This window comes from Monodelphis domestica, chromosome 2 (genome assembly GCF_027887165.1).
Source record: "Monodelphis domestica isolate mMonDom1 chromosome 2, mMonDom1.pri, whole genome shotgun sequence".
Lineage (NCBI taxonomy): Eukaryota > Metazoa > Chordata > Mammalia > Didelphimorphia > Didelphidae > Monodelphis > Monodelphis domestica.
Genome location: NC_077228.1, coordinates 183,111,518 through 183,255,696, shown reverse-complemented (window position 1 = coordinate 183,255,696; position 144,179 = coordinate 183,111,518). Strand labels below are relative to the sequence as shown.

General features: G+C 38.7%; 2 protein-coding genes across 9 annotated transcripts; one reads left to right on the top strand and one right to left on the bottom strand.

Annotated features, from left to right (window-relative positions):
• Positions 1-23,989: 23,989 nt before the first annotated feature.
• On the bottom strand, positions 23,990-44,846 carry COIL (coilin). Of its 4 annotated transcripts, none has more exons than XM_001368168.4 (7): positions 44,602-44,846; positions 30,919-31,984; positions 29,135-29,221; positions 28,359-28,406; positions 26,154-26,223; positions 25,833-25,921; positions 23,990-24,239 (listed from the first exon to the last, which is right to left on the bottom strand). In XM_001368168.4, the coding sequence occupies exons 1-7, from the start codon at positions 44,844-44,846 to the stop codon at positions 24,168-24,170; spliced, it is 1,677 nt and encodes a 558-aa protein (XP_001368205.2). In that variant the 3' UTR covers positions 23,990-24,167. The 4 variants fall into 4 exon arrangements, with proteins under 4 accessions (XP_001368205.2, XP_007481896.2, XP_007481897.2 ...); XM_007481834.3 differs by lacking the exon at positions 44,602-44,846 and adding an exon at positions 44,380-44,533; XM_007481835.2 differs by lacking the exon at positions 44,602-44,846 and adding an exon at positions 44,358-44,530.
• Positions 44,847-44,929: 83 nt separating this feature from the next.
• SCPEP1 (serine carboxypeptidase 1) lies at positions 44,930-94,197 on the top strand. 5 transcript variants are annotated; one of them, XM_056816546.1, is made up of 15 exons: positions 44,930-45,063; positions 47,660-47,783; positions 53,117-53,280; positions 58,821-58,969; positions 64,555-64,644; positions 65,824-65,979; positions 66,367-66,441; positions 76,889-76,961; positions 79,296-79,333; positions 81,387-81,515; positions 81,633-81,726; positions 84,505-84,618; positions 88,176-88,313; positions 89,887-90,050; positions 93,256-94,197. In XM_056816546.1, exons 3-15 carry the CDS (start codon positions 53,211-53,213, stop codon positions 93,322-93,324), a joined length of 1,359 nt encoding a protein of 452 aa, XP_056672524.1. In that variant the 5' UTR covers positions 44,930-45,063; positions 47,660-47,783; positions 53,117-53,210; the 3' UTR covers positions 93,325-94,197. The 5 variants fall into 5 exon arrangements, with proteins under 5 accessions (XP_056672524.1, XP_056672522.1, XP_056672523.1 ...); XM_056816544.1 differs by having other exon boundaries at positions 44,964-45,102; XM_056816545.1 differs by lacking the exon at positions 44,930-45,063 and having other exon boundaries at positions 47,470-47,783.
• Positions 94,198-144,179: the final 49,982 nt, after the last annotated feature.

Here is a 144,179-nt window from a genome sequence, read left to right as displayed (position 1 = left end):
GCACTAGCATTAAGGGTTCCCTGGAAAGACTTCTTGCAGAAGGTAGGAACTTAGCTGAAACCTGAAGTAAAGGTAAATACATTATCTGGATGAGAATTTATGAGCTATAGTATTGGGAGTGTGGTACTACAAAGCCCTTGAAGGTACCACCTGCTAGTTTTTTGGTTTTGGTTGTATTTTTTTTTAACCTTTTCTTCTACCTTAGAATCAACACTAGGTATTATTTCCAAGGCAGAAGAGTGGTAAGGGCTAGTCAAGGGGGGTTAAGTGACTTGCCCAGGGTCACACAGCTAGGAAATGTCTGAGGTTACATTTGAACCTAGGACTTCCCATCTCTAGGCCTGACTCTCAATCCACTGAGCTACTCAGCTGCCCCTCTACCTGCTAGTTTAAATGTGTATGACAGGGTGCTTTAGAGGAGATACTACAACTATATTACTTTAAACTACACAGGTTTTCTCATGCCAAAATACTTAGAAGAGTGTTTAAACTGAAAGAATTGCTTTTTTTCTTGGTGATAACAATAAAGATGAAGCAAATTGATTATCAAATGAAAATTTTCTCCCTGAAACTTAAATGTTTAGTGGATATTTGTTTAAAATGGAGTATTCTAAATAAACCAATGTAAAATGCTCAAATTCAAACAGAATTGTGAACCTGAGGTGGCTGTCCCCTGAAACACCCAACCTCCAAGTTGGCAAGTGTCCCCAGGAGCTATTTGAATGTTATTTTACTTTTATTGTATGTTGAGGTTGTTTATATGTTATAAAAACGGTAATAAAATCTTGATTTGATTTGAATAAAGTATGAGCCAAAAAGGGGTAAGGCAAAAGGAGAAGGTATCATTACATAAAGTTTGGAAACCTTTGCCTTTAAATCTATTTTCTAACTCCACTAATATACTGAAAGTGCCATTTTTGGGGGTGGTTAGGTGGCTCAGTAGATAGAGAGCCATACCTAGAGATGGATGGTGCGGGGTTCAAATTTGGCCTCAGACACTTCCTAGTTGTGTGACCCTGGGCAAGTCACTTAACCCCCATTGCTTGGCCCTTAAATGCTATTCTGCTTTGGAACCAATACGTGGTATTGATTCCAAGACAGAAAGAAGGTAAGGTTTTAAAAAAAGAAAGAAAAGAAAGTGCCATCTCCAAGGTTACTAATATTTTTTAACTGAAGCCTAGGGAATTTGAGTGTTTTCCTTGAGGTCACACACAGTAGTTAGTGACAGGAATAGGAATCCAATATAAGTCTCCTAGCAATAAATACCAATTTGTCATGAGATTGTATGTATTTGATACTGATATTAGTCCATGAGCATATGTTTTTTTGTTTATTTTAAACTTTCACCATCTGTCTTAGAGGCAGTTCTGAGGCAGAGGAGTGGTGAGGAATAGGCGATTAGGGTTAAATGACTTGCTCTGAGTCACACAGCTAAAGTGTTTGAGTTCAGATCTAAACCTATGTTGAGCATATGGTTTTAATAGTACATATTCTTTGCTTGGAAGGCATTTATAGAATTATATGTTATTTTTCTCTTTATTTTTGCCTTTATTACATTGCAGATTAATCACTTCCAATTGTAGATTAAATGGAGGTTCCTTGGCTGCACAGTTAAATGAATTTTGAAATATGGAAATTTCTTTTATACTTATATTGAGGTTCAAAGAAAATATTGGAACTGTAGTTTGAGCTCAGAAAATATAGCTAACACACATTTGTGTGGGAATGAAGATCTTACTTTTTGCTTTAACTTTTGAGAACATCTGAGAAGTATATAAAGCAGCTTGACATTGCTTGTGAACTCAAACATTAATTGTCCTAGAATTGACTTGTAATTTTAGGTTGAATTATTAAGAAGCATCACATCTGTAATCAAAGCTAATTTTCAAAGTTATTCAGCGTTCAATAATAGTGTTTGAGGTCAGTCCTTTCAGAAAACTTTCTATCTCAGTCTTCAGCTCAAAAAATCAGAATAAAACTTTTTTCTCTTCTTTTCTTGTTTTAACCTGATAGATATACACTAATAACAAAAAATAAAATAAGATGTCACAGCACAGTGATTTCCATAGCACTCAAAATATTGCCAAGTTACAACTGCATCTAGTACACTAAGCAGTGGTACAAATGAGTTTCACATACTCAACTCTTTTATTGTAGCTCAAAAGCAGTCATAGAAAGTATTTAAACAAATAACGGCAACTTTGTTCCAACAAAACTTTACTTGTGGACACTAAAATTTGAATTTCATGTAAGTTTTCACATGTTAACAAAATATCATTCTTTTGATTTTGCTTCAACTGTTTAAAAACTCTAAAGGCATTCTTGTCTTGGAGGTCATACAAAGGGATAGATTTAATCCTCTGGCCATAGTTTGTTGAACTCTGGGAGTAAGCAACTTGCCCAGAGTCCCACACAGTCAGAGTATATCAATAGCAGTAGTTGAATTGGACTATGAAGCTCTCTCTATCCATTAAACCAAAAGGCTTCTAGAAAAAGTATAGCTAAGGGCAGAGAGTACTGGTACTCAACAATAGAACATATTGTCATGAGCAGGAAAAAACATTCTGGATTCTGCTTTTCTCCTCTCCTACTCTCCTTTTTGCCTCTTTTCACTTTTTCAGCTCTTTTATACTATCTTCCCTTTTCTTCTGAAAGCATGGCTATGACCACATCACCTCTCTTAATAAAACCTCTGAGGTGGCAGCTGAGTAGCTCAATGGATTGTGAACCAGATGGGAGATCCTAGATTCAAATTGGACCTTAGACACTGGCAAGTCACAGCCCCCATTGCCTATTTCTTACCACTCTTCTGCCTTGGAACCAACAAATTCTAAGGTGGAAAGTAAGGGTTTAAAAAAACAACAACAACCAACTCTGAGCATAAAATAAACTCATTTGGCTCCAGCCTACCTCACGAGTCTTATTTCTCATTATTCCCCTTTGCATATTATTTCCCAGCCAAATTGGACTACTAAATGATTCTGAAACTTGGCATTTCATCCATACTGTCACATAAGTCATCCCCCAGGCTTAAAACACACTCTTTCTTCATTTCTTCTAGAATACTTATCTTCCTTCAAGGTGCCACCCCTACTATGAAACCTCCCTGATAGCCTATACTTCCCCCAGATATGATCAGTCCCTCCTCCAACTGGCATTATATTTACTTATAAGCACAGGATTAACCATTCCCATGAACTGATATCAGTATTTGAGAGTGCTATCTGTGAAAAGTCATTTTTAAAGATCAAATATATAAAATCTCATTCCAAATTAGTACTAACATGAACATTTGCAATCAACTTTGATGATAGGGAACACTAATTTTGAACCCCAATTAAGTGAAATTTTATCCCCTTTGGTGTCCATCAATTGGGGAATAACTGAACAAATTGTGGTATCTGTTGGTGATGGAATACTATTGTGCTAAAAGGAATAATAAAGTGGAGGAATTCCATGGGGACTGGAACAACCTTCAGGAAGTGATGCAGAACAAAAGGAGCAGAACCAGGAGAACATTGTACACAGAGACTGATACACTGTGGTACAATCAAATGTAATGGACTTCTCTACTAGCAGCAGTGCAACAAACAAGGACAATTTAGAGGAATTTATGAGAAAGAATGCTACCCACATCCAAAGGAAGAACTGTGGGAACAGAAATGTATTAGAAAAATATGTGATCGATCCCATAGTGTGATAAGAATATGATTGGGGTTTTGGTGTTAAAGGATTGCTCTAGTGCACATCTGAATAACATGGAAATAGGTTTTCAACAATGATACATGCATACCCCAGTGGAACTGCTTGTTGGCTTCGGAAGGGGGAAGGAAAGAATGGGGGGGGGGTGAATAATGAACTATGTAACCATGGAAAAATATTCTAAAGAAAAAAGAAAAAAAATGTATCCCCTTCAAAAAAGAATACTATTTTCATTAGAAGACATATTACCTCCAGGAACAAGTATAGAATGAGCCTTTGGCTTTTAAAATCCTTTTCAACCTGGGCACTTTCTACTTTGCAGTCTTCTTAAATTTGCTCCCTTCCATGTACTTTATGATCCAGTGACACTGGCTTTATTGCACAAAACACACCACCACCCAATCTCCCAACTGCCTTTTTTGCCATGGTTATCCCCTCTGCCCATAATACTCTTCTTCCGTACTTAAACCTTGCAGCTTCCTTGGATTTCTTCAAGTCTCTGTTTCTCCCCACCCTGCCCCTAGAGGCTTCTGAGGTTACTTTCCATTTACACAGTATAAACATGTACATATGGTCTTCTGATTGGGAAGGATAGAACTGCATATGTTCATATGGACAGAGAGGATTACTGACTATTTATCCAGCATATACATATATGTAAAAATATATAGACATATATTTACAAAATGTATACATACATGAAATCCTTTAGATATATCTTTTGGGTGTATATACCTACACATTGTGTGTGTGTGTGTGCACGCGCACGCGCTTCTTCTAGCCTTCCCAGATGATCATTCTTTTTGGCAGACAGAAGGGAAGAGAAAAAAGTACTGTCCAGTTCTGCCTTCTCTCTGTAATTCATCATAGGTCTCCTCTACCCCAGCAGTACTATCTCATGTTTGATTTTTCCATTAACTTCAACATAGTTCTCCAATCACCTTTGGCTAACCTTAACGTGCCTATTCTACCTTGAGCCCTTGACCATGTTCTGTCCAGCATTTCTATCAGTGAGTTGGATTTTGGGCATGCTCATCAACCACCATATGTGATACGGACCTAAGATAGACATGATACGTTTGCATGACAGAGTTGTTTCAACAAGGTCTCAGAAAGCAGGAATTGAGGCCAAATCAAGAAGATGAAAATCAAAAAGGGTGAATCTGAAGTTCTACACTTCCTTTTTAAAGTTCAAGTTCAAAATGGGGGAGACAGGCTCATGTGGGTGAAAAAATAAAGTAACTAGAACAAAAGATAATATAATTGTGCTTTTATTAGACCACACATAGCGCGCTGTGATCATTTTTCTTAGATCTCTATCTACTTCAATATACATATGAAATTTAAAAAGTATTCATTGCACAGACTGATTTCATAGTCTTGCTTTTTTTTCATTGCTACATTTTTCTGCATTTCTTTATATTCTCACATTCATCCTTTTAAAAATATATTGTTAATTTTTCATAACATTCATATAATATAATCTGTTTGGACAACTTTTAGATACACTGTTTTTTAAAGTGTGCTTTATTTTAACTCATTTAAAATTTTTCAGTTTCAAATTCTTTCCCTCCCTCCAGGCCTTCCTCCACTAATCAAGAAGGCAAACAATGTGATATCAGTTGTAACTGTAAAGTCATACAAAACACATTTCCATATTAGCTATATTGTAAAAATAATAATGTGAAAAGAAGGTATTTCAATTTGCCCTCAGAGTTTATTAGTTTCTTTTCATTATTTAGCAGTTTTTATCACGAGTCCTTCAGAACTATTTTAGATCATTGTATTGATTGGAGTAGCTAAGTCTTTCACAGTTGATCATCATTACAATATTGCTTTATTGTATACAGCATTCTCTTGGTTTTGCTCATTTTGCTTTGTATCAGTTTACATCTTTTTGTTCTTCTGAAACTATCCCTCTAGTATTTTTTAATTAAAAAATAAATTCCCAATAATGAATTTATTATTGTTAGACCTTTTCTTAAGATCATGTGTCTAATAGCTGAGTAAAGCTGTCAGGGATGGGGATCTTTTCCTTCTGTTGTGGCTCCTCCATGGTGCCTTGGCTCCTCAGGGGTGCATAGTTCAGAAACTTTTCAATCAGGTCAATATGGACCAGTAGCATCCTATGGTAGCAATGCTTCCAGGGTATTCCCTTTGGTAAACTTCACCTACATAAGCCCCAGGTAGATCTCCCTCTTGATGCCCATGATCTTGCACTATGTGAAGCAAGAAGAGTGCTGGGGATGATCATGGTGAAGGTGGCACTTGCAGGCATGCACATCCCCTCATTACTTTTTTAGCACAGTAGTGAATATATAAAGTAGGGCCTCCTTATCCAACGTGTTGTATCCCACATTTTCAGGTTTCAGTTTTCCTAGTTAACCACAAAGGACCTGAGGTCTACCTATGGCTGCTTTGGGCTCTTCCACTTTCCCTTTTTTTGGGGAGGTGGGAGATTGGGAGGCCATAGAGCACCAAGTCAAGTCAAGGGCAAGAGTGGAGAGAACACATATAGTGTCAGTAGGCATTTGCTTATATCCATCTTTCAGCCATCCAAGGTAGTTCTTAGAACATATCCCTGTGGATATGGTGCCCTGCTGTAGTTCATCGGGGGGTTTCAGCTGTTACAAATAACATAGATATGAATATTTCTGCTGACCTATTTTTTTTCATTTTTACTTATATCTTTCAGGCATGTACTCTGTTGTTGGGGTCCAAGAGGAGACCACTCAAGGAGCACACGGAGACAATGCAATTCAGGCAAGGGGAAGTCTTTATTACTAGCGCACTAGGGGAAACTCAGCAAAGAGAGTTCCCCCGAAGCACAGTCGAGTGGGGTTTATATAGGTTATTGCAGTCATAGTCGAGTTACTTGAAAGGGGGAACAGTATTTTTAGAACATTCTGTTAATGATGTTGGCTGGATTAGCATAACAGGTGGGTGATGCTGGGCAGACATGAAAGGCGGGCATATCAGGTGGGCATTTGGACAGACATGAAAGGTAGGTGACTGTTGGCATACTCAGGGGTCCTGCAATTCCTGGGACTTTGCCCGGAACATTCTGTTGCCCCGCTTGGAGTAGGGGTCGGTTGATTATTTACTACATAACACTGTCAATACAAGTCATAGATCTAAGTATGTGAAAGGAAATTCTTGGTCCTCTTTGCCTATTCTGAATTTACACTTGTAAAAAGGGAATCCTTTATTCTCTTTGCCTAGTTGGAATTAACAGGTTGGTTGGCAATTACTTAAAGTACCCCTGCTTGGGCTCGGTGGAGGAGCTCGCAAATCTCTTGGAGAGTTCACACCTCAGTCAGCCAGGGATCTGTGGACTCTTTTGATGGGTGTTCACCTCTCCAGAGGGTGAGGTTTGGAGGGTTCACACACTTAGCTGTAAATCTTTTGATGAAAAATTGACCTTCAGAGGCCTTTGATAAGAGTTGACACCTTCAGAGGATGAGAGGTGTGAATCCCACAAACACTGACCCCTGGCAGTGCTAGACAATTTGGAAGCTGGGATTGGCCCCTGTGAAGAGGGGAGGAGACAAGAAGCCACTATAAAAGGCCCTGAATTTTTGAGGCTGGGGAAGTTGGACTTCAAGAAGGAAGTCAGCTTCAAGAAGGTTGACTCAAGGAAGAAAGCCAGCTTCAGGAGTCACCTTCAGCTCAAGTCATTGTTTTGACCTGCCTCTTGGAGGGAACTTGGGTGAGTGAATGGCTGGCTGTCCTTTACTGACCTCTAGAGAGAGTTTAATTCTGGTTGGAGGTCAACAAATCCTTTCTGAGTAAAGCACTGGAGCAATATTTAGTTAGAAAGTTTAAATAACTTCTCTACCTTTGTATTTCTCTACTTTCACTCTTTTCACCTTCAGAAAAGTCCAACCACCCAAAGTACCAACCTTCAGATGATGCTCTGGTCCTTTCTACTGCTCCCTGACAGCTATCTGGGACAGTCAATAATCATACCTGACACATGGACTTCAGTATCTTTCACAAGCATTGAAGTAATGGGGCCAGCAGCCCTACCATTTGAAAATATTTATTCATAATTTTTAAAACCTCTTTTTGAGGAGTGCAATTTGAAGGACCACCTCATACCCATCAATGTGTTTTAAATCGTTTCTCCTTGATAATTAGTGGGTTAGGAGAGCTCAGTTGATTATTTATTATTTACCTTTTACCTTTTTGTCTATCCATTAGGGGTGTGATGGTCAACGTTTTGAGCTTGTTGTGTCAAAATTTGCCAAAATATCAAGCATAACTCGGGTGGTGTGTCACTTCAAGAAAAAAGCCATAATTTTGTGATATAGTTTAGATTACAAAAATGTATAATTATAATATGTAATTGTATTTAATAAACCAAAAACTAATTATTTACCTGCTCAGTGACTTCTTTGTTCATCTGTCAGTTTCTTTTGTTGGTCTTGATATTATTTAATTTGTGTGGGGTGCCGTGACCTAAGATAAGTGAGGGGGAGGGGAGATTCTTTAAGTAACCTGCCTATCAGTGACTTTTTTTGTTGAATTATAATATAATATATTATGTTATATATTATATATATGTGTATATATATATATATCATATATTATTTAACTGCCCGCTCCTCCTCCCCACACGCCCCAGCTGCCTGGAGTGTGCCAGGCTGGGGCATGGCCACAGCCACAGTGCACGGCAGCTCCTGGACCCTGAGGCATGTTGAGCCCACGTGCAGCTGTGTGTCATGGAAAATGGCTACATGTGTCAGCACTCCCATTTTAAGAAAGGCCTTGATAGTGTGAAGAGTGAATCAAACTCCCTTTGTCTATCAATCAGCAGCTTTTAAATTAATCAATCAAAAACTTAAATATGCCTACTTAGTACCTTACCAGTCACTAAGTATGAGTTCACAAGTCACCTGTTAGAGTGGGTGACAACTCTGGAGGTCACTGCCCCAACTTGGACAGTGCTAGGCAAATTGAAAGACTGTGATTGGTTCCTGTAAAGTGGGGAAGGGACAGGAAGTGATGTGGAAAAAGGACCATAAAAAATCCTGAACTTCCTCTCCAAAGGGCTTCTCCTTTGGAATTCTTCTTTAGAGTCTCTGCTCCTAGGATCTTCTCCTTTGAACTTCTTTAGAGGATGGCTCCTTGGGGCTTTTGGATTTTGACTTCAACTTGGAGTTTTGGGTCTTTAGACTGGAATTTTTGGCTTTGGGGCTTCAACTTTCAGCTTTGGAGCTTCTTGGAGTTGGGGACTTTCTTGTTGGCTTCACTGCTGCCTCAGTGAGCTTAGCTCGTGAGTTTTTTTGCATTGGACCTTGCCTGTATCCTGCCCAGGTTCCTGGTGAGTGACTAGGATTCCCATGTGGAGATTGGAACTCTGTTGGGGAGTGAGCTTCATTTAACCAGATCAGCATTTAGGATAGGCTAGGCAGTCTCCTTATCTCTTTTCCTTCCACATTTCCCTCTTTTTACTAATATTCCAATTAAACAAAATTGTTAAAAGCTACTAATAGTTTGCCTGACTTAAAAGCATAATAAATCAGCAACCACTTTTTATAACTCTCTTATTTAGTCAAAATCCCAATTTAACCATTATAATAGTCAATTAACTTTTATTAAGCATCTTCTATGTGCCAAACACTATGCTAAGTGCTACAGGTATGAATACAAAAAGAGAGACTGCTTTCAAGGTCACTGAATTGTCCTTTTTGAAGAGGCCCAATGACATCATGGGTGATGACTTGACTTGCCAGTGAATTGGATTTAGTTTTTCTTTTCAATTGAAAATTTTTATTTATTAATGTTGAATATTTTCCCATGGTTACATGATTCATGTTCTTTCCCTCTCTTCCTCCCCCCGCCCTCAGAGCCGACACACAATTCCACTGGGGTTTACATGTGTCATTGATCAAGACCTATGTCCATATTATTGATAATTGCACTAGGGCAATTGTTTAGAGTCTACATCCCCAATCAGATCCCCATCAACCCATGTATTCAAGCAGTTGTTTTTCTTCTGTGTTTCTACTCCCACAGTTCTTCCTCTGGATGTGGATAGCATTCTTTCTCGGAAGTCCCTCAGAATTGTCTTGGATCATTGCATTGATGCTAGTAGAGCAGTCCATTACATTCAATTGTACCACAGTGTATCAGTCTCTGTGTACAATGTTCTCCTAGTTCTGCTCCTTTCACTATGCATCACTTCCTGGAGGTTGTTCCAGTCCCCATGTCATTCCTCCACTTTATTATTTCTTTGAGCACAATAGTATTCCATCACCAATATATACCACAATTTGTTCAGCCATTCCCCAATCAAAGGGCATCCCCTCATTTTCCAGTTTTTTGCCACCACAAAGAGGGCAGCTATGAATATTTTTGTGCAAGTCTTTTTCCTCATGATCTCTTTGGAGTACAAACCCAGCAGATCAAGGGCAGGCAATCTTTTATCGCCCTTTGGGCATAGTTCCAAATTGCCCTCCAGAATGGTTGGATCAATTCACAACTCCACCAGCAGTGCATTAATGTACCAATTTTGCCATATCCCCTTCAACATTTATTACTTCAGTGAATTGGATTTAAACAAAGCAAAGTTGCACAGTCATCAAGGCTGATGACTTTTTACCCCAGAGTAATTAAAATCCAGTGACAAAAGTCAAGATGACTGGTGATGGCTGGGGTTATGGTGGAGGACCTTAGCTACTACATCTGACCAAGCTCTAAGTACTCCATGTTCCCCACTTCTGCCAACTTCATGGACCTTGGAACAAATTGTTCTTGTCCATCCATTCTACTGGGGAACTGACCATTGTATCAAGGAAGTTCATTCCCTCCCCCTCCTGAGTAGCCTGACCTGTCCATCAACATTTCTCACAAAACACAGTTACGCCAGTTTTTGTGTTCCTTGTATGTTGTACATCAATAAAAGTGAGGGGGAAGTGTCTGACCAGGGCTTTTGGCTTTTGAACGAACGTGGGAACAGAGCAGGCAGGTAAGGGGGAAAGAGGAAGGGACTGGCAGGCTAGGCAACTTGTGGTTAGATTCTTAGAGGAATGATGAGATTTAAAACTATGATTGTCTACCCTTTCTAATAAACTTTATAAAATATATATTTGGGTAGAAAGTAATTTAATTCTTATACCATGGAAGTTAATGAAAGTTAAAAGAAGGCAGGGATCACCTTAATACAAGGGAAATTTCTTAAACAATGTATTTAATTATGTATCTCCTATGTGCCAGGTACTATGTTAGGTGCTAGAGATATAAAAACTAAATGAAACAATTAGTTAAAAATAGGTCTGTGAAGTAGTCAACTCCCCAAGTGTGGAAGTGTTCAATAATAGGATAATATAGAAGGGTTTCATGCATCAAGTGGGCTAGATGACCTAAGTCGCTTCCGATTCAAATATGACATGATTTGGGAATGGCAAAGAGACATTCCATCCAATGTCCAGGCAGATGAAGTTCTGGGCTTTAGCTAACCAGAATATGAGAGGGTCAGGATTATAATGCATTATTAGTCTAAACCAAGTTGTAAAAATAATGAGTTCTGCATCGCTGTAGAAATCACCATTACCAAAAAACATTTTTCCATAGAGGAAGGGAAAAGTTGAAAGGAGGGAGTTGGCAACTGGAATTGGGATTGACTGAGTTATTCCTGTCCATTTAAAAGGTGATAAAGTAGGGGGGCAGGTAGGCGGTTCAATAAATAAAGAGCTAGGCCCAAAGACGGGAGATGCTGTGTTCAAATTTGTCTTCAGACACTTCCTAGCTGGGTGATCCTGAGCAAATAATTTAACCCCTATTGCCTAGCTCTTAGGACTCTTCTGCCTTGGAGCCAATACTTTAGTATTGATTTTAAGATGAAAGGTAAAGGTTATTTTTTACAAGTGACCAACCCAGAGTGGGACAAATAACTCAAAAAAAGATGATGGAACCAAAATGATGTATGTTTGGGCAGGTAACTTGAAAAGTTATCTTGATGCTAAAAACAGTATAATCAATTGCTGTATCCTGAACATGCAACAATTTGACAGTACTTCTACCTAGGCTGACTGGCAAATAACTACTGTCTTCTCCCTCCTTCCCTTTCTCCTCCCTTCCTTTCATCCCTCTTAGAATCAATACTAACTATTGGTTCTAAGGCAGAAGAGCATGAAGGGCCAGGCCATAGGGGTTCAGTAGTTAAACACATGGCCTGTGGTTGGGCCCTACTGAGTATAGTTGATCCAGATTAAAATTTAAAAAGGGAAATATTTAACAAAAAAAGTAAAAATACAATAAAAGATGGATTACATTAAAAAAACTATGGGGGCAGCTAGGTGGCTCAGTGGATAGAGAACCAGGCCTAAGTATGGGAGGTCCTAGGTTCAAATCTGGCCTCAGATACTTCCTTGCTGAGTGACCCTAGGGAAGTCATTTAATCCCAACTGCCTAGATCAGTGATGGCAAACCTATGGCACAGGTGCCAAAAATGGCACGCAACTGCCCCCCACCCCCACCCCCCAGTTAATTACTAGAAAGGCAGAATGACTTGGGTGGAGCTGCTTCCCTCTCCCCTACCCCCTCCACTGGGCCTGATGACATTTTTTTCAAATCCCTGCCCCTCTGCCCAGCAGCCTAATGGGAGTATATGGTGGGGGGGTGGGGGGGTGGGAGGGGTAGGTAAGGTTGGTGGCTCACAGGCATCAGACCTGGAGGGAAGCAGAGTGCTGGGCCACTCCCCTCCCCCACTCTACACTCTGAGAGAAAATCCCCTCCCCTCTTATATGGGGATTCAATTTTAATGTTAGCAGTAGTCTTTAGATAATTGTAATTCTAAGATAGTTAATGTTGGCATAAGTGATGCTCTTGGTAGGCCTTTTGTGATTATTTTAGTATAAGGTGTAAAGTAAGATAACTGTTTGAATATAGTTTAATTAGCCTAAGTCTCGGTTTTAGCCTTAGCTTTCAAAGTTGTTTTATCACACCCCCTCAGTCATCTTGGTCTTGAACTTGTGACTGGGTCTTCATTAGCATAGAGGCTTTTGCCTTGGTGAGAAGCCTGAAGACAACCATTCACCTTTGTATGCACCCCTTATGCATCATCAGGCTTTTGCCCCACTTTAGGGCTTGGCACCTCTTCCTTACCCTGGTCATCTTAGAATACATCACCCTTGACATCATTCACTGGGCTTAGAAAGTAGGGTTCAGGATCCCCCACTACCCCCTTGCCTATCAAGTGACTTCTACCAATCCTGATTTACTTCAACCAATCCACATCTCTCTAGTTTTATTACTGTCCTGAATTATTTTTGTACTGGTATAGAAGTTGTGATATTCTTTGGGGTATATAGGAAGGTCTCTCACAGTGTTGGGGGTCTTTTGGTCTTGACCACAAGTCCAGCTTTTTTGTAGGACTGGCCCTCTTACAATAAGCCTAATTCTTTATGGTGTGGTTAGAAATTATGTAACTACTCACTGAGGGCATTCTTCACTTCATCCGTCCCTCTGCCCAACAACCCAATGGGAGCACTTCCTCGGGGAGGAGGGGCACAGCACCTGGTCTGAGGGTGGGGTAGGGGTGGGGCCTAGCATTCCATCTCTAAAAGGTTTACCATCACTGGCCTAGCTCTTACCATTCTTCTGCCTTGGGACCAATACACAGTATTGATTCTTATACAGAAGATAAGAGGTTGTTTTGTTTTTTTTTAATGTCAAAATGTGGTCCACGGAGATCCTTAAGTAGGGGTCAGTGGCTACCATTTCTATTTGATTTTGACACCATTGCTATAAACCATACCAGTACATTTTGGGAACATTCACTAAGTCTTTGGGAAAAACAACTAATTGAAAAATTTGACAGGATTTAATTTAATCTCACTGTCTACCCTCTGAGATTATTGCCAATTTATCTTGTACAGAAATCTTGTACAGTTATTTTCATGCTGTCTTCCCTTTTAGACTATAAACTCCTTGAGAGCAGAGACCGTTTTTGTCTTTCTCTGTATCCCTAGTACTCAGCACAATGCCTGCCCCATAGTAGGTTCTTTATAAATGCTAGCTGACTAACTGGGAATATGAGAAGGTACCAAAAAGCAAAACATAGGGGGAACTGTTGTTGGGTGGGATATGAAGTACTGGGAAAAAAACGAGTGATCTACACAGTGTTTTTGCTGAAAAAAGAAAACCTGTGGTAGGGGTAGAAAAGATGGCAGTAAGGACTTAAGAAACTGTGGTTCTCAGGATTAATTGGCCAAAAGACTTTGTATATACACCATTGCTGGGTTTGTACCCCAAAGAGATCATAGGGAAAAAGACTTGTACAAGAATATTCATAGCTGCACTCTTTGTGGTGGCAAAAAATTAGAAAATGAGGGGATGCCCTTTGATTGGGGAATGGCTGAACAAATTGTCGTATCTGTTGGTGATGGAATACTATTGTGTTCAAAGGAATAATAAAGTGGAGGAATTCCATGTGAACTGGAATGACATCCAGGAAGTGATGCAGATTGAAAGGAGCAGAACCAGGAGAACATTGTACACAGAGACTGATACACTGTGGTACAATTGAATGTAATGGACTTCTCTACCAGCAGCAATTCAGTGATCCAGGACAATTCTGAGGGACTTCTGAGAAAGAACACTATCCACATCCAGAAGAAGAACTGTGGGAGTAGAAACACAGAAGAAAAACAACATGGGTTGATGAGGATATGATTGGGGATGTAGACTCTAAACGATCACCCTAGTACAAATATCAATAATATGGAAATAGGTTTGTTTTTTTTTTAGTTTTTAAAACATTATTTTATTTGGTCATTTTCATACTGTTCATTGGAAACAGATCATTTTCTTTTCCTCTCCCCAACCCCCCGCCACCCCTTCCCTAGCCAACACGCCATTCGTCTGGGTATCACATGTGTCCTTGCTCTGAACCCATTTCCTTGTTGTTGGTATTTGCATTAGGGTGCTCATTTAGCATCTCTCCTCAATCATGTCCCCTCAACCTCTGTAGTCAGGCAGTTTCTTTTCCTCGTTGTTTTTACTCCCTCAGTTTGTCCTCTGCTTGAGGATAGTTTTGTTTTTTTTATTCTCGTAGATCGCAGCAGGTTGTTCAGGGACATTGTAAAGCCATTACTGGAGAAGTCCATTACGTTCTCTTGTACCACAGTGTGTCAGTCTCTGTGTACAATGTTTTCCTGGTTCTGCTCCTCTCACTCTGAATCAATTCCTGGAGGTTGCTCCAGTCCCCATGGAATTCCTCCACTTTATTATTCCTTTTAGCACAATAGTATTCCATCACCAACATATACCACAATTTGTTCAGCCATTCTCCAATTGAAGGGCATCCCCTCGTTTTCCAATTTTTGGCCACCACAGAATGCAGCTATGAATATTCTTGTACAAGTCTTTTTCCTTATTATCTCTTTGGGGTACAAACCCAGCAGTGCTATCAAAGGCTGGATCAAAGGGCAGACAGTCTTTTATCGCCCTTTGGGCATAGTTCCATATTGCCCTCCAAAATGGTTGGATCAATTCACAACTCCACCAGCAATGCATTAATGTTCCTACTTTGCCACATCCCCTCCAGCATTCATTACTTTCCTTTGCTGTCATGTTGAACAATCTGCTAGGTGTGAGGCGATACCTCAAAGTTGTTTTGATTTGCATCTCTCTGATTATAAGAGATCTAGAACACTTTTTCATGTGCTTATTAATAGTCTTGATTTCTTTAACTGAAAATTGCCTATTCATGTCCCTTGCCCATTTTTCAATTGGAGAATGGCTTGATTTTTTGTACAACTGGTTTAGCACTTTATAGATTTGAGTAATTAGACCCTTGTCAGAGGTTTTTGTTATGAAGATTGTTTCCCAATTTGTTGCTTTCCTTCTAATTTTAGTTACATTGGTTTTGTTTGTACAAAACCTTTTTAATTTGATGTAGTCAAAATTATTTATTTTGCATTTTGTGACTCTTTCTAAGTCTTGCTTGGTTTTAAAATCTTTCCCTTCCCAAAGGTCTGACATGTATACTATTCTGTGTTCACCTAATTTACTTATAGTTTCCTTCTTTATATTCAAGTCATTCGCCCATTCTGAGTTTATCTTGGTGTAGGGGGAAATAGGTCTTGATCAATGATACATGTAAAACCCAGTGGAATTGCTCGTCCGCTACGGTAGGGGGAGGAAGAGAGGGAAAGAACATGAATCATGTAAGCATGGAAAAATATTCTAAATTCATTAAATAAAAAATTTCAATTAAAAAAAAGATTTTGTATATACATAATAGATTTAACCACAGGATGTTAAATGTGTTAGTAGGCACTTAATTAATAGGCTAAGAGAAGATTTAATGGGATACGATATCTAACTTCGAAAAACAGATTGGGAAAAATTAATATGGATAAAGGTCACAGGGTTATCCTTTGGTCAAATGGTCACAGAGAATGGCAGGATGTCTGAGAGACCCTTCCAGAAATAAACAGTCTTAATGAATGAGAAGGAAAAGTAGATATAAGACAAATATCTGAAGGTTATACCTGGAGAGAAACTTGGCTATTGTTACATATACTGGGGAAAGAGTATATTCTTCTCCAAGTGAAGGAACTATAGATAGTAAATCCTTTCCAATTCAAATGAAATAACTACTTAAGAAAATCACTTTCCTTTGTTTAATTTTTTATCAAAAACTTTTAACAAAGCAAATGCATGAATACAAGATTACTCCCACCCAAAAGTTAAGCATGAAAGCGACCAATAGTTCATACACCTCACTTTCGTAATTTGCTGTTTGTTGAAAGTGAGGTTATATCCTTTACCAAGGTAGTAAGATGCCCATTGTATCAAAGCTGAGTTTTATTGCCATGTAATGTTCTTTTCATTTACCTACATGTACAATCTATATTATTCTTTTTGATTTGCTTTTTTATATTCTGCATTCCTTGGTACAATTCTTCTTCCATTTCTTATAATTCTTGATAGTTGCCATTGCTTAAGGCATAAATTAATGTTCAATCATTGGCAGATTACACAATTTATTCTATTCTCTAATTATCTGGCACAGTTTGTCTCTGTTTAGAATTACAAATAGTAGTGGCTATGAATGTTTTTGTACAGAGAATCTTTCCTTGCTGGGTGGAGGGGAAGATGGTGGATGAGTCAAAAAGGTATGTAACTTTTATTGCTTTCTAAAATGGTTGGCCCAATTCAGTGAATCAATGCTTTTGTTTTCTCACAGTATTGCCAACTTTAATTTTCCCATTTTTTGCTACTTTGTTAATTTGATGGATTTAAAGTATCTCAGAGTTTTAAAAATTGTATGTATTCATCAAGCAATCTTCTCATCTTAATTCTTCAAATTTCTTACAACTGTTAGCTGTGTGTAATCCTAGGCAAGTCATATAACCTCCCTAGGTCTCAGTTTCTCTATTTAAAAAAAAAAAAGAAAAAATCTTTACCTTCTGTCTTAGAATTGATACCAAGTACTGGTTCTAAGGCACAAGAGCAGTAAAGGCTAGGCAATGGGGTTAGTGACTTGCCCAGGGTAACAGAGCAGATTTGAATCCAGGTTCACTCAATTCCAAACTTGACTATCCACTGAACCTCCTAGCTACCCCAGTTTCTCCATCTGTAAAGTGAGAGGGTTGAACTAGACAGTTTCTGAGGTCCCTTTCACTCTACATCGATAATTCTATAATTGTCTGATGCATCTGAATCAGGCAATGAAAAAGGTTTGGAATCAGGGGACCTGGGTTAAATCAAGCAAGAAAAAAGTTATTAAATGCCTACTGTTTCAGGAATTGTGCCAAGCCCTGAGAATAGAAAGATAAAAATGAAACAAATCATGTCTCTGATATTTGTTACCTATGAGATTATGGGAAAGTTAATCTTTCTGGGCCCCAGTTTCTTTATCTGTAAAATAAGGGAATTACACCTGGTGACTGGGGAGTATGGGGTGTTCAGGGAGGGGTAGTATCTCTGGTATGGAGGGCTTGTCGTGCCCTTCTAGGGCAGCTCTCCAGCCTCTGACCCTCACCTGACATCCAGCTCTCACTTGTGGCTGCTAGTAGCTGCTAGCATGTGGCAGCGGCCACACCCCGGGCAACGGCTTCGACAGGCCGGCTAAACCTTGTGAGGGTAGCCATTGGGTCGTCGTCGACCCCTGGTGAACTAGGGCTTTGCTCACCCAGCATGTGAAGACTGCTTCGGCGGAACAGGCAGAAGAAACCAATAAGAAGGTTCAACGGCTGAGAGGGCGACGCAGCAAGGCACTGTGGAGTGCTTAGGGCGTGTTGGAGCACAAAAGACAACATGGCCATCCAATGCAGCTGAGGAAGTCTCCAGGTGTAATGATTTTTCGTGCCAATGGACCCAGGCTTCCAACGCCGAGAGAGAGGGACTGTCTCTGTGCATCGACTTTTCCACTTAAATCTCCTTCACGCACAAGTATCTTTGTGCACACTCATCTATCACAGATGAAAGCACACAAAGACAATCACTACTACTACCTGGTGACTTCTAAATTCATTTCCAATTCTAAATCTGTGATCCTATTTCTCATTATCCCTAATGGCAAGAGACTGTGCAAGAAGTATCCTTATATCCAATATATCAAGGGATGTATGTTTGTGTGTGTGTTTTATAACTTTTAACCTAATGGTGTAAAACTCAAATAGAAATAAAGGTCTCTAAATAAACATAAGGGACCCTGTGGACACTGCTTTAGAAAACATGTTAATATTATTTTATTGTATTTCTGGTTGTTGATTATTTCCCATTTTAAGCTGGTATGGGACACACTTGGGAATGGTGTGGGTTATATGCAGGTTGCATACCTGATATTTTATCATAAATATCAGTTAAAGCATGAGTGTCAAATTCAAACAGAAATGGGACCACTAAATTGTATATAAGGATCCTTGTCAGCATATATTGACCTAGAAAACCACATATTAACATTATCTCTGTTCTATTATGTTTTTATTTTCTAATTACAGTTTATTCTGGTTCAGGTAATAGTCAGGAATACTGTGAACCACGTTTGTCTATTCTAAGCTAGAGTATTACATTTTGGAAGTGTTATTTCCTAATTGTCCTTGGTCAACCTGGCATTTTGGTATATATTAGTCTTAAGAAATTATGGGTCAGTTTTCCTAGCACTTTGTCACCAACTGGATGTGCTAGAACCTGCAAGGCCAACAAACAGCAGAAGGCTGATGTCTGGTCTAGAATTCATCTATAGATTTAGAGCTTGGGGGTCACTTAGTTTAGCCCTATCACACTACATATAAGAAGGACCCAGAGAGGTTACATGACTTGCCCTAAAACCACACAGATAGACTTGGGGTTATTCCAGGAGGCCCTCTGTTCTGGTCCAATCAGTCTATAGATAAGGAAACTGAGTTCCAAGGCATATAACAACTTGCCCCAAACCAGAGATAGGCTTAGGACTTAAACTCAAGAGGTCCTCCTTTTTCTCTAGATTCAGTCACCTTTCTACTGTACCACAATACCAGAACAGATCTCCCAATTAAAATAAATAAAAACTTCACTTTTTTTGAGCCAATTTTTGGCCATTTGTATGTCTAGAATTAGTAGGAGTCAAGTTTTGAAACCCTATACTTGATCAGACCTAGATTTCTAGTCAAATATAAGATCAAGGTTATTACTAAAGTTATTAAATACAGTTCTGGTCCCTTGATAAAGTTCTAATTACAGGGATAGCAGTACAGATACCTAGAATTTCCAGTCTTATATTTAATCATATTATAATCAATCCAGCTGCATTTGCTCTTAGGATAAGATGTCTTGAAATTAAACCCCAGTGTTTGTCTCTACCTTAAAAATTGTAAGAATGATTATTGTGGGGGCAGATAGGTAGCTCAGTGGATAGAGAGACAGGTCTGTAGATAGGAAGTCTTGGATTCAAATCTGTCCTCAGACACTTTCTAGCTGTGACACCAGGTAAATCATTAACCCTGATTGCCTAGTCCTTACTGCTCTTCTGTCTTAGCACCAATAACTTAGTATCAATTCCAAGGCAGAAGGCAAGAGTTAAAAAAAATTATTGTAGGGCACTTTCTAGCCCTGGCAAAAAAGGAAGAAATGAAGATAGATTAAAACTGGATTGGGGGAAAACTTCAAGAAAAAGTCCTACGGTTTTAACAGTGGAAGTGGGTGGCTAAGAATTTAGTTCTATCTTAAATGAACATATTGGATGAATCACACATCTTTTAAGTATTCCAAAGAAGGAAAAAAAAGTGATCCAATAAGCAGTTACTTTAAAATCTTGCCAACAGTAATAGACTTAATGATCACTGAAACTGATAAAGTATGGTGTGAAGGGAGTCTTGGCATATGTTAATAGGATTAAACAGGTAAACTAAAAAGATTTATTTAAAATTTCTAAGGTCAGTTGAGAAGATTATTAATTTTTTAAAGAAGAACTGTTTGGATTTCACAGTATATATTTTATTTCTTTAGTTTTATAAGCTTTACAGAGCTTAATAAATGTTTGCTGCCTTATTGAACTGATATTTTCTCAATACTAGGAAAACATTGCCACCAGGTTTTTTGTTTTGTTTTGTTTTAGGATATATTAAGAACCCAGGACCTCCCAGGCTTAGCTCTCTATACACTGAGCCTAGGCAGTCCTCAGTTCAAATCTGGCCTCACATATTTCCTAGCTGTGTGATCCTGGGAAAAGTCACTTAACCTCAAATGCTTAGTCCTAACTGCTCTTTTGGAAGTATATAGTCAGTTTTGCTGGATAGCTGATTCTTGGTTGAAGACCCAACTCTCTTGCCTTTCTGAAGATCATGTTCCATGCCTTACAATCATTCAGAGTAGAAATTGCAAGGTCTTGTGTGACCCTGATTGGCATTCCTTTATATCCAAATTGTCTTTTTCTGGCTTCTTGTAGGATTTTTTCTTTTGTTTGAGAGCTTTGGAATTTGGCAATTACATTCCTGGGAGTTGTCTTTTGGGGGTTTAGTGTAGAGGGTGTTCTGTGAGCTCTGTCAGTGGCTGTATTGCCCCCTTGTTCTAGAATCTCTAGGCAATTTTCTTTGATTATATCTTGTATTACGATGTCAAGTTTGCTGTTTATTTCTGGCTTTTCTGGAAGTCCAATTATTCTTAAATTATCTCTTCTCCCTCTATTTTCCAAATCTGTCACCTTGTCAGTGAGATATTTTATGTTCTCTTCTAATTTCTTGGTCTTTTGGCTTTGCTTTATTAGTTCTTGCTTTAAAGCCTGGTTTTCCTTTTCAGTTTGGTCAAACTGGTTTTGCAGATGCGTGAATTTCTTTTGCATTATTTCCCATTTTTCCTCCCAGAAAGCTTCCATCTTTTTGATCATTTCTGATTCATATTCTTCATGGGTTTGTGGAGAGTTTCCATTTCCTTTGGAAGATTTCGGAGCATTTGCTTGTGTTTCCTCTTCTATCTCCTCTGTGTTTTGTATTTTTGCTCCATAAAATGTGTCCAAAGTCGCCCCCTTCTTGTTTTTTTTGGAATTTTGGGTTTTTTGTGCTTCTGTGGAGTTTGCCATCTCTATCTGAGTGGGGAGGATTAGCTTTTCTTATCTCTGTCTGGTGTTCAGAGGTTTTAGCCCTAGGCAGATTGTCCGTTCTATGGCTTGGCCCTTGTTTCTGTGCCTCAGCCAGCACTCTGAGGGGGGAGGGGCCGCAGCTTCTGAGGGCTGGTGATAGGATTAACCTCGGACTGAGTATGCCCTCAGGCAAGGACCTTCAGTGAGACTCAGATGGAAGGATCTGGTCAGGGGGCTACAGGCTCCTCCTGGCTCTGTTTCCCTGCTGTCTGGGTGCCCTCGAGACTGGCTCAGGTTATTTTCAGGATTCCGCCTTCAGCTCCGAGGCCCTTTTGCCAGCCCCGAGGGTTACGGTAGTTTCAGACGACCCTGCACTCTGAGGGGGGAGGTGCTGTGGCTTTCTGGAGCTCTGAGGGCTGGTGATAGGATTAACCTCAGACTAAGTATGCCCTCAGGCAGCGACCTTCAGTGAGACCCAGATGGAAGGTTCTGGTCAGGGGGCTACAAGCTCCCCCGTCTCTCTCTGCCTCCCTGATGTCTGGGTGCCCCCACGACTGGCTCAGGTCATTTTTCAGGGGGCAGCCCTCAGAACAGCCGGCTCCCGAGGCCCCTCTGCCTGCCCTGAGGTTCCTGCTGCTGCCTCAGACTCAGCACTCTGGGTTGGGGGGGATGGGTCCTGGAACCTTCCCTTTGCCTTCCCCTTAGATCTGAGTGATCTCGGGCTCCGACTCTTGGAGGGCCGTACCTTTTGATCCAGGTCCAGGAGGAGTGTTTCCGGGGTCTATTCTGCTGTTTGTTTTGGATTTCGATGCCCTAGGAGCATTCCGTTTGAGATCGGTAAGGAAGGGTTTCTGGAGCTCCGAACTTTAGCTTTCTCTAAGCTGCCATCTTGACCGGAAGTCCCTAACTGCTCTTTTGCCTTGGAACTGTTAGTTATGTGAAGATGGGATTAATTCTCCCCTGCCCATTTTTAGATTTAATCACCAGAAGTGTATACATTCACCCCACTTACACTTGGTCTGTGACCCACGTGTGCAACAGTGGGTGACAAATCAGAATTGACTGAGCCCCCAGGGCAGTCCTAAGCAAAGCTTTAGCTGTAAGTGGTACACATAAAATGGAAGGAAGTCACAGGAAGTGATGAAAAGGAATAATGTTTAAAAATGCCAAGAACTTCTTGTGAAGAGATCTTTCACCTTGAACTTGATCTTGCAGTAGTTCCAGCCTGGGACCTCCGACTGCTCCTGGATTTTTCCCTTAGAACTACCATGTGCCTGAGCGAAAAAGGCTGACTTCCGGATTTTCTGAAGGGACTAGCTTTAGGAGAGGCCTCCCTTCTTGAGAGAGGCTTTGTGATTGAAACTCTTGCTTTATTCATCCCCCAAGGCTGAGACCCCTCCAGCTGTGGACTAATTAGCCCTGCCTGGGTTGAGCTAGGGGCCAGAGCAAAATACTTAAGATATCTTACCCTATCCTCGCTCTGATTTTCTTACTTTCACTCTTTCTATATTTTATAAATAAATTGCTAAAAAATAATTTGGCATTGATTTAATTCCTGGTGACCATATTCTTAAATAATCTAGTTCAGTCCCGTACATTTCTGCCCTTTACACTTAGCATTAATTCTAATACAGAAGAGTTAAAAAAGGATTTTTTTTTAAAAGAGAGATCTATATGTCCGAATCCACCTTTGACCATCCTGAGAAAGTAACTCCTTGGAGGGAATGGCAAGAGAGAGAAATGGTTTCAGAAGAAATATCTCCCTTCATAGAGCAAGATTTTTATTGTTCTGTTTAAGCAAAACAAAAACACTAGCCCTAAATTTTGTGCCTTGCTTTATCTTGCTGTGATACTTTTGTCTCTGATTAGAATGAAATATAAAAGGACAGTACTTTGTTTGGGGTTAATTTCGATTTATAGGAGAAACTGCTGAATCCCAAGGTGTTAAATGTTTTAAATGCTGCTGGAACAACACCTATAATTTGGCTCTCCATCCAAGCAGGAAAGCTTGGGTAACAATGCATGTTTCTTTTTTTTTAATTAATCAATTATTTATTTATTTAATAATACATGTTTCTGATAAGTTTATGGTAGACAAGACAGTTTTTCCTTCTAAAGAGAAGAATGAATGTGATCATCTCCATGATGGAGTCAAACATCTAGTTGAGAGTGTTCAATGAATTGATACAACTTGAAGTCATGAGATCTCCCATGCTAACCATCTCACACAAATTAGGCACTCGTTTTTTCCAAGTTCACATATACTAAATTTCTTATGTTATCTTCTTCAAAGTCTGAGATTCTGTACACTTTTTCTCATAGGAAATATGAAAGAACTCCACTTCCCAAATATCTGAAAACATCTATACAAATAAATACCTATTATATCTTGAGATAATTATCTATAAATGAAACTAAGGTTTGTAAAATTCTTTGATGGATGAAATTATTAAAATGTGGAAATTTGTTTTAGTGGTTTAAATGTTACTCAACTGACATAAAAAATATAGTCTCCTCTTATGTTACCACCCAGTGGCCAAATAGATCATTAACTTCTTAGCAGTTAATTGTTATATCAAATTCTGCTATGAAAATCCTATTGACCAGATTTGAAGGTGGGAATAAAAGGGGGTTGGAGAGAAGGAATTATGCATGTAATCCTAAAAAACTATAGTCATTTTAGGATTAGTAACAATTCTGCAAAATAATACATGTTTTAAATATAAAAGTTAGGTCATTTTTTAAAAGTACATAATGTTAAAAGATACCAAATTTTTTTTTACTTTATAATGCTGAAATACTTTATTTAGAAAAGGTCCAAATTATAGACACCTTCACAACATCCTAAAACAAACCAAAAAAAATTGTAAACTATTTGAACCCTTATATTTAGTCCTTATCTGGCAATATATACATTGGGAGGAATGATAATGGTTATCAGGCCTGATCTTTACTTGGGAGTGTTAGGGTGAGGCTCAATAATCAGTCTTGGTTCAATCAGTTCTTTCCAACGAATAGTTATCTGAGGAAAAAATTTAAAAAAAAACCAACACATTTAATATGATATTACCTTTCTGGTAGCATGTTCTAATGGGTGAAATTCATCATTAAATATAGACAACTTCCATTTAACCCAAGTGATGGAAAAATAAATTATATGTACACTGGAATAATATACATCTAATACTAAATGAACATATACAAAAAACTCAAACAAAACAACTGACACTGTTTTCCATTATCTTCCTTCTAGACTAAGCAAAAGGAACATTTCCTAGCTAAACTTTGTACCTTACCAGGCAGAGTGCTTTGCATATAGCAGGGACTTAGCAAGTACTTGTTGAACTGAATTAATCTTTGATTATTCTGAAGACTTGCTAAGATCTTGTTCCTCATATAGAGGACTTCTATTATTGTAATTATCAGATGGTAATTTCCTTCCTTTTGCCACTCTGCATTCCACAAAACTGTTCTTACACTGATTAAAAACAAGACCAGTATTTCATTTCTTGTCATTCATTTGTAAATTCTGTTAGCCTTCCTAAAAGTATAATTTTATTAATGATGCATCATTTAGTAACAGAAATTACAAACTCATCAATAAACCTAGCTGTGTAAGCAGCACACAGAGGAAAATAATGTTTTTTTCTATCTTCTTAGTAAAAAATCTCTAGAAATGCATTATGGCAAAAAGATCAGAAATATGATCCAGAGAGTAGGTCAGTATCTAGGTATTCTAATCATATGCCCTGAAAATTGATCTTTTAAAAAATAAGTCTGAAAGCTTACCACCGCTCATAAAATTAGAAAAACTTTTCATGAAATATAGAAAAAAGCTCTGTATTTGAGTTTCCCAACTATTTAAATTTGGGACAATGGGAGGTTGCTGTTTATAAAATTTACCTAAAATACAAAACCTTTAAATAAACATTGTCTTAAAACACATATTTTTCATTTCAATATAGGCAAAGTAAAAAAGCCAATTCGTGTCAAATTTTTAGATTTCAAATATAAGCACTGAAAAATTTCTGACTGCTTTACTAATCTACACCAAACACTTAAAAAAAAATAGTAATTCCTGGCCTGAGGCCCGTCCTAGCTGTGTGACCCTGGGCAAGGAACTTAATCTCCACTGCCTAGCTCTTATTGCTCTTCTGCCATCTAAGGCAGAAGGAAGGGTTTCAAAAAAAGCAAGCCCTAGCAATTTCCTAGTTTAAACAAATAACACAGAAAGAAGTCAAACCATGCTTAACAGAATTATAGAATACTTGAATAATAATAATAAAAAACCTACTACAACAAAAATCCTGGCAAGTAATTGTTTAAAGTAAAGCAGTAGGGGCAGCTAGGTGGCTCAGTGGGTAGAGAGCCAGGCCTGGAGATAGGAATTCCTGGGTTCAAATCTGGCCTCACACATTTTCTAGTTTTGTGACCATGGTTAAATCACTTAACCCCATCATTTATCCCTTACCACTCGTCTGTCTTGGAACCAATGTACAATATTGATTCTAAAAAGGAAGGTAAGGGTTTAAAAAAAGTTAAAAAAAAATAAAGCATTAATAAAACTTTTTTAAAAAAAGAATGACACCAAGAAATTCCCAGAATAGAAGCATACCAATCTTTCCTGTGACACTGCATACTCTACCACTTCTGCTCCATTTTCGTTCTGGTACACCAGGTCAAACTTCCCAGGTTCCTTCACCACTGAAACCATAGGTAAGAGAAGGTTGGAGAGAGGAAGTATAAGGGTGTGCATTTTCCAAGCAACTAAGATATTCTGCTAATCACTATCAATTGGATAGTTGGTATGAGAATGAGTACCTTGAAACAGTGTAGTTTTAATGATAAGGAAGCCATTCAAAACTCATCTACTTTTTTGAAAGCTATTTAAAAGCACTCTAGAAATCCACAGCCAAAGTTTCAAAATGGGACTTACCTGGTAAAGATGAAAGGATTTCTATTTCTACTTCCTGAGCATCAACATTGTAGTTTATTATTTTCCCCTCCTTCCAAAACAAAAAGATTCACATGAAAGTATAGTTTTAGTAAGTATTTCATTCCAACAACACAGGCAAACCTCAACACAAATAAAACAAAATTTAACTTAAGCCAATAACCATTCAAATCTGGAAGATCAGAAATAAACTCAATATCATAATAAAATACAAGTTATGGAACTGAGAATGAACTCTTACCAGAAAAAACATACCAGAATACATGCAGCCAAATGATGAGAAGCTATGTGCTCATTTTAATAAGGCTGTCATTACTGCTAACCTGTTTGGAAACTCTTGCTTCAGAACTGCCTTCTGAACAAGGGATGGAAATCCCCAGAAGGAAAGAGGGAAGAACCAAAATCGCACAGTTGGTCCCACTTCTTTTTTAACCTGTACATACTTTGTTCTCAAGGCTCTATCTTGCATTTTACACATGGTCTGGTTATAAAAGTTTCCCTGATATAACACTGACTGGCCAGTATGGTCATGCTAATCCTACTGTTCTGACAGGGAAAATTCTGCTACCTGACACAGTCAGGTAGTCACATTTGTAGGACAGAAAAACTTGTAAATCAAAATTTGAAAAACAAACAAAAACACTGAGGATTCCCCATTCTTGCTTGGGGAATCTCCATTGCTAATGCCTTTTGTGCACTCTTTTGAATATCTTCAATAATGGGAAATTTTTGTCCCCCAAAAGTGATTGTAATTTTAAAAAATAGCTTAAAAGGTATTTTGGAGAGGCAGAGACAAAAGTTCTCATCAAGATTTTATTACAAAATCAGAATTTTGAAGGCATGTTCTAGAATTTCAAAGTCAGCCATAAGTGTATAGCACAATCAATGGGAATTTTAATCAAAGTACTATATGTACTTTGCAAAAGAAGCATACTAATATACTTTAGAAAGACTTTTAGTTAGCTATTTTTTTTTAAGAAGCCGTTCTAGGTAACAAATTATAAATAACCAACATATTGTTTCTGGATCATTCTAGCTAAATCAAAGTTTTACTGAATTGTAATAAGCAGTTTGCCAGTAGAAAGTCTCAGAGATATTGAATAGCTCAATTTCAAAGGTAAAGTTATAAACTGACAACTCAAAAGAAACATGTTAATGTAATCATTATCAGTATAATTATGTGAAACTCTAATCTAATTAGAATTATCTAAGCCTTTAAAATTTTGCTTAGATTCACTCAGCTAAGAGTTCACAACAGGGAAAATGTGAGCTGAAAAATGTGATGTTATAGACTGAGAAAGCCAACTGCAAAAATTATTTCTTTAGTTGGAAATGCTCATCCTTCATGAAGCACATGGGAAAGTTCACCCATTACTAAGCTTAAAATAGAAATGGCTAGGGATAGTTGGATGGCTCAGTAGATTGAGAGCCTGGCTTAGAGATGGGAGGTCCTAGGTTCAAATCTGGCCTCAGACACTTCCCAGCTCTGTGACCCTGGGCAAGTCACTTAACCCCCATTGCCTGGCCTTTACTGCTCTTCTGCCTTGGAATCAATACACAGTATCGATTCTAAGATGGAAGGTAAAGGTTTAAAAAAATAGAAATGTATATTAATATTTTTTTTATTTTCCTATTAACTATACTACTCAGCTCAATGGAGAATAAGCATGACATAGTAAACACAGCACTGAATTTGTGAGTCCTTGAGCTTGAGACTTATCACAGACCACCATGAGCTCTACGCTCATTGGCAAATCACTTTAGCTCTCAGAGTCTCATCTATAAAATGTGGATATAAAAGTACCTATACCACAAACTTCACAGGGTTGTCAAAAGTAAAGTGCTTTGTAAACTTTTAAAAGTATCATATATAATACATGTATAACTCAGATCGAATTGCCTGCCAGCCGCAGGATGGTGAAGGGAAGGGAGATAAGTTTGATCATAGAATTTAGAAAAACTTGTGTGGAAATTTGTTATAACATGTAATTGATAATAAAGAAATCAGTAAAATAAAAAAAGAGAAAAAAGTATCATAAATATGAGCTGTTATAATAAAGTCTATAACTAAAAATACTAAGCATGTTAAAAGTGATATCAAATCTTACAAATATGACTAAGATTATTTTTAAACCATGTGCTCTAAATACCTTTCCTTTTGTCAAAAAGCAATTTTTAAAAAAGTACCTTGTAACTAGACACATCAGGAGAATAATCTGGTCTCAGTTCTAAAAGCTAAGAAAGATAAACAGAAAAAAACAATATAATTGTTCATTCTTAAACTTTTAAAAATGCTGACACAACAAGGACAGTTAGCCATTCATTGTTGATAACAATGGGGGGAAACTAAGAAGTTTTTCATATCAATAAATAATACCCATTTGTCATTTATGTAGTACATGAAGTTGAGACAAAAATGAAGGTGGGAGAGAAAAGGAAAAACAGTGAGGGAAACTAGATCTGGAAAGAAAGGACAAAAATGGGAACTGGATTAAGGCTTCCCTCTATGTCTTCTCATTCCTGAGAAGGGCATCTTATAGCTTCTTCTCACTTTACTCCCCTAAGATAGCACAGTCATGTAAAACTGCAGATCTCTCCTACTCCATTTGCTCAACCAACATTAAACACATGAAAGAGTGGCAGGGATGGAAATGGGAAATATCTAAACTATTGCTTAATTGTCTAATCCAACAGACCAAGGGTTTTTAACTTTTTATGACATGACTCCCTTGGGTAATCTGGTGAAGCCTGTGGACCCCTCAGAATATTGTTTTTTGAATAGGTAAAATGAAATACATAGGACTAAAGAAACTACTTATATTGAAATACCAGTATTAAAAACTATTTTTAAAGATCCCCAGAAATCTATCCATAGACTCCAAGTTAAGAACTCCTACAATCATTTTAGTTTCTCAGACCATTCAGATGTTGGGGGTGTTGGGGGTTCTTGGGGGAAGAAATACCTTAAATGCAATCTTATCCCCCACCAGAGGGGGTGCTGCTAGTTGAGGAAGTAGACTGTAGTCCTTCTGAGGAGTCTCCACTGGATTCTAAAAAAAACAATGATGGCTATGAAGATATGAATGGCTAACCCTCTGTATTTACTCCTGAAACCATCTCTTCCCATCTTTTCCAGAAGACTGCCAGGACTATTATCCCGTATCTCTTTCTTTAATCTTTAATCTCTTCTCATTTAACAATTCCTTCCTTGCTGCCTACAATCATATTTAAGTCTTTATATTTCCCTCATTAGATCCTTCCATCTCCTTAAGTTTTCTCTCCTCTCCTCAGCCAAATTCCTAGAAAAAGCTGTCCTACCCTCATTACCTCTCTTTCCTCAACCCTTTGTAATCTGTCTCCCAACATCATTGCTCAACTAAAATAGCTCCAAAATTACTAGTACTCTCTTAGTTGCTAAATCTGATAATCTTTTCTCAATCTTCATTCCTTCCCAAACTCTTTACAGCATCTCACACTACTCTCCAACCTCTTCTCCTAGATCCTTTGTTGCACAGAGTTTTCGTAGCAATGCTCTCCCTTGATTTTCCTACTACCTGTGTGACTATTCCCTCTCAGTTTCCTTTGCTGGATCATTATCCATATGATGGAGCCCAACAGAATATACCACAAGGCTTTCCAGGTTTCTTCACACTCTTTCAGAGGTTTAATTAAAACTTCTATCTAGGCAGCTCCCAGATTTATCCATCTAGTCTGTCCTCTGAACTCTGATAAATTATCTCCACCTGCCTATGGGACATTTCCAACAAAAAGTTTACTAAGCATCACTACTAACTGAACAAGTCCAAAACAGGACTCATTATCTTTCTCCTCAAGTGCCCTTTCTTGCTTTTGCCTAGGACACCACGATTATCCTAGTTTCCCAGGTTAATAACTTGAGTGTTATCTCTCCTCAATGTCTCGTCCTCCCTCATTTCATATGTTCAGTCAGTTGTCAAACCTTGTTTCTACCTCTTCAATCTTAGTGTAGGCTCTCATCACTGTGGCATGGACACTACAAAATTCTTCTAATTGGTCTCCTTCTATCAAGAGCCTCTCCACACCATTCTCCACATAGATGTTCAAATGATTTTCTTCAAGAACAGGTCTAACCACATCACTACCCTAACTCCAACTTTAATTTATACCTTATTGCTTCTCAGATCAATTATAAACCCTTCTGTCTGGCTTTTAAAGTGCTTCATAGCCTGGTGTCCACCTACCTTTTCAACCTTGTTTTACATTCTTCTTTTTTTTCCCCCACACTGTTTTGTCCAATTAGAGCAGTCACCTTGCTGTTCTTCACCAAGGGCACTCCATCTTCCATCTCTGTGCCTTTGCCCTGGATGTCCTCCATATTTGGAAAGCACTCCCTCTTCACCTCAGCCTTTTAAATCTCGACTCCTTTAAAACTCAGCTCAAGTGTTATGTTCTACATAAAACTTCTCCTCATTCATCTAGGTGTTTATGCCCTAAACCCGAAAATTAACTTATATTTATACTTAAGCACATACATACAAACTCACTAATACCCCCAAAAGAATTTTAAATTCTTGAGGATGAATTAATTTTGTCTTTGTATCCCTAGCAGAATGCTTGGCATATAGTAGACAATAAATGCTCAATGATTGGCTGATTTCATTAGTAGTAATACATACTGAATAGATAAACTCAAGGCTTCACCATATTTCAAGTTGGCTAAATATGTAGGGAGTAAAAATAAATAGATAAAAGAAGGAAGGCCACATACCTGGATAAGAATTGAAGTGTTTTTTGCTATTTCAGTTAATTGCTGCTGTTTCTGTGATTCAACATTATACGTAAAATTGTTTCCCCCTCTCCCTCGTCCTCTTATTCCACGAAAACCCCGGCCCCTAGGTCCCCTCCAGGGCAAAAGGTCCTCTCCTCTTCCCCGTCCCCTTCCAAAACTGCCGGGGTGAGGAGTTTTTTCTGGAACCAGAGGTGCTGTCAGTTTTCCACTGCTCCCCAATGCTGGCTTATCCAAATATCGCATCTCTTCTCTTGATCCTAAGCGACTGTCTGTATCCAGACCATTTGACTGTGAAGATGCTGGAGATACTGATGTAGTTGGTGGAGGAGACAATGGTGGAGCTCTACGTGGCATCTTGCCCTGCTCATCTGAACTGGAACTGGAATCCAAACTAGAGGATGATTCTCCTCTGCCCTTATTAGTGTCAATGATGCTAATACGTCTATTTGCAGTTGGGTGGGAACCAGATGGCTTTACTGTGATAAATGATGGCTCCTCTACTAATTTCTTATCATCAAGACTTGCTTTGCCACGGCTATCATCTAATGATGTGGCATAAGAATCAGAATCTGATGAGATATCACAGTTAGCTTTAGAAGATAGGCCAATATCCTTTTTCCTCTTGGTTTCTGCAAAAGTGGTTTTATTGGTAGCATTCTTCTGAACATTATGACTTTTTTTGGTCTGTTCTGGCAACGTCTTTGTCTTAGATAACTTTGTAGATTTTTTCTGTTTCTTATCTTCAACTTTCCCTTCCTTCTCCTTCCCTAAGTTGTTGGGGGTCCATTTTCCATTATCTTCACTTCCTCCTTCATTCTTTTTTCTCTTCTTGCTTTTCTTCTTTATTACTCGATCTAATTCTACAAAGGAGGCTTCAGTTGTCTCACCCCCTTTCCAATGCTTCTCTGTGAATTGATCATTCTCTGCATCAGACTCTTGTTCCTCCCATGTAGTTCTCCTCTTCTGTGCTTTTTTGTGTGAGTAAGTGAGTCCATTTCTGCCTTCTGCAGAGTTCTCAGTAATTTCAACATCTTCTAATTTAACTCTGTCAAAAGAGAAAGAGAAGCCTAGAGTTATGGGGGAACCTGTGTCAATTTCTCCAAACACTATGATATACAAAAATCTTATAGCAACACTTTTGAAAAAGAAATTGTTACATTAAAGTTCTGAGGTATCTCCCTCCCTTCTCTCCCTACTCTACATGGAATATGAATTATATATTTTTGATTTAAAAATTTTATTATATTTTTTCCTTGTATGTGCAATAGAGTATTCGAGTTTTCTTTTTGTCTCTCATTTTTTTAACTTGAAGCACATGTTACCAAAATTAATGTTTTTTTGATTTTGCACTAGGATAAGTTTAAAATGTTCATTAGTTCTAATATCAATGCATACCCAAAAGCTTTAGACTATGGAAACCTGCCATTGATTGTTAAATATTATGGAACTTTGATTAATGATTGTGTCTGATTCTAGGAGAAGGGATCACAAAAGAGCTACTGCACAGTACCAAGGAGCACAAAATTAACCTGCCCAGTGCCTAGGAGCACAAGGTCAATGAGACCAACCAATCCTGGTGGGATTGACTAGATTCTGCGCCAAGACAGGGGACTTGAACTTATTTTGGGGTTCAAGGAAGCAGCTGTTTGACAATGTCAGCTGCAGGATTTCTCAGGATTCCAATCTGAAGCAATAATTATAAATTTACACTGATAATCTAGTTTTAGAAGAGAAAATAATATCCTACAGAGGTGGCTGTTTATCTAGTAATGAAAGCTAGATCTACAAGGATATCCACCATAGATAGATATAACTATCCTCTAAGTAAACTATATATATACTACAAGGAACCCCAGAAAAGTTATCAAAACTGGACTAAAAATAGCAAAATACTTATTAAGCACCAAGGGCTTCTTAGTGCTATGCTAGGCACTATATAGGGCACACAAAAGCACCATAGCCCCTGCCCTAGTACCCTGACAACCTTATTATGCAGATCAGATTAAGATTTTTAAATTCTATTCTAACTTGAATGGTAGAATGGTAACCATTTCCCTGCATGAGCTAAACAATCATTAAAATTGTGTAGTACAAACAAGTGCTAAAAGGAAGAAGTTGGATGCTACAATGAAAATAACCACTACATCCTAGATTACAGGATATCTCTCAGGAATGAAAACTGGACATAGTCTGATATATGCTCTAGATCTTGGAAGAATATATTTTGATTTCGGCCTGAAGGAAAGATAAATTGGATCCCAAGGAGTAAAATGCTAAAGTGAAGTCAGCAGAGCAGGTTTGGGAAATGCTAAGAATGAAATTCTGAAAACATAAAAGGAAATAATTTATAAAAATGAGTTTTGTTGAAAGAGATCAATATGGATGCAAATGAAATGAACCAGTCAACATGGACTTAAAAAAAAGAAATATACAGAAGATAGAAGTCGGGTAAGAGAAGAGAAAGGGTAGCGGTACAATGGATAGAGCATAGGGCCTGAAATCAGGAAGACCAATCTTCCTGAGCTCAAGTTTACACTCAGACAACATTCACTACTGTGTGACCCTGGGCAAAGTACTTTAACCCTGTTTGACTTAGTTCCTCAACTGGTAAAATGAGCTGGAGAAGAAATGGCAAATCTCTCCAGTATCTTTACTAAAAAACTCAAATGGGGTCACAGAGTTGAACATGACTGAACCAAATGACCACCACTAACAAAAGAAAATCTAAGAATGTTCCATAAAAAAACTGCCAGGAATGCTTTAGTTCAGAATGAGTTGAAGCTGGTGAGAAACGCCAAGGACAAAAAAGATATTTTATAGTTACACTGGGAGAAAAAGAATAGTCATTCACTAAACATTAAGTGCCAAACATTGTGCTAAGTGTTGGAGATACAAAGAAAGGTAAAGTTTCTGCTCTCAAAGAGTTTGCAATTTAATGGGAGAGATAACATGCAAGTAACAATACACAAAACAAGCTATATACAGAATAAATCAGAGATAATCAATGCAGGGAAGGCACTAGAATTAAGAGGGATCAGAAGATTTCTTGTAGAAGGTGGGGTTTTAGTTCAGAATTGAAAGAAGTCAGCAAAGTCAGAAGATAGAGATGAGAGAAAGCATTCTGTGTATGGAGAATAGTCAGAGAAAATGCCAGAGTTGCTAAATTAAGGATCTTGTGTGAGAAATTGTGAGGCTAGTATTATTACTGAATTAAAAATACTGGGACTGGGGCAGGGTGGGGAGGGAGGATATGGGATTTAAGGTACAAGAAGACTAGAAAATTAGGGAAGGAAAAGTTATGTTTGAATGTCCAACAAAGGATTTTCTATTTGATCCTAGAGGTGATGGGGAAGCAGTGGAATTTCCTGAGAAGTGGGAGAGGGAGTGGCATGGTCATATGCTTTGAGAAGATGACTTTGACAGTGGGTGGAAGATGGAGTGGAAGAGAGCAAGACTTGGGGCAGAGCCCAACCAAAAGATTATTCCAATTGTTCCTCTGGTTGTGAGGTAATGTACAAGTGGTGGCAGTTCTCTCAGAGGAGAGAAGGGAACATATATGAAAGAATGCAAAATCAATAAGCCTTGACAACAGATTGGATATGGAGGGGTGAGAAAGAATGATGAGTTTTGGGTGACACCTAGTACCCTCAACAATAACAAGAGTTTGGGAAGAAAGATAAAGAATTAAGCTGTGGACATGAATTGAAGATGTTTACAGGGCATTCAAATCAAGAGATCTAATAGAGTTGTAAAACTGGAGGTCAGAAGAGCATGCTAGATTAGATTTTTTAGATAAAAATATTTGAGAATTATCAACATAGAGATGCTAATTTAATTCATGAGAGTTGATAACATTACAAGTAAAATAGCATATAAAGAGAAGAGGGTCCAGGACAGAATCATAGTTAAGAGCACGACCTGGGTGAAGATCCAGCAAAGGAGAATAAGGAAAAGTGAGATAAGTAGAAAAAGAATCAAGAGGAAACAGTACCTTAAAAATCTAGAAAGAATAGAGTATCTAAGAAGAGAGTGACTGACAGTGTCAAAGACTGCAGAGAGACCAAGAAGGATGAAGCTGTGGAAAGGTAGTTCGATTTGGCAATTAAAAGATGGTCAGTAACTTTGTAGAGAAGTTTTAGTTGAATAAGGTCAAAAGCCAGAAAACAGTTAAGAAGAGAATGAGAGGAAAGGAAAGAGTAGGCTATCATGTATTCCCTTGTCAAGGAGTTTTGCTACAAAAGGTAGGAAAGATATGGGATATGTTGGCAGAGACAGACAGATCAAGTAAGGGTTTTTTGAGGATGGGTACAAAAAAAATCATTTCCATGAGTTTAAGATAAGGCAATTGCAGACTGCAAACTCAGTGACTCAACAGTATTTTTGTGGCAGCCAAAAAAACCTAATGCAACTTTGAGCTAAATTTTGTTGTTGTTCAGTCATTCCAATGACATTCCAAATCTTTGTAACTTCACTGGGGTTTTCTTGGCAAAGATACTGGAGTGGTTTGCTATACCCTTCTCTAGCTTTTTTTTTTTTAAAACAAATTTGGAAACTAAGATTAACAGGGTTAAGTGACTTGCCTAGGGTCACACAGCTAGGAAGTGTCTGAGGCCAGACTTGAACTCAGGAAGATGAGTTTTGCTGACTTCAGGCTAGCACTCTATCCAATGAGCCACCTAGCTGCCTGGAATTAGAAGAATAGCTTCCATAAATAGGGAGGTGAGTATCCCACAGCACTATGTCCTAGTCAGATCTTGGCTGAAATTATGTTCAGTTCTGAGCACCAAGGTTTGAGAAAGAATTAATAATGCAAAAGAACAACTACTTGAGTTCCTGATATATAAGGATTGGTGGAAAAAACTGGGCATGTTTATGAAGAAAAAAAAGGTGTGGGGGGAAGGCTAATAGATATACGTTCAAGTATATCAAGGGCTATCATTTGAAAGAGGGATTAGATTTATTCTATTTGGACTTAGCAGGCAGAACCAAGAGCAGTAGGTGGAAGCTGCAAAGAGGAACAGATTTGATGGCAGGAAAAGTCTCCAAATAATTAGAACCTGCCCTAGAGGGATAGGCTGCCCCAAGAGGTGGTAGGGTCTCCTTCTTTAGAGGTCCTAAAGTAGAGGCTGAGTGACTGCTGCTCAGGTATGTTATAATGGGAGTTTCTTCTTGCATTGATTCATTTAGAAGGTTAGTCCATTCCAACTCTCAAATTTTTGGGGCGGAGCCAAGATAATGTCTTAGAAGCAGGGAAAGTTGGAACTGCTCAGAGAATCCTTCCAAACCAACATTGACACAGTGCCTCAAAATGCCTGAAGTGAGAGTTCCAATAAGGAGACAAGAGTGAGGGGGCTCTCCTACAGAAAACAACTTGAAAGGTAGATCGAAAGAGTCAATTTTGATGGAATAAGGGGGAACTGGAAGTAAAACTGGACACAGAGGAGTGCTGGTGACCTGCATCAGGTTTTGAGCTGAACAAAGGTAGGGAAAATCACACAACAGTTCTAATTGGGCCCACAAACAAATTTATGTTTTGGGCTCTCACTGCTGCTAGACAATTTTACTATATCTCCCTCATCAACTAATCATCCCACTCTCCATAGTGATTCTTCTAAACCTTTTCAGGCCTTCTCAACCCCTACCGCTTCTCTCTCAATTTCACCTTTATAGTATCTCTCAATTATGTCTCCTTTCCTCTGATAACTGCTACCCCTCTAGTGCAAGCCTTTATCACCTCACACAATTGATTACTGTCAATAACCTGCTGATGATTCTGTCTGCTTCAAATCTCTTCCCAATCAAATCCATCCTCCATTTGGCCACCACAGTGATTTTCCTAAAGCATAGGACAGGCCTGACCATGATCTTCCTACTTAATAACGCCAGTGGCTCCCTATCCTCTCTACGATCAAATGCAAAATCTTCCACAACTGCAGAAGTGTTGCTCCCAAAGCACAAGCCTCCACTACTCAAAAAACTCCAGTATCAAATACAAATGCTTCTGTTTGGCATTTAAACACCTTTACAATTTGGCTCTAGTCATATTACTTCCCTTCAAGCACCCTACACTCTAGCCAAAATGGCCATACTGCTGTCCATCATACACTAATAATTCCATACCTTTGGACAAGTTATCTAACCCATATGCCTAGAATGTACTCCCTCTTCATTTTCAACTCTTAGAAGTCAATCAAAACCAAGAAGAATTTATTAAGGGCGTAGTCAATTTATAGTTTTAAAAATGCTAGGCACTGGGACATCCGGGCCTCAAAATCCTTCCAAAAAACCCCAAAAGAAGGCTGTGATCCTCGAGGATTTTTACGGAGGGAAAACCCAGGCTACAGAGGAAATACTGGATGAAACTCAAACAAAGGCAAAACCAAAAGAAAACCAGAAATTTTCCACAAGACCTGGAAGAATATCAAATAGAGCTTTTAAAAAAGATGGAAGCCTTCTGGAAAAAGAAGTGGAAAATGGTTTAAAAAAAATGAACAAATCATACCTGAATACCAAAAGATTAAGGCAGAAAACCAGGTCTTAAGGACCAGAATTGAGCAACTGGAAACCAATGATCTTGCAAAACAGCAAAAATTAATAAAGCAAAGTCAAAAGACTGACAAAATAGAAGAAAGCATAAAATATCTCACTGACAAGGTGACAGATCAGGAAAACAGAGGAAGGAGAGATAATCTGAGAATCATTGGTCTACCTGAAAAGCCAGAAATAAACAGAAACCTTGACACCATACTACAAGAGATCATCCAAGAAAACTGCTCTTAAGTTCTTGAACAAGGGGGCAAAATAGACATTGAAGAGTTCATAGAACACCCTCTACACTAAACACCCAAAAAACAACTCCCAGAAATGTAATCACCAAATTCCAGTTCAAGCTAAGGAGAAAATCTTTAAGGAGAAGCCAAAAAGAAACAATTCAGATACAAAGGAGCACCAATCAGGATCACACAAGACCTGGAAGCTTCAACACTAAAAGACTGCAAGGCCTGAAACACAATATTCAGAAAGGCAAGAGAACTGGGTCTCCAACCAAGAACCACTTATCCATCAAAACTGACTATATACTTCCAGGGGAAAGTATGGGCATTCAACAAAATAGAAGATTTCCAAGTATTTGTAAGGAAAAGACCAGAACTAAATGGAAAGTTTGATATCTAAACACAAAGATCAAGAGAAATGTGAAAAGGTAAATATGAAAGAGAGGGAAAAGGAGAAAAATGTTTTTCCCCCTTTTTAAAAAAATTCAAACTCTCTTCTTTAAGGGCTACAATTAGATCAAATTATATATATTAATATATGGGGGAAATGTTATTTGTGACTCTCAAAAATGTTTTCATTATTATAGTAAATAGAAGAATCATTCATAGGAAAAGACTGGGACATTAAAGGCTATAAAATGATATTAAAAAAGGGCGAGGGGGAATCGATGATAATACTAAGAGATACTTGAAGAAATAAAATAAATAGAATAATCTTTTTCACAAAAAGATACACATGGGAAGGGGAGGGGAAAGGAAGAATACTCTTATAAGATGGAGAGGAAGAGAGTGCGAATAGGTAATACTCGAATATTACTCTCAGTGAAATCAATTCTGAGAGGGAAGAGCATCTAGATCCACTGGGATCTTGAAGTCTATCTTACCCTACAGGGTAAGGAAGAAGGGAAAACTAAGGAGGGTAGGGGAGAGGGAGCTCAAAAAAAAAAAAAAAAGGGAGGGAAGGAGGGGGAGAGGGCACTTAACAGACAATAAAAAAACAAAAAAGGGAACAAAAAGGGATTGGCCAAAAAGGGAAGCATATCAAGGAAGAGGAATAGGGGGATTGACTAAAAGTAAACCACTGGTTTAAAAGGATATAGCAAAAGAAGAAGAAAGGTCAGAACTAATAGAAGATATCAAAATGCTAGGGAATTCAAAAGTGACAATCATAACTTTGAACGTGAATGGGATGAACTCACCCATAAAACGTAGACAAATAGGAGTGTGGATTAGAATCCAGAATCCTACCATATGTTGTCTACAAGGAACACACATGAGGCGAGTAGATACTCACAAGGTTAGAATTAAAGGGTGGAGCAAGACCTATTGGGCCTCAACTGACAGAAAGAGGCAGGAGTTACAATCATGATATCTGACAAAGCCAAAGTAAAAATAGACCTGATTAAAAGGGATAGGGAAGGTAAATACATTCTGATAAAAGGGAGTATAGATAATGAGGAAATATCACTAATCAAAATGTATGCACCAAATGGTATAGCATCCAAATTTCTAATGGAGAAACTAGTAGACTTGAAGGAGAAAATAGATAGTAAAACTATATTAGTGGGAGACTTGAACCAACCACTATCAAATTTAGATAAATCAAATCAAAAAATAAATAAGAAAGAGGTAAAAGAGGTGAGTGAATCTTAGAAAAATTAGAGTTAGTAGATATATGAAGAAAAATAAATAGGTCAAAAAGGAATACACCTTCTTTTCAGCAGCACATAGCACATTCACAAAGACTGACCATATACTAGGTCATAAAAACATGGCACACAATTGCAGAAAAGCAGAAATAATAAATGCACTTTTTCAGATCATAAGGCAATAAAAATAATGATCAGTAAGGGTACATGGAGAGCTAAATCAAAAACTAATTGGAAATTAAATAATGATTCTCCAAAATTGACTAGTCAGAGAACAAATCATAGAAACAATTAATAATTTCATTGAAGAAAATGACAATGATGAGACATCCTTTCAAACTCTACGGGATGCAGCCAAAGCAGTACTCAGGGGAAAATGTATATCCTTGAGCTCATATATTAACAAATTAGGGAGGGCAGAGTTCAATGAATTGGACATACAAATCAAAAAATTTGAAAGCAAACAAATTAAAACCCCCCAGAAGAAAACCAAATTAGAGATTCTAAAAATTAAGGGAGAAATTAACAAAATCAAAAGTGATAGAACTATTATAAATAAGACCAGAAGCTGGTATTTTGAAAAAACAAACAAAATAGACAAAATATTGGCCAATCTAACAAAAAAGAGGAAAGAAGAAAATCAAATTAACAGTATTAGGGATGGAAAGGGAGAACTCACCTCCAATGAAGAGGAAATTAAGGCAATCATTAAAAACTATCTTGCCCAATTATATAGCAATAAATATGCCAATCTAGGTGATATGGATGAATATTTACAAAAATGTATAATTGCCTAGATTAACAGAAGAAATAGAATTCTTAAACAATCCCATATCAGAAAAACAAATTGAACAGGCCATCAAAGAATTCCCTAAGAAAAAATCCCCAGGGCCTGATGGATTTACAAGTGAATTCTATCAAACATTCAAAGAACAGCTAATCTCAATACTATACAAACTATTTGACATAATAAGCAAAGAGGTAGTTCTACCAAATTCATTTTATGACACAAATATGGTACTGATCCCAAAGCCAGGGCAGGCCAAAAACAGAGAAAGAAAATTATAGACCAAGCTCCTTAATGAACATAGATGCAAAAATCTTAAACAGGATAGTAGCAAAAAGACTCCAGCAAGTCATCATGAGGGTTATTCACTTTGATCAGGTGGGATTTATACCAGGAATGCAAGGATGGTTCAATATCAGGAAAACCATCCACATAATTGACCATATCAACAAGCAAACCAACAAAAATCACATTATCTCAATAGATGCAGAAAAAGCCTTTGACAAAATACAACACCCATTCCTATTGAAAACACTAGAAAGTATAGGAATAGAAGGATCTTTCCTAAAAATAATAAACAGTATCTATCTAAAACCATCAGCCAACATCATCTGCAATGGGGATAAACAAGATGTATTACCAATAAGATCAGGAGTGAAACAAGGATGCCCCTTATCACCTTTATTATTCAACATTGTACTAGAAACACTAGAAGTAGCAATTAGAGAAGAAAAAGAAATTGAGGGTATTAAAATTGGCAATGAGGAGACCAAGCTATCATTCTTTGTGGATGACATGATGGTCTATTTAATGAATCCTAGAGAATCAACTAAAAAGCTAGTCGAAATAACAACTTTAGCAAAGTTGCAGGATACAAAATAAGCCCACATAAGTCATCAGCATTTCTATACATCTCCAACACAACTCAGCAGCAGGAATTAGAAAGAGAAATTCCATTCAAAATCACCTTAGACAATATAAAATACTTAGGGATCTATCTGCCGAGACACACATAGGAACTATATGAACACAACTACAAAACACTTTCCACACAACTAAAACTAGATCTGAGCAATTAAAAAAACATTAACTGATCATGGGTAGGACGAGCTAATAAAAATGACCATCCTACCCAAACTTATCTATCTATTTAGTGCCATACTCATTGAACTTCCAAAAAACTTTTTTACTGAACTAGAAAAAACCATAACAAAGTTCATTTGGAAGGACAAAAAATCAAGGATATCCAGAGAAATCATAAAAAAAAAATACAAAGGAAGGTGTCCTTGCAGTCCCAGATCTTAAACTATATTATAAAGCAGTGGTCATCAAAACAATTTGGTACTGGCTAAGAGACAGAAAGGAGGATCAGTGGAATAGACTTGGGACAAATGACCTCAGAAAGACAGTCTATGACAAACCCAAAGACCCCAGCTTTTGGGACAAAAATTCACTATTTGATAAAAACTGCTGGGAAAATTGGAAGACAGTGTGGGAGCAATACCTCACACCCTACACCAAGATAAACTCAAAATGGGTGAATGATTTGAATGTAAAGAAGGAAACAATAAGTAAATTGTGTGAACACAGAATAGTATACATGTCAGACCTTTGGGAAGGGAAAGATTTTAAAACCAAGCATGACTTAGAAAGAGCCACAAAATGTAAAATAAACAATTTTGACTACATCAAATTAAAAAGTTTTTGTACAAACAAAACCAATGTAACCAAAATGAGAAGGGAAGCAACAAATTGGGAAACAATCTTCATAACAAAAACCTCTGACAAAGGTTTAATTACTCAAATTTACAAAGAGCTAAATCAATTGCACAAAAAAATCAAGCCATTCTCCAATTGATAAATGGGCAAGGGACATGAATAGGCAGTTTTCAATAAAAGAAATCAAAACTATTAATAAGCACATGAAGAAGTGTTCTAAACCTCTTATAATCAGAGAGATGCAAATCAAAACAACTCTGAGGTATCACCTCACACCCAGCAGATTGGCTAACATGACAGCTGTGGAAAGTATTGAATGTTGGAAGGGATGTGGCAAAGTCGGGACATTAATTCATTGCTGATAGAGTTGTGAGGGCAATTTGGAACTATGCTGAAAGGGTGCTAAAAGACTGCCTACCTTTTGACCCAGCCATAGCATTGCTGGGTTTGTACTCCAAAGAGATAATAAGGGGAAAGACTTGTACAAGAACATTCATAGCTGCGCTCTTTGTGGTGGCAAAAAACTGGAACATGAGGGGATGCCCTTTGATTGGGGAATGGCTGAACAAATTGTGGTATATATTGGTGATGGAATACTATTGTGCTCAAAGGAATAATAAAGTGGAGGAATGACATGGGGACTGAAACAACCTCCAGGAAGTGATGCAGAGTGAAAGGAGCAGAACCAGGAAAACATTGTACCACAGTATATCAGCCTCTGTGTACAATTGAACGTAATGGACCTTTCCAATAGTGTCAATGCAACGTACCTGAACAACCTGCAGGGATCTATGAGAAAAAACACCATCCACAAGCAGAGGATAAACTGTGGGAACAAAAACACCAAAAAAAGGCTACTGCTTGACTACAGGGGCTGAGGAGATATGATTGGGGATGTAGACTCTAAATGAACATCCTAGCGCAAATACCAACAACATGGAAATGGGTTCGAATCAAGGACAGGTGACACCCAGTGGAATCCCACCTCGGCTATGGGAGGGGTGGTGGGAGGGGAGGGAGAAAAGAAAATGATTTTTGTATTCAATGAATAATGTTTGAAATTGACCAAATAAAAATAATGTTTAAAAGAAAAAAATGCTAGGCATTATGCTAAGAAATGAAGCTATATAAAAGGAAAAAAAAAGCCCTTGCTCACAAAGGAGTTCAGAGTCTAATGAGGGAGACAATAAGCCAACAATTATGTATGAACAATACTCAGAAATGGGAAATTTTAGATAATCTTGGAGGAAAGGCACTAAGATTAAGAGAGTTCTAGAAAGGATCCTTGAAAAAGGTGGGATTTTAGCTAGAACCTGAAAGAAGTTAGGTAATCCAAGAAGCAGAGAAATTCAAGTATAGGGCAAGTGAAAAGGCATGGCTCAGATTTAAGTGTCATGTTCAAGGAGGCTAGTGTCATTGGATCAGAGTACATGGTGGAATAAATTAGAAAGTTCACAAACATGAAAGTGGAATAGTGTGGGTAATGGTAAAATCAAGGGTATGACCATCTCTGCATATAGCTGAGATGGGGTGGAGTGGATCATGAGAAATTAATAAATTAAGGAAAGGGAGTATCAAAATATATTATAAATTCTCCTATTATGAGGGTAGGGATCGGAAAGAAAAGAAAAAGTGTGAGCCAAGCACTGAACTCTTTAGGGAAGGGAAAAGAAAGTTGGAGGTTGGCAGATAACAGCTACCAGAATCTTGCCTGGCTGATAAATGTGGACTGAATGAACCTCAAAGGCGGAGAGATTACTGAATGATAGTGATGGAGAGAGAGCATGGAAGTGGGAATAAGGGGCTAAGAGTATTCCAACTCCCCCACCCCAAATCTGAGTTATGAATGAAAATGCAACTAATGATGGAAAAAGCCAGCAGAGAAACTGTAAAAACCAGAGGGTACTAGGTCTCAGTAACTAAGATTTCATGCTACAAGCAATGTAGGTGGCCAAGTAGATAGAATGTCAGGCCTGGCGTCAGAAGACAATTAATCTTCATGATTTCAAGTCAAATTACTCTCAGACAGTGTGACCCTGAGCATGTCATTTAAACCTCCCTGTTTGCCTCAATGTCTTTTTCTGTAAAATGAGATGGAAAAGGCAGTGACAAATGTCTCCAGTATCTTTGCCAAGCAAACCCCGAATGGGGTCAGGACTTAACAACAAAGAAGCTACTAACAGAGTAGATTATAATCACCAGACCGAAGGCTCAAGTTGAAGGTTTCAATAGAAAGTGGGGAAATAAGGAAGGAGTGAATTCCAAGAGGAAGGAAGGCGGCGTTAGTCAGAGAAAATGCCCGGAGTCTGGAGACTATCCAGTCCAAAGGAGAGCCAGGAGGCCATCGGGGTCACGCCTAGAAGACTACGCGTCGGGGAGGGAACTGGGGTTGAGAGGAACCTCTAGGGAAGGAGAGGGAGGAGGGGCAAGTTGAAAAGAGATTCAAGACTAATTAAGATAACCACCAGTTAGAAAATTTAAAACACGTGCTTTGCCGAACGCATTTGCCCACTCTAAGAAGTGACTTCCGAGTATCATCACGTCCACAGGTGTTCCCATGCTGGACCTAACTCCAGAGCATCCCCGCCACGAATTCAGAACACGAGAACGAGAAGCGGAAATCACAGGGCACACTCCTCCCCGGCCCCGACCCTAGCAACTCTGCGCATGCACCCACCTGACTCCGCACCTGAGGCAGCCCCCGCCCCCATCCATTACGCTCACGCGCACGCACCTGAGGCAGTCGTTGTCACGCACCAGGCGCGCGCTCTCGGTTGGGGGGAGTAATCCCCCATCCAGGTAGAGTCCCAATGCGGATCCAGAACTAAAGCCGAAGCGGTGGCGGATGAGGCTGGCCAGGTCAGTGACCACTCGACATTTGGTCAGGTCGGCCAGGAGCCAGAAAACTGAACAGCGTGGAGAAGAAGGCGGCGGGTAGTCGAAGTGGAGTCGCAGGCGAACGGTCTCGGAGGGCGCCATCTTGTACCGTGCTCGACGGAAGCTGAGAGGCACCAACTAACCTATGAGATGCGTGGGAACGTTACGAAGGGCTCCCTTGGTTGCCTCGGGGACGACATTGCCACCTTCTGGCTCATTGTGGACACTTCAGGCTCTGTTTAAGCGAGAGTCTGGCAGGAAAGAAAAAAAAGGATTCTCTGAAATTGGAACAGCTAGGGGAGGTTACAAGGAGATTACGGTCTGAAAATGGATAACCCTTGCAAAGGAACTAATACAAGTAGATTATTGTAGTCTTAATTCTAGACCCAGTAGTGTTAATGGAAAGAATAGGCAAGCTGGTGGCTATTCACCAAGCCAGGAGTCAGGAAGTCCCCAGTTCAAATCCAGATCAGGCCATTTATTGGCTGTGTAATTCTGGGCACTTCTGCCTCAGTTTCTTCAGCTGTAAAGTGGGGATAATGGTACCTACCTCCCTGAGGTTAATGTAATAATCAAATGAAATAATATTTGTAAAATGCCTGGCATATGCCATTAAATAAGAACTTCATAAAAGCATTCTCCCTCCCTTTACTACCTTCCTTTAACTTTCAGTTCCTGGGTTCAAGTTTTTACACTTTGGCTCTATCTACCTCACCAACCTAATTATCCTTTACCTCCCTCCATTTACTCAATGCTTCTGCCACACTGGCTATCCTGCTGTTTCTCACACATGGCATTTCATTTTATTTATTTTTATTCAAAGATATTTTCCCAATTTCATGTAGTAACAACTTTCAACTGTAGATTTTCCAAGATTATAAGCTCCAAATTGGCTCTCTCTCTTCCTTCCCCTCTTCCAGGAGACAGTAAGCAATTTGATCTGTGTTATACCTGTATTGTCATGCAAAACATTTCCATATTAGTCCATTGCTGTGACAAAATATTCATTTAAAACCAAAATCCCAAAATAAAACCCACATAAAACTAATGTGAAAAATGGTATGGTTTGATCTGCATCTCACTCCAACAGTTCTTTCTCTGGACATGGATAGTATTCTTTGTCAGAGGTCCTTTCAGAACTGTCTTGCAGCATTGTATTGCTGAGAGTAGCTACATTTTTCACAGCTGATCACTGTACAATATTGTTGTTAATGTGTATAGTGTCCTCCCAGTTCTGTTTATTTTGCTCTGCACCAGTTCATGTAAATCTTTCCAGCTTTTTCTGAAATCATCCTGCTTATTGTTTCTTAAGCACGGTAGTATTCCATCATCATCATATACCACAATTTGTCCAGCCATTTCCCAAAACATGGACATATCTCCTCAATTTCCAATTCTTTGCTACCACAAAAAAAGCTGCTATATTTTTGTCCAAGAAGGGCCTTTTCCCCTTTTTATGATCTCTTTGGTATATAGACCCTGTAGTGGTTTTTATTACAGGATCAAAGGATATGAACAATTTTATAGCCCTTGGGCATGATTCCAAATTATCCTCTAGAATGGTTGGATCAGTCCACAACTCTACTAGCAATGCATTTAGTATCCCAATTTTGCTAGGTGTGAAGTGGTACTTCAAAGTTTATAACATTTTAGAAAATTTTTTCATATGATTGTTTATAGCTTTGATTTTTGTATTTGAAAAGGCATATTCATATCCTTTGACCCCTTGTCAATTGGGGAATGACACATTCTTATAAATTTGAATTGGATCTCTATAAATTTGAGAAATGAGACCTTTATCAGAGAAATTTGCTATGAATTTTTTCCTCATGTTGTTTCCCTTCTAATCTTGGTCACACTGGTTTTGTTTCTACAAAAGTTTTTCAATTTAATATAATCAAAATTATTCATTTTACATCTTATAATGTTCTCTGTCTCTTCTATGTTCATAAAATTTTCCATTTTCCATAGATCTGCAAGGTAGAAGGTAGACTATTCTGTGTTCCCCCACTTTACTTATGGTATCACCCTTTATGTCTAAGTCATGTATCCATTTTGACCTCATCTTGGTGTAAAGTGTGAAATCTCTGCCTTACTGTTTTCTAGTTTTCCCAGTAGTTTTTGCAGATAGTGAATTCTTATCCCAAAAGCTGGGGTCATTGGGTTTATCAAACTCTAGGTTGCTAAGGTCATTTACCCTTATATGTTGTGTATCTAATCTATCCCACTGATCCATCATTCTCATTCTTCAGACAGCCCCAGAATCATTACTGCTTTATAGTACAGTTTGAGACCTGGTACTTCAAGGCCTTCCTTGATACCTTTTGTTCTTCCAAATGAATTTTATTATTTTTTCTAGATCTGTAAAATAGTTTTTTGATAGTTTTATTAGTATGGCATAAATAAGTAAATTAATTTAGGTAGAATTGTCATTTTTATTAAGGCAGCTTGGCCTATTCATTAGTAATATTTTTCCAATTGTTTAGATCTGACCTTAATTTGCACATGGCATTTCATCATGTGTCTGGAATATCTCCCTCCTCCTCTCCACCTCTTGATTTTTCTTTCAAACCTCAGCTCTGAAATTCATGTTGTGGTCTGTGCTCAAACACTTAGAGTTGGAGTAACCTTGGACTTATAACGTAAGCTGCTTTGTAAAATGGAGGTAACAACACAACCTACCTCATAGTTAAAGTAAGGGGAAGCATTTTGCAAATTGTAATGCAAAAAATGACCAAGTGTTATTATTTTTCATCCTTCTTGAGTGTTACCCTGAGGCCAGATCCCACTTGTCTTCAGTCTTCTCAGCAACCCTTCTACACTTAGAATGACCACTCCCTATATCATCCTCCTTCTAAATGTAGAAACTTTTGACAGCAAGAGCATGGAATAGGCCATTTTTCCTTTTTATCTAGGAGGCTCTATTTAGACTGCTGAATGGAACTAAATTATCTAATCTGGACTTCGGCGTAGTGCTTGGAATGGATACCACTGATGCTGCCAGCCTTTCCAAAATAGGTTGACTACATCCTCATGAAGGCAAGTTAAATGGTCCATTTCCAAAGTTGTTACAGAGAGAGAGAGAGAGAGAGAGAGAGAGAGAGAGAGAGAGAGAGAGAGAGAGAGAGAGAGAGAGAGAGAGAGAGAGAGAGAGAGAGAATAAGAAAGTAAAAAGCTATCCTTACATGTAGAAACACAATTAGTCCTTAGGCCACACTGCTTTGCCAAGAGTCAGAGTCATTCTGGTTAACTGAGGGCAGCCAAAAGAATATACCTTATTCAAGATTATTTTTTAAGTACATCTTTGCCCTCCTGATGGCACAGTTAATGGAAATGCCAAAAATTTGCTATAGGTATATAGTCTTAAGTATCAAATTATAGGCTAGTATTTAATGAATGCCTGCAAGATACCCACATGTATACCACTCTGCTAGGTCAACCTTAGAGATAAGGTCATTTGAACAAATTAGTCTGTGCCTCAAAGGCACCTAAATTGACTTCCTATGCAATCAGGTCAGGAGTGCATAGATTTAACTTCATCTTCATGCCCCACCCCCAACTTACTATGAATAATTATTTTGGCCTAAATAGATAACACAATTTTGAATTTTAAATTCAGAAACCAAAGCTTGACATAGATTTGCAAACAGCTTCAAAGAATAAAAAATGACACCACTGGAAAATGTTTTAGATTGTTAATAACTCATATCAATCTCTATTTGGCTAGTTCTCAAACTGACAGTTTTAAATGAGTTCAGTTTTTCAGCTACAAACTCAGAAAAGTGACTCAATGACCATGAAGAGGCAGCATGGCACAATGGAAAGTTAAGTCCTGGGTTAGAAATCAAGAGACCATCGTGGGTTCTAGCCTCCCCTTCACCATTTGTTAGCAATGTGACCATGGGAAATTCTCTGGGCTACATAGTTTTCCTCATTTATAAGAAGGAGATGATATTTGTACCACTCTACCTTATAAGGTTATTGTGAGGATCAAATGAGAAAATGTCCATAAAGTGCTATGTAAATGTCAATTGTTATATTTGAAAACTGGAGAGGAGAACAGGACAGTCCTTTCTTCTAATAACAAAAGAAGTTCCCAAGATCTGAAGAAAGTTTCTACGAAGAATTACATTTATCATCTTTTCCTCTTCTCAGTCAGTTACGGGGCAATAAGACCTTCCCGTTACAGAGACATTTCAAAAGTTCATGATGGTAGAGTCACAGTGGTTTTCTTTATTTGTTAACCATTTGCCCTGTACTCATATGTCCTACATATTTCTTTCTTGCTAACCCTAGAAAAATGACCCAAAAATTACCAAAGAGAGGGGATAGATTTATCTCTGGCCCCAGAGAAGTATTTTTTAAGTAGTCTTTAAAAACATTCTACAGATGCCAGGCTCACCAGACTATGCTAGCTAATTTTACAGCATAGATGTGCTCACACAGGTCAGGTCATTTGGAGAATGATAAAATCAAAGATTTAAAGTTAGAAAGAGCATTTCAAGTCATAGAGTCCTCTTGTAGGTTTTAAGCTGGACATTTAAGCTGGACCTCTAATCCAGCTGTTTTCCCAAAAGAAAATTGGAAAAAGATAGAAGGACCCCTTGTTAGATGCCAGATCCATCCATATCAGCTATTGAGGAAGTCAGACTCATGCTGAAGCAATGAATCCTCCAAACTAAAATACCCTATTTTTTTCTAATCCAACTCTTAACCCTAATAGGGTACAAATTCAAGCTTAGCTCTAATTTGAGGAAGGCAGGGAGGTGGAAGATCCACTGAGTAATGTCTGCCTAATTGCTGTGCCTAGGAATTCTTTGGACTATCCTACCTGCTCCCCCAAACCCTCACCACAATTTCTTTCATCATTACACTGCTAAGTATTACCTGACCTACCAACTGGTAATAGAAATTCCTTATTTCTTAATGTCGTATTGAAGTAGTGACCCAATTAGTCTCGCTTCAAATCTTTCCTCCCAATCCATCTTCCACTAGGATGTCAAAGAGATATTTCTGACCAAATCACTCTCTTGCCAGTAGCTTCTTAGAACTCTTTACAATCTGCCTCCAGCTTACCTTTCCAGACTTATTACACATTAATCCCCTCTACATACTCTATTACCTAACCAAACTGACCTCTACATTTCTTATTGAAAGGAAATTTGTTTTATTGCCTTTATATTATTGATCTTGAACCAAGTGAACACATATAATCTTTTTGATAAGTAACTTTAATTATAATTTTAGAAAGATACCTAGTTATTATACTGTATATAGGACATTAATTATAATATTAACTGTAGCATTAGAAAGGATATACTTTGGTATATTGGAATATTATAGCAATTAAATAAATAAAAAGCTTCTGTTGGAGGAATAAAAACTTCAGGTCTGTATAGTTATCTAGGGGAGCTGAAACCAATTCAGAATAAATGGTGAGAACACAGCTGATCTGTGAGATTATAGGAAAAAAACCTCAGCATATCAAAGTGTTGCTTGATCTTGTGAAAATTTATGCCAACTTCAGGCTCCTCAGAGTATTATGGCCAAGAAAGTTTACTTTGACCTAACCCTCCCCCAAGTAATATAATAGTTCTGGAGAATTAATTAAATGTTCTCATCTTAACTTTATGACTTTGTATCAAATGTTACAAAACCTTATTACCAAACACTTTACATCTTATGTACCTTTTGCCTTATTAATGACAGGCTAATTAATTGTAAAAACCTATAAAATACTGTTGAACCTCTAAAAGGGGTCTTTGTCATAGGCTGGGCATGATGAGACCTCCAGCTTTAATTTCCACAATTAAAGTTTGGATCTTTAGCTCAGAATGATGACCCAGAGATCTCTTTATTTCTTATGCTACATATCACACTCCATCTCTCACTGTTGTTCCCTGGTATTTGGTGTGTCCCCAGGGCCTGGAATGCATTCTGTTTTTTCTTCAGTGATCTCTGGACTCCAAGGCCCAATCTCATATGAGATCTTTCCTCATTCTCTCCTAACTTCTGTTCCCTTCCCATACTCCTGGAGAAAGCACCTTTTACGTATGTACTTTATATATATTTTGTACATGCTCATCATAAATGTGAGGCACCTGTGGCAGAGTAAGTGGCACAATGGCTTTCAGTGTCCTGGGCTTCGTATGATGAGCAGTGGTGAAATTTTCAATGTTGTTATTATTACAGATAAAGGAAAATCAATAAGTAACTTTGCCATATTTAGTTCCCTAGAATATTTAGTGTGGTAAGTACAGAATTCAAAAAATAAATAAAACAACTAATAAGCATACACACTGAGCTCAAAACAGGCCTAGCTTTGAATTCACCTGAACAAAAAGGATTGCTCTGATCCAAGTAAACCTATCTATCTATTCTAGGGTCTCCCGGTCTTTATCCTTCCTAAAGTTCAATGCATCATGATTCCTCCCAGCAAAGAATACTGTTATCATGAACAAAATAAGCTGAAGAACTGCTGAAGGAAGAATTAGCTAGCTTCAGAGCCAGGAAGACTTGGGTATGAGTTCTGCCTCTGTTACCTACTGGCTGTGTGACCCTGGACAAATCTCTTAACCTTTCAGTGTCTTAAGCTTCCTAGATTTTAAGGGGAAGAGCAAGTAATTTGATTTCAATGATTTAGAGTGATAAATTCTCATTGAAGGTTCCAATGAAATCACAGGAACAGACAGACAAGCCAAAGAATAATAAGGATTACTTAAAAGGTCATCAAGATTTTTGGGCCACATACACATGTTGTTTTCCCTCTAATAAACCTTTAAAAAAATCTTTACCTTCTTTCTTAGAATTGATACTAATTAGTGGTTCCAAGGCAGAAGAGCTATAAGTTCACTAGGCAAATTGGGGTTAAGTGACTTGCCCAGGGTCACACAACTAGGAAATATCTGAGGACAAATTGTAACTCAGGACCTCCTGCCTCTCAGCCTGGCTCTCTATCTGCTGAGCCACTTAGCTGCCCCATAATAACCCCTTTGAGAGTAAGGCATATTTCATCTTTAACTCTCTTGCACTTAACCCCTGTTCCTAGCACAAAGTAGGAGCTAAATAAATTATTGTTGATTGGTTCTTCTTTCTCTTAATATTGCAATAATGTTATCTTTTATGACCCTTTAAGGATTACAAAGAGATTTCCTCCCAAACAGCCCCGTGAGAAAGCTAGAGAAAATGTAGTCATCTCCTATTTTACCAAAAAAGAAACTGGTTCAGGAAAGTTATCTGTTGTCCAAATTCACACAGGATTATAAGAACCACTAGGCAGAGCACCTCCTAAATCATCCAAACCTAAAGAATTCTGGTTTAGGAGAGCTGGAAAGGACTTGCGTGTTACCTATCCATTCGTTTCTTTAAAATATCTAAGACCAGAGTTCCCCAGAGTCCCAGCAATCAGTTAATTGGCATGTATTAGGCTCCTGAGCTGTTTTAGGCAGCAGGCTGGGTGTTGGGGATTCTAAGACAAAAAAGAAACAATCCTTGTTCTCAAGGAACTCCCTTTCTCTGGAGCTAGGAAGAGTGGAAAGAGGATACAATATATATCTGTAATAATAGCTCATATTTACATAATACTCTGACCCATTCGATCATAGAATCATAGACTTAGAGCTGGAATAGACCTTAGAGGACACTGAATCCCATCTTTTCATTTTCCAGATGAGGAAACTCGAGCATAGTTAGAAAATCTAAGGAAGGCTAAGAATCAAGGACTCCCTGACTTTTAAGTCCAGCTCCCTATCCTGCACACTATCTACAAAATAGCTACAAAATAAATACAAAGGCATTTCAGTGGGGAGGTCCTAGCGACTGGTGAGATGGAGTGGAGGTCAGGAAAGCCCATGCCCATGTATTTTAGTCTCAATCTCACAGTCACAGAAGAGCAGGTTTTACATTTCCAGGCTTAAAAAAAAAAAGAGGTGGGGGCAATATTTTACAGCAACCTCTCGGGCTCCTTATTTTCCTAAGTTTCGAGCACCCTCGAATCTATTCTTCATCCCCCACTCCTTATCCCAATTACATCTGTAAGATAAAAACTAAATTGGACACCCTAAAAATTAAAGGAGAAATTCACAAGATTGAAAGTAAAAGAACTATTGAACTAATAAATATGACTAGGAGCTGGTACTTTGAAAAACAAATTACATCGGTAAGGTACTACCGCTCCAAGAGCAGGGCTGGCAGCTCTCTGATAGTACTTAAGTCCAAATCCGCCCTCCTCCTCCCGAACCACCCCAATTTCTGCCATCTACCTTGTAGTAACTAAATGGAAGGGCCAGAGGGAGCCCTGGAGAAAAAATGACTGACATCCTTACCCAAACCAGCCCTGTCCAGCCCCCTTTTCTCCTCCGCCCATCCGGTAGGTCATATGATCGCTGGGTGAAATTCCTGTCCTTGCCTGCTCTTGCTGCTGCTGCTGCTGCTGCTGACACCACCACCTCCACCACCGAAGTCATCATGGAGCTGGTCCCCTGGCACCTTCCTGCCCTGCCGCTGCTGCTGCTGCTGCTGCTGAATCTGAGCCCCGGTAGGTTAGGCGCCCACTTCCCTGTATCTGAGGCCGATATTCCATCTCAGAAGAGGGAAGTTGGTGCTATTCTTCCTCTCCCTTTTAGCTGGATTCCATCTGATGGGTTTCTGCAGGGGTTAAACTGATTAAAAAGAAGAAAACAACTACAGCTCTGCTAAGAGTGGTCTTGTCCTGAGCACTGGGCCTTTGGAGGCAGGAGACCCAAGCTTTCAGCCCCCTTTCCTCTCTACAAGCTGTGGAACCCTAAGCAAAGCACACTTTGTCTCATCTGTGAAATGGTGGGGTTAATTATATTTTCATTACTTACCCTCTGGGGAAAGTGCTTTATAAAAACCTGAAGGATGTTCTGGAAATATAGTAGAAGTCGTCCTCAAACCCGTAGTCACAGGACACGAGCTTGAATGTTGATCCTGCTTTTCCTAAATGTGTGAAAGTCAAATGTGACCAGAAAGTCACTTTGTCAGTCTGGACCTTAGCTACCCCATCTGTAAAATGGGGGAGGGAGGTCTAAATAAATTCTAAAGCCCCTTCTCTGATCTTTTCAGACTTGAGTTCAAGTCCTGCCTCCAACATATATTAACTGACTGATGGAAAGTCATCTGAATTTTTATGGGCCTGTTACCTATTTGTATAGGAGGCATGTGCCCCATCCTACAGGGTTATTATGTGGAAAAATCCTATATAAATGTGAAAGGTTATTCTTTCTCAATGTTAAAGAGCTAATCACCACATGCTCTATTTTTGGAGACAACCCAGAGTTGAACCTTCCTTTTTGTGCTGTGTTTGAGTAGTCTGGGATTAGTGATATGATTTTCTCTTCTCTAAAATTTTGACTTGAAAGATCCAGAGAAAAAAGACACTTAAAAAGAGGGATACTTGGGGCAGCAGGGTATATTGAGAACCAGGCCTAGAGACAGGAGGTCCTAGGTTCAAATGTGGTCTCAGACACTTCCTGGACAAGTCCCTTAACCCCCATTGCCTAGCCCTTACTACTCTTTTGCCTTGGAACCAATACACAGTATTGATTCTAAGAGAGAAGTTAAGGGTTAAAAAAAAAAGGGAGAGGGAAAGACACAGAGAGAGATATATATAAAGAGAGACAGAGAGACAGATGCAAAGAGACAGAGAAAGGGAGAGAGAGAGACAGAGAGAGAGACAGAGACAGAGAGACAGAGCCAGATCCAGAGAGAGATACAGAGACAGAGAGAGAGATATTCTTGGATACCAGCTAGGTGACCATGGGGCAAGTCACTCAATGTCTAAGTCTTCTGTTAACTTGGGAAAAACACAGAACTACTAAAGTAGTCAGAAAAACCAAGTCTTTAATCAGGAAAGGGATAGGTCCAATAATTGCCGCTACACAGAGCCCAGCACCAAAGACTACTCGGGGCCTACACCCTAGGGACTCGAGGAACCTATCCCTGGGGAGGATTACCATGCTAGATGAATTATCTGAAGAACTATAGAACTTGGGGAACTTACATACCTTTTTGGGGAACTAAGGGACAGAGAAGACATGGACATTGCCATGGCAATGAGAGGTCCAAACTACACTGACAGGATATCAACAGGCTTGGGCTGGGGTATCAGGGAGTGGCCTATTTACAATAGATCTAAAAGAATGGTCCCTGCTCAGGTGTTGGTCTTTTTAGAAATATGGGGGAAACTTCCAAGTCTAAAAGAGTACTTAACATTTGATTAGGTCTGCTAACCCGCCTAAGCTAGGATCATCAAGTATTTAAGGTCTATCCTTCACTTTGAAACTGGCAATCTGAGACCTCCCTCGAGGCAAATTCTCCTGGGACTAGGGCAAATTTGGGGTCTCCAAATTTCAAGTTGACAATTCAAGTTAACTTCTGTTAACTTGGGAAAAACACAGAACTACTAAAGTAATCAGAAAAACCAAGTCTTTAATCAGGAAAGGGATTCTTTCAGACAACTCTATAAGGGACTTTCCATAGTTAGAAAACTGGGAGTCCCCAACCTACATTTTGTGAAATCAGAAGATCCCTTATTTTGTACTTATCAACAAAAACAAAAACAAAAACACCCTCATTCTTGGTCTTTGCTTGTTAGTTTTACAAATGGGTAATGAATAACATGACTTATTTCTAGGAGCATTTTTATGAGACAACATAGGGAAGTTCTTTGCTCATTTTGTTATTGTTATCATGGGCCAAGTGCTTCATGGTTAGACAAACGTGGAGTTAGAACTCATAAGATCAAAAGTTTACTTAGTTCTTCTTGTCTCACTTGCCCAATACCAAAGGTTTGCCTTTTATAAATGGAAATGTCAGCACTTCCCTCTTCTTTTCTGACTTAGACTTCATGGTGTTGTGGATAAAGGGCTGGACCTGGATTCAAGAAAAGCTAGGTTCAAATTCTGCCTCAATCACTTAACCTCTATGAGCCCAAATTTCCTCATCTGTATAATGGGGAATAATAACAGACCAGGGTCTATGCGAGGTTCAAATGAGATGATGTATATAAAGCATTTTGTAAACCTTGAAGTGCTAATATGTATATCAAATGTCAGCTAGTGTCTCAAGAGTGGAAATGGAAACTAGAAATAATTCATCTGTACACTTCCTGCTGTCCTCTTGCCTCCTGACATAGGCCACTTTCTGTTCCCCTCAATTTAAATTCTTCCTCACTCCAATCCAACCTCTACTCAACTGCTGAAGCTTCCTGAAGAGCAAGCCTAACCATGCTGCATTCTTTCCTCCCATAAACTATAATGGCTCTCTGTTACCTCTTGGACCAAATCTAAAATCTTATTTTGGGCTTTTAAAGCCCTTCATAAGGGGCAGCTGGGTGGCTCAGTGGATAGAGCCCCCCAGGCTTGGAGAGGGAGGTCCTAGGTTCAAATCTAGCCTCATATACCTCCTAGTTGTGTGACCCTGGGCAAGTCACTTAACCCCAGTTGCCTAGCCCTTTTGTGCCTTGAAATCAATACTTAGTATTGATTCTAAGACAGAAAGTGAAGGTTAAAAAAAAAAAGTCATTCATTCTGTGGCCTAGTCTTACTTTTCCATTAATTTATGCCTCTCCTGCCTTCCTCATTTACTCAAAAATACAGTGATTCTGCTGCTCCTTGATAAAGACTTTCCATTTCCCACTCTGTACATTTTCACTGGTTGTCCCCCATTTCTGGAACATTCTCCCTCCTCTTTGCCTTCTGGTTTACCTTGATTTCTTGCTCAGCTGAAATCCTACCTTTTCCTGGTCTACCTTAATGCTGGTGTCTCCCCCCTGAGAATTCCTTCCTTCTGCCCTGTATGTATCTTGGATGTATATAATAGTTTGCACACTGTCTCCTCCATTAGATTGGGAGCTCCATGAAGGCAGGGACAGAGGTTTTTTTTACCTTTCTTTGTATCTCTAGCACTTAGTAGGTGGCTGACACATAATAAGCCCTTAATAAATGCTTGTTGGTTGACCAACTTTGCCTCCATCCACATTTTAGTCTCCCTTCCCCCGACTATCCTCATCTCTTCCCTCAGCCATGTCATCTATCTGTTCTCCTCCCCCCCATTCCCCCCCTACCCCCGTTCCTTAAACCTCTACCTTCTGTCTTAGAATTGATACAAGTATGGGTTCCAAGGTAGAATTCAGTAAGGACTAGACAATCAGGTTAAGTGGCTTGTCTAGGGACCCAGGACCTCCCATCTATAGACCTGGAACTTAATACACCCAGCTGCCCCCTATAGATTTATTTTTAAAAACCCTTACCTTCTGTCTTAGAATTAATACCAGGTATTGGGTCTAGGACATAAGAGTGGTAAAGGCTAGGCAATGGGAGTTAAGTGACTTGCCTAGGGTGACACAGCCAGGACATGTCTGAGGCCAGATTTGAGTCTAGGACCTCGGGACCTCCCATCTCCAGTCCTGGGTGCTCTTTCCACTGAACTACCTAGCTGCCCTTTCTCTCCCTTTATTTTTGAGCTCTGTTCTACTTTCTACCTGGTAGAAATGCTGGTGTGATGCGAAGGTAATGTAATTTCATTTGGAACCAAGCTATGTTTTCCTCAAAAGGAAGGATTATAAAAGTAGATTTGGTCCACAGAATGAAGAATGTAGATTAGATTTACAGAGTAACTTCTCAACCGTGCAAGTTTTTAGATGACAACATCCATATAAGTGCATATTCTTTGGAGGTTTTAGAAAAACTGGTGAAATTATGATCCATTGAATTTAATTTTGGCCCTCCTTAAAGACTTTTGAGCATCAAAGGTTTTCAGATTCATATTTCTATTTTTATTCCATCTCTGAGATGTAGGTAGTTTTAGAGTGCAAATAGCATGATCAAGTTATCGTATAAATGGCTCACTCATTGCAAAATGGCTGTAGCACTGGACTTGGAGTCAAAAGAATTGTGTCCAAGTCCTGCCTGCATTGAGAGACAAACAGACAGAGGGACTGAGATATGGAGACAGAGACTGAGAGAGACTGAGAGACAGAGAAAGAGAAAGAGGATTTATTAAGTTCTTATTATGTACTAGACATTATGTTAAGTACTGGGGGAACAAAAACAAAAATCTCTGCCCTCTATGAGCTTACATTCTAATGAAAAAAGACAGCATATAAAAAGGGAACTGAAAAAAAGAGGGGGACAGCACGAATTTAGGGTTTTCTGGGGGTCCAGAAAGATTCTGGAAAGCTTGGGACCGAACCAGGTTTAGAATAAACATGGCTAACTTGGAAACTTCCTCAAGTGGAGGTTTAGGAACAAACTCACCAATCATGTGAGACTGTAGAGGTGGAGGCTCCAGAAGAGCAGTCCAGAAATGGGGGCCAACCAGTGAAAATGTATAGAGTGGGAGATGGCATATCTTGGGAACAGCAAAGAGGTAGGAGTCGCTGTATTTTTGAGTAGATGGAGAAGGAAGAAGAGGCATAAGGTATGATCACTGGGGCAGAGATCTGGAAAGTCAAGGAATGAACCAGGTTTAGAAGATATTCTTGACCTCTGTTCCTTCATGTGTAAAATCTAGATAATAATTAAAGCATTATCACAGGCTCATTGTGAAGTTCAAAGGAATACGTGGAAGCTGGCTATAATAATACAATGGCACCTAAGAGTTTGTTTTTTGTTAGGTTCATTTTTAAAAAAAATTCTTTTGGACTTGATCTTTGATGGCATTGGCATGACAACGTCCTGTTAGAGAAACTCTGTTCCAATTTAAATCAGCATCCCTATTGCCTTAGGGAGCATATGTATCCCTAGAGTCCTAAGGGTAAGTGGCTTGCCCAGATTCATATGGTCAGAGGCAGGCTTGAACTCATCTTCCTAACCTCAAGTCCAGTTCTCTGTTTTGCCAAAATGATACTCTTATAAATATATGGAAGAAGAAGAAGCCTCTGCTACCATGAGGACCACCACCTCTGCTAGTAGTACTATGGAGGAGCTAAAAGTCTGAAATCTTAAATGAATCCCTCTGAAGCCAGTAGAGCCAATGTCTTTTATCTGGATGTTATTCAATAAGTAAATGATTGAATGAATGAATGAATGAATGAATGTAACCTCTTTCTTTTAGGCCTTGCTCTAGTTCAGCAAGTCGAGGAAGGCAAGGAAGCCTGGGACTATGTGACAGTCCGGACAAATGCATCCATGTTCTGGTGGCTTTACTATGCCAAGAGTCCTTGCAAAAACTTCACCGAACTGCCCCTGATTATGTGGCTTCAGGTAAGAGGGCCCACATGCCTCTGGCTGTGAGAGAAAGCTTTTTGGGGGCTTTGTTCTGTCAGTTCTCTGGCTCTTGTGGGAAACACAACCTTTGTCCAGATGCTTTGGTATCCAAAATAAGAGCAGAGAAGCCTTCACAATGGATGAGAGGTTCATCATTTCAAAGGACATTATGTATCAGCAGCTAACTGGACTCCCAGGGCTTATGGCTTCAATTTTCCCATCAGGCTATGGCAAAACCTATGACCAGCTTAGCCATAGATTATGGGAAAGGATGAATACCAGTCTCAGACCTTATGAGTGTTTGTTTTAATTTTTGTTAAACTTTTACCTTCTATCTTAGACTCTATTATAAGTATCCATTCCAAGGCAGAAGAGGAATAAAGGCTAGGCTATTGGGATTAAGTGACTTGCCCAGAGTCACACAGCTAGGAAGTGTCTGAGGTCATATTTGAACCCGGGTGGGCTTGGCTGTCAATCCACCAAGCCACCTAATTGCTCCTTTATTTTCATTTTTTAAAAATTCTTACCTTCTATCTTAGAATTAATACTGTGTATTGGTGCTATGGCAGAAGAACAACAAGGGCTAGGCAATTAGGGTTAAGTGACTTGCCTAGGGACTGTGACAGAGGCTGGCACTAAAGAAAAAAGTGCCAATCTGAAGAGTTTGAAACTGATCACCTTGATAGGGGAGGGACCACAATGGATTTGGAATCTTGAGGAGAAGACTCTGACTAGTAGAGGAGTTGGTCTCTCAGTCTTGAGAAGCCAAAGAAAGAATGTGGGAAAAGACTTTCTCCTGAGGCTTACCCACTTTTCCTGCCAGTGACTGGAAATCTTTCCCCCCAACACTTCGCAGTTGAAGGGATTTCTGAAGAGAAGCCTGAGCAGACTTTACCTCAGCTCCTGTTGCCTAGGGGTGAGTCAACCTGACTTTCTCTCAGGGGCCTCAGGCTGCTAAGGCCTGAGTTCATTCCAAACTCGAGGAGGGAGGAAAAGGGTTTTAGATAGAAACAGGGACCCCCTTTTTCTCATTATCCTTTCACATTCTTCCCTGCCCGTTATTCCTTTTGTATTTCCTGATTGAGTTGACAGTAAAAGTTATCTTTCCCCAAGCTGAGTGTGAGTGAACAGATCAAGGGGAGACCCTTTGGTCTCAAGTAGTGGAGGGGGGAACAAGAGGAACAAGAGTGAATCTGGGAGATCAGCCATAGCTAAGGAGGGAGGGCAGAAAAGGGAAAATCTTCAAACCCTCTCCTCTCTCTGAGCCAATGCTAAACATCAGCTGTCTCCCCTGAACCCCACTTTGAGAAGGGAGGTCTCCTCTCTTTCCCCCTCTCAGTACTGAAAGACTTAACCCCTCAGTTACAACTAAACCACCCTTTGAATATAGGACACACAGCTAGGAAGTGTCTGAGACCAGATTTGAACCCAGGATCTCCCACCTCCTTACCTAGCTCTCTATCCACTGAGCCACCTAGCAGCCCCTTTATTTTCATTTTTAAAGAACATATTTAAGGATTGCCTTCTGAGTCTTGTGTTTAAAGTTTTTTTTTCTTTTAAAATGGAAATCTTATTGTTGTTCATTTTTATCTGATTTGGTTGCCATTTGGGGTTTTCTTGGCCAAGAAAATGAAGTGGTTTGTTATTTCCTTCTCCAGCTCATCTTACAGATAAGTAACTGAGGCAAACAGAGTTAAGTGAATTGCCAGGGTCACCCAGCTAGTGTATGAAACCAGATTTGAAACCATCAAGAGGATTCTTCTTGATTTCAAGCTCAATGCTCTATTTATTGTCCCTTAGCTGTCTGTATAGTTAATAATGGTATAATATTAACTTGACCAACCAAAGAAAATGAAGACTAATGACACAAAGTCCAAGGGTGTCACATAGTACACTGGAAAAAGAATTTAGAATCTGAAAATATGGATTTAAATCCTAGTTTGGGGACAGTTAGGTGGTTCAGTGAACAGCCAGCCAAGCCTGGTGCCAGAAAATCCTGGGTTCAAATCAGTCCTCAGACACTTTCCAGCTGTGTGACCCTGGGCAAGTCACTTAACCCCCATCGCCTATCCCTTACTGCTCTTCTGCCTTGGAACCAGTACATAGTATTGATTCTAAGACAGAAGGTAAGGGCTTAAAAAAAAAATTCCAGCTTAGTCACTTACTACCCCATCACCTTCTTTATCCATAAAATGAGAGAGCTGGACCAAGTCTTTAAGTTCTCTATCAGTCCTAAATCTATGGTCCTAGGATCTACATTTCAGGAAAAGAAAAAGAATTTTAAGCTTCAAAATAAACAAACAAAAATTTGCCCCAAAGACTTATTTGCTATGTGTTCCTTTTCAGTCATCAAAAGCATTTCAAAATATATAGCCAGCACAGGCAAAATTGTGCAAGACCATTTGCTGCTTCTTGCTTGCTTCTCCCACTTCCCCTTGAGGCACTCTGTTGCCCTCTGTGGAAGAGAGAGAAATTTGGGAAGCATGCAAAAAGACAGGAGCAGCTGAAAGTGATGACCTGTCAGTCAAATGAGAAATATTCTGATTTGGAATGTTACCGGGAGAAGCAGTTGGAAGGAAAGGAACAGACCAACTGAGGGTTATGTCTTTAACCTTGAAGACAGAAAGGAGGTGGTCTTTTGATTTTGGAAGACAGAAGAAAGAAGGACAAAAGTCCAGATATATCTCTCTCTGACTTGCTCTGTTGATGATAGTGACTGAACTTCCAGATCTATTAGCCATTTCTCTCAATTGAACTATATTCCACCATCCTCCAATCTAAGACTCATCCTAGTGATAGAGAAACCCCAAAACCTCTTTCCTTCCAGGTCCTCATCCTTCTTTATCTTCCCCAATAAGCCCTTTTATTTAAGATAGAGAAAAGAAAAAGTTTGAAACCCCCATAAACTCACCCCTGAGTTGATTTAGAGAAACCAGAAGGCGAATCACCAAAAGGGGGGGGAGGCAAGACGGAGGAGAAGGGAGGAAGGGAGGCGGGAAAGGCAGAAGAAAGTAGGTAATAGCCTGATCTGTTAGTTACCAATTACCAATCTAAATAGTCCCTTATTGCTACCTATTACACCTCTTTGGTTATTTCTCTCTGATAGGACAAACCTAGTCAATTATTTATACCTCTGTGGGGATGGCAGTCACCTTCCCTCATCTTTTAGGACTACTTTCAATTTTATTGTTTTCCCCACATCTGAAGGAGGGGGCAGAGAAGCATAAATGAATAGCTCCTACCCATCAAGTCAGCCCCATCCCTCCAGGGTAGGAGATGAGAAAGGGGAGAAGGGAAATATGTTTCGGGGTGGGATTCAGGACTATAGTTTTGCCACAAACTCTAGGTTACCTGAACATGGCTTTGCCCTGGTCACCAAGTCCTCACCAACACCAACTGTTGACCAGTGAAGGATTCTCTTTACATATAAGCTAAACAAGAAATAGCAATCTGAGCTACAACTCTCCCTTCCTCTCACTCCCGTAAGCTGACCCAGGCTATCTCATGAAATAGTAAAGATTAGGCAGTTTGAAGAGCATAATTCTTTCAGTGTGGCTGTCTCTGATAAGTTGATGAATGAGAACCAAATGGAGACACCTGACATTGCAAATACCAAAGACTTCTCTGGAAGAAATGTTCTTGAAATATATTAGCTCAGAAAATGTCTCCTTCTCTTGCCTCCTCCCACCCAGTGGTAGGGTGCTCCATCATGGAGAGAGGAGATAAAACTAACAGAATCTAAGGCTAAAGAACAACTGAAAGCAAGGGTACCAATGCCCTACAAACATATGCAGGTTGATAATTAATAATTCTATAAAAGTAGTTCAAGGTTTCAGAATGGTTTACATACACAATTTTTAGGTGCTAATAACTATTCTCTGTTGCCCCAGAGGACTGAAACCAGAAACAAATTTTAGTTCAAAGAAGAGTTATTTTTTAATTGAATGCACCAGAGTATCTTTGCATTAGGATGATTTTAAGCTCTAGTATAGCCTAATCTAGGAGGTTATGATATTTCTTCTGTGGAGGTCTTTAGGAATTGTCTTCATTACCTTGGAGATAAGGGACTGGACTCCCTGATAATCTGTTAGAGTTCTATCTAGTTCTGGGATTCTAGAATTCTGTCATATTGAATCATCACTGAAATGCTAGTTTTTAAAAAAAATTTTATTTGTCAATTTAGAATATTTTTCCTTGGTTACAAGAGTCATGTTCTTTCCCTTCTCTCTCCCAATCCCTCCCATAGCCGACATAAAATTCCAATGGATTTTTCATGTGTCCTATTTCCATATTGTTATGTTTGCATTAGGATGATCATTTAGAGTCTACATCCCCAATCATATCCCCATCGACCCATGTGATCAAGCAGTTGTTTTTCTTCTGTGTTTCTGCTCCCACAGTTCTTCCTTTGGATGTGGATAGTGTTGTTTCTTGTAAATCCCTCCGAATTGTTCTGGATCATTAATGCCAGTTTTTATTAGGAATTTTAATACAATTTTCGAGTCACTCTACAACAGGCATCTGAGGGGAGTATGTGTTTTATCCCTTCTCTCCAATAATGAAGAGTCAAGAATGAGCTGCAAACCTGGATGATTGCTAGGATAATGCTGCCCTTGACAGAAATAGGAAAGTTAGAAAGAGCAGTAGGATTGGAAGGAAGAATAATAAGTTCTTTTCTGAATATATTGAGTTTAAGATGCCTTTGGGTCATCTAATTGGAAATGTTGATAATAGGGGGATTTGAACCCCTTTTATCACAACTGCCCCACATTCTGGAATTCCCTCCCTTCACCCCTGCAGTTCACATCACTTTTGTCAAAAGAGTTTCTTATTATAGAGGTAGGGTCCCAAGAGTAGTGTAATTTTAAAAAAGGATTATAAGTTATGAGACTTTTGCTTGTAATAATGATGAAATATCCTAGGGCAGTATATATTGAGTAATATGCCAACTGAATGTCTGCCTGGTAAAATCTGACTGTGTGCCTTCTAACTAGGGGCGTTGCTACTGATGATGGGATTTGGGAAGAGTCACTTAACCTGCTAGAACCCCAGGAGTTTGGATTAGTTTGTCTCAAGATCTCTTTCAATTCTAAATACTGTGATCTAACTCATGGACATGCAGAAATCAAGTATCCATCCTGTCTGGAGTCCAGGGCCCTGGAGGACTCCAATTCACTAGGAAGGTCCTTTTTCTACCTAAAATAAAATAAAAATGAGGATAGATTCGGTTCCCAGATAATTTAGTCATTTTTGGTGTAATCTGAAATTTTCTTTTAAAAAAATTGCCAGTATCTTCATTTCTGAATACATTCCTCTCTGCCTGTCCATCATCATAAAGAACAAAAAAAGAAAAAAGAAAGAGCAGTTCAGCAAAACTAACCAACATATTAACTGGGTCAGCCAGTATATAAAGTGTGCCACACTCACGTTTCACCCTCCCCAAAGCCTTACTTAGAAAAGGAGAGATTTTCTCTATTTTAGAACCAAGGCAACTACACATCATTTGGTTTCATTGATTTCTTCTTTTGACTTACATTGATGTGACTTGACTATATTTTTCATTTTCTATTTATCTGTAACAGGGAGGTCCAGGAGGTTCCAGCACTGGATTTGGAAACTTTGATGAGATTGGACCCCTCGACGAGGAGCTCAAACCAAGGAAAACTACCTGGGTACAGTAAAGAATAGCTACCCAATGATCTGGTCTAGTCTTAGCTTATTTTTAGTTTAAGCAATTGAAATAAAATTCAATGGAATTTTAAAATTTAAAATTCATGGGATTTAAAATTCATGGAATTTTAAAATTTAAAGTTCATGGAATTTTAAATCCTTGAGACACTGGATTGACTTAAGTCCTGAAGGTAGATAGTGATTAATAATACCAGTCATTGCTTATATTTATTATAGGACAGCTCTGTGCTGTCTGAATGCAGTCTACCCCCCCCTCCCCCAATGCTTATTTAGGGGGTCATTTTTGCTTTCTTCCCCAGACTCTCAAGCCTCTCACAGGCAGCATGATATGGCTAAAAGGACGTTGTATGTATAATAGGAAGAATAGTGTAGCTGGGACAGGATTTCAGCCTAGCTCTGTTGCCCACTGGCTATGTGATCTTAAGTATGTAGTCATGTAGTCACCATTCTGGGTCTGATCTCTTACAAGTATATCCCATGGACGGGAAGGGGGGGGGGGGCGGTGATTTGGAGATTTCTCTAATTTCTGCCCCGTCCAACTTTCTATATTCTAAAAATCTTTACAAATATCTTAGAGCAGTGGGCCAGGGTGAGCCTGGATTTGGGGTGGGGAGTGGGGGACAAGAGTTATCTGGCAGTGTTATTTTATGTTTTGCAGATGTTATCACTGCTTTGAAGTCAACAATCAGAATGATTTGACACAAATCACGTGTTTCTTATCAGATATCTCTGCCATTTACTATTGGTGTGGCCCTGGGGAAGTTACCCAACTTCTCTGGGCCTTAATTACCTTATCTGTAACATGAAGGGGTTAGACTGGATAACCTTAATGGCGCTTTCCAGCTTTAGATATATTACCCTGTGCACCTCTGTATGTAAAATGGTATAGTCTTATGACTTTACCATAACTTTTAAAAAATGGTGTAGTCTTATGAGAAGGAAAAGACATATAAGCAAGCACTCTGTGAAAGACATTAATTTCTTTCTCTCCCTAATCTCATTTGCCTTCTGTTGCTAAAAACAAAACAACAAAAACCCCCAAGATCCTAAAATATGGGATCCTCACCTCAATGGTGTTCATGAATGTCTAGCTAATTTCTCAGGAGATCTTGTGTTTGATGGATGGCCTTCACAGTTTGTCTTTTCTCTCTGGCATACAGCTACAATCAGCCAGCCTTCTGTTTGTGGATAACCCAGTGGGCACTGGATTTAGCTTTGTAAATCAGAGTGATGCATATGCCCGAGATCTTGACATGGTGGCTTCTGACATGATGGTTCTTCTAAAAAGCTTTTTTAATTCTCGGCCAGAATTTGAGGTAAGCAAAGATTTTGGAGTGATTGAGTTCAATACAAACAAGAACAAGCCTTGCTTCCTTCAGAGCAAATATAGTTTTCCTCTAAGGTAAAATTTTTACATAGACAAACTCTACAGCCAATGGCTTGGTTTGGGGGTAATTTTTATAAAAAAAACCCCAAAGTTAAAGATATCAGCTACTGTTTATATTGACATTAGGTGGATAGAGTGGACCTGAAGCCTATACCTTAATTAGGATTTGATTACACCCTACTCAAGGGCTCAGATGAAACCATAGTAGGTTTGGTTTTGCAGATATACCTCATGGAGTAGAATGGATTATGCTCATTGGAAAAAACAACAACTTTAGAATTTTGACTTCTTCAGCACATTTCTTTTTCTCCTCTAGACTGTTCCATTCTACATTTTCTCAGAATCCTATGGAGGGAAGATGGCTGCTGGGATTTCTCGAGAGCTTTACAAGGTAATGGGAGAAGACTTGGCTTTTGGTTTCAAGTTGGTGCTGAACTACTTTGATACTTGATGTATCGTCATAAAATGGTGGAGAGAGTACTAAGGCAGGGAACCTGACTTCTGGCTTCCACTCTACTAGGTAATGTAGGATACATCATTTAACCTCTCTGGGCCTCAGTTTCCTCATCAGCAGAATGAAGATAATAATCTCTATACTCACATACTGTAAACCTCAAAATTTCTTAGACTTATAAATGTTGGAAATTTCACCATTGGGAAATTTCATACTTGGAAAATTTCTTAGAGATAGTCTATTGGAATGTGAACCCAATTGACAAGGGAGGTTCCTCCTCCTCCTTTCTTAAGATTACTTTAGGACAGAAACCTTTTGCTGAACAATGGAAAGGGCTTTGACCTATGCTTAAGCATAGAACAGGAAGTTCTTTGAGTCATGATTGATTTTAGAATTGATACAATAGAGATACTTGGAATGACAGAACCAGGTCTTGGAAATTACAATCTCCACCCTACTCAGACCTAACAGGATTTAGGAAGGGCTGCAGCATAGATCAAAATTTAATTATTCCAATCTCTACCCTACTCAGGGTAACAGGATTTAGGAAGGGCTGTAGCAAAGGATCAAGATTTAATCATTTGAGAATATGACCTTCAACAGACATGTGCAAAGCCACAGACCTCTGGGCAGTCCTGGGTTAAGCTAGAGCCACCATTGGCACAGGGAAGACATGGACAGTGATTGGTAGATGTGAGAATGAAGGGGAGGGAACTTGGATGGTTTGCTTAAAGAGAGAGGGGTCTGAGAACTGAGAGGTGGTTGGTTGGAGAGTTTTGGCTCTGAGTGGTTGGAGAGGTGCTCTGAGAAGCTTGCTCTGAAGGAAGCTGGAGGTGGAGGCCCCTGAGACTGTTTCTCCATTTTGGTCACGTGAGTAATAGGGACTGATCTCCTTTCTTTGCCCCAGCTATCTAAGGGCTTGGGCCTTTTGGCCCAGCCTAAACAGAAGGGGTATTTAAGCCCTATTCTCTTCTCTCCCCTTTCTCTCTCCCTCTCTCTCTCTATCTCTAATACCTTTCTTCATCCTGTTTGTAATTAAACTTTATAAAGGGTTGACTGCTGACTTAAGTGTTCATTTAGGAATTACATAGCTGAATTCCTTGGCGACCTTAAATTAATATATATCAGTCTTTTAAAGTGATTTCCTTGTCACAATACCTATCAAGGGCACATAAAGACAATGGATCTCTTCTGAAGAAAGGCACACGTAAATCAAACTATTTCATCATTGGTATCAATCAGGCATTCTAGTCCAATCCCTCAAACCAGTATTTACTAATAGATGTATGTTTTTTCCTTAATTATTTTGTTAAAATTCCTAGGTATCTCACCCCTCCCCCTCCCTTTTGTGAATTGTAGAAGGCTCACCTAGCAAAAAAAAAATGTATTATATAAATTATATTTTTCTTCTATTATCATTTCTTTCTCTAGAGGTGAATATTCACAAATTATTCTTCAAATATTAGTTCTGTAGCTATATATTTGTTCTCGAGGCTTTTCTCATTTTAATCTAATTTTATGAAGGTATTTCCAAAATTAACCTGTTCATTGTTTCTTTTTTTTTTAAGCATTGACTCCAAAGCAGAAGAGCAGTAAGGATTAGGTAATTAGGGTTAAGTGACTTGTTCAGGGTCATTCAACTAGGAAGTGTCTGAGGACACATTTGAACTCAGAGAACTCAGAACCTTCTGTCTCCAGGTCTTGCTCTCAATCCACTGAGCCATCTAGCTGCTCCCCTGCTCATCATTTGTTACAGAACAGTAGTATTTCATCAAATCATATACCACAACTTGTTCAGCCATTCTTAATTGATGGACATCCCCTTGATTTCTGATTCTTTACCCCCACAAAATGCTGCTATAAATATTTTGAAACATATTCATTCTTTTCCTTTTCCCCTGATCTTGGGAACAGACCCCGCTATAGTATTGATGAGTCTAAGTGTACATACATTAGGCTTAATTCCAAATTGCTCTCCAAAATGGTTGGACCAATTCACAGTTCCACCAACACTGTATCAGTGTTCCCATTTTTCTACATTCCCTCCAACATTTGTCATTTTGCCCTTTTATCATTTTAGCCAATCTGATAGATGAAAGGTGGTATCATAGAATTGTTTTAGTTTGAATTTCTCTAACCAGTAATGATTTAAAGCATTTTTATATGCCTATATATGGATTTGATATCTTCATCCAAAAATTGCCTGTTCATAGCTTTTTACCATTTATCAATTGAGGAATGGCCCTTTATTCTTTTAAACTTGACAAAGTTCTCTATATATTTTAGACATGAGGCCTCTATCCAAGAACTTGTCTATAAAAATCTTTACCCAACTTTCTGCTTTCCTTCTCATTTTGGCTACACTAATTTTATTTGCACATAACCTTTTTAATTTAACATAATCAAAATGATCGATTTTGTTTTTATATGTTTTTTATACCCTTATACAAGCAGGTATCTTCTCTTCTCAAATAAAGAAAACTAGAGAGATGACAGGGTTCCTTTTTTTTTTATCCCAGTACCTTGGCACATAGTAGGTGCATATTAAATGTTTGTTAATTGAAAGATTAATCAGTCTGGTTTTTTAAAACATTTTTTAGAATCAGTCACATGAAAAAAAGGAGCTAGAATGTTATATATTTAGTATTATTTTGATATTTTTTAAATTATGAACTTGACAGACATCAACAAATAAACATTTGCCTGTTCTGAGGAAAAAAGACAAGCAAAATAATAATTATATATATATATATATATTTGTCTATATATAATAAAATTATATATAGACAAATATATATAATATACATTATATATATTTATATATATATAATATAATAAAATTATAAAGCTATAACTCTCTGCTACCTACAGGTAAGGGGGGGTTTTGTTTTCTTTTTAAATATATTTTAAATTTAATAGGGTAGGCCCAACAGTTCCCTTCATGCCTTTGTCCCCTTCTGACCTTTTTTCTGCTCGCTTTTCTTTCTCTTTTTAAGTAATTCATCAACAACTTTTTCTTTCATTTCCTTTTTTAAAGTATCATTATCACTATTCCCACTCCTTCCTTTAGTTTTTTCCTTTTCCCCAAAAAGCCCTTCATTGTAACAAATAAGTAGTCCCACAAAACCAAACTATACATTGGCTGAGGCTGAAAATGCATATCTCATTCTTCACCTGTGGTCCATCACATCTTGACTTAAAGGTGGAAGAGAAGCCTGCTTTATTTATCATTGGTCTTTTGGAAGCATAATTAGGTACTGGTTCATAGATATTAATACTTTCTTTACAGTATTATAGTCATAATATAAATTATTCATTTATTCAGTTTTATTTATTCAATTCTCATTGTACAATTCTGTATCAGTTTATAAAAAGTCTTCCGAGGTTTCTCTTAATATTTTATTATTCCCATAGTTTGTCCATGCCTTCTCCAACTGATGGACAACCAGTATTTTCCAGTCTGCTGCAACAAAATTTTTTATATGTGGGTCCTTTCTGTCTTTGACCTCTGGGGAGTAAATTCAAGGAATGATGTCTCTGGTCCAAATAGGTTTAGAGTCATTTTAGTTTGGTTTTCAAATGCTTTCCACAATGGTTGGATTGCTTTCCAGTTGTGTGGAGGGAATCCCCTGGGGTCTTACCTGTGTTTCCGGACTGCTAGCTTTATGTCACATGAATGTATGTCATGTGAGTGCATTCCAAACATAGGTCATAGGAGAAATGACCTAGGCGCAATGACCTAGAAAGGATCAGGTGAGAAGAAATTAAAGAGGGGGTTCTAGGAAGGACTTGTAAAGATTAAAATTTAGGGGAGACTGAGGCAGGTAGAAATTAGTTTCTCTCTGCAAGAAGTATTATATTTTTTAGAGGTTTATTAAAGGTTAAAGATTAAAGAATATACAAGTAAGAAACATGTGCCTAGGCCAGAGGCCTAGACAAAATAACCTCACATCACGCAAGAGATGTGCCTGCTCCAAAACGGAAGTCCAAAAAGAGCCAAGAGAGCCCTCTCAAAAGCCTTTGAATCAGCTTAAATAACTTCTCGATCTCGGCCCAAGTGAGATTACAAGGCATTCTGGGGAAGTGGAGCAAAGGCTCGTGGGGATTGTAGTCCTGTATTCGAGTCTATTTTTTACAGACTCTCTCTCTATTCCCTTGGATATGGCGGTGAAAGGACAGTGGCTGAGATAGATAGCCACGTGAAGTGCCCATGTAGCAAGATTAGAATAGGGTTAAATCTCCCTCTATCTCTATGCTCTCTATTTCAAGTAAATATTAATAAACTCTATGGAAATTAAGGTCTGGAGTTTTAATTTAGCTTTAACACAGTTCCACCAATAGTACCCTAATGTACCTATCCTCCTACAATTTCTCCAGCATTTGTCATTTTCCTTTTTTGGTCAGCTTTGCCAATTTGATGGGTGGTTTAAAGCTCAGAGTGGTTTAAATGTGCATTTTTCTAATTGTGAGTCATTTGAAGGTTTTTCTCATGATTGTTGATAGCTTATATTTCTTCTTTTGACCTGATCATATTATTTAACCATTTAATCATTAGGAAGTAGATTTAAAAAATATATCTGTAGCAATCTCCTATAAAGAATAACCAAGAGTCTTCATGTCATTAAAAAAACAACAAACCCCTTCTTTCTCTCTTAGTAACAACCCCTAAGACAGAAGGACAAGGACTAGGCAAATGAAGTCAAGTGGCTTGCCTAAGGTCATATAGCTAGGAAGTATCTAAGGTTAGATTTGAACCCAGGTCTACCAGACTCCAGACCTGATTTTCTATTCTCTGTGCTGACTTTGTCATTGTATATCTTGAGGCTTTGATCCTTATCCCCATAGAAGCTTTCAATTGTAGCTTTTTTCCCCTCCTGTTTACTCATTTTGTTTACTTTTTTTTCCTTACTCCCTATGGACTCTATAGACTTGCTCCTCAGTTTATTTACTGAACCAGAGTGTTTGAGCTGTTCTGCCCCTCAGAGGCTCTTTTCTCAATCTTTTGCTGGTATACTGGATTCAACTGGTTGAGCTAACCTGCTGAGCTGGCCTACCCTGGGGAAAATTTTTCACTGTAGCCATCAGGCTGAGGATGTCCAACTAGGTGCTCCCTCCCCTCCCCCTTCCTCCCTGCCAATCCTTGTTATAGCCTTAGACCACATGTGGTATGTCAGACATGCACTCTCACCCAGATAGCCTGGTCTTATTGTCGGGGTCAGCGCTGGGTGAGGGAGGGTGCCTCTCACTGTGCCTACTTTTCAAGTTGTTTTCAGTAGGAGAGTCTCTTGACTTCTTCTTGTTGGTTTTGGATTTCTTTTTTTTCCTTGAAACATGATACAAATATGGTTTTGGAAGGATTGTTGGAGAGGTTATAGCTTTAGGTGCTCCTAAACTGCCATCTTGGCTCCGTCCCTCTATATATGTATCTTGAATACTAGCCCTATCTCAGAAGTTTGCAGCAAAGATTTTTTTTCCTCATTAATTTTCTTTATCCAAACTGAATTTGTTTTGTTTGTGCAAAAACTTTCCATTGATATGTAATCAAAACTAACCCTGTTGGAAAATAATTTCTTGTAGTTGAAAAGTCTAATTTATTTTCTTTTGGGAAAGGGGATAAGGAAAATAAAAAGGCTAGAGAGGAAGGAATTCCCTAAACTATAATCCCCTATCTGGTAGAAGGCTTCAATTCAAAGTCACTCCCCCTAAGGGAAGACAGTTTATATTCAGCTGGGATCTTTACTGGGCCAGACTCTTTCAATTCAACCAGGTCAAGGAGGGTAAAATCCAAAGCATTTCTTCAGCCTTCCTCTTTCAGAGAGGTTGGCCAGAGAGAAGTGAAGTCAAGTGGTGAAGTGACCAGACCACTAAAGAAGTGTGTCCAGAAGGCTGCTTTGGCCAACTGCTCCTCCTTTCCAACCTTCTATAGAATGCTCTCTCTTCCCCCTCTGGATCTGGAGGATTCTATCTGCTCTCTTGAGCTCTTCTTTACATTTCATCTCTTCTGCCTTTTGCCCATTTCTCTCAATCACAGAATCCTCATTTCTGTTTTTTTTTTTCCAGAAAAGTCAACCAGACTTTTTGTACTATATTTGTAATACTTACCAGAATTATATTCTAATTCATTCTAACTCAATCACAGTTCATTAGCTCCCTCTCTGGAGGTGGACGAGTCCTTCAGAATTGTCTTAGATCATTATATTGATCAGAGTAGCTAAGACTTTCACAGTTGGTCGTTGTTAAAATATTGCTGTTACTGTGTCGATTGTTCTCCAGGATTCTTCTTACCTCACTTTGTATTAGTTCATGTCTATCTTCCAACCATCTGCTTGTCATTTCTTAGAGCACAAAAGCATTCCATCACAATTATATACCATAATGTATGTTCAGGATTCCTCAACTGATTGGTATCCCTCTTCTCTCTATTCATAGTTGTTAAAGGCATGTTCTTCCCTATTCCTGATTTGTTTAGAATATGACTTCTTATATGTCAGTCACTTATTCATTTAGGAATTCTGGTAATAGATAGTAGGAGATATTAATTTAAGCTAATTTCTATAGAACTGCTTTCTAGTTTTTCCAGTGTTTTTTGCCAGATAGTCCTTACCTCAGTAGTTGGAGTTCTTTGATTTTTTGACTCTATACCACTATCTAAGTTTCCTAGTTTCTGACTCTGATATACCTAACCAGTTCTACAAATCAACTTTTCTGTTTTTTAGCTGGGTCCAAATAGTTTTGATTTTTGCTGCTTTGTACTCCCTTTGGAGGTATAGTACTGTTAGGCTCCCTTTCTCCACGTTTATTTTTTTTTCCTGTTATTTCCCTCAAAGTTCTTGGTCTTTTGTTTCTCAAATGAATTTTATGACTGTTTTTTCTAGTTTAATAAAGTAAGCCTTTAGTAATTTGATTGTAATGCCATTAAATCTGTGAACTGATTTAAGTAATCTTCATTTTTGTACTGGCAAAGCCCAACCAAGAACAGTTAACAGCCCTCCAGTTATTTAGGTTTGTCTTTATCTCTGTAAAAAGTGTTCTGTAGTTGTATTTATAGAATTCCTGTGGGTGTCTTGGTAGCTGGGTTTCCTAATGTCTTATATAGTCCGTAGTTATTTTGAATGGGATTTCTTTCTGTCTTTCCTGTTTGCATTTGTTGGTAGAGCCAAAATTTTGTTAATGCACATTTCTGAACCTTTGGGAAACCCATTCAATTTTGGAGTATTCTCAGAAGCTTCAGCATTTACTTAGAAGTTGCTGTTTGCAAATACAGTCTCCCACAAGAGACTGTTTCATGATGCACGGTCAGCTGTCTGCTCTGACCTTGAAGTCTTATACCAGACCTTACTAGAGACTCAATTCATCTTTCTCATATGCTTATGTTTAGTAAGGATGTGCCTGATAAGACTCATTTTTGCGTGATGAAGCACGCAAAAGTAGCTCTTGCTATCGCTAAGAAAATAATAAGACTTTGTTTCCAATAAATAATGTTGGAAATGACCAAATAAAATAATGTTTAAAGTGAAAAAAAAACAAGAAAATAATAAGAGCTAACACTAACATAGTGCGTTAAGGTTAGCAACAAGCTTTATAGACACCATAACAACCCTGTGAGGTAGGTGTTCTTATTTTCTCTGTTTTACAGATGAGGAGACTGAGGCTGAGAGGGGTTAAAAGATTTGCCTAAAGTCACAGAGCTAGTAAATGCCAAAGCAAGATTCGAACCCTCATCTCTCTAACTCCAAGCCCAGCACTTTTTGAACTATCTATGTCTGCTGCTGGTATTCAGGAATCATTGATGTGGTTACTTCATCTATCAAGACAGTTTTTATAACTCTATGGCCAAAAAAATCATCCTGCAGATAAACTTTGTACTGAACCTCTCTGTTCTTCAGGAGGCTAGTTCTTGGGTGACATACATGGTACATTACTGGCCCCATTCTGGTAGATTTTACATAGCCTTTGCCTCCGTATCATTGCCTCCTTGCCACAATGAAGCATCAGGAGAGGATCTTGGAGGCAGCTGGGTGGTTCAGTGGATTGAAAGCCTAGACCCAGAGATGGGAGGTCCTGGGTTCAAATGCGACCTCAGACACTTCCTAGCTGTGTGACCCTGAACAAGTCACTTAACCCCCCATTGCCTAGCCCTTGCTGCTCTTTGGCCTTGGAACCAATACACAGTATTGATTCCAAGATGGAAGGTGAGGATTTAAAAAAAAAAAGATGATCTCAAGAGAAGCTCTCTGCCCTCATAATTCTCTAACAGTTTTAACAATAGTTTACACCTACATGGCACCTCACATTTTTAAAATTATTATTCCAAATGTTTACAAATACAAAGTATTTCTATATGGAAAGAAAAAGAAGATATTATGCAAATGAAATCACAGATCTCCTATATGTTTAATTTACTTTTCTTCATATCTACTTAATAGATCCTGTCCACTAGTGTCCCAATCCTTCCCCACCCTCCCTGCATTACAGAGGATGTGGTCATGGAGACCAACATGTTCATATGAATTAAGTCTTTCAGGTTTCATCTTTCTGTTCACTTTCTGGAGGTAGCATTCTCAGTTTATTTTTCTACTATTAGTTCTGTGGCTGCGTATGTTTTCTTGGTTCTACTCATTTTACTTTTCATTATCTCATATAGTTCTTTCCAGGTTTTAAAACAATCAGTTTATTCATTTCTTCTTTTGGTGCAGAAGTATTCTACCATAATCATATACCACAATTTGTTTAGTCGTTCCTCAAATGATGGACATCCTCTCAGGGTCTAATTTTTTGCCACCACAAAGAGAACTGCTATAAATATTCAGTTTCCCAAAGAGATTAGGGAAAGAGGAAAAGAACCCATAAGTTCCAAAATATTTATGACATCTTATGTTTTACATATATTGTATATTATGAATCATATACATGTATATATCTTTTAATTTCTGTAATAACTCACAGTAGAGAGCATAAAGTTGCTTTACAGAAGAGGTAACTGAGGTGCAAAGAAATTAAGCAAAGTCACTTAACCCTTAAGTTGTAGTATCAGGTTTCACCCTCAGTATTTATATAATATTTTATCTTTTCCCTGTTACATGGGTTTTTTAAAAAAATGTTTATTTATTTTTAAAATCAATCAATTAATTAATTAATTTTTGATTTAGTCAATTTAGAACATTATTCCTTGGTTACATGAATCATATTCTATCCCTCCCTCCTTTCCCCCCACCTTTTCCATAGGTTCCACTGGGTATTACATGTGTCCTTGATCAGAACCTATTTCCATGTTGTTGATGTTTGCACTAGGATGTTCATTTAGAGTCTATATCCCCTCATAAGTAATACCCAATGAAATTGCGCGTTGGCTGCGGGAAGGGTGAGTGGAGGGGAGGGAGGGAAATATTGTGATTATTGTAACCAAGGAATAATGTTCTAAATTGACTAAATAAATTAATTTAGAGTCTATATCCCCAATCATAATCCCATCAACCCATTGTTACATGGTTTTTTAAAAAAATCCCTTATCTTCTGTTTTAGAATCAAAATTAAGTATTAATTCCAATGCAAAAGAGCAATAAAGGCTATATGGTTGGGGTTAAGTGACTTGCTCAAGATAAGACAACTAAGAAGTGTCTGAGGTCAAATTTGAACCCAGGACCTCCCTTCTCCAGGTCTGGCTCTCTATCCATCGAGCCACCTAGCTGCCCCTCAATTACATGTGAAAACCATTTTGAATGTTCATGTTCTAAATTTGGAGTTGCAAATTCTCTCCCTCTGTCCAGTACCAGCTCTCTGAGGTGGTGAGCAATTTGATATGGATTATAGATGTCACCTGCAGCTTTTCTGATACCCAATTCAGTCACTACATCATAGTTGACTTATGTGAGTATCCACCAAATCTATCAATAGGCATGTATTATGGACCTACATACCATACACTGTCCTAGGTCCTGGGGATACAGGTACAAAAAGATACAATGTCTATTCTCAAGGATATTCAGTTGGAGGAGATGATATTTAAATGTAAGAAAAATAAATATATTGTCATTAAACATGAGGTAGTTAGAGAAGGAGGATACTCACTATGGGTAGGGTGTCAGGAAATGCTTATTACAGAATATGGTGCCTGGGTTGTGTATAGAAGGAAGAGAGATTCTCTTCCCAGGTGAGAAAGGAGTGAATTCTAGGCATGAAGAACAACCAAGGCAATGGTACTTGTGAAAGGGATTGGGTGAAGACTTCCTTCTTGCTTCTTACCAATGAAGGGATATAAAAAAGGACTTGGGGGCCACAGACTTAAAATTGGAAGAGATCTTATAAAGTCATCTAAACCATCTTGGCTCAGACCATTGTCAACCAAGATTTGAACTCTGATGCTTATATTTGTTTATTCTCACAGGCTATCCAAAATGGGAGTATAAAATGCAAATTCTCTGGTGTTGCCCTGGGGGATTCCTGGATTTCTCCTATAGGTAAGGCTTCTTTCCCATTTCCCATCTCATAAACCTTTAGTTGTGCTTTAGGCCCATGGCTAGTATGATATCCTGACTCTGAAGCTTCTTGGAGAGAACAGCAGCTTTTAACCCATTGTCCTCCTCCTCCAATATTAAAGAGTTCCAGAGATTCACAGGATGCATTGGAATGGAAATTTCCATTTGTTTGAGAAATTGCTGGAGAGATGCATATCACAACATAGTCTTTTTTTTTCTTGACCTTCCCAATTTCATTCGCTTCCTCCTCCCAGTCACAGAGAAGTTAGCTGATTTTATATTTAATTTGAGTACTAAAGATTCTTTGGTATGGTTTCTGGAGACTAAAGCTGTTAAAATTAAATAAATATAACTACTCAGTTATTAAATATATAAAGTTTATTAATAGAAAGGGTAGATAAGACTAAAGTTAAATCTCACTGCCTTATTCTAAGATCTCAAATCACGTGTCCTAGCCTCCATTTATCTTTCCCCTCACCTGCCTCTCTAGCCCTGTGTCTGTCCAAGAAGGCAAAAGCCCCCAAAAGACCTGCCCTCTCCCTTTTATTGACGTATAGCCCATAATGGATGCAAACCTGGTGTAACTGTTTTATGTGAGGAATGTTGACGGACAAGTCAGGCTACTCAGGAGGGGGAGGGGATAAGATACCCTCTGCACAAAGCAGAAAGAGGTTGAATTAGTTTTCTATATAACCTTCCTGTGGGTAAAGCTGTCAAGAAGAAAATATAGTGGTTCCACTTATAAGATAGCTTTAGGTTTTCATATAGGGGCATGTCTATGTTCTGTATTTCTCTGATGGTGGTTCATTCTTGCCCTTGTTCTTGCCATTTCTGATATAATAAGAAATAATTTAATGAAATGAAATGAGATGAAATTCATCAAATGAATCTGTGAATCAACACTAAGAGCTATTGCTTTTCATTTTTCATTCTGAGCTTTGCCTCTTAGAAGATAATTAAGTGTCTGTGGCCTTAAAAAATGTCTAGGACCTGAGGAGTTTACTGCTTGATTATAGAACCTTTGAGTTAGATGGAACTCAGAGCCCCTTTAGTCCAATTTGCAACCCAGGGCAAGAAAACTTCTCTACATCACTAAACATTTCCAGTGATAGGGAATTTACTCTTGTAAGATGTCCATCTTCCTCCTAGACTTCTCTATTAAAGAAAATTCAGCCAGTTTTGAACCAAAATCTTCTCCCTTTAAGCATCTATCTCTTTTTCTTCATTTTGCCTTCTAGTGCAACATTGGGGGATTAGATTAGAATCTAATTGAGTGAGGGGGGCAACAAAGCATCTTGAGATTTGTGCAGCCAGTGGGTCAAGAGCCAAGCCTAGTGATGGGAGGTCCTGGGCTCAAATCTGGCCTTCAGACACTTCCTAGCTGTTGTGACCCTGGGTAAGCCACTTAACCCCCATTGCCTAGCCCTTACCACTCTTTTGCCTGGGAATCAATACACAGTATTGATTCTAAGACAGAAGGAAAGGGTTTTTAAAGAAAGAATCTAATTATGGGATATAGGATCTCTCTAACCCTGCTTTTCCATGACTATTCTTCAAACATTTAAAGATGACAATCAGATATTTTCCTTTTTCTCCCCCTTTACCTTCCTTATTTCTCTCCTCATTAACAAACTTGTTCCTTTAGCAGGTCCTCAGATAACATGGTTTTCAGCTTCCTGACTAAAATCTGGCACCTAGAATTGAATGCAATATTTTAGATAAGCACAGTAGGGCAGGAAAATTTCCCAGGTATTGCCTCTTTAGGTTCTTGGCAGCTTCATTCATGCCTCCTGTTTAGGTAAAATGATAAAAAAACAACAACATACAAACCCAACACTTGGCTTAGCCAATGCCAATGAATTTGATGGGTGTGTTAGACCTACCTTTGGCCTTTCTTCATTAGTTCATTCTCTGAAACAGTAGCCTTAGCACATGATGAACAAGTAGGATATAGGCCAAGAATATGGGGATGGGCAAAAATTTTAAACAACCATAAAGCTGGCAAGAGGTCAGCGAAGCCACAACCTACCTGTCAAAATACCTTTCCGTAGGGAGGCCTAATTATTTATGGTGATGTTTATTAAATGTGTAATTAAGTCCTACTACTCAGCTTTGGAGTATGCACCCCACCCTGTCCCCATCTCCTAACCATAGAGAGATCCATGAGTATCACAAAAGGTATGATGTTGATTTAAATCAGGAATACAAGGAGTTATGAAATAAGCATTTCAAAATTAGGAATGTAAGTTAGGTTTTGCTTTTTCTCTTCTGAAAAAGTTTGCTTTATTCATTCTGAATGTATGTGGTTCTCTTTAGATTCTGTTCTTTCCTGGGGACCTTATCTATATAGCATGGTAAGTGTTACTTCCTTTATTCCCTTCATTTTATATCTATCAACTGAATTCTTTCAAGTGAAAATATTAAAGTTTGGAATTATGTTCATAATGGGTTGTCTTTGAATAGCCAATTCTTTTATAAACCCAACAACTAGTTTATTTAATTGACTATAGGAGTTAAAAGTAATTAGTGCTTTTCTCCCTAAAATGAATAACCAACTTCTAGAACATGAATAAATAAATGAGATTTATGATTTTTCCAGGCACAAGAACTGCCCTTTTTATTTTAACAATTCCTCGATTGAAGGCAGTTGTCATCAGTTAAATACAACTATTTTGTGCTGGAATTATTCCCTTACAATGTATTTTTTTAATTGATGCTCTTTCTTTTTTTAAATTCTAGTTAGATCTGGGTAGAGGTCCTTTCCATTTCCCCTTCCTCCTTCACCAAAACCTGTCTACTAATGAAGAAGAAATGGTTAAGCAAAAACAACCAACACTCTGATCATTCCTCATGATGTGAAATTTTTTGTTCTCCATATCCTCCTACTTCTTCAAAGGAGAAGGGGGCATATTGTAAGATCAGTCAGGAGGGTCCAAGAATTGCTCATTATAATTATTTGAAGCTCCATTTCCTTTTAGTGTTTGTTTTATTTAAATTATTTTAGTCTCTATATATGTTATATTGGTTCTTCTACCTTCACTCTGTGTCAGTTCATCAGTGTGTCCATGTTTCCCTGAATTCTTGAATTTAATCACTTCTTATGGCATGATAATATTCTATTACTTTTATATGCCACAATTCATTTGGCCATTATCCAATCAGCAGGAAATCACTTTGTGTCCAATTCTTTGCTACCATAGGAAAATGCTTTTATAAATATTTTGGTATATTTGGTATTTTTATTTGTATTCTCAGTGCTTACCACAGTGCCTAGAATGAAGCAGATAATAAATTATTTGTTGAGTGACTGTCTTTGAACGATGGTAGTGAGATCTCCGGATCAAAGGATATGAACAATTTAGTGACTTTTCTTACATAATTCCAAATTGTTTTTTGAAATGGTTGGACCAATTTATAACTACCAACAGTACTTGTCTTTCCATAGACTCTCCAATATTTGCCTATTTGTTTTTTGAGGGCATCATATTGCCAGTTTTTGCATGTGGTGTTAAACATCAGAATTGTTTTAAATTGGGGTCAGTTACGTGGATCATTGGATGGAGAGCCAGGTCTAGAAATGGGGAGGTACTAGGTACCTGACTAGGTACAGGTATCTGACCTCAGATACTTCCTAGCTGTGTGGCCCTGGGCAAGTCACTTAATCTCCATTACTGTTTTTCTGCTGTGGAACCAATACACTGTATTGATTCAAAGATGGAAAGTAAGGGTTTAAAAAATTGATTTAAATTACATTTCTTTTATGAATAAATCAGAGCATTTTTTCTATCATCATTTCACTTACCTTTATATCCTTTGGACCTCTTATCTACTGGGAATGTCTCGCCTTTATTGTTTCATCAGTTTCTTTTAAATCTTGGAAGTCATTCCCTCTCTAAATCTATCAATCTATAATTATTCTTTCATGATATCAATAAAGTCTTAAAAGTTAAATGTTAAAAAATAAAATAAAGATAAATAAAATAAATAAATCTTGGATGTCAAACTCTGGTCTGTGATATTTGATGTGAAAATGTCTTTCCACTTGATAGTTTCTCCTTTTTCTGATGCATTGGTTTTGTATATGCAAATGCTCTTAATCAAAATTGTCTTTTATTTTTTGTGAACTCTTCTATTCCTTGATTGGTAAAGAATTCTTCTTCTAATCACAGATCTTAATGATACCTTCTTCTATTCTCTATTATTTTTATAATGTAACATTTTATATTATATATCTTTACTTTTCCCTCAAAATTTCAGACTCTTGCTTGATGATTGTTAATCACATTTTTATTTTACTATGACAAATAAAATTTTCTGTGAGACCAATAGGATCCTTGTCCCCAGGACATAACCAAGGTTAGGCTTTCAAATTAACAGTATTTTTTCTCCTCTCTATTTGAATTCTAGTCTCTTCTGGATGACAAAAGTCTATCAGAGGTGTCAAAAGTTGCAGAGAAAATTATAAACGCTATGAATATGGGACTCTATGATTGGGCTACCGAGCTGTGGGGAAAAGCAGAAATGCTTGTGGAGCAGGTGAGAAGAGAAATCTATATAGGAATAAAATCAGCTATCATATTCATGGGCTCAGGACCTAAGACAAAAATTGTGTACAAGCGAGTAAGAGCAACATGCCTTTTCATTTGTTTTCAGGATACAGATGGAGTGAACTTTTACAACATTTTAAATAAAAGTCCTCCCGAGTCAACAATGAAGAGTAGCCTAGAATTCACACAGCGTCATCTATGTAAGTTGAGCTTGATGGCCTTAAGCTTTATTTATACCAAGAAAAGTACCCAGGGGGAAATTCAAGAGAATGACCTGGGAAGGTAAAGGTAGGATTCTCCTGATTTAGTAAACTAGACATTTTTCCACCCAAGTGTATCTGAACCAGGCTGGGATACCTGTGGCTCATAGTGAGCTTTTCTGTGTGATTGGCTATTGATTATGACCCATATCTGAAATCAGAAAGAACTAAGGAAGAGTACTAATCCTGCTAGGTCCCTCCCTTTTTCCTCTCATAGAAAATTCAATCATTGACAAGGACAGGTATATAATGATGCCTCGTTTTTTCATTATAGTAAATGTGAAATTATTGTTTAAAAAAAAAAAACCAGGAGTTGTTTTTACCTTTCTTCCTATCCCAGCTCATAGTAAAATGCTTAATGTTTGTTGGTTGACTGACTGATAGTTTAGTCCTTCAAGGAGGAATACTTTTAAATATAGAAAGTTTTTTGTTTTTTTTAAAAATATATTTTATTTGATCATTTCCAAGCATTATTCGTTAAAGACATAGATCATTTTCTTTTCCTCACCCCCCCCACCCCCCCATAGCCGACACATAAATCCACTGGGCATTACATGTTTTCTTGATTTGAACCCATTGCTTTGTTGATAGTATTTGCATTAGAGTGTTCATTTAGAGTCTCTCCTCTGTCATGTCCCCTCAACTGCTGTATTCTGGCAGTTGCTTTTCCTCGGTGTTTCCACTCCCATAGTTTATCCTTTGCTTATGAATAGTGTTTTTTTCTCCTGGATCCCTGCAAATTGTTCAGGGACATTACACCGCCACTAATGGAGAAGTCCATTACGTTCGATTATACCACAGTGTATTAGTCTCTGTGTACAATGTTCTCCTGGTTCTGCTCCTCTCGCTCTGCATCACTTCCTGGAGGTTGTTCCAGTCAAGGAGAAATACTTTTAACAATTCCTCTGAGTTAAAGTCATCATTATTTGCACTTTCTCTAGCTTATCTGTACAGTTTCCAAGATGAAAGTCCTTTTTATTTTTTTAATTTACACTTTTAATGCTATACCTATCAAATTGCCAAGTAGATTTTTTTTTAATTTTATAATATTTTATTTGATCATTTCCAAGTATTATTCATTAAAGACAAAGATCATTTTCTTTTCCTCCCCCCACCCCCCGTAGCCAACTCGTGATTCCACTGGGTCTTACATGTGTTCTTGATTCGAACCCATTGCTATGTTGTTAATATTTGCATTAGGGCTGAAAGTCCTTTTTACCTGACCTCCCCCTCTTTGTAAATTATTGGCTTTGTAGGTAATCCATTTTGGTTATTATCTCTCATTTTGCTTCTGTTCGTATCTCCTATGCTTAATACTATGCCCTGCACAGAGCAAATAATTAATACTTATCCCTTGACTTGACTTCTGGCATAGTAGTGTAGCCTCCCCCGCCAAAGGCAGTCTGCATTTATAAATGACCAGTTGGGAGCTCCCAAGCCCAGGATTCCACCACAGAAGCTGATCTCGCAGCTTTTCACTACATTTCATTCCATACTGGTCTAGAGTGTGTATGGGTGTATGGATCACTAGCACCACAGCCTTAGTAAAGCTCAGGGTCTGACTTCACCACTTCTTCCCCCAGACAAGTTCTACGTGTACTCCCGGGGCATCCAAGCTCTGCATAAGACACTAGTACCTGCTCACTTATCCTTTGGCCTGAGCATCTCTCCTACTGACTCTGATCTCAGGGATATATGCCCAGGAAGAAGCTCCTCACCATAGCTGCTGAGCTTCTTTCTGCCTGCCCTACTGCATTCTTCGATCCCCAATATTCCAGTCATACCAGTTTCAAGGCTACTTTCTAAATGTTTCTAAATCTCCCCAGGAACTGCAAGTTCCAGCTCTCTTCTCTTCCCTCAACCACTTCCCCCAAACATCCCTCCACAAGGGTATAGCTACCGCTCTGTTCTCCTCTCAGCCCCATAGTTCCCCCATTCTTAACCTTGGTTGTCTTAGAGTTTGAAAGCAAAGGAATGGAGATCCCCTTTCAAAAGGAACAAACCAAGGGCAGCTAGGTGGTTAGATTGATTGAGAGCTCGGTGCCCAGACCCCAAAACCCCAACTTAGATACTTTTTTTAAATTCGGTCAATTTCAAACATTATTCCTTGGTTACAATAATCACATTACTTCCCTTCCTCCCCTCCCCCCACCCTTCCTGTAGCCGAGGTGCAACTCCACTGGGTGTTACATGTGTCCTTGATCAGAACCTATTTCCATGTTGTTGATGTTTGCACTAGGATGTTCCTTTAGTGTGTATATCCCAATCATATCCCCCTCGACCCTCAGATACTTTCTAGCAATGTGATCCTGAAGAAGTCACTTAATCCCAATTGCCTAGCTCTTGCTGCTCTTTTGCCTTGAGAGCAATATTGATTCTAAAGTGAAAAGTGAGAATTAAAAAAAAAAGGTAATAAAGCATCTCCACTTTCAACTTGGCCCTGAACTGTATTTCTTTTAGAGGATAGCCAAGATTATTCTTTCCTGTCCTCCAGCTAAAACAACACTCCCTTTAAAAGCAGGAATCCTGCCACCCAAACTCTAATCCTACCATATCGGTGGCACTGAAGCTAGGAGACTTTATATTGATGTTGGTAACTTGATCTTCCAAGTCATTCCACGTTGGCGTCCAAAAATGAGAGGCTGTCGTGCAATCTTTTTTTTTCCTTTTGGATCTATTTTCAGCCTGATAACTCAATGCAGACTGATTTTGTTTCAGCTGAGCTTTATCACCGCCATGTGAGAAAACTGCACCAGGATAAGTTAAGTTCACTTATGAACGGACCCATCAGAAAGAAGCTCAAAATCATTCCAGATTTCGTCACCTGGGGAGGTACTAATTAATATATCATTAGGTTCTGTTTGTAAGAGGATTTGGGAGAAGACAACCCACATTTATGTTTGTTAACTTTAAGGTTTGCAGGATACTTTTCTTCCACATTTTATCCATGCCTATTGTTTAAAGCTTGATAGCTTACCCCCAGTTTTATTTATTTGTTTGGTTCATTCATTCATTATTTGTTTGTTTATTTTTGGAATCCTTGCCTTTTGTCTTGGGATCAATACTGTGTATTGGTTCCAAGGCAGAAGAGTGAAGGACTAGGCAATGGGGGTCAAGTGACTTGCCTAGGGTCACACAGCTGGGGAGTGTCTGAGGCCAGATTTAAACCCAGGACCTCCCATCTCTGGGTCTGGCTTTCAATCCACTGAGCTACCCCAGCTGCTCCCTTACCCCCAGTTTTATAACGAAGCAAAGGTAAGCCGAAAGGCTGACAGAGTGACCAAGCCTGACAATATATGCAACATTTTCACACCCCTTAGGTCCCTACCTCTACTGGGAAAAGAGATGTATATGTTCTCTATTCTCAGCAGATGTTTAAATGTTTTATTTTTATTTTTATTTTTTTATTGATTGTTTTTTTATAGGTTGTTTTTGAGGCTCTGCTTTCTTCACTCCCTATAAATCTTCCCACATGTCTCTGAATTCCTCATATTCATTATTTCTTATTTATGGCACAATAATATTCCATTACATTCACATAACACAATTCACTTGGTCATCTTCCAACTTGTGAGCATCCACTTTGTTTCCAGAATACTTGCTAACATAAAAGATGCTACAGTGGATAATTTTTTCTGTTGTACCTTTCTATAATTGCCCTCCTTCAAGTATATACCCCTATTCAAATCTGACCTCAATCATTTCCTACCTCTGTGACCCTGGGCAAGTCACTTAAACCAAATTGCCTAGTCCTTATGGCTGTTCTGTCTTGGGACCAGTATCAATTCTGAGACAGGAGGTAAGTGTTTTAAAAAAAAAATCCTGTACTGGGAACTCTGTGGCAAAGGGTGGGAACAATTTCATCTTTTTTTTTTTGCATAATTATACATTTTTTCCCCCTAAAAGTGGTTGGACCAATTTGTTGTTGCACCAACAGTATATCAGTATGCCTCTTTTAAAACTCCTCCAACAAGGACTATATCTATTGTTTATTAAAGCCTTTACTAGTTTATTGGGAAAAGGTGAAATCTCAGAGTTTGTTTTAATGCACATTTCTCTTTTTAGTGTCTTTGATAATTTTTTTCCTCATAATTGTTGATCATTTGCATTTCTTATGTACATTATTCAAATCTTTTGATCATTTATTTATTAGGTCTTGATCTTATATTTGTGTCAAATCCCAATATCTTGGATAAGAGACTTTGATGAGCAATATTTGATAAAAAGAGGCAGAGATTTGGGATGGGTTTTTTTCCCCCACTTGACATTTTCCCTTCTTTCACTTAACATAGTACTTGGCACATAGTGGGCACTCAATAAATGATTCTTGCTTTCTTATCCTAGATATATTGATTTTGCCTTATGCAAAAGCATTTTAATTCTATGCAAGCAAAATAGACTATTTTATCTCTTATGACTGCTTTCTTGGCTAAGAATTTTCACTTGACCCATTGATGTGAAAGATTCTTCCTTCTATCTTTCTCCTTTTTTTCATGATGTAATCTTTTCTATTGAGGTCAAATGACTATTTGAGCTGATTATGATATGTAAATTACTGGCTTAAATATAATTTTTCTGCTAAATTATTTTCAGGTTTTGTCAATAGTTCCTGTTATAGTCTTTTGCCCAGTCACTTATGTTTTTGTGTTTATCAAATATTAGTTTGCTCTATCATCATCATCATCTCTTCCTCCTCTTCTCCTTTTCTTCATCTTCTAACTCCTCCTCCTCTTCCTCTTTCTCTTCTCCATCTCCACCTTCTCCTTTATTCTTCTTCCTCCTTTATTTCTAAGTATTTTAAGACCTTGGGTTGTACAACTATCTCCTTGTAAATTCTTAAATAGGACTGATAATAATGAATGGTGTACATACATATAGTGCTTTGTTCAAAACAAAAAGCTTTTGAAAAGCGCTTTTTTCTATCAGCTCATTTATTATCCCCTCAAACCTGTGAGGAATTGTTCCTATTCTACAGATGATGTTATCTAGGCCCAGAGGATATAAAAGATTTGCCCAGAGCCACATAGCTAATACAAAACCTGGATTAGAATTCAAATCTTCTCAATCCCAATCCAAGGCTCTTTCTTTTGGGCTACTTTGGCTTTGGAGAGCATCATTGCCCCTTTGGTACCTTTTTGTTAAGGAGAAACTATGTATTGGCTTAACTTGTTAAGGTTTTCTAGTGGAAGCTAACAGAAAATTACTTATAGAAATCTAGAAAAATCTGGCTTCTGAGCTTCTGTCACACTTTGCAATATTGGACAAACTAGTCCCCTAAAGTCTGGTTTCTCTGTATAAGAGGGAATGAAATCTACCATGTCATTACCAGGCATTTGAATGAATCATACCAATAGTTCTTTTTTATACTTGCCTATTCTTCTCTCCATCCTTGGTTATTACAGAGATAGGATGTTTTAGGACCAAGACTAGAAACCATGTTCTGAGTACTTAACTCTTTCATTCTAGAACTCTTATGCTGAGGCTCAGAAGGTGAAGTCTTCCACTGCTCATTATTTTGACCTGGTCTCAGCCCTGGTTTACTCCCTAGCCACTTCCTTCCTCTACCCTCCACCACACCCCTTCCAGTTCTGCAACCATAATGAAATCAATATTACCATTACTCCAGGGAAAATTGTACCCATATACTCCCATATGTCTCCACTTACCAATTTAGTAACTTTCCGAACTAAAATACTCCTCTTCAGCCACCATTCCCTTATATGTGGTATCTCCTCCATTAGAATGTGGACTCCCTGAGGGCAAGGACTATCGTCTTTCTTTCTTTCTTTCTTTCTTTCTTTCTTTCTTTCTTTCTTTCTTTCTTTCTTTCTTTCTTTCTTTCTTTCTTTCTTTCTTTCTTTCTTTCTTTCTTTCTTTCTTTCTTTCTTTCTTTCTTTCTTTCTTTCTTTCTTTCTTTCTTTCTTTCTTTCTTTCTTTCTTTCTCTTCTCTCGTTCTCTCTTTCTCTCTTTCTCTCTTTCTCTCTCTTTCTCTCTTTCTCTCTTTCTCTCTTTCTCTCTTTCTCTCTTTCTCTCTTTCTCTCTTTCTCTCTTTCTCTCTTTCTTTCTTTCTTTCTTTCTTTCTTTCTTTCTTTCTTTCTTTCTTTCTTTCTTTCTTTCTTTCTTTCTTTCTTTCTTTCTTTCTTTCTTTCTTTCTTTCTCTTTCTTTCTCTCTTTCTTTCCCACCTCAGTATGCACATTCAAGGCATTTAATAAGTTCTTATTTATTCATTGAGTCAGGGCCATATTGACCAAGTACTTCTGACTAATTCACTGCTTAGACCAGGATTCCTAAAGTTAATTATATACTGAAATTATGTCATGTAACTAGTGACTCCTTTTATTCTGATTATCTCAATCCTAATCTATTTTTCTCCTTCTTACACTTGCAGATCAGTCACATTTAGTTTTTATGAACATGCAGAAGGACTTCATGAAACCTGTGATTAACATTGTAGATGACATGCTGACAGCTGGCATTAACGTCACAATTTACAATGGACAATTAGACCTTATAGTGGACACCATAGGTAGGAAGGGTTGGGGATGGTGGACACCATGGGAAGGAAGAAAGGGTTGGGGATAATGAGATAGGAAAACAATTAAATTTCATAGTGGACCATGTGGGTAGGAAGGGTTATAGATGATAGAGATGGAAGACAAATCTCATAATGGACGCCATGGGTGAAAATGTTTGGGGAAGTTGTATAGAGGGAGATCATCAGTTCTCATACTGGACATCATGGGTAGGAAGGCTTGGAGAGGGTTAGGAGGGGAACACAGTAACATGGAGAAACATACAGACAATGAAAATGCACAGACTAGGCATGTGGCAATGATGATATTAAGTTTGTTGGGGAGCTGGTTATCTATTAGGTCTTCCCTGCCAGTCAGCTCTTAAGACTTTTGATAAAGGAATAGGGCTACTGTGTGTCTCTGCTCTCTTGCTCTCCAATCCAGGCTTTCAAGTCAAGTCAAAGAGCATTTATTAAGCAACTACTATGTGCAATGCAATATACTAAACACTGGGTGGTACAAAGGAAGGCAAAAGCAGTCATGGTTGTCAATGAGCTCATATCCTAATGGGGGAGAAGGCAATTAGGAAGGGTTTCCTGCAAGAGATGCAGAAGGTGGGGGCAACTGGGTAGCTCAGTGGATTGAGAGCCAGGCCTAGAGATGGGAGGTCGTCCTAGGTTCGAATCTGACCTGTGTCACATCCTAGCTGTGTGACCCTGGGCAAGTCACTTGACCCCCATTGCCTAACCCTTACCACTCTTCTGCCTTGGAGCTAATACACAGTATTGAGTCTAAGATAAAAGGTAAGGGTTTAATAGAAAAAAAAATTTAATTAAAAAAAAAACCAAACAGAAGGTTTTATATATGTTCTTGACAGTGATAGTGAGACACCGAAGTTGAATGAATTACAGGGGGAAAGATGTGGGAAAGATCTGTGCTAAATTTGGGGGGGGGGGGGAGGAGGGACACCTTGGTAGATGGATGGAGAAAAGACCGGAGTGAAAGAAGAGAGAAAGCAGGAAGTGTAAGAAGGGATAGTGTGGGGCAGCAAGGTGGCCCAGTGTAGAGAGCCCTGCGGTCCTGGGTTCCAAAGGGCCTCGGACGCTTCCTAGTCATGCGATTCTAGGCAATTTTGCCTCGCTCTTACCACTTTTCTGCTTAAGAAATGAGACTTAGAATAGATTCTAAAACAGCAGGTAAGGGTTTTTTTAAGTGGATAATGCCCGATTTCACTCCCGCTTTTGGAGGCCAGTGTCCTTGGACCCTAAAAAACAGAGAGGAGTAAGGTGGAAGCAAACTAGAAAGGTAAGCGGGGAGCAGCCGCCCAACACACCCCTGCCACGATCCCACATGCCCACTCTGACTAGCAGGGCAGCCAGCTGTTTGGAGTTGGCTTCTTGCCAGTAGTCCGTTATGGGAGGCTCTTAATAGCCCATCAGGTTGCTGGAGAGGTTCTTTGACTCTGTGGCCGCTCCATGGAAAAACGGAATGGTGTGCCCTTCTGCAGGGCAATAGATGTGGGAATGGGCCAGTTCTGTGGCTCACAGCTCTCTCGAGTCCTTCCTTTATCTTTCTCGTGACTGACAGGCCAGGAGGCGTGGCTGCGCAAACTCAAGTGGCCCGAGCTGGCTCGCTTCAATGAGGAGAAACGGAAGCCTCTGTATGTTAATCCGGGGTCTTATGAGACGGCTGCCTTCTATAAGTCCTACAAGAACCTTGCTTTCTACTGGATTCTCAAGGCTGGCCACATGGTAAGAGAAAACCCCACAGCTTTCATTCCAGATCGGAAAAGCAGATGGCCTCTTAGCAGCAGGCATTTGGGTTCAAAAACTTCCCCTGACGTGTGCAATCTGAGGAACCACAGGCACACCGTTTAATCCCTCTGAGCTTCCTTTTTTTTTTCAATCTGTAAAATGGGCATGAAGATAACCATTGGGCTTTGAGGCTTAAATGGGATGATGCCTGTAAAATGTTTGCAAACCTTCAAATGCTGTATCGGGAGGAGCTATGGTAATCTGGTTTTTGTGACTCTCTGGCGCCCCTGGTGGCACCCTGGAGCCTGGAGGATCTGAGCCTCAGGCACTTCCTAGCTGTGTGACCCTGGGCAAGTCACTTAACCCTGTGTGCCTCAGTTTTGTTGTGGGAAAACTACTCCAAAGTTTGTAGCCCCAGGAATGGGAGGCTCAGAATTTGGTTCTTGCCCAGAGATGTGAAAGGATTTTGTTTAAAGAGGTTTATAGAGCCATGAAATGGCTGATAAAATAGCCCCTCAGGGCTAGTAGAGTAGTCCAAGGGGTGGATCAGGGTTTGTATATTTATTGAATAGTCCCCCTTTGGGCATTCCAAGTGTTCCACTAGAAAACCCCTGCATAGGAGAGGCCCCATTATCTTCCTGGAATGTCCTTATCTAGGTGGGGAGGGTAAAGAACAGAATAAACTATTAATAATCCACAACAGTACAATTTTGATGTCAATACAGATAAGACTATTATAACTGATCCATAATACACAACAGTTAAATGTTTAGTCGTACAGATTTTGAAATTTATGCTTAGCTAGCGTGCTAATAGATGCAATTTATTGCAAGTCATGCCTCATGTGCTTACTGGTGAAAAATACAATATTTCAGAATGTGGGGTCCTGCTTCTATCACTGTCCACCTCCATCGGTTTCCCCATCTGTAAAATGAGCTAGAAAAGGAAGCTATTCCATCCCTTTGCCAAGAAAACCCCAAATGGGTTTTCTGATACAACTGAAATGACTGAACAACAACAAATCGTATCTTCCCAAACAGTTTAGATCTAGGAATGCTGCTGAAATCTCACCATTAGAGTCATTCTTTTTTTTTTTTTAACTCTTAACCTTCTGTCTTAGAGTCAATACTGTGTATTAGTTCCAAGGCAGAAAAGTGGGAAGGGCTAAGCAATGGGGGTCAAGTGACTGGCCCAGGGTCACATTTGAATTCAGGACCTCCAGTCTCCAGGTCTGGCTCTCAATTCACCGAGCTACCCAGCTGCCCCCTTGAGTCATAATTCTTGAGCCTAACAAGCTACTAATCTTTTGAAAGATAAATCACCTGGCAGCTATTTTGCACCCATTTTGTATATATCCAAATGGGTATGTGTCATCTCAACATTACCCTGTATATGGAGGCATTTAGTAAATTCTTATGGATTAATTGAGGTGAACAACAATGGAGTTGAATGGATTAGTGATGTTAAATGCTTTCCTCCCAACTATTAGCTAAAATGTGTTAAGCTCTGAGAGAATCAGAGTTTGGACTGGCTGCAAGGAAGGAGGCACCCCAGGGGAAAGGAGCTAGCCTGGGCAGGTTAGGGGTGGGGAATCTAGGGGGATGGTAGGCATCGTGAACACTGGGATGCAGAGATGAACTGGTGACCCTTGCTGTTGGCCACAAAAGGAACCAAACAGGTAGTACGCAAATTCAGTCCCATTTATAACTCCTGAGGGTGTGTGTGAGGCAAGGACAGGTGGCACAAATCATTATGAGTTCTTTTTGTGGAAAAGACATTAATTGAGTTCAAATCTGGCCTCAGGCACTTCCCAGCTGTGTGACCCTGAGCAAGTCACTTAGTCCCTATTGCCTAACCCTTACCCTCTTCTGCCCTGGAACCAATATACAGTATTGATTCTAACGCTGAAGGTTAGGATTTAAAAAAAAAAAGAGACATCAGATAGATTCAAACCACTTAAAATTTTTTCTAATTTTCCATTTTTTTCAATTATTGTTTTCATTTTTTTCTTTAGATAATTTCTAGGTTTTTCTATACCTCTTAAAATGGAACACGGCCCCTGCCCTCACACCCCCAGTCATACAAGGCTCTTTGCATGGGAAATTTGACTCTTTTTAAAAGTATGACTCAAGGATCATTTTTATGCTTTTAATATCATATTACTTTACAGCATACCCTATATAATGTGCCCTGACCAATATAATCTGACAAAAATAGAATTGATACATTCAAATTACATGCTCCCCAGGATGAGTTCAGAAAAACCTGGAAAGACTTATATGAACTGATCCAAAGTGAACTGAACAGAACCAGGAGATCATTGTGCACAGTAACTGCAGTGTTTTAAGATGATCAACTGTAAATGACTTTGCTATTCTCAGTATTGCAGTGATTTGAGACAATTCCCAAATACTTATGATGAAAAATGCTACCTGCCTCCAAAGAAAGAACTAATGGGGTCTGAATGCAAATTGAAGTATAATTTAAAAAACCAACAAATTTTCTGCCCTAAAAACTACTCTAACACAGAAAGGCAAGAGCTAGGCAATGGGGGTTAAGTGATTTGCCCAAGGTCACACAGTAGGAAATAGCTAAAGCAACATTTGAACCCACCCAGGACCTCCCATCTCTAGGTCTGGCTCTCTATGCCTTGAACCACCTTGCTGCCTCCATGCTTTTTTTAGTCTTTATTTTTCTTGGTTTGTTTGTTTGTTTGTTTTGGTCTGTGTTCTCTTTTGCAACATAGTTAATATGGAAATATGTTTTGCATAACAGCATGTATATAACTTATATCAAAGTGCTTGCCTTCTCAAGGAAGGAGGGAATTGGAACTCAAAAATTATGAAAAAGAAATATGGGGCAGCTGGGTGGCTCAGTGGATTGAGAGTTGAGCCTAGAGATGGGAAGTCCTGGGTTTAAATCCAGTCTCAGACACTTCCTAGAGGTGTGACCCCTACTTAAGTCACTTGACCCCCACTGCCTAGCTCTTACCATTTGTCTGTCTTAGAATCAAGATTAATTCTAAGACAGAAAGCAAAGGTTTTTTTTTTTATGTTAAAAAATGTTTACATGCAATTGACAAAAAGTCACAAAGATCCTGTGATCTCTTGGACACTATACCCTAAATCCCAAGTGACCAGTCCAAAATTAATGATAGCAGTACCGCTGTAAATGCTAACATCTAGACCCATTTTCTTTCCAGGTTCCATCCGACCAAGGGGAAATGGCCCTAAAAATGATGAGGATGGTGACTGGACAAGAAGAGAGTTGAGATGGAAGTCAGCTGGCCTGGTCTCTACAGAAGCTCAGTACAATTTCAAGGTCATTGACAGTGCCAAGAGTACATTGTTCATTTGGACACAGAATGACCACTGAGGTGCTGGGATTTTTAAAGAACAAAAAGTGAACTCTTTATGATCAGTGAAGCTTTGCGTCAATGTACAGTTCTTCCTAAATTGCACATTTTGCTGTGACAGAGGGCCTCTTCTTAAAGGGCCTATGGTTTGAGGTTTGGGGTTTTGTTTCTTTTGGGGCCTTTGTGGGAATTATAAATCCCCTCTTCTGGGAACGCCTATGTGGGAATGCCTATGACCTTTTTTATGAACAAGTTTTCACCAGGTGGAGCTTTCAAGTCCTTTTATGCTTCTCTTTAATGTAGTCAATCCTAGAATTATTTGACATCTTAGTTAGAAGAATTCCAAATTTCTTCCATGTTCACTTTGTTTGATATAGTGAATGTGGAAAAAATCTGGAGTCAGCTTTTCAGTCCCAAACCCTCCTGAGGCTTTTGTTTACACTTAAAAAAAAAATCAGCTGGTACTGGTTGCATGTACTCACTGACTTGCAATCCAATAAGCATTTATTAAGTGCCTACTCTATGCAAACCACTATCTGATGTTAGCAAATTGCCTACGAGAACCTGAAGAAAGAGAGCAGGCTCTCTTACTTCCTCTTGTCTATTGAAGAGAGTTTTAATTTTGATACCAGTGAACCATCATTAGACTGAGATTCAGCCTCTCTTGCTACCTCCTCCTGCCTGTCTATCCTCTTGACTCATCAGGACTGACAGCACCATAAACCCTCATCAGATCTAACTCTTTTGTATGCCGATCATTAAAAATAAAAATGTTTCCTCCTTTCACAACCTTGGTCTTTTCTTTCACACTAGCCTATTTTCAGGCTCCCTGGCAGATATAAGTCTGAGGTTTTATTTCAGAGTTCAGAGTGATATGATAGCAACAGGGCAGGCTTGCCATTCCTAGCTGGGACTGCAGAAATGTGGATCGACATGTCTACGTCATTGTCTTTCTCTGCAAACCTCTGTCCGTTTCTGTTGAGACCCCCACCATCCAGTCTCCTGGTTCATAATCTGTGTTCTCCTTGACCACGTACTCATTCACCCCCAAGATCCATTCAGTGGCCAAATCTTGTTTTTTCTACCTCTAGGGAGTCTCTCACATCTGTCCTTCTCCACTTGTCTCCATGCACATGGCTACCTCCCTGCTTCCCCTCTAGACTATTGAAAAAGCTTCCTGCCTCGTCTCCTCAATCTCAGGCCCTTCCTACATCACCAAAGTCTGGCTAAGCTTGAAAAGTAAAATGGTCCCTGACCTCCAGGAGACATATATTCATAGGACCATAGACTTAGAGGTAGAAAGGATCTAGAGAGGCCGTCGGATCAAGTCTTTTCATTTTACTGATGAGGAAACAGATTCGTGGAGGTTACATGGTTTGCTAATGACCTAGAGCTAGTAAATGTCTCAAAGGTGGGATTTGAACAGGGGTCCTCTGGTTTCAAAGCCAGCACTCTTTCCAAGATATGATAGTAACTCCTACAGAGGGGGGTTAGAGAAATTTCCAGAAAGGGCATTCTTAACTTTTTGTGTCATGGACCACTTTGTATGGCTAAACTGAGAGGCTCTTTTTTTTAATAGAATAGTGGTTGTTTTTTGTTTTGTTTTTGTTTGTTTTTTAAACCCTCACCTTTCATCTTAGAATCAATACTGTGTATTGGTTCCAAGGCAGAAGAGTGGTAAGGGCTAGGCAATGGGGGTGAAGTGACTTGCCCAGGGTCACACAGCTGGGAAATGTCTGAGGTCATATTTGAACCTAGGACCTCCCGTCTGTAAAGATAATTTTAGGGTTGTGACTTAAAATATAAATTAATTGGTCAACAGGGAAAAAAATCCCAAATAAAATACCCAAGTCAGTCTGGAAATTTATGGTAATTTTAATTAATATAAAGGGAAGAATTTAAGGAGAAAGAGGGAAGAAGATATAGGATTTCTCCTGCTTGGCCTGTGCCAGGGGAGTTCAAGATCATCACTAGGTCTCTGAAGGAGATTAGAGGCTTCTAAGAGGATAAAGTTTTGAAAGTAAAGGAGGGAAAAACTCAGCTAGAAACTCACTACTGAACTGGACAATAGCTGTAGCCACGCCAAGATGAAAGGCCCCGCATGCTTCCACCAGCCACCTCTCCACCGCCAAAGGTACTGGAGAGAGGAAGTGAGCCAAATATATAGACCTTTTACTCTTGTGTCCCCTCCTAAATTTTCATGTCTACCAATCACATCAGAGGCTTTGTCTCCAGGACTGCCCATTCTTTAGTTCTCATCTTCTTTGATTAGATTGTATCTTTTGAGTTACTTAACACTTCTTTGTTAAGTTCACCTTTTGTTAATTACTTAACCTTTTTGTGATTAATTTAACCTTTAGTGTTACTTAACACCCTTTTGTATTAAGATCTAAAAATAGACTTGGCTTAAAGTTCTAGCTTCACTATAAAGTAAGAACTAAGTACCTTCATTGTTCAATCAGGAGATTACAATTTCATCTTCTCCATAAAGTAAGATCTAAGTAGGGTGGAGTAATCTAAATTTCACATATCTCTAGGTCTGACTCTCAATCTACTGAGCTACCCAGCTGCCCCCTAGAATAGTGTTTTTAAATGCATAAGATGAAATTCTCAGGATTCAGTGAAGTGGATAGAGCACAGGGCTTGGAGTGAGGAAGCTTTCTATTTAAATCCAACCTCTGTAAAATGTAAAATGGGGATAATAGGGTAGTTGGGTAGTTCAGTGGATTGAGAGTCAGACCTATAGACGGAAGGTCCTGGGTTCATATCTGACCTCAGACACTTCCCAGCTGTGTGACCCTGGGCAAGTCACTTAACCCCCATTGCCTAGCCTAGCCCTTAGCACTCATCTGCCTTGGAACCAATACACAGTATTGATTCCAAGATGGAAGGTAAGGGTTTAAAAAAAAATTTTAATGGGGATAATAATAGCCACTCCCTTACAGTATTTTCTTGAAGAATCAGACAAGATAATAAAAGTGGTCACCACCATGTCTGGCACATAGTAGTCGTTCATTCATTTCTGACTCTTTGTAATGTCATTTGGGGTTTTCTTGGCTAAGATACAAGAGTGGTTTATCATTTCCTTCTCCAGCTCATTTTTATAGATGAGGAAACTGGGTTAAGTGACTTGTCCAGAGTCACATAAGTACTATGTGTCTGCAGCTGCATTTGAACTCAAGTCTTTCTAACTCCAGACCCAGGACTCTATCCATTGCACCACTGAGCTGCCCTGACAATTGTAGATACTATAGAAATGTTTATTCTCTTCTTCGATGAAATAATTATCAAAAAACACTCAAGTTAAGTTAATAGATTCTAGTTTAGGAACCCCTGTTCTTGAAGCTCTAGGCTATTGGAGAGAAATTCCTTGTGGACCCCTGGGTCTGGATCTTTATCTTCTTTAGTACCTAGCATGTGCTTAATAATTGTTTGACTTGACTGTAATTGACTTGTTAAATCCCATGCTGGAAAAAAAAAAGTAATAAATTGATGGTCATGAGAAAGCTCTTTAAGGCTAGTCGGTATTTTTTAAACTGATTTATCTATAATTGTTGTTCAGTAGTTCTCAATTGTGTCCAACTTTTCATTACCCTATTTGGGAGATTTCTTTTTTTTAATTGAAAATCTTTATTCAATTAATTAGTATTTTTCCATGGTTACATGATTCATGTTCTTCCCCTCCCCCCTTCCAATAGCCAATGCACAATTCCACTGGGTTTTGGAGGATTTACTGGAATCATTTTCCATTTCCTTCTCCGGCTCATTTTATAGATGGGGAAACGGAGGCAAATGAGGTTAAGTGACTTACTCAGGGTCATACAGCTAATAAGTGTCTAGATTTGAGCTCAGGAAGAAGAGTCTCCTTGACTCCTGGCCCTGTACAATATTCAATCTATAACCCAACTCCCTTTTATCCTGTTCAGGGGAAGAAAGGAGGTAAGCTGTGTTTGAAAAACCAAAATTCTCACTTTCATGAAAACATGAAATCAGGTGAAACTGAACACAGGGCAGCTTCTGTTGCTGAGTTTATACCATCAGAGATTTTGAACTTGAAAGGGACCTTAAGAGCCTGTCTTGGTCCAGCCCCCTCGTTTTACAAGTGAGGAAAATGGAGTGTAAAGGTTAAGTGACTTCTCCTTTATTTTTATTTATTTTTTAAACCCTTACCTTCTGTCTTAGAACTAATACTAAGTTTTGGTTCCAAGGCAGAAGAGTGGTCAGGGCTAGGCAATGGGGGTGAAGTGACTTGCCCAGGGTCACACAGCTGGGAAGTGTCTGAGGCCAGATATGAACCCAGGACCTCTCATCTTTAGGCCTGGCTCTCCATCCACTGAGCTACCCAGCTGCCCCTTGACTTCTCCTTTATTAATAAATGTCTAAATCAGAATTTGAACTCAGGTCTTCTCAGGTTACTTTGAAATCAAGAGAACAGGGACTAAACTAGTGTAGTCGCATGGCCCAGTTGGGATCTTTGTCGAGTTACAGAAGATACTGATCTCAACTCCAGCAGGTATCATGCTACTTGAATACTGTAGAATAAAAGAGAAACACTAAATTCAGCATAATGACATGAGATAATCTCTCAGGTTTGTAACAGCACTACAGGAGGGCTACCTATTGGATGGCTCAAACTGTGGAGAAGTGGTGAACCCTGCACAGAGTTCTTTCTCACTTTAACTCTTCACATGTTCTCTCTTCCCCCTTCCTGTCTCTCTGCTTGGTGCTCCACAGCATCCCTCCAAAAAAATCACTGACAAAAGACCCCTCCAAAGGAAAGCAGAAGAAATGACAGGCCAACTGGGGTGGACCTAGGGTGCAGAGAGGGGATCTTTGCCCCACTCTCACCCACCTTGCAAATGGTCTTCGTGTGTGTCTTCCCTCTGTACACAATCCATGCCTATTTGTCCCTCGTGTCCTTGAACCTCATGCCAGCTTCCTCAGCTGGCAGCACCCCCCTTCTGCCTCCCTCCTGAGTCCCCCGGAATTGGGGGTTGACTTCAGCTAACTGGAACCCTGGAAATCAAAAGCACGGGTAAGGGAGGGACCACTGTGTCCTCGACTCCTCACTCTCCCTCACTCCCTTGATCTGATCAGTTGCTAAGTCTTGCTGTCTACTTCAACAGCATCTCTTGCACTTGACCCCTTCTCCACACTCACAAAGCCACTGCCTTAGTTCAGGCTTTCATCTCCTCTCCTTTGGACTATTTCCATAGTCTTCTAATTGCCCTCACTGCCTCCAGTCTCTCCCCCCATTCCAATCTTTCACTCAGCTGCAAAAGAAACTTTCTTTAAGAGTAGTTCTAACTGGGGGCAGCTGGGTAGTGTGGCTCACTGGAGAGCCAGACCTAGAGACAGGAGATGCTGGGTTCAAATCTTGCCTCAGACATTTCCTAGCTGTGTGACCCTGGGCAAGTCACTTAACCCCCGTTGCTAAGCCTTTACTCCTCTTCTGTCTTAGAACCAATATAAAGTATTGATTCTATGAGGGAAGGGAAGGGTTAGAAAAAAAAGAGTAGCTCCAACAATGTCACTCCCCTACTCAATAAATTCTCATGGTTTACTATTTCTTCTAGAATAAAATATAAACTCATTTATCTTTTAAAGGTCATCATATTCTGCCCCCGATCTATCTAGCATCATTAGACATACTACAGTCTAGTTAAACTGCTTTTCTCACTATTCTTTTTTAAAATTTCTATTTATTTTTTAAAACTTTTATTTTTCCAATGCATATAAAAACAATTTTTAACATTTGTTTTCTCAAATTTTGAGTTCCAAACTCTTTCCCTCCCTTCCATTCCCCCTTCCTGAGGAGGCAAGTAGTTTGATATGGACTATACATGTGCAGTCATATAAAACCTATTTCCACATTAGCCATGTTCTGAAAGAAAACATGAAAAAAGAATAACAAAAATAAATTTAAAAAAGCATTCTTCTATCTGCATTCAGACTCTGTCAGAGTTTTCTCTGGATGTGAAGAGCATTTTTTAATCCTTAAGTCCTCTGGAATGGTCTTAGATCATTATATTTCTGAGAAAAGCTAAGTCATTCATTGTATAGTATTGTTGTTACAGGGTATAATATCCTCTTGTTCTACTCACTTCCCTTTGCATTGGTTCATGTAAGCCTTTCCAGGTTTTTCTGAAAGCATCCAGCTTATTATTTCTCAGCAAACTTGTTGAGCCATTCCCCAAATGATGAATATCCCCTCCATTTCCAATTTTTGTCACCACAAAAAAAGAATTGTTATAAATATTTGTGAACCTTTTCCTTTTTCTCTTCAGGATAAAGTCCTAGCAGTGATTTTGCTGGCTCAAAGGGATAAACAGTTTATAGCCCTTTGAGCGCAATTCCAAATTGTTCTCCAGAATGATTAGATCAGTTTACAACTCCAACAGTACAGTAGTATTCCAATTTTTCTACCTCCTCTAAAACATTTGTTATTTTCCTTTTCTGATTTAACCAATCTGATGAGTATGAGGTGGTACCTTAGAACTGTTTTAATTTGCATTTCTCTAATCAATAATGATTTAGAGGATTTTTTTCATATGACTATAAAAAATATTTGACTTTTAAAAACTGCCTGTTTATATTCTTTGACCCATTTGTCAGTTGGTGAATGACTTGTATTCTTATAGATTTGACTCAATTCTCTATGTACTTGAGAAAGGAGAGAAACTTGCTATAAGATCCCTCACTCCCAGTTTTCTGCATTCTTTCTAACCTTTGATACAATGGTTTTGTTTGTGCAAACCCTTTTTGACTCTATAGAAGAAATAAAATTATCCATTTTATTTCCTGTAATGCTATCTCTTGTTTTGTCATAAATTCTTCCTTTATCATAAATATGACAGATAAGATATTCCATGCTCCCCTAATCTCCCTTTATGTATAAATCATGTACCCATTTTTACCTTATCTTGGTATTTGGTGTGAAATGTTGCTCTATACCCGTGATGACGAACCTATGTCACGTCTGTCAGCGCTGACACCTATAGTCATTTTTAATGACACTCGGCCACATGCGGGCTTAGAGTGCCTGGGGACCTGGAAGCTGCCCTGGAACCTCAGCTGTGACTGTGGCCATGCCCTTGCCTTGGGGTAGGAGAGAGGTTGATCCACACACTGGCTGTGGGGTGGGGGCTAAGTGGGGCTTGTAAAGATTAAAATTTAGGGGAGACGGGGAGACCGAAATTAGTTTCTCTCTGCAAGGAGTATTATATTTTTTTAGAGGTTTATTGAAGATTAAGGATTAAAGAAAATACAGGATAAGAGACACGTGTCCAGGCCATAGAGAGGCCTAGACACAACCTCACCTACATTATGAAAAAAAGCCAGGCCTGCCCCAAAACCGAAGTCCAAGAGTCAAGAGCCCCTTCAAAAGCCTTTGAATCAGCTTAAATACCTTCTCGATCTCGGTCCAGGTGAGATTACAAGGCATTCTGGGGAAGTGGAGCAAAGGCTTGTGGGGATTGTAGTCCTGTATTCGAGTCTATTTTTTTACATTCCACCGTTTGATCGTTTGAAAAAAAATTAATTTTTTTTCCAAAGGATCATGAAAACATAATCAATTTAAAGATTACAATAATTTGAGGATAAGAGAGAGAGAAGAAAAAAGAATAAAACCAATAATTGCCGAACGCATTGACAAAAAGCCAGTTAGGGGGCAGTCCCCTTTGGCATGAAAGTACAGATACAAATAAATGTTCAATCAACCACACCCAAAGTTCAATTTTGTGCAACTTGTGGTCTGGAGGCTTCTTCATGGTGGCTTCTCCAATAGTTCAGTTTCTGGATTCAGGGAAATAGCATCTTCTTTACCTAAAATTCTTCTCAAAAAGGAATTTAAACATTGCAATTTAAATGATATTTTTTTACATTCCCCCCGTTAAGAGGGTGATTAAAAAAACCGGGATCACTTAGGGATGCATGGCTGAGGTATGAGGTATATGAATCAATTGGCAAGAGATATTAAAAAGACATCAGAAAAATAAAAAAGAAAAGAAAAATCTCTGGATAAAAATATAGACTATCAGAGTCTTATGTGTAAAAATTCCAAGTAAAAGAAAAATAAATGTATAACAGGTCCTTGAATCAGGGCCCAATCAAAATGATCTAAGCAATGAGGCATTTACCCAGTCAGTAGCCAGGACTACAGAAAGTTACCACACTATGAAAGGCAGAAAAGGGGACAAGATTATAGGAGCCAAGGTTTCAGGAATACTGTCTGTGAGTATCTTCAGAGTGAGTGTGGACACAAGGAAAGCCTATGTCTTAACATGTTAAACACAGTAACCTCGAGTCTTCACACTAGGTTCAAGACCTTTGTATTGGTCTAGAAGTGCATCAATCCATCCTGTATTGACTTTTCTTTGGCTCTGTGAAATGGCTCTTGTGTGTATATCTTGTCCTGGAATCAGACAGAATCATTAAGCAAAGTCCCATAATTTATTTAAATAATTAGTGGCATCGTTTTTATAGTCTTCTAGCTTTTTGGGTGTGCATTGACAAATGTATTTCAAACTTGTAGTCCTGAAAAATCAAAACCTTAATGCTGGTGACATGTGCTTTAAATATAAAAAGGAGAGAAAAAAATAAAAAAAACTGAAAAAGTATATTGCACATGCAAGAAAAATATAATAATAAAAGAGATTTAAAAATTAAAAAATATAGCTTATAATCATTGACACTCTGTGTCAGCTAAGAAAATATAAAATGCAAGGCTTTCTCACCAAAAATGAGATCCATTTCCTCTTAATATCTGGCCATGATCACTGTGAGTAGAAGGCAAATGAATTGAACAAGGTTAACAAATATGGAGTTATCAATATCCCCAAAATTCTCAATAGCCCAATTAATTACAATAGCAAACAAACACTATCATATTTCACATAAGTTGCTGTATGACATTTTAAAACCTATAAATTGATGGACATTTGTCACAAGTTTTTACAAACGTAGCAATCTTTCAACCTTGGTGTATAACATATTTTTAAACAAAATAAAACTCATCTAGGGTTTAGAACATAATCAAGAAATCTATATATCATTCTGGTAGAAGTAAAATAGTGAGCTGAAGAGCATAAATAAAGGGGTGCTCCTTTTTCTTGGAGGCTTTTTAGGGGTACAAATGCCCTGAAATTAACTGCCCAACTTCCATTCACATGTGGGAAGGTTGGGGTTTATAAAATGTATTTCACTTCAGCTAATGGGCCAAGTTACCTCGTGGTAGGGGAAGGCAAAAATAACCAGATTATTAAAAAAAATTCCAAAAATCATATTTAAAAAACCCTTAAAATCAAATCATTTGAGGTATTTAGCACATTAAAATTCCAAAGGTTGTTAATACTATTATAACCAGTTCTGAAGTCCATCTATCCTCAGCAAAATAGAAAAAAAGCTGTTTTTTCATATATGGGCTTATTCACAATAATATTTGTTCAACACAGTTATAGGGGAAAAACAACAGAATTTCAAAACTCAGTACATTCAAAATAAATTCAATCAACCTTCAGTTTAAGCAGAATAATATTGAATCCAGTAATATATGAACTTAAAATCACAAAGTTAAACCATAACAAAAAAATGCAATAGAATACAGAGATTTTTTATAAACCATTGGAGTCTGAAATGCCTTAGAATATAGCCTTTAGTCTTTAAAGTTCCTTGGGTGTTCTTATCCATTTAAATGTCTATTGTCCGAAGGCAGAGTAGTAAGGGCTAGGCAATGGGTTTCAAGGGACCCGTCCAGGGCCCCATAGCTGGGAAGTATCTGAGGCCAGATTTTAACCAAGGACTGAATTGTCTTTATGTCTGGCTATCAGGTCACTGAGCCACCCATTTTCCTCCCCAAAGTTAAAGTTGAATCTTTGGGCTGAGTCTGCTCCCTGACAGGCAGGTAAAATCAATGAAATTGCCAGAACAGTCAAAAATCCTTTTAAACAGCCCATTTCTTTTTAAGTTTCTGTTTGAAAAATCTGTTTCTTCTCCTCTCCCTTTTCTCTCTTTCCCCTCTCCCCTGATATGATCCCTCCTCCTGCCCCAGTCCACCCATGTGGAGCCAATACACCCCCGTTTGCTCGGAGGCTTAGCTTAAGAGAAAATTACCTGGTCTCCTTTCCCTCTCGTCTCTCCCCTCCGCCCACGTGGCCAATACTGTTACTGTTACCAGCTGGTCGCAATGAGTCCTGAGCGATTTGCTCCAAGGATCTGGGTGATGAGCCAACTGGGGTTGTGCTCGTGGGTCTGGGGCACAGAAATAGGCAGGCATCGGGCCGGTGAGAGGCCAGGAGCAGGAGTGGCTGCGGGGGTGGGCAAGGCCGGGACCAGGTACCAGGTGAGGACCATCAGGGCTGCAGGCTGCAGGCAGGAAGCGACTGGACGAGCCAGGTGGGGTGGGCAGCAAACGCAACAGGTCCGGAGCCTGTAGCAGCTTTGCAAGGGTAGAAAACCTTGGCCAGAGAGATATGGCTCAAAAAAAAATAATTTCTAGGTACTAGATATTAAAGATTAAATAGGAAGATTGAGAGTTTTTTTCTCCCGAAGTAGTTACGACAACTGTAAAGATTAAAATTTAGGGGAGACAGGGAGACTGAGGCAGGTAGAAATTAGTTTCTCTCTGCAAGGAGTATTATATTTTTTTAGAGGTTTATTGAATATTAAGGATTAAAGAAAATACAGGATAAGAGACACGTGTCCAGGCCATAGAGAAGCCTAGACACAACCTCACCTACATTATGAAAAAAAGCCAGGCCTGCCCCAAAACTGAAGTCCAAGAGTCAAGAGCCCCTTCAAAAGCCTTTGAATCAGCTTAAATACCTTCTCCATCTTGGCCCAGGTGAGATTTCAAGGCATTCTGGGGAAGTGGAGCAAAGGCTCATGAGGATTGTAGTCCTGTATTCAAGTCTATTTTTTTACAGGCTCCCATGGGGATGGGGAGGAGGAGCGCCTGCAGGCAGGCAGGCTGGCTGGCAGGTGATGGCAGCTGCTCTTGTAGCCTCCCCCACCTCTGGCCAGCTGGCTGGGGAGGGTCAGAGCAGGGTGGAAGACTGGACAGGGCTTGGGCCCACATGCAATGGAGGAATGCCTGGAACCAATTACCAGATACTTTTAGCACCCTGAAAAATATAGCAATGGCTTACTCACCGTTTTTCCTTCTATGTACTGTGACAGCGAAAAATATGGTTTTCAAGACTGTGAATTGCCAAAACTGTAAAGATAATTTTAGTGTCTTGATTTTTATCAAAAATAAGTCGTTGCCATGGGAAAAATTCCCAAATATGAAATATCCAAGTCAGCTGGGTTTTATGGAGATTTTAATTAATACGAATGAAAGAATTAAGGGAAGGGAGAGAGACAGAGTAAGAGGAAATAGTAGGAAAAGGCCATTTGGCCTAGGCCTAAGCCTTAAGAGAGACTAGTCAGTCTTTTATCCACTCACCGCAAGATTTTGTCCCAAGCAAAACTCCAACTAAATTCAGAGAGAGCCTTTTATTTTATTTTATTTATTTATGATTATTATTTTTTTATAAAATCCTTACCTTCCGTCTTGGAGTCAATACTGTGTATTGGCTCCAAGTATTGCCTTGGAGTCAATACTGTGTATTGGCTCCAAGGCAGAAGAGTGGTAAGGGCTAGGCAATGGGGGTCAAGTGACTTGCCCAGGGTCACACAGCTGGGAAGTGTCTGAGGCCAGATTTGAACCTAGGACCTCCCGTCTCTAGGCCTAGCTCTCAATCCACTGAGCTACCCAGCTGCCCCCTGCCAGATCCTTTTAAAGAGAAATTTCTCTTATGTCACCTCCCCTAAATTTTCACATCTACCAATCACAGTAGACGTTTTCCCCAGGACTGTCCATTCTTAGTTCCCATCTTCTTTTGTTATCACCTTCTCTGAGTAGACTAAAACTTCACACCTCATTGCTAAGCTTGTCCTTTGTAAGTTGCTTGACCTTTTAGTGATTAATTTGACCTTTATAGGTACTTAGCACCCTTTTTTGTATTAGATCTAAAAATAGACCTAGCTTAAGGTTTTTTAGCTTCACTATAAGTATGAGTTAGGGACTTTTCATTGTTCAGTAAGGAGTTTACAACTTTATCTTCCCCTAAAGTATGCCTAAATATGGGTGGAGTAATTTTAAAGTTCTCAATACATTCCTGACCAGGTACCTGCATTGTTTAAAATGGGGAAGAGCTTAATCAAATCTTCTGAAATAGAGTCTGAGCAGTTTTAAGATTCACAGTACTTTTGTGAGACCTTATTCTCAGCATTAAATGATATCAAAACTAACAAAAGAAACAGATTGACAGATGAAGTTAGTAGTGCTTGCTTGGGCTTGAAGTGTACAAAATACCAACTTTCAATTAAAGATTTAGCCAATGAAATTCAGCAACAAAAAAATCACTAATAGGTTGCTTAAAGAATTCCTCTCCCCCTCACTTATCTTAGTTCATGGCACCCCACACAAGTTAAATAATATCAAGACCAACAAAAGGAACTGACTGACAGATGAACAAAGAAGTCACTAAGCAGGTAAGTTAAATAATTAGTTTTTGGTTTATTAAATACAATTGTATATTACATTTATACATTTTATGATTTCAACAATAAATATTGTGAAATTATGTTGTTTTTTCTTGAAGTGACATACCACCTGAGATATGCTTGTTTTTTTTTGATGAATTTTGACACACCAAGCTCAAAAGATTGCCCATCACTGCTGTATACCTAATTTTTGCCAAATTGCTTTCTAATTTCCCTACCAATTTTTGTCAGATAGTGAGTTCTTATCTCAAATGTTTGGATCTTTGTATTTATCAAAAAAAAAAAAGATCATTATGGTCATTTACTACTGTGTATCCTTCTCACTATTCCTCACACATTCAATTTTCCATATCCTTGCCCTTACCCTGGCAGAACAAGCCTAGAATGAATCTCATCAGTTATCTCTTTCTCCAAAGCAGAATTAAAGCACTATTTTTATTTATTTTTGGAAATTAATAATTTTGTTAATCAAAAAGTAGTAGGGGAATCTATGAGAAAGAACACTATCCACATTCAGAGGAAAAACTGTGGTAGTAAATACACCAAAGAAAAACAACTGCTTGATGACATGGGTAGAAGGGGATATGACTGAGGATCTAGACTCTAAATGAACATCCCAGTGCAAATACCAACAACATGGAAATAGGTTCTGATCAAGGACATATGTAATACCCAGTGGAATTGCGCGTCGGCTATGGGAGGGGTGGGGGGAAAGGAGGGAGGAATAGAAAATGATGTTTGTAACCAAGGAATAATGTTTGAAATTGACCAAATAAAAAAAAATTATGTTTAAATTAAAAAAAAAAAGTCATAGGGTTAGAAAAGATGGAAAAAAATAGGAGAGAGGTACATAGTTTACTTTCCTTATTGCTCCATTTAGCTTGCTATTCGGTGGCTGCCATTAGGGCCCCCTAGCCATGCTCGTGTGGAAGTCCAGTCACCAACAAACATGGAATAGAAGCGATCAAAATCTGCTTTTGCCTCAGTTTGTCAAACTTTTTCTTTGCCCACTAACTCTCATATGTCACATCTTGGAAGCCAACTATGGTTTTCCATCTAAAGCACTATTTTAGATACAAAGCCTTTGCTATCTTCTCAACTACTAGTCTCCTACCTCCCTAAACTACTTTTAGTTTACCTACTTTGTATTTATTTTCTTTATGTTTATCTTGTATATAATTGTATATGTACTTGTCTCCTTCTATTAGAACAGTGATGGTGAACCTTCATAGATAGAGTGCCCTAACTGCAACCCTCATGCTACTTGTGAGTCGCCCCATACCCCAGATGGGAGGGAGGAAGTGCTCCCACTGAACTGCTGGCAGAAGGGTAGGTGATATGAGAAATATCCTCAGGCACAATGGAGAGGGGGAGGGGAGCAGCCCCCTCTGGCACATGTGCCATAAGTTTGCCAACATGGTATTAGAATATAAGCCCCTTATTCAAGATGAAAATGCTATCCACAGTCAAAGAAGGAACTGTTAAAGTCTGAGTATAGATAAAAGCATGCCATCTTCCATTATATTACTTTTATGAGATTTCTATTACATATGATATGTTGTCTGTCATGACATGAACAATATGAAAATATATATTACTTGAAAGTATGGATATAATATGTATCAAACCATTCACTGCCCTGGGGAGGAGGAAAGGTAGGGAGAGAGAAAATCTGAATTCTTTTTTTAATTTAAAATTTTAATTTTATTGTCATGCAAAACACATTTTCATATTGGTCATTGCTTTAAGAGCACACTCATACTTAACCAAAACCCCAGAATAAAACCATAAATACACTGATGTGAAAGATGATCCCAACAGATCTTCCCCCATTCCCCATCATACATCTTTCAGGATTGTTTCAGATCATTGCATTGCTGAGAGTAGCCAAGAAAATCTGAATTCTAAAGTGTCAAAAAACAATTATCAAAAATTATTTCCATAAATTAAAACAACTCTGAGGTACCACCTCACACATATCAGATTGGCCAATATGGCAATAAAGGAAAGTAGTAAATGTTGGAGAGAATGTGGAAAAATTGGGCCACTAATTTTTGGTGGAGTTATGAACTGATCCAACCATTCTGGAGGGCAATTTGTATTTATATTCAAAAGGCTATAAAAGAATATATATCTTTTGATCCAGTAGTACTACTACTAGGTCTGTATCCCAAAGAGAGTTTTTTAAAATAGGAAAGGACCTGATTATTCAAAAATATTTATAGCTGCTCTTTTTGTGGTGGCAAAAAATTGGAAACTAAAGGTATGTTCCTCAATTGGAATAGCTGAACAAACTGTGGTACGTAATGGTGATGGAATACTACTGTGCTATAAAGAATAATAAACAGGATGATTTTAGAATAACTTGGAAAGACCTACAATGTTCTCCTGGTTCTGCTCCTCTCGCTCTGCATCAATTCCTGGAGGTCGTTCCAGTTCACATGAAATTCCTCCAGTTCATTATTCCTTTGAGCACAATAGTATTCCATCATCAAGAGGTATCATAATTTGTTCAACCATTATCCAATTGGACATCCCCTCATTTTCCAATTTTTGGCCACCACAAAGAGTGCAGCTATAAATATTCTTGTACAAGTCTTTTTCCTTATTATCTCTTTGGGGTACAAACCCAGCAGTGCTATGGCTGGATCAAAGGGCAGAAACAGTCTGTTAGCACCCTTTGGGCATACAAATTACACACTATTAACAATAATACAATGATCCAGGACAATTCTGAAGGCCTTATGAAAAAGAATGCTATCAAAAATGCTATCTCCCCAAAGAGAGAATTGTTGGAGTAGAAATGCAGGTGAAAACATATGATTTATCACTTGTTTATTTGGGTATATGATTTGGGGTTTTGGTTTCATAAGATTATTCACTTACAAAAATGGATAATATGGAAATGTTTTATGTGATATATTTTTTTAATTGCTTGTTAGCTCTGGGGGTGGGGAGGGAAGAAAGGAAGGAGACAATGTGGATCATATAGCCTTGGAAAACTTATGTGGAAATTTATTAAAATAAAAAAAGAAATATTTTAAGAAATTGCTTCTATATGTAACCACAACCAAATTTTAAAGGGAAAAAAGAATATAAGTCCCTTGCAGGTAAGGATTGTTTCATTTTTTGTACTATTACCCAGAGATCTGGTCATATATGTTTAACAACCAGGTTCCCACCAAAAATAAATACAAGAAACACTTTAAAGTCTAATCTACATTATTAACATTTTCTTTATAATTTTTTAAAAAAACACCTTATTTTCTGTCTGAGAATCTATACTAAATAAATATTCCAAGGTAGAAGAAGGGTCAAAGGTAGGCAATTGGGATTAAGTAACTTGTCCCAGATCACACAGCTGGGTAGTGTTTAAAGTTAGATTTGCACCCAGGTTCTCTGGACTCCAGGCCTGACACTAACTACCATACTACCCAGCTGCCCCTCTAAGTCTACACTTAGCAACAAAATAAAATACAAGCAACAAAATAAAAAAAAATTAGCATTTGCTGATTTCTGAGGTGTAAATGTCCACCACATTGAAACTATAACCAATCTCCCAAGCCCCTAAGAGCTGACTCCAGGACATCTCTGCTTATGCCCTAATGCCTAGCACCATGCCGGATACATAGTAGGTTCTTAATAAATGCTTGTCTAAAGTAATACCCAGTAAAATTGCGGTCAGCTATGGGAAGGGGTGGGAGGAGAGGAGGGAGGGAAATAATATGATTCTTGTAACCAAGGAATAATGTTCTAAATTGACTCGATAAATTAAAAAAAATAATAAATTAATTAAATAATATATAAATATATATATATATAACATATTAAAAAATAAAAAAATAAAATAAAAATAAATGCTTGTCTATTGGCTAATGGATGGACTTTCTCTGGACCTCAGTTTTCACGTGGGTAAAATGAGGCAATTGGACTAAATATCTCTATACCTCTTTCAGTCCTAAATTCATGATCCTTTCATGTCCTTTTCCTCATTTCTTCACTTCCCTCAACTCACTCGTCTACAGTTTCTCACAGGTTTCTTTTGTCCAGACCTAAACCCTCAGTTCTTTCTCCATTGTGCTTCCCTCCCTGCTGTTCAACCTATAAATATCACTCTACAGAAATGTTCCCTCCTCTGACCCCATTCTACTAGGACAGTCTCCTCCTTGAAGGTAAAGTTCAATCCTGGGCTTCAGGAGAAACTCTTCTATCACTCAGGATCGGCTCTATTATATTACCAATTAAAGTTTGTATATTGATTTTGGCATCCCTGTTCAGAAAGACAGTGAATCACCTCTTTGGCTCCCATGCATTTTAATTGTTTTTCAGCGAGTCCTTTTGGATAATGTCTTCCCACTGAGTATAGGGTTAAAGGTTTCTCAGAAATGACCAAAGCTGGGGGCAGCTGGGTAGCTCCCTGGATGGAGAGCCAGGCCTCGAGACAGGAGGTCCTGGGTTCAAATCTGGCCTCAGACACTTCCCAGCTGTGTGACCCTGGGCAAGTCACTTGACCCCCATTGCCTAGCCCATACCACTCTTCTGCCTTGGAGCCAATACACAGTATTGGTTATTTCAAAGCTTTGGTTATTTCTTTTAACCGGACGGAAGGTAGGGGTTAAAAAAAAAAGAAATAACCAAAGCTTTGAAAGTCAATTAAGGATCTGTGCCTATAAATCATAAACTGCTGAGGAAAATCATCGAGGCAATTCCTCTCACTTCAGAGCGATGGGAACCATCCCACATAAACAGAGGCTCCTACACTTCATAGGCCCTTAATAAATGCGTGCTGTTGTTCAAGGCAGAAATAAGGGGCATGATGGATGGCTGCTTGCCTCAGTTTAAGTCCAAGCGCATTACTGCCCTGACTTTACTGTGAGTGTTCAAAGTGGTTTTTGATTTTGATTTATGATGTCATCGACGTAAAGAACTTCAGGTGAGGAAACTCTCCCAGCAGTCAGAGGCCTTGGAGGGCAGTTTCCCAGGGTCCAATTACCAGTACTTGTCAGAAGCAGGACTTCCAAAATTAAGAACGAGAGAAATTTTTTTAAATTGTGTCAGTACGGGAGCAGCGAAGGGGGCTCAGTGGATAGAGAGTTGGGCCTGGACTGGGGAGGAATTGGGTTAAAATCTGACTTTAAGACACTTTCTAGCCAGGCAAGTCACTTACCTCCAGTTGCTTAGCCCTTACTGCTCTTTTGCCTCCTCAGCATTGATTCTAAGATGGAAAGCAAAGGCTTTAAAAAATAAATAGTGCCTCTGAGTGAACTTCAAGGGGGCAAAAGTGGTTAAAGAGTCAGAGAGAAATCATTGTCCAAAGAGAGACAACTGGGGGGAGAGCTGAGAGGGCTCTAGATGGCTGTCTAATGACCAAATAAACAGATGGCAGAGTCTGGAGGGGCAGCTGTGTAGGCACAGCCTAAGCTGGAACCTTCATCCGACTGACTGTGTGGGCAGCTGGCTAAGAGGAGACTGGGGGACCTACAGGGCTAGCTAGCACCAAATTGTGACTCTAGAGCCCGAAGAGTGACTATGCAAAAGTGAGCGAACCTTGAAGAAGGGAGTTCCAGATAGCCGCCACCTCAGAGAGCTGGATGTGATAGCATTACTGGGGATCCTGCAATATAGAAATTATAAGAACTAAGAGATCAAAGATCCCCAGAGAGCTCATTCCCTGCTTACTCCCCACTTCACTATTGACTCTGCCTAGATGAGTTTCCACACATAAACACTCCCTCTCTGCTCTGGGAAGCTGTAACAAAAGATCTAGAATTCTTTCTATTTTAAGCTCTAAATCCCTAGCCAGAGACAATACTCTGGCAAAATGCCTCAGTGTTCAATTGGTCTCTTTCCTCCATCTCTAGGAATATCTGCTGGGCTACCTAGCAGCGAGCAGTAAATTAAGGAGGCTGGATGAGATCATCTCTGAGGTCCCTTCCAGCTTTAAACCTGAGTCCATGACTGGTTACTAGCTCTGTGATAACAGGCAAGTCATTTTATTTCAGTCCCTATATTTCTTTCTTTTCCAGTCTTTCACCTACAAAATAGGAATAATAATACTTCCATTGAATTTAAGCTTCTTGTCTTTTTGTCTTTGTGCACCTAGTCTGCTGCTTGGCATACAGTAGTGTAAGAATAATTTTAGGGTTGTGACCTAATCTAAATTAATTTTGGTCGTCAGGGGATACCTCAAATAAAATACCCAAGTCAGCTGGAAATTTATGGCGATTTTAATTAATATAGAGGAAAGAAATTAAGGAGAAGGGAGAGGGATATTTAATCCTTAAGTATGGGTGTAGACATTCCTGATTTTGTTAGACTAAGTAGGGTGGAGTAATCTAAAGTTCACAGTAGGTGCTTAATGAATTCTTGTTGGGAGGGAAATAACTGACAAGCTTTTAAACATATATAAACTCAATTTCTTTAAAAATTTTTAAAAAATGTTTATTCATGACAAAGTTACCTATCCACAAATAAAATAGGAAAGATGAGAAGCAAGGATGGGGTGGGAGTGGGGCTGGGGAAATAGTTATCTGAAGAAACTGATGTGGATAAATCAGGAACTGTCCAACAATCTAGGCTTTAAAAAAATAAATGTAAGAAATACAAATGAAAAGAAAATATTTTAAGATTATAAAATATGCCCGAAGAAACAAAAAGCAACTTAGGTAGGAGAATATAAATAAGTAGGGAAATTTCATTGCTATCTTGTTAAATCAAATTAAATTTAATGTCTTCAAAAATGTTTTTTAACCTTCTGCCTTCAAATTGATATTGTGGATAGTGCTGTCCTGACTGGAGAGGATTTCCCACCTAAAAAATTACAAGGCACCCTAATAAAGTTAAAGAGATTTATTAGAGAGATTGATGGCCAGGAGGCAGTTTGCAGTTCTGTCTGCCTGCCTTAGTGTTTGAGGATAGAATTTTTTTAAGGGCTTCAGAAAACAAAGGGGAGGGCACTTCATTGACTTTGAGAATGAGCCTGGGGCTGGTATATAACCTCGAGGGGAGCCAGTGTTGGGGATGGGGTCTGGAGTTGAAGAAGTTGTTTATCAGGAAATATGCAGATGTCAAAAATATGGAATAAGAATGCCATCTTTATCCCTTCAGGGGAGACCTTCTAGGGCCAGTCATTTGCTCTTTCTGGTCTTGGATCCCTTTAATGGTTTGGGGTGTCCAGGGGACCCAAGCCCTCATCTTAATGCTGGTATTGGTTCCAAGGCAGATGAGTGATTGGGACTAGGCAATGGGGGTTAAGTGGCTTGCCCAGGGTCACACAGTTGGGAAGTATCTGAGGCTAGATATGAACCCAGGACCTCCTGTCTCTAGGTCTGGCTCTTAGTATATTAAGCCATCCAGCTGTCCCACCAATTAAATTTCTTCTTAAAGAATCTCAGACACATATATTAATTTCTTCCTAAAAAAGGTGGAACGGCAAAGGAGAAAATCTATATTGGATCTAATTCATAGTAACAAGGAGAAATTGGTTCCTAGGGCAGAAATCATGGTAACCTTGAGCACAATTGATCATTCCCTTTCAGGTTACAGAGTAAGGTGAGAAGAAGTGAGCATACTCTAAAATGAAATAGATTTGGGGAGGGCAAATTTTGAAGAGCTTATAAGGGATGGCTTCAGAAATATCTAGGAAGACAACAAAACCAGGAAAACAATTTATACAATAGAAACAATATTATAAAGATAATCAGCTTTGACAGATTTAGTAACTCTGATCAATATGATGGATGACCAGCTATAATCCCAAAGGATTCATGATGAAACATACTAACCCCTTCCAGAGAGAGCTATTGGATACCAAATACAGATTTAAGCACACTTTTTTTCTTTCTTTTGTTCCTTGGACATGGCTAATACAGGAATTTGTTTTTGCATGACTATATATATATATGTGTGTGTATGTGTGTGTGTGTGTGTGTGTGTGTGTGTGTGTGTGTGCAATGCTTTTTTTTTCCCCTCTCTGCCCCTCTACTTTGTGTTCTTCACAGGTAGGGAAGGGGAAGATAGGAACGAGAGAATCTGGAAAAGAAAATAAAACAAAATTGAAGAGAAAAACTTTATAGGAGAAGGCAGTCCAGGATAGATGACTCTTGGATGAAAATCTCTAGGAGAAATTTCTAAAGACAAAAAGAGAAATAATTCTCACAAGGATGAGGGGTGGAAAAGAAACTAGGGAAAGGAAAGTTGTCTGAAGAAACCAATGTTTCTGGGAATTGCCAAATAATCTTGGTTTTAAAAAAGAAATATAAGAAATACAAGAGAAAAATATTTTAACTTGAAAATACTCAGAAGGAAATTAAAAAGCAATTTGGATAAGGATAAGCATGGTGGATAATAATAAGGAATGGGGTAATTTTGTTGCTATTTTATTAAATAACACATCGTTGCTGAATGATTCTGGGCAAGTCATTTCGTTTCTCTAGGGCTCATCAGTAAAATGGAGTGAAATTGAATGACCTCTAAGATCCCTTCCAGTTCTATGATTTAGGATAGTGATGGTGAACCTTTTAGAGATCGTGTGCCAACACCCTCTCCCCAGATTGTATGCCATTGCTCCACTCCCCTAGAGAATGAGTGCTACCCCCCCAACCCCTCCCCACCTTTCCCCAGACAGGGGAGGGAAAAAGGGAAGGGAGTGACCCAAGTGCTTTGCTTAGGTGAGGGAGTAAGTGCTTCCATTGGGCTGCTGGATGGAGGGGTGAGGAGGTACAGTAGAGAGGGGGAAGGGAGAAATTTTCTGCTGGAATCCTTCTGCCTGTCTAGTAACTAACTCTGGTGAGTGATGGCATGTGTGCCCACAAAGAGGTCTCTGTGTGCCATCTTTGGCACACTTTCCATAGGTTCACCATCATGGATCTAGGATATAGAATCTAGTATGTATGATCTATTGCATAAAAACGAACCTAAAACACAAGTTTGTGATTCCATATGCCAGTCCCTGTTTTCTTCTTAAAATATTAAAATGTTTGTGTTTATTGTTGTTTACTAAGTTCTTGTAAGAAAAACCAGGCATTGAACTGATCGGTTTTTTGATGTTTCAAAGTTATCAATAAGCATTTAAGTGCTTCCTATGCATAAAGTATTGTGTAGGCACTGAGAATACAAAGATATAAATGGAAAAATCTTTGCTCTGAAAGAGCTTATAAAAAAGGAGATTATGTGCACCCTAGAAGTATATTCAAGGTAAATACAAAGTCATTTGATTGGGGAATCTTAGAAACTGATGAGGATCAGAAAAGACACTAGATGGCAGTGCTTGAGCTGACTCGAAGGAAACCAGGACTTATAAAGTGGAGGCAAAAAAGTGCATTCCTGGAATGAGTACAGCCTGTACCAAGGAACAGAGAAAGCTGGAGGTTAGAGAATGCAAACATGAACTAGCTGATCTTAATCTCATTTCTAGTTCTCCTAGCTGGTGTGATTGATTGGGAGTGGGAGAAGGGGACAAGCATTAAAATAAAATTTGTTTTTAAAATAAGCTCTTACCTTCTAACTTAAACTAAGTATTGGTTCTGAGGCAGAATAGTGGTAAGGGTTAGACAAGTTAGGGTTAAGTGACTTGTCGAAGTAGGAAATGTCTGAGATCAGATTTGAATCCAGGACCTCCCATCTCCAGGTCTGGCTTTCTATTCACTGAGCCATCTAGCAGCCCCAAGAGCAAGCATTTATTAAGTACCAAGCACTATGCTGAGCATTTATTATTAGTCTCATTTGTCTTCACCACAACCTTGTGAGGTAGGTGATTATTATCCACATTTTACAGTTGAGAAAATTGAGGCAGACAGAGGTTAAGTGGCTTGCCCAGAATAATACAATTCTAAGTGTCTGAGGTGGGATTTGAATGCAGGTCTTTCTGACCCCACAGCATTCTCTCCATTACATCACTTAGTTGCCTCAGAATCAGGAGCAATTTTACGGAGAATGTGGATGAATGGTTGCTTGGATGGATAGTTCAGTTAGTGGATAGGTAGATGGTTGGGTAGCATTTCTATTAGACTTCCTCTGTCAACAATCAGATTCTTAAACAAGCATTATAGATACTGTTCCTTATACAGTCCATCTATTCTAGAATTTGGCAGTGACTGATATGTCAAGATTGATCTTGCTCCTTTTTTGAAATGTGTCATTTTTGTGTGCCAGAAATAATTCCATTTTACAAAAGCAAAAGATAATTCTAACAGAATTGCTACTGAAGGCAGCAAAACACTTATAAAGCATTAGCAAAGCCTTAATTATGGTTCATACTAATTTGTCCATGGCAGCCCTTGTTAATGACAATTATCTCTTATCAATTAATTAATCAAGAGGCATTCAGCTCTTCTCACTCTTCTACCTTCTCTTTCAGACTAAAAGAATGCCCTCTTAAGAATTCTAAATCCTTTTGAATGTAAGCATATTTTGAAGAGCAACATAAATAGCATACCCGCTTTGAGAAGTAGAATGGTGGAATGGTGCAAAGCACAACCTCCCAGAAGTTCAGGCAACTTTTCTAAGCTTAAATGTTACCCAGGAGTTGCTGGAGCAAGTTTCTACACGTGAGAATTCAACATTCTAAGAAAATCACAGGTCAAACTTCCTCTCTCACTTTCCCTTCCCAAACAGATGTTATTAGTCAGATTTTTGAATTTACCAGAAAAGGATCAGGTAAGAAATACTTTGGGATTAATCAACCCTTTGATGGAACATGAAGATTTTCTTGTGTCATGAAAATAGAATTGTGCCAGAGTTATGAGGACTATAAAGTTATGGTTCTCAGAGGGTAGGTATTGAAGCTTTAGTGTAAAAGCTATTTAGTAGGAAAAGTCTAATCAGAACTGTCATCAGGCTTCTTCCTTTATAACTAAGTTGTTCTACACAGTTATTACCCATTAATAAAGCTTGAACTCCAATGAACAATTATACTGTAGATCAAAAAAGTGCCTGACCATAGCTTAAGTGGGACACATTCTTGGAAAGCATCAATTTCACCTTGAATGACTGCCAAAAATAGAATTGTTCCTGCTTGGGACACCCTTAAAAAGGACAGGAAACAGAGTGATTTTTTCATTTTGTTTAAAATTGCTTAAGTTTATCTCTCAACAAATACAAGCAAAATAAGGTAGAAACAACAAAACCAGATAGAGCAGAACTAATTACATGGGGGGAAAATTAAATAAGCTTATATTAACATAATTTAAAATTTAAAAATAAAAGTAGTAGCAACTTGGGTACTGCCTGTCCCCTTCCAGTTTGTTCCTACCTGTAGTCATCTATTGTTATATTCCTATTCTTCTTTCTTCATAATACATATCATTCAATATTGAAAATTAGTATAATAGCAGAAACTAAATACTGAAAATAGCATAATAACATTCCATTCCATTGACATACACTATGATTTTTTTCAACTAAAAACCAACCACTAAATACAAAATATATTTTTCAGGGTTTTTTTTTTCATAATGTAGATAAACAGGGGAGCAACCCCAATGGGCATGCCATCTCTCCAGTATGACCACCATTTGCTGACCAACTGCTATGGAGTTAGATAGGCAAATCAGAAGCAGTGAGGTGCCTTGGGGAGGTGAGACAGGATGTGGTAAATGTGAAGCAAGGCAGAATTCAACAATCATGGCTCCCCCCTACTCCAGGTCCTAGAAATGGCTGCCCAGCACCTCCAGAGCCCCATGGATTTGGAAGTCAGCTTTCTGTTCACTATATCATTTGGCCTCTTTTAAAAAAATAGAGATATTTTTGGTTTTTGTCCTTCATCTTTGAAGAGGACCAATGACATCACATCTTGACTTGCCCATGAACTGGATTTAAGTGAGGCAGAATTGCACAAGGTCATCAGCCTCACTCTCTCTGCCAGAGTCATTGAAGTCCAGTGCCAAGCCAAGCTTGGGACGCAGTGGATGACCTTGGTGTCTTCAATGCCTGATTAAGCTCTTAGTGCTTCTCTCAATCTGCTTTAGCCCCCTTTTTGGCTATTGGAACAAATTTTTATATACATATACTGTTTATGTATATATGAATTCATATAATATGAAGTGATTTATAATTCTACCAGCAATGTAACTGTCTATTTCCACGCAATGCCAATAACACTGGCTATTGTCCATTTTACCTATTTTGACCAACCTGATGACTATTATAGCTGCCTCAGACTTAAATTTTTTATCTCCCTTTTAAATATTCTACACAAACTGTAAATTATTTTATATAGCATTCAGTGTTCCCTTAGACAATTTCTAGCCTGGCTTCCTAGGGGACTAGTTCTGACAGAAATAATTGGGCAAATGGATTGTCATACTTTGAGCTCCTTCTTTTGTAAATTAGCAGCTGTTCATATCCTTTTGCCATTTTTTCATTCACCCAGGGATTTGTGAAAAAACTATTCTCACAGGGAGTCAGGCTAGAAGCAACATCCCACAAGGAACCAGAATTCATTCATCATCGCAGAGAGGCAAGAGGAAGACAGATTCACCCTAGAATCTAACATGATGCCTTTTAGGCTATCTAGCAGGCTCTATAGCTGTGGCCAGGAAGGAAATAATAATAATAATAATAATAATAATAATACTTTCTTTTTTTTTAATATATTTTATTTGATCATTTCCAAGCATTATTCGTTAAAGACATAGATCATTTTCTTTTCCTCCCCCCCACCATAATACTTTCTTATATTCAAGTAATAATATTAGTTGACATGCAGCTTTTTAAGGCTTGCAAAATGCTTTACATACATCATCTTGTTTGATCTCTTTAACATCCTGTGCAGTAAGTATTCTGAAGCTCAGACAAGATAAATAGCTTAGCCATGGCTTTATAGCTACAGATGAGATCTGAAGCCACATTTTCTTGACTGCAAGTCTAGGAATCTTTCTTCTATACCATGTTGTCTCTCAAAAGTCAAAGTGGCTTTAATTTTTCAAAATGCTTTCATATTGTCTCATTTTAGTGCCCATCAGTATTGCTGGACATGAGGTAGGGAGCTCAGAAAATTATCCTCATTTTGCCCTTGGTAAAATGGAGGCAGGCTAATTACTGGATTTCATTTCTTCAAGCTAATTCTAGAATCAGGACAGGAAAGTGACTAAGATTCTTGTCTAAGATTCTTTCCATTAAAAGTAGACTTCAGTGCCTCAACTGTAGTAGGAAAAAAATTATGTATTTTAGCCCTGCCAAGGGCACTTAGGTGGTAAAGTGGATACAGAGGCTGGACTGGAGGCAGGAAGACTCATCTTCCTGAGTTCAAATCTATCCTTCAATACTTACTAGCTGTGCAACCCTGGGCAAGTCACTTAACCCTGTTTGACTTGGTTTCCTTGTCTGTAAAATGAGTTGGAGAAAGAAATGGCAAACCACTCCAGGATCTTTGCCAAGAAAACCCCAAAGGGATGAGGAAGAGTCAGACAGGCCTGAAAGGAATGAATAATAACCCTGCCTTATCTCCCCTGCCCCTTAGCTGGGTTTAATCTCTATGACTTGAGAATTTAGACTGAGTCATTCCCTAGTGTATTCCTTAAATTAGTCAACAACCTCTAAGTGTCCCAGGCAGCTAAGACTATAAATTGTAAACCATTTTTTGGTCTGTATTGATAGCAGGAGCTTCCTCCCCGGGGGAGGTATCTAGATGGAAATTACAGGTCTGGAGTTACCATGTGAAAAAAAAATAATAGTGTATATTTCTCTAACACTTTAAGGCAGGGATCCCCAAACTTTTTTACACTGGGGGTCAATTCACTGTCCCTCAGACCGCTGGAGGACCGGACTATAAAAAAACTATGAACAAATCTGTATACTGCTGGCATAGTGGAGGCTGTAGCTCTGGCTGTGATGGCCCTGTCACACCACTATACCGGGCAGCAGTATACACAGGGCAGAATCCCTTCCCCCAGATTGCTTCTCACCATGCTGACATCTTCCATTGTGCAGCCACATAATCCTTTGCATGACGCCTCGTTCTCATTCAGTTACTCTCAGAACAAGGTGCCACACAAAGGATTATGTCACCGGAAGTAGTACTGTACATGAGTGATGCTGCCCTTTGCAGCGCCGTCACACACAATGTTCCTCTTACTGACCACCAATGAAAGAGGTGCCCCTTCCGGAAGTGCGGTGGGGGCCAGATAAATGGCCTCAGGGGGCTGCATGTGGCCCACAGGCCATAGTTTGGGGACTCCTGCTTTAAGGTTTACAAAGCAATTTACTCACTTAACCACCCTCCCTCCTTCCTCCCCAGCTCTTCTTTATGAGTTTTTCTCCAATAGAATATAAACTCCTCGAGGGCAGGGATTGTTTTGCTTATTTGGATTTCTTTTTATCTCCAGAATTTAGCCCAATGCCTGACACACCATAAGGATTTAATAAATGCCTTACCATCATCATCACACATTTCATTTGACTCTTACATCAACCCTGTGAGGTGTATACCGGTTATGGTCATCCCCATTTTACAGATGAGGACAGAGACTCTTAAATGACCTGTGTAGAGTCCATCAGCAAGGATTATAAGGTGGTATATGATCATTTGTCATAAGAAGCTACAAAGGATAATTGCAGAACTGATTTCCCATTGCAACCCTCCATTTATATAGAACATTTATAGAGCATTTATGTGGTAAGTTAATGGAGCCTTTCACATCCATTTTCTCATTTGATCCTCACAGCAATTATGTAGGGTAAGCAGGGCACATGTTATTATCCCTGTTTTACAGATGAGGAAGCTAAAGCTCAAGGAATTCCCAAACATCAGGGCTGAAAAGGAACTTGGAGAATATCTTGCCTGCATTTCCATGTTTCAGAAGAGTTCCGACTTGTCCCAATAGAAGGAACTTCTAGGCCCTCATTTCAAGAAGGAAAGGGAGGCTCGCCAATGTGAAATTAACTTGTTTATGCTCACTCAGGGGCAGCTAAGTGGCACTGTGAATAAGAGGGCCAGGAAGGCTCCTCTTCCTGAGTTCAAATCTGCCTCAGTCACACTCTAGTTATGTGACCCTGGGCAAGTCACTTAACCCCTTTTGCTTCAGTTTCCTAAGAGCTGAAGACGGAAATGGCAAGCCACTGCAGTATCTCTGCCTAGAAAACCCCAAGTGGCATCAGGAAGAGTCCAACATGACTGAAAAACAACCATCATCCAACATATCCAGCTAGTGGTGAGGGCAGGACAAGAACTCGAGTCTTTAGATTCCCAGGTAAAGTTCTTCTAGCTGCCGTACAAATTCAGAAGAAAGAAAAAGCACTTCCTGCAGAGACATTTGGGAAGGCTGAAAGTATGAAGTAGGCTATGCCCTGGGTCTTAAAGTATGGGAAAAGGTTGGCTGGGTAGAGCACCGGGGGAAAGCTCCATTCCTATTTCTGTTTTCTACAAAGAATATCATTTTATCTCAGGGGATGTCACAAGATTTTCTAAGCAAAATTAACTTCAATTGGCTAATTTTAAAACTCCTCCTTGGAAGCCTTACTCCGATGTCTCATCAGCATGAGGATCACCCAAGCTTTTCACAGGCCAGGCTAGAAGAACACAAACTGTGGTGGGTCCTATCAGGCTCCAAAGGCTTCAGGCAGGAGCCACGGATGGAGCCCCCAAGCCTCAGCTAAGGACTTACATTCTTAAGTTTAGAGAAAAAGGCTCACTACCAAGTTGGTTACAGGACGATGATTCCTTTTGGTTTTAGATTTGTTGTTGCTTAGTCGTTTTCAATCATGTCTGATTCTTTTTGACCCCATTTTGACGAGGTGGGGCTGGTATTGCTACATCTTCATGGCAGACGACACAACTCTGAAGAGCTTGGGGATTTTTGCCAGAAACAGAAAACACTCCAAATGACTTCTTAGGTTTGCTTGTTGTCTCTAACAGAGAAAACCACTGCAGTGGCTTACAAAGGCAGGATAGCAAATGGAGGTGTCCTGGATCCTTGCATTGCTGATAACAGTGAAGTCATTCACAGTTCATCTCTGTACCTTATTGTTGGGGAGTCCTCTTAAAAATATGGGGCTTTTAGGGGGCAGCTGGGTAACTCAGTGAATTGAGAGCTAGCCCTAGAGACGGGAGGTCCTAGGTTCAAATCTGGCCTCAGACACTTCCCAGCTGTGTGACCCTGGGCAAGTCACTTGACCCCCATTGCCTACCCTTACCACTCTTCTGCCTTGGAGCCAATACACAGTATTGACTCCAAGACGGAAGGTAAGGGTTTAAAAAAAAATATGGGGCTTTTCCATTCAGTACCAGGGCAGTTTTGAGCAACTAAATTTCAAGTCTAACATTGTTTCTATCAGTGATCTGAAAGATTTTTTTTTAATTATAAAGATTTATTTTTTTATTTTACCAATAACATATAGCAACAAATTTCCACATAAGTTTTCTGAAGTTATATGATCCAGATTGTCTATGTCTCTCCTTCTCTCCTCCCTCCCAAAGCAGGCAAGCAAGACGATATGGGTTATAGGTGTATTAAGAAAGAAATCTTTTTGAAGTAAGGTGCAAGAACTCATGTGCCTGGCACTTAATGGCTAGTAATTCACTGATTGATTCAGTGAAGGAGTAACCTGTGAGTGACAGATATTCTGGTGTTTTGGTATATGTAAAAATAATAGCTAAGGGCAGCTAGGTGGTTCAGTAAATAGAAAGCGCCAAGCTTGGAGTCAGGAGGATCTGGGTTTAAAACTCTGACCTCAGATACTTCTTAGCTATGTAGCTCTGGGTAAGTCACTTAACCCCATCTGCCTAGCCCTTGTCCTTCTGTCTTAGTTATTCCTAAGACAGAAAGTAAGGGTTAAAATTAAAAACAACAATAATAGCTAACACATATGTAGATTTTGAGGTAGAAGGACATCTATAGGAACTGTCCAATCCCATCATTTTCCATATGAGGAAGCTAAAGAGAATGAATGACTTATCCAAGGTCTCACAAGCAATAAGTGGAAGAATCAAGATTCAAACTCAGGTCCTTTGATTCCAAATCCAGTAGAGGACCATGCTGGCATTACCTTGCCAGATAACCTGTCTCTGGGAGGTCTCCCTCCTTTATCAGTTGGTAATCACCCAGGAAATACAAAGTAATTTTAATGTGACATAACATAAAACATCACCAACTATGAAGCTGTAGCTGAAAAAAATGACTGAATGTGAGTCTAGAAGGGACCATCATTTAGTCTAGGTCTTTCATTTTTACAGAGGACACAAAAGTCTAAAAAGATAAAACAACTTGCCTTAGACCACAGAGAGCAAACGTTGGAGGCCAGATTTTCTAGAAACCAAGCTTGGATACCAGGCCTGGTGCTTTTCCCTCTGGAACACACAGAGCATCCCAAAGCCAGCTTGATTTGTGCAAACATCCATGCTACTATGCTTCTCCATTAACACAATAATCCATTCTTTAGTCATTAATTTGCCAGTATGTCAGCCTTGTGCCTCATGCTTTCAACACAGCAATCTCTCCTTTGGAGCAGATGGGACCCCCTAGAGAATTGGATAGAAAGAGCTGTTTTCCTTTCTCTAAACTTGTTGTTGGCTCTCAGGTGTGGGTTTGAAGTATTTTAATTTTATTTATTTATATAGTTTTTTAAACCCTTACCGTCCATCTTGGTCAATATTGGTTTCGAGGTAGAAGAGTGGTAAGGGCTAGGCAATGGGAGTCAAGTGACTTGCCCAGGGTCACACAGCTGGGAAGTGTCTGATGTCAAATTTGAACCCAGAACCTTCTGTCTCTAGGCCTGTTTCTCAATCCACTGAGCTACCCACGTGCCCCCTTGAAGTATTTTTTTTTAAACCCTTACCTTCCATCTTGGAGTCAATGCTGTGTATTGACTCCAAGGCAGAAGAGTGGTAAGGGCTAGGCAATGAGGTGCCCCCTTGAAGTATTTTTTTTAAATGTGTTATTCTGACTTTAATGGATACCCAAAAGAAGAACATTTCCATGTTATTAAATAGAATAGAAAAAGGGCAACTGGGGGCAGCTGGGTGGCTCAGTGGAGTGAGAGCCAGGCCCAGAGACAGGAGGTCCTGGGTCCAAATCTGGCCTCAGACACTTCCCAGCCGTGTGACCCTGAACAAGTCACTTCACCCCCACTCCCTAGCCCTTCCCACTCTTCTGCCATGGAACCAATACCCAGTACTGATTCCAAGAGGGAAGGTAAGGGTTTAAAAAAAAAGAAAAGGGACAATTATATATGAAAATGCCAGTCTCCATTAGGTGCAACTTTTTTTTAAAAGTATGTAATAAATTCAATATGCTATTTTCAAAGATGTTCTATTTGCCTGTGTTTCCTTCTGAACTTTCTTCTGTGTCTTTTTAAAATGTTTTAATGAAATTTTTAAAAGCATTTTTAAAACTTCACAGATAAATTAAACCTATTATAGCCATTTCTGGCATCACAGTGTATGTCCTCTGATATTCATTGGGGGGGGGCACCTGGGTAGCTCAGTGGATGGAGAGCCAGGCCTAGAGACAGGAGGTCCTAGGTTCACATCTAGCCTCAGTCACTTCCTAGCTGGGTGAGCCTGGGCAAGTCACTTGACCCCCATTGCCCAGCCCTTACCTTTCCTCTGCCTTGGAGCCAATATATAGCATTGACTCTAAAACAGAAGGTAAGGGTTTGGGGGGGGGGGGAGGGAGTCATTGAGTCCATCCCATACCACAGACTTAGGAAGATGCACGTTTCTGCTAACTCAATTTCAGTTTAATTGTTCGTTGGTGCAGCTGGATGCCAGCTCTCCGCTGGTACATTTCCAAGTGCCCCGAGGAGACCTTGGCACAGTGAAAGGAGATTCTGATTGGACGGACGGCTGTTCTCAGGGGAGGGTGCTTCAAGTCAATTACTTTCAAACAGGTGCCCACCATTGCCATTGGCAGGAGTCAGAGACTGCCAGTCTTACCAGCAGTACAAACTCCACGGTGGCAATTCTGCTGTTGAAAATATGTTAGGACTTGCCTAGACCTTTGAGCCTGGAAGAGAGGGTGGGTAGGGCTTAGCCGTCCCTGGAACCCTACAGCAGCCCAGAGCAGAGCCAAGGCCCTTCCCTTTTCTCTGAATCCGTTTCCTTGTGTATAAAACAAAGGGATCGGACTAGGTGACCTCTGAGCTTCCTTCCCTTCAATCTAGGATCCCTCATCGAAGAGGATGAGCTCCCTCACGTTGTGATCGTGCCAAGCCTTAGTCTTAGATACTTAGGATCAGTTCTAAGAGAGAAAGTAAGGGTTCAAGAAAAAACAAGCCAAACAGAGGATTTTATATTTGGTCCTAGAGATAATAGGGAGCCACTGGAGTTTATTGAGTAGAGGAGTGACACGGTCAGATCCGTGCTTTAGAAAGATCACTTCGGAGATGAGTGGAGGATAGACTGGAGAGGGAGGCGACTCGAGGCAGGGAGATGAGCCAGCAGGCTCTTACAAGAGTCCACGCAAGAGGGGATGAAGGCCTGTACCAGTGTGGCAGCTGTCAGAAAAGGAGAACGCTTACACGAGAAATGGTAAGAAGGTGGAAATGCCAGGACGGGACAACAGAGTGAGTGCAAGTAAAGATTCAAGGCGGATACCAAGACTAGAGTCCTAAGGGACTGGAAGAAGGATGGAATCTGGACAATAATAGGGAAATATGGAAACGGAGAGCCTCTGGCATTTCCTTATCACCTCCAGGATCCAATGAAAAAATCATCTGTTTGGCTTTATTGAAGATTAAGGAGAGGGGATAGTCCAGATCTCCTGCTGGTGCCAAGGGCTCATTTGGGACCAAATGGAAACTTATCTATAAAGCCACCATTAGGAAAAGAGAAGGGAAAGATGCTCTCATTGGTTTAAGGGTTAAAAGCCTAAAACAAGGGACAATGATGACGATTTATAGGATTCGTGTTAGTTTTCTGACAAGTATCAGGAGGATGGCCTTGGTCTATTATATTATCTCAAGTAATGAATTGAAGGATTTATTGAGCTAACTATGTTTTTTCCCCTTGAAATTCTAAATATGAGGTGCTAACAGAATCTATGGGGAAAGGAGAAAAAATGACACTACACAAAGATATTAATGAAGGAAAAGGCTTTACTAATTAATATCTAGCAAGCAATATTGATTAATTTACATTCTCCAGAACAATGATGGGTAGTACTCTCAATTAGTACCTTCTAAAAGACAAAATTTCATCCTTTTACGCGTAATAAAGAAAGATATAGGATTGCAAACCCCATTATTATTATTATAATAAAAGGAATTGAACAAATTATGTGGCAAGAGTGAAGGATTTTTAAAAAGGAGTGAAAATGGGTCAATGGGGATATGATTGGGGATGTAGATCTAAGCGATCCTATTGCAAATATTAATAATATGGAAATAGGTCTTGATCAATGACACATATAAAATGCAGTGGAATTGCTTGTTGGCTATGGGAGGGGGGTAGAAGGAGGGGAGGGAAAGAACATGAATCATGTAGCCATGGAAAAATATTCTAAATTAATTAATTCAATAAAAATTTTCAATCCTAAAAAAATAAAATAAAAAACAAAAAGTAGTGAGAGAAAACAGATGGATATCCTAAAGGGGCTTTGGGAATGCAGGTATCTACAAAAATGAGGAAGGAACTATAGGAAGGACTTTATCTTGTTAACTGTTAGTTCCTTTCTGGAGGATCTGTGGAAGCTCAGGTCAAGAATTATGAGACCTGGTTATGTTCTAATGTTCACCACTAGAGGGAGCCCCCACACTGATGAGATCATGACTCCTATGTATGGAAAATCCTCAGAACCACGGGCAAAGGTGTATTTATGTTACAGATAGGGATATTTATGAGGATTTGTAAAGAAGTTGTGGCATAGTAGATAAAGCACTGGATTGGAAATCAGGATCCTTATATCATATCATAGGCTTAAAACAGAAGGGATCTTAGAGATCATCTAGTTGAAAGCCTCCTCAGGAAACTGAGACCAGAGAGCTTTAGTGACTTGCTCAAGGTCACACAGGTAGAAATTATCAGAACTGCAATTTGAACCCAGATCCTCTAACTCCCATTCTGGTATTCTTTCCTGGGTTCAAATCCCAGTTCTGACACTTTCTACCTCTGTGACCTTGAACAAGTCAATTGACCAATAATTGCTTCTTTTTTCCTCAAATATCTTATTTTTTCAATTACTTGTAAAATTTTTTTAACATTTATTTTTTAAAATGTTGAGTTCCATGACTGAACAAATTATAGTATATGATGGTGATGGAATGCTATTGTGCTAAAAGGAATGATGAACTGATAGATTTCTATAAGTTCTGGAAAGACCTCCATGAACTGATACAGAGTGAAATAAGCAGAACCAGGAGATCATTATACACAGTAACTGAAATACTGTAGGACAATCAAATGTAATTGACTTTGCTACTAAAAACAATGCAATGATCCAGGACAATCTCGAGGGACTTATGACAAAGAATGCTATCCACATCTAAGGAAAGAACTGTGAGTATAGAAAATCCAGAAGAAAAATATGATTTATCACTTGTTTACATGGGTATATGATTTGGGGTTTTGGTTTTTAAAATGACTCTATTACAAAAATGAATAATATAGGAATAGGATTTGAGTGATAATATATGTACAACCTGGTGAAATTGCTTGCCAATTCTGGGAGGGGGGGAAGGAGACAACAAGAATCATGTAACCATGGGAAAAAATTTAAGAGCTTTTTAAAATTTATGAAAAATTTTGAGTCCCAAATTCTCTCCCTCTTTCCCTCATTGGAAAGGTAAGAGATTTGATATAGATTATGCATGTACAATCATCTAAAATATATTTCCATATTAGTCATGATTTGAAAGAAAATACAGACTAAAAAAACCAAGAAAATTTAAAAAGTTTTAAAAAAGTATGTTTCAATCTGTATTCAGTCTCCATCTGTTCTTTCACTGGAGGTGGATGTCATTTTCCATCATGAATCCTTTGGAATTGTCTTGGATAACTGTATTGCTGAGAATAACAGTCATTCTCAGTTGATCATCAAAAAATAGTTTTACTGTATACAATGTTCTCCTGGTTCTGCTCAGTTCACTTTGCATCAGTTCATATGTCTTTCCAGGTTTTGTATTCTATCATAATCATTCAGCACAACTTGTTCAACCATTCCTCAATTGATGGGCATCCCCTCTATTTCCAGTTTTTTGCCAACATAAAAAGAGTTGCTATAAATATTTTTGTACATATAGGTCCTTTTCCTTTATTTTTTTCACATTCTTTGGAATATGGACTTAATATTTGTTTCTTGCAAGTTTCAAGGACTTAAAAAAGTAATAAATGGAATATAATCTGCACAATAGAGGGAATTCTCCCAGTAGGAATCCCATCATTCTCAAAAAATCAAATCAGGACTCCTTATAGTTTATCAAGGCAAAAAGTTGCTAAAGAGGTGTTCAAATCCACTTTACCACTTTCAGCTCAGTTTCTTTATCTGTAAAACAGAGCCAATAATAACACATTATGAGGATCAAATGAGAAAATATATATAAAGAACACTGCAAACCTTAAAGCCCTTTTTATTAATGTTAGCATTTTTTGTATAGTGATACATGTTAAAGTGAAATGATGCTTGTGAAAAATAAAAATGTTTCTTCTTTATTGATTTCCCTTTGTAAATAGGTATGAATGGATCCTGATGGGCATATAGTTAGTCAATTCAATAAACATTTATTTAGCATATATATTATGTGCTAGGGTCTGTGTTGAGCTCTGGAGAAACAAAAAAGGACAAAAGACAGTCCCTGTCCTCAAGGACCTTACAATCTAACTGAGGAGACAACAGATACAGACAAAGCAAGCTATATACAGGATAAATAGGAAATCATTAAGTGAGAGAAGGTAGAGAGAAGAAGGATTGGTTAGTGTGAAGGTTTAGTCTCTACATTCAGAAAGACTTCTTGGAAGCCTGAGGTTTAAGGAGAACTTTAAAGATTGCACCCAACAGCATTTGATGGAGGTAGGAGAGGATCCCAGACAAAGGATTGTTTCCCAGCTCATTGCAATGGGTGACAGGGGTCTTGCTTCAGGGTAGGTAATTATCTACCAGTGGGACCCATATGGTCATAGATTTCAAGCTGGAAACAACCTTGATCATTATTTAGTCCAAACATTTTACAGTAGAGAAATCCAGAGTTCAGAAGGGAAGTGGGATTGGTCAGAATCACATGGGTAGTGAGTGAGGGGCAGAGTCTAGAATCAAATATGGGTTCTCAATTTATCCAGGACTCAGTTTACTCCACCATGAATTTGAATTGGAGCCAGCTGGTCACAGGATGTTTCCAAGTGAAGGAGGGAGCAAGCTGTACCTAGGGGAAGCAGCCATGGGGATATCTTTGAAATTAGGTGTCTCTCGAGGGGCCACTATTTCAGAAAAGGCGTTGCCATGCTCCACTTCACTCCCTTCTCTCCTTTTCATCTCCACAGCCTTAGCAGCCTATTCATTGTTCTTTGGGTACCCTTTCTCTTTCCTCTTTCCTTTTCTCTGAGTTGGATCCATAAACCATAATAAAATTTACATTGTGTTGTTCCTGGATGAAGTGTCTTTTCTCCTATCACCCTGCTTAATGTTCTTTTTCTGAAGGACTAACTTTGATGTTATATTTGTCTCCCTAGCACTTCTTCTTTTAAATTTTATTTAGTCAATTTAGAACCTTATTCCTTGGTTACAAGAATCATATTATTTCCCTCCCTCCCCTCCCCCTCCCCTTCCGTAGCCCATGTGCAATTCCACTGGGTATTACATGTGTCCTTGATCAAAATCTATTTCCATGTTGTTGGTGTTTGCATTAGGATGTTCATTCAGAGTCTACATCCCCAGCCATGTCTCCTCAACCCATGTAATCACATAGTTGCTTTTCTTATTTGTTTCTATTCTCACAGTTTTTCCTCTGAATGTGGATAGTGTTCTTTCTCATAGATCTCTCCAAGTTGTTCAGGATCACTGCACTGCCACTAATGGAGAAGTCCATTACGTTCGATTGCACCACAGTTTATCAGTCTCTGTGTACAATGTTTTCCTGGTTCTGCTCCTTTCGCTCTGCATCACTTCCTGGAGGTTGTTCCAGTATCCATGGAGCTCCTCCACTTTATTATTCCTTTTAGCACAATAGTATTCCATCACCAACAGATACCACAATTTGTTCAGCCATTCCCCAATTGAAGGGCATCCCCTCACTTTCCAATTTTTGGCTACCACAAAGAGTGCAGCTATGAGTATTCTTATACAAGTCTTTTTCCTTATTATCTCTTTGGGGTACAAACCCAGCAGTTCCCTAGCACTTCTTAATGAATGCGCTTACTTTTCTTTCCTCCTACCCCCTCCCTATAATCATTCTTTGGAAAGTGTGGTTAAGGATGGTGACGATGTAAATGGGAAAGGAAGTACCTTCCTTCATCCCTGATGGAAGACCCACTAGGCCTTTCTGGACCCATCTCAACCTCCCCAGATCTTTGTCTTCTCTCTAAAAGTTTTGGTCTTCTCTGTTTCTCACATCCACCGAGAGCCTGGGCCATCCTATGAGAAAATGGAGTGGTGGTATATTTTTAGGATCCTCATTAGGGATCTGGCATCTTCAGAGGCTTAGATGTTCCAGGCCTGGGTGGTCTCCTCAACCTCTTGGTTTAGCTCTAGCTGCCCAGGGATAGGAGGGATGGGAGCAATTCTAATGAAGTGAGGCTGGGGTGGGGAGCTAGCACTGGAACCCAAATCCCTGGAATCTTTCTTTCCTTTCAATCTTTGCTTTGTGAAGCTTCTTAAACTCCTACCGACTCTCTGAAGTTGGTTCTCCATTTAAAAATTTTCAGTCTCTCCTATTTGTCCCCTTCCCCAAGACAATCCATGTTGAGGTGGGAGGCAGAAGTGTGCCAGAAACTTTACTAAACCTGAAGGGTAGCTAGGAGACACAGTAAATAGTACTGAGCCTGAAATCAAGAAGACATCTTTCTGAGTTCAAATCTGACCTCAGACAGTTACTAGCTATGTGACACTGGATATGTCACTTAAGCCTGTTTGCCTCAGTCTTCTCCTCTGTAAAATGAGCTGGAAAAGGAAAACAACTGAAAAGGACAGAACAACAACAAATTGTTTTAATGGGCAGATGGTTGGCTCCATGTATTGAGAGCTGAGATGAGAAGACTTAGGTTCAAATCTATCCTCAGATCCTCTATCCTCAGATACTTCCTAACTGGGCAAGTCACATAACCCCAAATGCCCAACCCTTACCATTCTTCTGTCTTATCGTGTCTATTCTTAGACAGAAGGTAAAGGTTTAAATAAATAAGTAAACAGACTTTACTACATTTTGTTGCTTTATAAGTTCCTAGTCATTTGTAGTCTGTATCTAGATAGTTCCATGTTTGGCTCCCCCATTAGAAAGTGAATGTCTTTAGAGAAGTTTCCCCAAGCACTTGGCCCAAGTCTGACATGTAGTAAGAGCTAAATACAGCCCTTGTTAACTCTCCTGAGTCATGAGGCAGAGGACCTCTGCTCTGGGAGGTCAGGGCCCCCAGGGAAGCCAAATTCTCCAATTTGGAGGAAAGTACTAATTATAATAACAAAGTCTTGCCCCAAAAGGGAGTTGAGAAACTAAACTACCCTTTTTTCTTTGCTGAGATCAGAGATTACTAGCAGAGAGGTTGTGAGACTCATGGTATAAAGAGTGTAAAGCACTTTACAAACTTTGAAACACTATTTCAATGCTAGTTATTATTATTATTAGGCTACAGTCATCAGGTCTCTAGGCTATTGATGAATTCATCCCCCAAGCCTTCTATTGCACTCCTGCTGAGCTGAAGCAAAGTTTATAGAGCATTCTAGGGGTATACTAGTAAATGTTTAACCAGGGACTCTCTAAGGGACAAAAAAAGTAGGTACACGCTTCTAAGGATAACCTGGGACTGAACAACAATTTTAAAAAGATTAATCTGTATTGTTAACACTTAAGCCTAGACAATCAACAAAATAATAAAATAAGCTCTGACTGGTGGTGACTGGGGATTCTTAGGTGTAAAGAATCACACTGAAAATGTAATCATTAGCTCCCCTGGCCAAAGCAACCCGGATATAAGTGTGAAAGTCCAAACCCTCGCAGATTCAGTTGGTCTATTAGTTAGTTTTCCTGAACAGTTTTTCACCACCCTCTTTCTCTTTTATACTTTGTTACAATGAATGACTTACTGGGGAGGGGAAAGAGGAGAAAAATGAAGATGATATCCAAACAAAATGTGTCAATGAAAAATTAACCATTTTTAAAAGGAAAGTGCTAGAAAGCAGAGTTCTTGGAGATCCAGTAAGTAGACTGGAAGACCTGTGTTCCCTGTACTTCTGTGACTCTATTGTTTTGTTGTTCTTCAGTTGTAAAAGACTCTATTTAGGGTTTTCTTGGAAAAGATACTGGATGGTTTGCCATTTCCTTCTCCAGCTCATTTGGTAGATGAGGAAACGGAGGCAAATGGGATAGTGTGACTTGCCCAGGGTCAGATAGCAAGGCTGGATTTGAACTCATGAAGATGAATCTTCCTGACTGTAGCACTCCATTCACTGTGCCACCATGCTACCCATTCTATGACTCTAAGTTAGTATTAAATGAACAGATTATCCAAGATAGTTTACAAGGGCATTGTAGCTCTGGAACTACTTTGATTCTATGAGATGTGGATTCTATCTGATTCTACTCCAACTTAACCTGAATCTCAGGAAGAGTTGAGTAAGTCTTTTAGTATGACCTTGGTAAAGTCCGTTGCCATCAGCTTCCTCCTAGGAGGCAGCTAGGTGGCTCAGTGGGTAGAGAATGAGACTTGGAGTTAGGGAAACCTGATTTCAGATCATGCCTAAAACATTTAACAGCTGTGTGATGTTAGGCAAGTCATTCATACTTCTCTATGTCCTCAGTTTTCCTCACTTGTAGAATGAAGGGGTTGGCTTCCAAAGCCTCCTGTGTTAACAGGATACTTTGAGATTTTGGTGGGGAGAGCTGATTTCAAAACCCATTTTAGCATATCCTCTCACACCCTCTCTATTTATGCTTGTACCCCTTTCTCTGGATTTTAAATAGAGAAAGTTTTAATTTTAAAATTGGAGCTACAACTTGGTCTACCTCCCATAAGAATGGAGAAAAAAAAACCTTTTGTTTATCTGTAAACAAGCCTGTTAAGATAGTAGGATAAAGAAAGATGAACATGCACACTGTGTAGCCATTCTAAAAGTCTCCTGACTCCTGAAATCCCAGAAGATCCTTGTCTCTTGTCCAGAGTGACTTCCTGGCATTGGGAAGACCCATCTCTTGTCCATAGTGAGGTTAGAGTCTGCCAATCAAAGGGGCTTTGGAAAGGGGCATTATGAAGAACATAAACTGGAATAGGGGAAGTGGGAGCTTTTTGCTTGGAAATCCAGAGCTAGGAAGTATACTTTGACTCCCAGCTGAGCAGGGAAGGCAAGGTGGTTGTGTAAAATTGAGATTTGAACTCTGGACTCCATTCCCCAGGAATCCTTGCTAGCTCCCAGAATGCCCTCTAATCTCATTGAATTCTCACCTGGGATGAGAGCAAGATTTTATTTAAAGGGTCTTCCCTGTAGGCGTGGTCTCTCTACTTCCTGTCTCCGCTGGCAAACAGATGCACCTCATGATGTGAGTGAAATTTTGGATGGACCTTATGGCCCACCTGGCACCTGCCTTTTCTTACTTGTATATTTGTAAATTCTCAACCTTTAATAAACCTCATAAAATATGATACTCCTTGCAGAGAGAAACTAATTTCTACCTGCCTCAGTCTCCCCTAAATTTTAACTGTTACAGTTTGTCACCCATGCCTGATGCCTTCTTTTTCTCTGGATCATTTTTTATTATTTAATAAGTAATTATAACTTAAAATACATATATGTCACAAAGAAGTTCATGGTGGGAGGGGGGAGAACATCAATACAGTGGAAGGGTAAAGAGGTTGGAGATAGGAAATACTCAACTCTTATGTGCTTTGAAATTGACCCAAAGAGGGAAGAACAATCCAATCCATTGGGCCAGAGAATAGATTTGCACCCTATAGGGGAGTAGAAGGGTAACAAATAGACTGGTGGGGAGGGAAGCAGTACAAGGTAAGGAGGGAGCGGGGGGTTAATTTTAGAAAGACTACAGGGAAAATAAGGGGAGGAATAAGAAGGGAGAGGGGTAAAAAGGGAAGTAAAATAAGGGTGGGAACTAGGGGGCCTGATTAAAAACAAACATTGGTGTAGAAGGAAATAGTGAAAGAAGAAAAGGCAGGAACAGGAGTAGAAATCAAAATGCTGGGTAATACACAGCTAGTAATCATAACTCTGAATGTGAATGGAATGAACTCACCCATAAAACGCAAGCAAATAGCAGAGTGGATTAGAATCCAAAACCCTACCATATGCTGTCTACAAGAAACACACATGAGGAAGGTAGATATGCATAGGGTGAAAGTAAGAGGATAGAGCCAAATATATTGGGCATCAACTGATAAAAAGAAGGCAGGAGTTGCAATCATGATATCTGACAAAGCCAAAGTAAAAATAAATCTAGTTAAAAGAGATAGGGAAGGTAATTACATCCTGATAAAAGGCAGTATAGACAATGAGGAAATATCAGTACTCAACATGTATGCACCAAATGGCATAGCATCCAAATTTCTAAAGGAGAAACCAGAGGAGTTCAAGGATGAAATAGATAGAAAAACTATACTAGTGGGAGACCTGAACCTTCCTCTATCCAAATTAGATAAATCAAACCAAAAAATAAATAAGAAAGAGGTAAGAGAAGTGAATGAAATCTTAGAAAAATTAGAGTTAGTAGACATGTGGAGAAAAATAAATAGGGACAAAAATGAATATACCTTCTTTTCAGCAGCACATAATACATTCACAAAAATTGACCATGTATTAGGGCATAAAAATATTGCAACCAAGTGCAAAAGAGCAGAAATAATAAATGCAATTTTCTCAGATCACAATGCAATGAAAATAATAATTAGTAAGAGTACATGGAGAGGTAAATCAAAAATTAATTGTAAATTAAACAACACAATTCTCCAAAACCAATTAGTTAAAGAACAAATCGTAGAAACAATTAATAACTTCATTGAAGAAAATGACAATGATGAGACATCCTTTCAAAACCTATGGGATGCAGCCAAAGCAGTACTCAGGGAGAAATTTATATCCTTGATTTCATATATTAACAAATTAGGAAGGGCAGAGGTCAATGAATTGGGCATGCAAATTAAAAAATTAAAAAGCGAACAAATTAAAAATCCTCAGATGAAGACTAAATTAGAGATTCTAAAACTCAAAGGAGAAATTAATAAAATTGAAAGTCAAAAAACTATTGATTTAATAAATAAGACTAGAAGCTGGTACTTTGAAAAAAACAAATAAAATAGACAAAGTACTAGTCAGTCTAATTAAAAAAAGGAAGGAAAAAACCAAATTGACAATATCCAAGATGAAAAAGGAGACCTCACCTCTAATGAAGAAGAAATTAAGGCACTCATTAAAAACTACTATGCCCAATTATATGACAACAAATATGGCAATCTAGGTGATATGGATGAATACTTACAAAAATATAAATTGCCTAGACTAAAAGAGGAAGAAATAAATTGCCTAAACAACCCCATATCAGAAAGAGAAATTGAACAAGCCATCAAAGAACTCCCTAAGAAAAAATCCCCATGTCCAGATGGATTCACAAATGAATTCTATCAAACATTCAAAGAACAACTAATCCCAATATTAAACCAACTATTTGACAGAATAAGCCAAGAAGGAGTTCTACCAAATTCATTTTATGACACAAATATGGTACTGATCCCAAAGCCAGGCAGGTCAAAAACAGAGAAAGAAAACTATAGACCAATCTCCCTAATGAATATAGATGCAAAAATATTAAATAGGATACTAGCAAAAAGACTCCAGCAAGTCATCACAAGGGTTATCCACTATGACTAGGCAGGATTCATACCAGAAATGCAAGGATGGTTCAATATTAGGAAAACCATCCACATAATTGACCATATTAACAAGCAAACTGACAAAAATCACATTATCTCAATAGATGCAGAAAAAGCCTTTGATAAAATACAATACCCATTCCTATAGAAAACACTAGAAAGTATAGGAATAGAAGGGCCTTTCCTAAAAATAATAAACAGTATATATCTAAAACCATCAGCAAACATCATCTGCAATGGGGATAAACTAGAAGCCTTCCCAATGAGATCAGGAGTAAAACAAGGGTGCCCATTATCACCTCTATTATTTAACATTGTACTAGAAACATTAGCAGTAGCAATTCGAGAAGAAAAATAAATTGAAGGTATTAAAATAGGCAATGAGGAGACCAAGCTATCACTCTTTGCAGATGATATGATAGTTTACTTAGAGAATCCTAGAGAATCAACAAAAAAAGTTACTCAAAATAATCAACAACTTTAGCAAATTTTCAGGATACAAAATAAACCCGCATAAGTCATCAGCATTTCTATATATCTCTAACCCATTTCAGCAGCAAGAATCAGAAAGAGAAATACCATTTAAAATCATCCTAGACAATATAAAATACTTAGGAATCTATCTGCTGAGACAAACACAGGAACTCTATGAACACAACTATCAAACACTCTCCACGCAGTTAAAACTAAATCTAAACAATTGGAAAAACATTGATTGCTCATGGGTGGGACAAGCGAACATAATAAAAATGACAATCCTACCCAAATTAATTTACTTATTTTATTGCCATACCCACTGAACTATCAAAAAACTTCTTTACTGAAATAGAAAAAAGCACAACTAAGTTCATTTGGAAGAACAAAAGATCAAGGATATCCAGGAAAATCATGAAAAAAAAATGCAAAGAAAGGAGGACTTGCAGTCCCATATCTCAAACTATACAATAAAGCAGTGGTCATCAAAATAATTTGGTACTGGCTAAGAGACAGAAAGGAGGATCAGTGGAATAGACTTGGGGTAAATGACCTCAGCAAGATAGAATATGACAAACCCAAAGACCCCAGATTCTGGGACAAAAATCCACTATTTGACAAAAACTTCTGGGAAAATTGGAAGACAGTGTGGGAAAGATTTGGTTTAGATCAACACCTCACACCCTACACCAAGATAAATTCAGAATGGGTGAATGACTTGAACATAAAGAAGGAAACTATAAGTAAATTAGGCAAACACAGAATAGTATACATGTCAGACCTTTGGGAAGGGAAAGATTTTAAAACCAAGCAAGACTTAGAAAGAGTCACAAAATGTAAAAGAAATAATTTTGACTCATCAAATTAAAAAGTTTTTGTACAAACAAAACCAATGTAACTAAAATCAGAAGGGAAGCAACAAGTTGGGAAATCTTCTTAAAAACCTCTGACAAAGGTTTAATTACTCAAATTTATAACAAGCTAAATCAATTGTGCAAAAAATCAAGCCATTCTCCAATTGATAAGGGGGCAAGGGACATGAATAGGAAGTTTTCAGATAAAGAAATCAAAACTATTAATAAGCACATGAAAAAGTGTTCTAAATCTTTTATAATCAAAGAGATGCAAATCAAAACAACTCTGAGGTGTCACCTCACACCTAGCAGATTGGCTAACATGACAGCAAAGTAATGAATGCTGGAGGGGATGTGGCAAAGTAGGGACATTAATTCATTGCTGGTGGAGTTGTGAATTGATCCAACCATTCTGGAGGGCAATTTGGAACTATGCCCAAAGGGCAATAAAGACTGTCTGCCCTTTGATCCAGCCATAGAACTGCTGGGTTTGTACCCCAAAGAGATAATAAGGAAAAAGACTTGTACAAGAATATTCATAGCTGCACTCTTTGTGGTGGCCAAAAATTGGAAAATGAGGGGATGCCCTTCAATTGGGGAATGGCTGAACACATTGTGGTATATGTTGGTGATGGAATACTATTGTGCTAAAAGGAATAATAAAGTGGAGGAATTCCATGGAGTCTGGAACAACCTCCAGGAAGTGATGCAGAGAGAAAGGAGCAGAACCAGGAAAACATTGTACACAGAGACTGATACACTGTGGTACAATTGAAGGTAATGGACTTCTCCATTAGTGTCAATGCAATGTCCCTGCACAATCTGCAGGGATCTAGGAGAAAAAACACTATCTACAAGCAGAGGACAAACTGTGGGAGTAAAAACACCAAGGAAAAGCAACTGCTTGATTACAGGGGTTGAGGGGATATGATTCAGGAGAGACTCTAAATGAACACCCTAATGCAAATACCAACAACATGGAAATGGGTTGGAATCAAGGACACATGTGATACCCAGTGGAATCGCGCATCAGCTATGGGAGGGGAGGAAAAGAAAATGATCTTTGTTTCCAATGAATAATGTTTGAAAATGACCAAAAAAAATAATGTTTAAAAGGAAAAAATAACTTAAAATACAGCCTCCAGAGAATTTTAATCACAATCCCTCTCTCTTCTCCATCATCTAGTAGTTAGGATTCTTCAATGCCACCACCAAATGGTCAGTTTATTCTATAGGTAAGAGGAAGTTCCTTCGCAGTGACTTCATGTATTCTGGGTCTGTCTTACCCTGCAAGAAGGTGTAATTGCTCAGACACTAGACTGTCTTTAAAGCAGCCCAGTTTGTAGTATATAATCCAGCTTGTAAATATTCCTACTTAAGACTCTGAACTGAAGATAAGGTCAACAAAGAAAGAAGAGGCCAAGTGTTGATGAGCCTTTAGGATATGTGTGCTGGGGTGTAGAGTCTCTGAGGTATTTCCAAATGTGTATTCACAATATGTCGTTTTGAGAATCTTTCAGGGTCCTTGCCAAAAATTGCCCTAATAAGCTAATGCAGGAAACTGACAAACAAGTAAACTATAGTTTATTTATCTACTATTTGTTCTCTTCTCCTGCACTGTATGACCCAGAGAGAATAACAGAAGCGAAGATGGTGTTTCTTACAAGGCAGTTTGGGATAAAGGGTTACAGGACATGTAGGTAAGAAAAGGTACTTATTAAAACAAGTAAGAGAAGTTTAAATTAATATAATGATATAATATAATTAATAAATTTATAAAATAGCCTTGCCATTCATACCAAACCAAGCAGTAGCTCAATCAGCCAGTTAATTAGCATTTTTGACCCCTAGTAGGTGCTTTATTAGGATTAAAAAGATGCATTTCTGGAACTATTGAGATTCTATTAATTTTTTTGTACTCATAAAGCTTTTGGGAGAAAGGAGGTACTAAAGGAGATATTAAGTAGTATCAAAGAGGCAGTACACAAAAGAAAAAGAAAAATTGCATAAAACTAGACAAAATGCAGTTAGTTATGTACTTTGTAAAATCTGCTTTCAATAATGTCAATTGGTTGAGCCAAGATGGTAATTAGGGACAGCTACTCAGTTGAAATTTCCAACATTCCCCTCCAAACCCCTTTAAAATAATGCCTCAAATCAGGCTGAGACATTTTTCTGGCCTAAGAAAACTTAAGAGGTTGGTAGAAAAAGTTTGTGACACTGGTGTGTATGTCCATTGGCAGCCCACATATATGGTCAGGACAAGCAAAAAGAGAAAAGAGTGGCAGAGGAAAAATTAGGGAAAGCAATGAAAGTGATTCAAGAAAATTATTAATAGAAATTATTAATAAAAGAGGCATCAAAAATGCTGAAGAAAATAACACTTTAGAAAATAGAATTGGTCAAATGCTAAAAGAGGCACAAAAATCCACTGATGAGAAGAACTTCTTAAAAAGCAGAATTGGTCAAATGGAAAAAGAGATACAAAAGCTCCCTAAAGAAAATAATTAAAAAAAAATTAGAATTGGGCAAGTAAAAACTGATGACTCCATAAGATACTAGGAAACAAATAAACACAGTCAAATGAAAAAGTAGAAGAAAATATGAAATATTTCATTGGAATAACAACTGCCCTGGAAAATAAATTCAAGAGAGAGAGAATTTAAGAACTATTAAATTACCTGAAAGGCATGATCAAAACAAGAGTCTAGACATCATATTTCAAGAAATTAACAAGAAAAACTGTTCTGGCATCTTAGATTCAGGGACTAAAATAGAAATGCAAAGAATCCACCAATTATCTCCTGAACGAGTTCCCAAAATGAAAACTCCCAAAAATATTGTAGTCAAAGTTCAGAGCTTCCAGGTCAAAGAGAAAAAACTTCAAACAGTCAAAAAGAAACAATTAAAATATTGAATTGAATCTGCAGTCAGGAACATATAAGATTTAGTAGCTTCTATGTTAAATAAGCAGAGTGCTTCAAATATGATATTCCTGAAGGCAAAGGAGTTAGAATGACAACCAAGAATAATTTACCCAGAAGAATTGAGTGCAATTTTTCCAAGGAAAAAATAGATATTGAATGAAATAGAGGATTTCAAGCATTCTTGATGAAATGATCAGAGCTAGTAGAAAATTTGAGATTCAAACACAAAGCCCAAGAGAAGCATAAAAAGGTAAACATAAAAGAGTTATCATAAAAGACTCAATAAAGTTAAGCTATTTGTGTTTTTATAGGGGATGATAATAAGTGTAACTCCTAAGAACTTTGTCATTATCGGGGCAGTTAAAAGGAGTTTACATAGACAGAGGAATGGGTATAAATTGATACTATTGGAATGATTTTCAAAAACAATGAAGAGGCAAAAAAGAAAGATGTGCAGGAGTAGGGGAAGGGTGAGGTTGAATAGGGAAGTTTTTCTCACATGTAAGAATAAGCTTTTATAGTAAAAGGGAAAATGTGGATGGTGGTGGGAGTCAATGCTTAAGTCTTTCTCTCATTGAAATTGGTTCAAAGAGGGAAGAATATACATACACTTATACTTACTCAATTGTATAGAAATATAACTTCCTCATTAGGGAAACAGGAAGGGAAAGAGATAAGAGAAATGGAGAATGACAAAAGAGAGGGTAGATTAAGAGAGGCAGTGATTAAAAGCAAAACAGACTTTTGAGGAAGGACAGTTTAAAAAGAGAGAGAGAAGGAAATATAACAAAATGGGATAGAGGGAAATACACAGCAATAATAACTATATAAGAGCCATTTTCCAATTGATAAATGTCCAGAGGATATCAAGAGGTAGTTTTAAGACGAAGAAATAAAAAATACCTATAGTCATAAGAAAAAATCCTCTAAATCACTGTTGATTAAAGATACAGATTAAAACAATTCTAGTGAACCACCTCACATATATCAGAAATGACAAATGCAAAAGCAAATGAGAGAGAAATAGGTACAGTGGTGAACTGTTAGTGGAGTAGTTAACTGGTCCAGCCATTCTGGAGAACAATTTGGAACTATGCCCCAAAATCTATACAACTGTATGTGCCCTTTGATCCAACAATACCACTTTTAGGTGTGTATCCCAGGGTAATCAAGGAGGGAGGAGGGGAATTTCCATGTACAAGAATGTTTATTATAGCTTTCTGTGGTGGCAAAAGATTGGAAACTGAGAGGATGCTTATTAATTGGGACATGGCTGAACAATTGTAGCATATGACTGTGATTGAGTATTGTTGTATTATAAAAGAAATGTCAGGGGTAGTGGATTCAGAAAAACATGGCAAGGAGGAGCTAGGTGGTTCAGTGGATTGCGATCCAGGCCTAGAGAGGAAAATCTTGACTCAGAAACTGCCTAGTTGTGACTGCTCTTTTGCCTTAGATACACAATACACAATATAGATTCTAAGATGGAAAGTAAGGGTTTAAAAAAAGGAAAACATGACAAGACCTAGATGAACTGATGTAAAGTGAAGTGAGAAGAACCAGGAGATCATCATACACAATGACAACAATGTGGTAATGATAACCAACTGTGAAAGACTTGTTTATTCTGATCAATATAATAGTCCAAGATAATTCCAAAGGACCTATGGATGAAAAATGCTGTCCACCTCCTGAGAAAGAACTGATCAACTTTAAGTGAAAATTAAAGTGGAGTTTTCTCAGAATAGCAGCAGCAGCAACCACAACAATGCCAATCCACCAAGAATTACCAACTCATCTACTGCAGGAGGTACACAAAGGGTAACCTAAACAGGAGGGTCCATCTGCTTTTTTCTATGAAGGGAATTGTCAAGGCAGATTCTTCCTTCAGAGATGTAGATAGGCAACTCCTGGGTGACTTATTATCTTAAGAGATTGCCTGGAGCATTTTAGAGGTTAAATGATTTGCCCAAGGTCACATATCCAGTGTGTATCCTAGGGAAGACTTGATCATAGGTCTTTCTGACTCCAAAGCTTGTTCTCTGTCCACTAGTCCATACTGTTTCAAGCAATCTGAACGTCAGTAGCTGTCTTATCTCATCCATCATGGTCACATTTTTGGAGCTGGGCTTACCCTATTCCTACTATATATTTTTGGGGAAAGAATCTGCTGTTTTGGATAGGACTTGTCTGGGCAAGTCAGCATTTTAAAAATTCTTCAAAGAGACTGAAGAAGGAAGCATGATTCAGGCTGTAACAATAGCTGCCCAGACCTTGAAATAGCCAAGTTCATTCCTGGTAAAAGTGCAAAGACAGGTTCTCTGGATACTTTAAATGTGACTTTAACCTCTTCCACTCCAAAGTATATCAAGAAATCTAGAACTGGGTTGGAGAGCATGATGAAGGAGAGCAGGGTTCCTTAAGCTTATTAGAACCATCAACCTACTATCTTCCTGAGTGTCTGACCCCACGGGACTGGAGTCGAATTGAGTAGCAAGACACTAGAAACTGAGGAAGAAGCAAAGGGTATTTTAATACATTATTCTCAGCAGAATGAGCATGCATGTAGGAATTCCTCTCCTAAGAAGAGGAGCCCTTTAAATACAGAAATTAACCAGTTTTTATTGCTTGAAAAATGAGGAGGGAAAAAAGGGGGGAAAAACCAAGATTAATTTTTGAGGGATAGGTGTAACAGCAAATTCTAAATTTAAGATAATCTTTTTATTTTTATTTTTTAAATTAAAATCAATTTTTTACCAAATACATATAATAACAAATTTCCACATGAATTTTCTGAACTTATATGATCCACATTGTCTTCCTCCCTTCTTTCCATCCCCTCCCATAGGTAAGTAGTTCTGACCGAGTTATACATGTATTATTATGCAAAACATATTTCCATGTTGTTCATTTTTATAAGTGAACAGTCATAAAACCCAAACCCCAAAACATATGCCCAAATAAACAAGTGATAAATCATGTGTTTTCATCTGCATTCTGACTCCCATAGCTCTTTCTCTGGATGTCTTTAAGCATTCTTTTTCATAAGCCCCTCAGAATTGTCCTGGATCATTGTATTGCTGAGAGAAAGCTAAGTCTGTCACAGTTGGTCATTCCACCAATATTTCTGTGTAACAGCAAATTCTTGAGAGTAAGTCTTCGGAGTGATTTTTGGGGTCTTGAGGAGATAGGTTGATAATAGTTACCTGGAAATCTCTGGAGTCCTTCCTGGTGAGATAAGGATCATCATATCAAGAAAGGATCTTAGGATTGTTCTCAGTCTAGGTCCTGTTGGTGTAATTAGGGCAGGGGTTAGTTGGTAGGCCCTTGTTTCTCAAGTTTAGTTTATAATTGCAAAGGATTATTGTTATGTATCTGAAACTCCTGGAAAAATGGACGCTTGAGCAAATCCAACCAAATGTTATAGTCCGTATTCCTTTCACTTTCTTAGTACTATTCTGAATACCACATGGGGTAGATCCTTCCTCAGGTGTCGCCATTCAACTAAATCATGGCTAACAGGGCCAAGTCTGCTCTGCCAGGCCAAATGCCTCTCCTTGTTCACCAGTGCCTTGACCACAAAGGTGAGCCTTGTTACTGTTAAGCTGAAAGGAGCTTCCCCCAAAGAGGGCAGGTTGGGTTTTGATTGTCCACAGCTCTGAAACCTGCCCTCCTGGTCATGTAAATGGGGACAATGATAATCTGTCTTCAAGAAACTTCCTTGGTCCAGACTGAACAATAAGCCCAGAAGTGTCTCATGATCAACATAGACAGGATTAGCAAACATTGTCAAATCAGACCTTTTTGATCTTAGTTTCTCCTATTGTATCCATACTGGTTCTGGGGCACCCTCGTCAATGACTGCATCCTCTTTCCCAAGCCTTTATTTACCCGGTCAGTTGTCCTTCCTCTTATAAACTCCCTAAAATATATATTTAGGATCCTGGGTTACAGTTCAGTGGAAATCCCATAATTGACATCTTTCACCCAGACAGGCTCATCCCAAAGTTGTGGCTCTGTGGA

What these genes read in the sequence shown, in the direction of transcription:
- COIL (XM_001368168.4), bottom strand. Translation starts at nt 44,846, where the DNA reads ATGGCGCCCTCCGAGACCGTTCGCCTGCGACTCCACTTCGACTACCCG. An exon ending in AATCCTTTCATCTTTACCAG is followed by an intron (nt 25,922 to 26,153) that starts GTAAGTCCCATT and finishes CTATGGTTTCAG; the next exon opens with TGGTGAAGGAACCTGGGAAG. An exon ending in CAGTGTCACAGGAAAGATTG is followed by an intron (nt 24,240 to 25,832) that starts GTATGCTTCTAT and finishes TTTTTTCCTCAG; the next exon opens with ATAACTATTCGTTGGAAAGA.
- SCPEP1 (XM_056816546.1), top strand. Translation starts at nt 53,211, where the DNA reads ATGGAGCTGGTCCCCTGGCACCTTCCTGCCCTGCCGCTGCTGCTGCTG. An exon ending in AACCAAGGAAAACTACCTGG is followed by an intron (nt 64,645 to 65,823) that starts GTACAGTAAAGA and finishes TCTGGCATACAG; the next exon opens with CTACAATCAGCCAGCCTTCT. An exon ending in CCTTATAGTGGACACCATAG is followed by an intron (nt 88,314 to 89,886) that starts GTAGGAAGGGTT and finishes CGTGACTGACAG; the next exon opens with GCCAGGAGGCGTGGCTGCGC.